The sequence below is a fragment of the Schistocerca serialis genome, chromosome 9 (assembly GCF_023864345.2).
Source record: "Schistocerca serialis cubense isolate TAMUIC-IGC-003099 chromosome 9, iqSchSeri2.2, whole genome shotgun sequence".
NCBI lineage: Eukaryota > Metazoa > Arthropoda > Insecta > Orthoptera > Acrididae > Schistocerca > Schistocerca serialis.
Window position 1 is genome coordinate 40,860,611 of NC_064646.1, and position 144,179 is coordinate 41,004,789.

Below are 144,179 nucleotides of genomic sequence, written 5' to 3' on the forward strand. Positions count from 1 at the left end.
GATAAATAAATGAATGAACTAGCACAGAAGGTTGAAATCAGATGGCAGTTTGAAAAGATAAGACAGACAAAAGGGGATAAATATGGGGGATTACTGGCCACAAGAGCTAATACATCAACAAAAAGTAATCAGTATTTGAGAATGTAAAATGGACAGATAAAAAATCCCCTGCCACCACATGGTTAGTAGATTTTCTATCTACCCATATTATAATCTCAAATGCAGACATTATTATAGCAAAGGTGTAAGAACAGGAAATAGAAAGTGTAAAATAATGTATTCCATTTTATGTAGTGAAATATTTATTTGGTCACAATTTAAGTACACTGACTTTCTTCACAATAATTTTAGTTTGGCAAATAACATCCAGTTTTATCAATTCATTTTGCTCAACATCAGCAAATTATTGCTACTACAGTTGTCATTTGATACTTATCCATAAATAATAAAAATGTCTTTTTATCCTTAGTGTAGATTTAATCTTACCACTTAAAATAGTATTGAAAAATTAAAAAGTTGTTAAGTACAAATAGCCAAGTACATGCCAAAAATAGCTTCATGCACCTCCCAATAAAAACTTTGGAATGTTGACAACGCACAAAAATAGTACCTAGAACAATATGTTTATCTATTACTAAGATGTACAAAAATGAAAGCTGGAAGAGATTCATTCTACAACTGTTGGTAGCTGTAACTGTGATAAGGAAAATGACATACTGGAGTTATGAGAATATGCAGTAAATACTGAAGGTTACCAGTGTAGAACAGATCACTCAGAACTCCAAAACTATTCAACCATATTTGAGCATCCTTAACCAATAATGACTACGGACTTCAATGAGCTACTAAAGCATCATTACCACAAGCCTACTGGAAGAATATTGTACTATTTTTGTAAGAGAGAGTATTTTGTAAGCTTTACATCAAGCCCAATATGCTTGCTAACCACAGAGCTGAAAAAATCAGACTGATATTTTTTGGTTGTTGTCTCTTTTCTTTGTAATGACTCAGGAAAGGAAATTACAAAATTTATACGAACTATTGATCCCTTATCTCACATTCAATACATCTCATGACTGGCAATGTACTTTCTTCACTCACCAAAGAACTGTTTGAGAATCGTCATTTATTATGTTACATTCAACAAAGATGAAATAAGTAGTTCCTCTTAAAGAAACTACATTCACTTGTGTGTTCCTGAAATGCAGGCTTGATCTGCCTATATTCTGCTGTTTTACACAGAACAACACACACAGGCTGATAACTGTACTTATTTGAAAATTTCATCATTCCAAAAACAAAAGAGAAAAAACAAGTATGAAGTTAAAAAGGTAATATAGAAATTTTCTGCAACACTGAAAATTCAATTCTGATATGAGGCAGTCACAAAACACTACAAAATGAAACTAAAAACTATAATTTTCTTGGTTAGTATATGAACAACTCCTTTTAATGGGGAGAGCAGATATGTATCACATAATATGTAAGGAGAGGAATGCGATATTTCTTTCCTATAACAAAGATATAATGCTTATGTCTTCTTCCAGCCTTCTCCTTAGAAGAGGATATAAAACTGAATCCTCAAAGATCATTTTGGTTTTCTATGACAATGTATTGCCTCTCTAGTAACATCAAAATTTTCACAACGGCTGTACGTCAGCATCTCCATAGAAACAAAAAAACTTAATAGAACTTTATCATGAACAATAAGTAACATTGGATAACACATAAGTATTAGGTATCACATCAAGATAACTTTACTTCTTAAATAGAAATAACTGAATCACATGAGAGATGAATGGGCTTAGATTCAATTGTACGAAATAACAGCCATTCTTCGTGTCATTCAAAATCTTTAAGTACCATAATTTTCAAACATAAGGATCCTCTACCAGTGAAACAATAATATGAACTTATTCATACAAGAACTTAAGCCTTGCTTTAAAAGCACAGGAACTTTGTGGGCATGTACAGAAATCTTTTAGAAACCACCCAGTTAAGTACCACATTTTTTACACACTCTGGTCACTTGTTACTTGGAATGTACGTCAATTTAAAGGGAATCTATCCTCCAAAATTAAAAACAGAAACATTATTCTGTGGAGCTATGTACTGCAAAATATACAGCTATGAGATTAGCTACCAACAAAGATGCTTGGCATCTATTTACAAAATAACTACTACACATTCACAAAGAGCTATATGGGATGCTGCTTTCAGCTCTAGTTTCTGAGAATTACACAAATCATGTACCTAGTGCAACAATGGATTTCAAACATATATTTTGAACTTAAATAGTCATAGATACAAACATAATGACAAAATATTTGCACTCAATGAATGAGCAACCTTATCCATGATTGGCATCCCACAGGGACGATTCAGCCAATCAATTTAGAATATGCCCATAAATGGCGATTTCAGAGGTCCACTATCACTACTACATCATCATCATCATCATCATCATCGTCATCGTCATCACCACCATCACACTGGATGATAGGAGTTATCACATGGTATTCACAGCAACAATAAAAGCAATTTGCTGACAATTATACAGTCATTAATAGCCCTGAAAATTGGATTTTGATGTTCACATACAGACCAATATTGAAACATTAAAATCCAGTTATGAGATCTGAGAAGTAAGCACCCTATAATCACAGTACACAGATTGTGTGATAAGCCAATATAATTGACAAATTCAGTGACAACAAAGTTGGAGCAGAGCACGTGCAGCAGATTGTTGCTTGGTGTACAGCTCACAAGACTGCAACTACTGTACATAAAACAACATGCTAGGTCAGAATGCTGTCACAACCACTGACCAGGTTGCTCAGTTGCGACAATGACAACCATATAAGCACAGACAGTGGGTGGCCCAAATTATAGTAAATGAACTATGAAACTGATTCACTACACTGACATTTTTTGAAAAACATTAGAATATGATTCTTTGTTGCTATGTCTTTATCATTTTATGAAACTTTCCTTTATTGCTGTATCTTTTTGCTGTCTGCTTTTCTGTTGTTTCTGCCTTTCATGGTTGCATTTTAGGGCCTCATTCTTAGCTTTCCACTTCCTTTCAAGGCCAATTCAGTATCTTGAGGCAACAACATATTTGTTTCAACAACTAAGGAGCTTCTTGCATGGTGCCAAGAACATTACTATGTTCTTAACAGGTCTCTTTCTGAGAGCCAAATGTCACATTAAACGAAGCTACAAAGTACATTTGGAAATTTTCAAGAAGTCTGAAGAATATATCAGCTCTTGTGAATCACATTATCAACCAACCATGTTAATGCAGTCACACACGCAGAATTCATTGTCGCAAAAGAATTAACGCATTTGCCACCTCAATGTAACTGGTAAAGGCACACCCAACATCACTGCAGCTCAGTCCAAGTGTATTCTGCATACAAGATTTTTCTACAACAGTAATATATTTGCTAAAGAAACTCTTAAGGCACCTAGATTTAAACTTATATATATATATATATATCGCTATACATAAATAATAATTATGATGTGTTGGTGAAAACTGACATACTTTTCTGTAGGTGGGGAAAACTACTGCCAGAAAATGAAGGCATGAACTGTTACATACACTAAACAAAAATATAATTCTGTCCATGTTCTTGGTGAAACTGTAAAAGAAAATTACAGTCCACAAAATTAAAGAAAAAAATAAAAATAAATATGTTGACAGGCAATGTAAAATAATTACACTAATACTAAAAAAAAAAAAAAGGCACAAAACAGCCACATTGCTTTTGGGAAGACCTGACAATTTTTATATTTAAATCAAATAGGTAACCAGTGCCATAATCTCATACACAACAGAATTGAAATAGAAAGCTACTCCTGAAACATGTTGTTTGATAAGAAGTGACAATTTTTTTATATGAATGACATAGAAAAATTGTCTGTTAGAACTCTTAAGACTACAGTGTCAATATACAAATATAAAATTAAACATGAACAAGTTTAAAACATTCTGAAATGTTCGAGCATTAAAAAGTATGAGCCATGACTGAACAATTTATTTTTAAAAACATTCTAATTACTCTGCACTGAGGATTACAACAGTGTACATAGCTTTTCAAAACTAGATAAGATCTGTGTCTACTAATTCTTAATGTTGCATACACATTTACTTATTAGTGTGCAACTTCAAACAACATGGCTTATCCAAGCAAACATTTAAAATTTCAGAAAAATGTTTTATTAACATTACCTGTTACATTGACAATCTATACACAGATTTGTATATAGAACTTATTGTCAAAATGCCCCTAACTATTATGATAGTAAATTTTGTAGAAATGAGACACAGATCTAAAAAATATGTCCCATCCAGCAATTTTTGGTCACTGTCATGCACAGACATAGCACCAGTAAAACCATGTATTATTTTGTTACCTATGTCTAAACAAACTCGGTACTACATTTCACAACTGCAAGCAGAACTCTTCTCCGAAACTATTCCTCCTCGGTGACACCAGTATCAAAACCACAGTCTCAAAATACATTATAAAAGAGAATTTTAAATGCCACAAGTAACAAGGCAGCTTCTTGCAAGAGCACTTCTGGTTCTGCAGTATCAAGTACAGATAACAGAAAATTTAATTCTGTTGTTGCCTATATTTAGCCCTGTAATATGCACAGTAGTAAAAAGCTATTTTACATTGATTCTCAGATTCTTAGGCTTGTAATGTATTTCAAACTGACCAGAACTTTTGTGCTGTAAGTGTGGTGTGTCCAAGCTAATTAACATAATTTAAAAAAATATATTTATACCATATATAAAATATTTTCACACTCATCAAGGGTCCTAACCTGTAAAAATATTTACCTTCCTAAACCATTTTTCTTGATTTACATGTTCACTCGTCCAGGAAGGAAATAATTTGTCGAAATACATAAAGAAAGTGATCAGTATGTGCAATTGACTGTAAAAATTCAGCAATGATGTTCCTGTTACGCACACACACACACACACACACACACACACACACACACACACACACACACACACGACAGACAGAAAATACGTAAGTGCCATCATACAGTAGGTAGAATATCCTTGTGAACATTATAGTCTGACTGGGGCAACAAAACCAATGGAATGATTTACGCAGTTACTCTACAAGCACAGCAGAGCATATTAACAGGTCTTTTACAAATTTAGCATGTGATTAGGAACAAGAGACCAGCTCACCGACCACAAGCTCCAGTACTACTTCCGTGTGCATCACAGGACTAAACAGAGAAGCTCCAGCACTTAAAACATAGTCAATTAGCACTAAAAATGACTAGGGCTAGCTAGCCTTATTGTTGTAGCACGTACGCCCCGCCAGTTCAAGCAGGTAGCGGTCTGGATGGTCCACCCATTCGGCGGCACTCAGTTTCACAACACGTTGCTTTTCTGCCTGTTTGACCTGCCACTTCTTAATTTCCAACTGAGACTCCCTGCAAGAAAACAAAGTTAATTATAGAGATTGCAGCATATGATGAAATTGCTGTGTACAATTAACTAAAGAATACTGATCTGTATAAATTCTCATTCTAAATAAGAGTGTGAATTTTATAAATAATTAAGCTGTAGAGTAAATGGGAAACATTTATTTTACAGGCTAAGATAGGCTCTCTCTCTCTCTCTCTCTCTCTCTCACACACACACACACACACACACACACACACACACACACACACACACACACATACATCCATGACATCCACAGCCTTCAGTTTCTCAATTGCCTATCTGTCCAATTTTCTTCCTGAAGCCCCTTGAGTCCACTGAATCCATCTTCAAGGTGGTCTTTCACATTTTCTTCACTCAGTTTGTGTCCATTCACAGAATATTTCTGGTCACCAGATACCATCCGTTCATTACAGGTGGCCATCCAAGTCAAGAACAGAATTCTTTTCTTCTGTAACTTCCAGTGTTCTCCCATTTGTGGTGTGTTTCAGTCTGGAGATGCAACATTATCTTCACCAAAAATCTACTGCAAGGAACACCAATATTTTTTTTTCTTTTTTGTTATGTACCATATTTCAGCACAACACACGGTGATGCTCTATGTGACTGACTTGTACAGCAAGAGCATTCTCTCTTATTTTGTCACTCCATAGCAAGGAGTTAAGTTCGCCAATTACTTGTTTTCCTTGCCCAATTTTACTAGTGACATCTTGTGTGCTGCTTCAATTGGTTGCAAAAATGATGCCCAAGTATTTAAATGCAAAGACATTTTTAATTTTACAGGATCCTACATTAAAGTGCTCTTATTCATCTTCACCCAGTACAATGTATCCGATCTTTTTTGTGTTCACTGTCAGGCTCCATTTTGAGTATCCTTCATCCAGTTCCTTTTACATGTAACTGGAGTCATCTGTCTCCTCCTACCACGACCTGGCCGTTGGCGAAGAGTGCAGTACACAACATTTCTTGTCCTACAGGGACTCCCATGCCATGACACTTCATTAAAAAAAGTCTACTTTAAGTATACTTAAAGAAGGCAGTTCTCATGAGCACCCTTGTCTTAACAGTAATTTATGGAGAATTCTTGGGAAATTTTGTCACCTACTCCAACAATTATGTTCAACCCTAATTTTTAAGTTAAGCCTTATTTTCTTAATTTCTCATTACTGATACCCAAATTCTACATTGCTACACATAACTTACTTGTATCACATGCCTCCTGCAGATCGACGAATGTTTAATCAATCATCATCCCCCATTCTGAACTCTTATGAATGAGGTGTTTAAAAGATTAAATATGCCATTTGTACATGAACGTCTCACTCTAAATGTATTTTGCTCCTACGACGCCATTATATGTGCTTCTGTTTTATGCTTTATTTCTTTACTATACAATCAGGCTGTTGTACAAGGGTGTGCTGCAAAGTAATGCCCCCGGGTTTTTTATGTGAAAACTTTAAAAAACATTATTAACATCCTACATCTTTACTTTCAGTCAACATGTTTATTTCTCAACATAGTCATCCTGGCGATGGACACATTTCTCCCAATGAGAGACCAGTTTGTTGATACCACCGCTGTAGAATTTTTGGCTTTGCTGATGGTGCCACAACCTCATTTCTACTTGCGCAGCTTCAATGCTATCAAAGTGAAGTCCTTGAAGGGATTCTTTAAGTTCTGGAAACAGATGAAAAGTGTATGGGGGCCAAGTCGGGGCCGTACAAGGGCAATGGATGACAGTGAATCCAAGGCATCTGATTCTTGCAGATGATGCAGTGCCCATGTGTGGTCTAGCATTGTCATAATGAAGGAGAGTGTGCTCCACATGTGGACAAACTCTTTGAATTCGAAATTTGATTACAGTACACTGTTTCTCACGCACTGACATATAAATTACATGCTACAATTTGGAGACCTATCGACAGGCATGAAAAATATGAAAAATAATAATGTAGCACATTAATAACATTTGTTTTATTTAAAAACATTTAAATTTAAAAGAATTTTCACATAAAACATTTAGAGGCATTAGTTTTCAACAAACCCTTTTACAAATAGAACTAATTCCTCTATCATTTGCACAATCGCACTGGCTTCCTGTTTTAAATATGGATGAAACAACAGGGTGTATACGTGGATAAGGAAAAAAAATTCCCAGATTTCTCCCGCATTTCCCGGTTAAAAATATACTTTCTCCCGTGTTAAGTGACAGTATACTTTTCCTCGGAACTGTAAAACTTATCAATTTATAGAGATTGCAACGCGCTTTTGTAAGCCAGTCGTAGTTCAAGTCACGTGATCTCGCCAGCCGATACAGCGGATATTCAAAGAAAAGGACACGTCATGTCGTCAGCCAATAGCATTATCATTGTTAAGTAGCGCGTACACACAAATAGGAAAAGTTAATGGTTTAAATTAATATACATAGTGTTGCTACAAGAAAAGCAAAGCTTTCACATACAATATTGATATCAACGATTAATAAGCTGCAAGAGAAGCTCAACTTTCACGTATAATGTTGATCTTCTTTGTACGTGTTACACTTTAAGATACATCACACAAATGTGCCAGTAAAATTTTTAATAACGACATAAATGTATGATCCTCTGGGCTCGAAATTTTTCTAAATGGTCATCCTCAAAGAGTTGATTTTTAAATGAGAGTCAAACGCTCTGTGATTAAAGAAATTCATCGCACATAGTTCATCTTGGGTAAAAGGAAGTTTACTTTGAAAGTAACGCTTTTCTCCATCATTCGCAATATTTTCCAGCGACCTGTTAGAAAGAGGTTCGTTTCAGCAGTTGCCAGAGAGCGCCAATTACAGGCGTCACACCGATTGTGCAGCTACGATGACGCAAGAAGCCCGTATGTTCGTATGTGTAAAACATTAAAAACTTATGTCATAAAAGAAAAAGACATCAGAGAGTATTCCAAGAGCATCGGAATTTTGTGAACCATAATAACATGCATAATTCGGTTTAAAGTGCACATTCGTACGTCCAGATTCGGTTGTAAATTTTCTTGGCATACCAGTACTGTATTATTTCATTTTTGGTTCTTTATTATGGCATAATGCCATACTTGCAAGAAGACGAAAACATGCTCTTTTGAAATGCAGAGAACAGTTGAAACTAGCCAATAGTGTGGAATTAAGCATTTCGTTACAAATAAATTGACTGCCTCAGTGGGAAAGATTAATAAAATCCAATTTTCTTTAGCAAACAAACAAAAACAACAAAATTGTTCTGCAAGGCGATTAATGCTTGACTGAAATTGCTGCCCGGGGCAGATACCCCAGTTCGGTCCTAGTGAATATGGCAGTTTGCGCGCGACAGTAAAATTTTTCCAAATAGCATCTTCCTGCTATTGATATATAGCTAACAGACACACTTTAGTAGCCAGAAGCGGGAGAAGGTACTACACACACGTGACGCAACTGCGCACGCGCATGGGCCCGCACGCAACTGCTCACACAAATCTAATGTAAACAGTTGCGACGTCACACTCATCGGAGACAATTTATTGTTATGAAGCATTGCATAGTCTTCCTAAATCCTCTGACACATTTTGCTGCTGGCAGATGCTTGTATGAGCACTGTGTTTTCTTGTTGTACATAACACATTTCCTTTGCAACTTAAGTTTTATTTTAGTTTTTTTCTCTCGTTCGTGGTTTATTGCTGCAGTATTATTCTGCAGTAGCGGGATACAGTAATATCCTTTGTTTGAATATTATTATTACCAGTCAAAATGACAAAAATTTAACTGAAAACTAAACCAAAAAATTCCTGGAATTCTAAAAAAATTCCCGGGTATTTCCCGGTTTTCTTCCGGATGAAAAAAATTCCCGGGTTTTTCCCGGATCTCCCAAGTCATATACACCCCGAATAATTGATTTTTATCATTCATTTGCCAGTTCCTCACCATTTATACATCTATTGAATATTTCTGCCAGCATATCTAAAATTCCTGAGGGGGCTGCTAAGGAGGAGTCACAGAGTTAAATTTCCCAAGTATGTAGCTTTCACATTCTTGATATCTTTATCAAGAGAATATCTTCAAAATCTTCAGATTGAGCTTGGAAATATCTAACATATTGTTAGACAAACATAAATGTCAGAATTTTGTAATTGTAATATTCATGAGAAAAAATCTATTAAGTAATGGAGGGAATACACAGAATAACATAAAGAAAGGCAACCATTTATAGAACAGAGTGCAGAAATGAACAAGACAATGGCAATTACAGATTCTGGAAAATTTCATTGCATCTCTGACTTGTTGTGTAAGTCAGCTTGTAGCACACAGTATAAATACAAATCACGCTTACTAGTTAAATAAAGTTGAAGAGCAACTATGTTCTTTTCCATCCCGTGTACACTGCCACTTTCAATCTGTGGCAGTGACATTTGCAGACAGAAAACAGCACAAATTGTTTTAAAGTTGTTCCACAAAATTCGGGCAAACTGCGGATGTCTGCAACTTCCTAACACTATATTTCGGCGCATAATCTTTTGGCCATCTTCAGCTGAACACTGATAAAAATGCATTGAGCTCATGTATTTTAATACCCCATCAGGACATTCGTGTTGTGTCCCGTGGGTATTGTGCATGCGATGCTTGAGCGCGGGTGCTCCTGTAGCAAGACGGTGTGCTGTGTCGTACACCATCAACAATGAAAGAGGAGTAGCAAGATGGTGTGCTGTGTCGAACACCATCAACAATGAAAGCTCACCTCATTTATATCAAATCAATTTACTTCATCCAGTAAAATCCCAGAATGACACTGGCTACACATAGCACAAATTCTTTGTATGCCAGGATTCCATGTGGAAGCTGCCACCTTGATTAGTAAGGGACTCTGACAGTCTTATTTCCACTGGTCCCTTGATTATGGAACTCCAAGAGTTTGGCGAAGGGGCACAATTTTTGTTTCACTGCATTTCATAAAATTACCAGTGGAAATACACTATTTGGCGATAGAGTTATTGATTTGCAGAAAGCGATATGCTGCTGCTGATGTACAATGCAGTCCTGCACAGTGCGCGTCTTTTGCCCTACATAAAATTTGCCTCATTTGCACGGAATCCTGTAAACACTTGCCTTTGCAACAAGTCTTTAACTGATCCCAATTGTGCAGAGATTTTGGAAGGAGTATTGAAGATTACTTTAATTTCATGTCTTCTTAATATGCTGCATATTTTTGCTGAAACATTTCCAATAGATGGTAGATAAGCAGTTGTTTTGAAGGTCTCATCCTCTCGCTTGTTCTGACATTTGTACATTGGTAGTTCTCTCTACCGAGGTAAATATCTGTTGTTCAGGAACACAGTCTGCAGATGTTCCAGTTTTGTCTGAACAATGGATATTTGTCTCGGCAAGTACAGTGAGCACCACAGACATACAAAAGACAGTACTAGAATAGGATCAGGTCTTCTAAATACTGCTTATCTACCACATATTGGAAATTTTTTGGTGAAAATGGGAAGAATGCTAAGAAGACAAAGTTACAGCAATCTGTCCTCCTCTTTCCAAAATCTTGGCACTTCTGGGATCTGTTAAATATGACTTGCGCACAGCAAGTTGCGCACGGAAGGTGTTTCACAATTCCACGTAAATGTGGCAAATCTTATACAGAGCACATGACAAGCACTGTACAGGATCACATTGCAGAACATCAGTGGCGTATTTGCTTCTCCAAGCGCATAAGACCACTATTGCTGAACACTGTATTCTACTGTCCATTTCATAAAATACAATGAATCAAAAATTGTGGTTCACTTTTGTAGCTACATCGTCAATGAATTAGAGGAAATAGGACCGAGTTTCTTACAAATCAAGACGGCAGCTTCAGTTAAATTCCGAATGGAATCCTGTCGCACAAAAACTTCATGCTCTGCGTACCTGGTGGTGGTCAAACACACATACTTGCAGCAGACGCACATGCGCTCAAGTGGTCCATGCGCGATGTCAACTGGATGCCCAATGCAAACGCTGGCAGGGTGTTAACATCTCAGGAGGCGCTCTGAGTCAAGGAGAAAAACAAGGAACCATTCAGTTTTGCACAGCATGTGTAAATGTTGTGAACTGCCCACAACTAGGGAAAAAAAAGACTACAGCTAAATAGCTCATATCCATAAATTTTTCATTTTTTTTTTTTTATTTTTCTTTTACATGTAGATCCAACTTCAATGACTCAGCCTGCTGTATAAAACTTTCTCAATATTTCCTTTTTTATGTTATCTCACGTATATGGTAGCTTCGGTTCTGAAGCAGCAGTTTTATTTGTTATTTATTGCAATGTTTGTATCATCTGCAAACAAAACTAACATCTTGTGCTGTTACTGATGGAAGGTCATAACATACACGAGAAAATAAGGAGTTCAAGATCAAACCTTGTGGAACATCATGTATAACAAGTTCCCAATCAAGTGAGGATTGATAGCTTGATAAGGAACTCATTCCTATTGACACTCTTAATTTTCTGTTAGTAATTGATGACGATGATGATATTTGGTTTGTGGGGCTCTTACTCCGCGGTTATCAGTGCCCGTAAAAATTCCCAACCTTTGCTCAGTCGTCTCGCCACTTTCATGAATGATGATGAAATGATGAGGACAACACTAACACCCAGTCATCTTGAGGCAGGTGAAAATCCCTGACCCCGCCAGGAATCAAACCCAGGACCCTGTGCTCGGGAAGCGAGAATGCGACCGCGAGCTGCGGACTTCTTTTAGTGGTACTACACTGACACTACACTCTACCATCTGGTGAGCAAGATGTATGAAACAGGTGAAATACCCTCAGACTTCAAGAAGAATATAATAACTCCAATCCCAAAGAAAGCAGGTGTTGACAGATGTGAAAATTACCGAACAATCAGTTTAATAAGCCACAGCTGCAAAATACTAACACGAATTCTTTATAGACGAATGGAAAAACTAGTAGAAGCCGTCCTCGAGGAAGATCAGTTTGGATTCCGTAGAAACGCTGGAACACGTGAGGCAATACTGACCTTATGACTTATCTTAGAAGAAAGATTAAGGAAAGGCAAACCTACGTTTCTAGCATTTGTAGACTTAGAGAAAGCTTTTGACAATGTTGACTGGAATACTCTCTTTCAAATTCTAAAGGTGGCAGGGGTAAAATACAGGGAGCGAAAGGCTATTTACAATTTGTACAGAAATCAGATGGCAGTTATAAGAGTCGAGGGGCATGAAAGGGAAGCAGTGGTTTGGAAAGGAGTGAGACAGGGTTGTAGCCTCTCCCCGATGTTATTCAATCTGTATATTGAGCAAGCAGTAAAGGAAACAAAAGAAAAATTCAGAGTAGGTATTAAAATCCATGGAGAAGAAATAAAAACTTTGAGATTCGCCGATGACTTTGTAATTCTGTCAGAGACAGCAAAGGACTTGGAAGAGCAGTTGAATGGAATGGACAGTGTCTTGAAAGGAGGATATAAGATGAACATCAACAAAAGCAAAACGAGGATAATGGAATGTAGTCAAATTAAGTCGGTTGATGCTGAGGGAATTAGATTAGGAAATGAGACACTTAAAGTAGTAAAGGAGTTTTGCTATTTGGGGAGCAAAATAACTGATGATGGTCGAAGTAGAGAGGATATAAAATGTAGACTGGCAATGGCAAGGAAAGCGTTTCTGAAGAAGAGAAATTTGTTAGCATCGAGTATAGATTTAAGTGTCAGGAAGTCGTTTCTGAAAGTATTTGTATGGAGTGTAGTCATGTATGGAAGTGAAACATGGACGATAAATAGTTTGGACAAGAAGAGAACAGAAGCTTTCGAAATGTGGTGCTACAGAAGAATGCTGAAGATAAGGTGGGTAGATCACGTAACTAATGAGGAGGTATTGAATAGGATTGGGGAGAAGAGAAGTTTGTGGCACAACTTGACTAGAAGAAGGGATCGGTTGGTAGTTAATGTTTTGAGGCATCAAGGGATCACCAATTTAGTATTGGAGGGCAGCGTGGAGGGTAAAAATCGTAGAGGGAGACCAAGAGATGAATACACTAAGCAGATTCAGAAGGATGTAGGTTGCAGTAGGTACTGGGAGATGAAGAAGCTTGCAAAGGATAGAGTAGCATGGAGAGCTGCATCAAACCAGTCTCAGGACTGAAGACCACAACAACAACAACAACAACAACCTGACCACTTCACAGAATTCTCAGGGACATCAAAATGTTGTAACTCACATGAAATGGTGGTTGTTACATGGTCAAAAACTCCTGGCAGCTTATACACTATACATGTATGTTCAATAAATTGTCTAGCATAAAAAAGTGAACCAGCCAGAAGACATGGTCAGATGTCAATATAACTTTGTAACATACAAATCATCAAAGGGCTTGTGAATGATTAGAGTTGCAATTCTAGATGACTGATAGAACAATCATCAGAGTGCATTAGTGTTGTTCATGTTCAGTGTTGTTACCAGGCACTGCAGGGTATATAAGGGCTGCGAACAGCATCAGATATCGAGAGATCGTTACGAAGTACACGAAGATACCACATACTCGTGTGAGACATCAGTATCAGCACCTGAAAGGTGTTTGAAAGGGGTCCCAATTTGGCCAGCTAGCCAAATTATAAAATACCCATATTTGCAAGGCAATCAGATTTAACAGTAGTCCAATGTCAGACTGAATAGGAATGTGGACGCAGGCATATTCGTTCTCAAGGTTCAATCACTCATTTCTGACCACCACTAGGTAGGAATGCTGTAGTGTGTGCCATGCACATCATAACCCCTTCACATCTGCACTTGCCATTCAAAAACAAGTAGTTGACTCCCTGCAACATTCTGTGCATTCCTGCACCATCAGTCAAAGACCAGCAGCAGCCAGACTATGGGCTATCGGCCCATACATAAACTTCCATTAACACCACAGCACAAACAACTGCATTTGGAGTGGTGTCACGACTGGGAAGCACCGACTGCTGAGGAACGGCATTGCACTGTGTTCAGTGATGAAGCACATTCTGCACCACCCCAGATGACAATCATCGGTAAGTACGGTGGTGGCGCACGGAGAGGTCCACCTGCTCCAATGTGGTGTGGTGTTTTTCCTATGTCACAGTGAGGGGAACCGTCTGGTACGACTTCAGGTCACGGTTGTTGGAGGTTGCGAGTACTCAGATGGCACGACAGTCCATCAGGGAAATCCTGTGTTCTCGTGTTACTTCTCATGCAACTGTAAAGTGCTGTTTTTCAACAAGACAATGTTCGTCCACATGTAGCACGTGTCCAAACTGCGTGATGTTGGGATACCCCCTTGGCCAGCACGATCACTGGAACTGTCTCTGACAGAATGTCTGTGGGACCAGCTCAGACGTCAACACTGTACCACTACAACAATTTGCAGCACTGTCCCCAGAACTGATCTTGGAAGGACTGAACCACAGACTCGTGAAAGTTCTGTGACAAGCTGGGCTGTGACTTCTTGGATTTGTGTGATAGGGTTGAGAACTGTAGTGTCGCCCTAAATGGGTCAGGTGTGCACTACACACCGGAGGTTGCTGCTCAGGTAGCTGACTGTGTGGGGTGCACACAAGATTTTTTTTTTTCAATTATTTTTTTATTTTTAGATTAGATGACTCTCCATCCAATCTAGATAATGATAGCTGTAGGAAACCCAGAAGTATCAGTGTAAGATCAAAAGAAATGCCTACCACTGGTGAGAATATTAAAATCCTAATGATAATTGATGATGCATTCACAACAAGGTGCCAGAGTTTGGAGCATTAATGAAAAGCAGTGAAACTCGCCTAACACTACTAGGTACAAAAAGCTGGTTGAAGCCTGAAACTGATAGCACTGAAATTTTTAGGAAAAATTCAAGTGTATATTGAAAGGATAAGCAAATGGAAAATGGAAATGGAGTATTTGTTGCAGTAGACAAGAAACGCAAATCCACCGAGGTAGAAATTGAAGCTGCATGTGAAGATTGTTTGGGCAAGACTCAGTAGCAGGGGTGGGTGTAAAATAATAATTGGATCCTTCTTTCGCCCACCAGACTCTTCTCCTGATGTGACATAACCTCAGTTAACATGTACACAAGTCCCACAATCATATTGTAATTGTCAGTGCCAGCTTCAATCGTCCAAAATTTTAATGGGAAAATTATAGTTTTGTTAGTGGCAGGTGTGATAAGACATCCCGTTAAACTTTACCGAAAGCTTCTCTGGAAACTACCTAGAGCAGATAGAAAGGACACCACTCATGATGGAAATAATACTGGATCAAACTGCAACAAGTAGACCTTACCTCTTTGAGAATGTCCATATAGAAACTGGTATCAGTGACCATGATGCGGTTGTGGCAACAATGATTACTCAAGTACAAAGGACAGCTAACACAAGAAGAAAGATACGTATGTTAAGTAAACTAGATAAAAATAGAGTAGTGTCACATCTCAGTCAGGAACTTTAAACTTTCAGCACATGGCAGGAGCATGCAGAAGAATTCTGGCTCAAGTTTAGAATAGCTGACCATGCAATGGGTAGATACGTACTCAGAAGAACAGTTCATAAAGGGACGAAACCTTCACTGTACATAGGCACTGTAAAGAAACTTCTAAAGATCCAGAGGTTACTGCACAATAGGTGTAAAACATAGCATAGGGCTATAGACAGATGCTGAATGAAATGTGTTTGGCTGTCAAGAGAGCAATGCATGATGTCTTCAATGACTACTGTAGCAGAATATTGTCGAGTGATCTTTCATGGAACCCAAAGAAATTCTGGTAATACGTAAAGGCTGTTAGTAGCACCAGATTCAAGTGTCCAGTCCCCAGCAAATCAGACAGGAAATGAAATCGAGGGTAGCGAAGCAAAAGCTGAAATGCTTAACTCTGTTTTCAAATGTTGCTTTACAAAGGAAAACTCAGGAGAACTGCCCCTATTTAATCCTCGTACCACTGAAAAGATAAATGAAATATATATTAGTGCCAGTGGTGTTGAGAAACAACTGAAATCGTTAAAACTGAAAAATCTCCAGGGCCCAGTGGAATGTCAGATTCTATATTGAATTTGCGACTGAGTTGCCCCTCTTGTAACTATAATCTATTGTAGATCCCTTGACCAAAAAACTGTGCACAGTTCCTTGAAAAATGCACGTCACAACCACCTACAAGAAGGGTAGTGGAAGAGATCCACAAAACTACCGTCCAGTATTGTTGACACTGATTTGTTGTAGAATCTTAAAACACATTCTGAGCTCAAACATAATGAGATATCTTGAACAGAATAACCTCCTCAATGCCAACGAGTGTAGATTTGGAAAACATCGATCAAGTGAAACCCAACTCACACTTTTCTCACATGACATACTGAAAGCATTGGATCAAGGCCATCAGGTAGATGCTCTATGTCTTGATTTCAATAAAGCATTTGACTCAGCACCACACCTACACTCATTGTCAAAAGTATGATTATCTGGGGGATCAAGTGAAATTTGTGACTGGATTGAGGACTTTTTGGTAGGGAGGATGCAGCATGTTATGTTGGATGGAGAGTCATCGTTAGATGTAGAAGTAACTTTGGATATGCCCCAGAGAAGTGTGTTGGGTCCCTTGCTATTGATTTTGTATATTAATGACCTTGCAGATAATATTGATAATAAAATCAGGCTTTTTGCAGATGATCCAGTTATCTATAATGAAGTACTATCTGAAAGAGCTGCATAAATATTGAGTCCAATGTTGATAAGATTTCGAAGTGGTGCAAAGATTGGCAACTTGCTTTAATTGTTCAAAAATGTAAAATTGTGCACTTTGCAAAATGAAAAAAACGTAGTGTCCTGTGGCTATAATATCAATGAGTTACTGTTGGAATCGGCCAACTCATACAAATACCTAGGTGTACCACTTTGTGGGGATATGAAATGGGATGTTCAAATACGTTCAGTAGTGGGTAAAGCAGGTAGTAGATTTCGGTTTATTGGCAGCATACTGGGGAACTGCAATCAATATACAAAGAAGATTACTTACAAATCACTTGTGCAACCAGTTCTAGAATACTGGTCAGTTGTGTGGGACTGTACCAAATAGAACTAACAGGGGATATTGACTGTATACAGCTAAGGGCATGTGAATGGTCACAGGCTTATTTAATCCACGGGAAAGAGTCATAGGGATATTGAAGAAACCGAGATTGAAGGTTCTTGGAGACAGTCCATGCCTATCCTGAGAAAGTCTATTAACAGAATTTTAAGAACTGACTTTATATGATGGCTCTAGGGACAAACTCCAACCCTGTAAATATCACTCACATAGGGATCTTGAGAAGATTAGAATAATTACTGCACAAAGAGAGACATTCAAACAATAATTTTTCCTGCACTCTATATGTGAATGGAACAGAAGAAATCTTAATTGGCACAGTGGGGTTTACCCCCTGCTGTGCACATCATGTTAGTTTGCGGAGTGGAGATGTATATGTAGATGCCACCAGTATCCCCGGTTACCAATAGTTACAGGACAGCTTACCTCAAGAAAGGATTACAATGGCTTTATGAGACCCTTCCCAACTGAACAGTGCCAGCATCTAGACCAGAGGTAGCAAAACATGATACTAGTAAGTGAGCTCATGCTGCCACATTCTCTATGAATATCTTATAATCACTGATTTGACTTCACATACCCTCAACCTGTGAAGTATCATTTCATTTCCTCCTCTCCTTGTGGGTATTTCACACTCCTTGCCATGCAGCATATATTTTCTAATGAATTGCAAACATTAACCTGTGTTTGTAAATAACATTCTCAATAATGGAACACCTGCGAAATCGAAATGTCGAGTTTGAAAATATTTACTGCAATGAAAGACTTAGGAAGTTACTTATTTATTATCATTTTCTATAGTTCCTGAGAATGTTGGCAAAAGTGGAACTGGAGGGAAGTTGGATGGCAGAAATCTTATTCAAAAATTAAGTCTGATAGCCATGAAAGAAAACTGTCTGTACTTCAATGTCATTGTGGGAATGTTTTCCTGTCAGGAACTCCTTAAAAGGCCCGAAGTCACTTGGGTTGATGTCAGGACTGCCAAGTGGATGGTTAAGACTTTCCAACCTAACTGAAGTAACCAATTCCGTGTGGTGTGGGATGCTCGAGGTAGTGCACTGCATTGCAAAATCATGAAGCCTCCACTCAGCATTCCACGTTCCTCATTCTGGATCTACATCTACATAAATCGCCTTTTGCGGTTTTAGCAATGCCTGGCAATACCAGTCAGCATTTACAGACACCCCTCACAATAAAAACCTGATAAGGGCACTAATGTTGATTGCAAAAGGTAGTACATATGACTTCTGACAGATATTGTCCAGCTGAATTTGGTCTCCACAGGTGAGCTACTTTGTTCCCAATGCAACCTTGTTTCTAGCAGGACAGGCAACATCCACATTTTATTCCTGATGACAATGTGGACGAGAAACTCTTCATACTGCTAGAAGAATGACAGCTGCAGCCAGATGCTTAGTTTTGAGTTCACCTTTTGTTGGCCTTGGCAGCAACCTTTCACTCTTTTGATGAAAACCAAACAATGAGGTGACAATTTGTGCAACAGTTAATTCTGGGGCAGTTCACCCAAAAAAAGTGAACCTCACATTCTGCGAGACTGCTTGCTGAACATTTTCCGTTATGTCTGGTGTCACCAGCAATGGTCAGTCACCATGGTCTTTGTCAGACACAATGGTGCCACCTTCAGTGAATTGCCTGGCACTACACGCACTCTGGTTGACAGTGGGTCTCTTAGAGGATTAGGCTCCCATGCATACGTAACTCAAACAGCTTCCTGTAGCTTGCAGCTGGTGTAAGATAATGTTAGTGCATCCACTTTCTCGCAGTGCTGTATAATAACAACTGTGATCCCAACACAAACCACTTCACATTATCGCCTCACACATTCGTTCTAGTATCACATGCACACATCCAGTATTTTACTCTCTCTGAATGCAGGCACTTACATTCTGCGTATGTCCCATATTTCTTCAACCCTTTTCTTATTCAGCAGGTTAACTTCAGCATACCTCAGATATTCGAAGACTTATTGAAGTAATACATGACTGGTTACAAAGATAATTTAAGAGGTTGTTAAACTAACAAGAACACACTTCAAACACCTCAGTTGATATTTCACAATAACTACGAAATTTTATTTTAAATATTTTACGGTAAATATAACTTCTCGTGTAGGGAGGCTCATATCCGTGTTACTGAAATTACTTGGAAAGGTTAGACTCCAATTTCAGAGCTGCAGCCACTGAGTCTGACAACCCCATCTTCTCCATTACAGATGTAAACTGTTTGTTAAAGAGCTTTGTCACACTACCAGGGTATCATTTACTCTCAAAACTATTTGCTATTTCACATATGGTTCTAATAATCCCCGCTCCCCTTTTCTGCGTACACCAAGAAGTCTTTATTTTGTTGTTCTCATTTCACTGGCTTCTTCTCGTAAATTTTGTTTGAAAGTTTCTATGACTTTCTTCAATACTCTGCAACATGCCTTGAAACAAGTTCCAAGTCATGATAAGCATCAACACTTAACATTCAGAAATGTGTGCCAGAATCTCAGATGCCACTATTAGTTTCGTAATATGATTTTGTTTCTTAGACCTGTCAATAAAAACATTTTCAGTGGTTGGTACTGTACATTAGACTACATAGCTGGAAACTTGGCACTAATTTTATGCTTCCCCTCCCCTCCCCTAAAAAAAAAAATAAATAAATAAATAAAATTTTAAAAAAATCATATACTGAACTAGCAGTAATAGCTTACCTAGATTGCTGAGGTCCACAGCCCCACACCTCAACATCAAGGAGGCTGTATGGGATGTCACAAAATTTGACAACAGAGAAATCTATATCAACCTCGAGGCTGGGTTTCCGGGGATCCTGCCCTGCTCGCAGTGCTACTGGGTAGCCCCGTATTGAGGTGTTCAGGTACAGAAGTTTGGGACCCTCTGCAACAACATCAAAATTAAGTATGTTATAAGGTTTATCACTCATTCTTCAAGAAAAATAAAATTAATCAGTCAAGTTCATAAAACATTTAGTACCATTGGTTCTTTTAAAATAACTTGAGGCTAAAAGTATAATCAAAAATAAGAGAGTCTAGAAAAATTATATCATCATTTAAGATTGATACCTAGTTTATATCGAATGAAACTAAATGACAAATGAAAAGTTCAGTCACATATTTTCTACGGGATCAATCATGCAGAACACATGCAATATAGTACTTTCAAGTTGTTACGTTTTTCTACAAATTAGCAACAGAAGAATCAGTTAACATGAAACTGAAAGATACCAAATGTTATCTGTATTTGTATTATTTGGAAACTAAAGCAGCAGAAATTCAAGAGATCATACATAATGACGATGTGCACTGCCTGTATCTGCTCAGAATTTTGGGGTGTTAATTGTAAGCTCCTTCAGAGTTGAATGTTCCTATAATGAAGAGGAAAACAACTTGATAGGACACAGAATCATACAATTCTTCTGTGTAAGCTAGAAGAGTACGGGTTGAGAGGACTAGCATTGAAACTACTTCCCTCCTATTTGAAAGACAGGAAACAGTGTGTAAAGCTAACTTACCAAAATAATGAACAGCTCCTAACGACCAAATCAAACTTCAGGACACTTCAATGTGGTGTGCCTCAAGGAAGCATACTAGGGCTTTTTCTGTTCCTTGTATATGTAAATAATTTATTTGAACCCCAAAATTGCATAGTTGTAAGCTATGCTGATGATATATCCTTCATCAGCTGTGGCAGTGATATGCAGTCTGCAGCTAACAGTACCAAGATCAGTTTCAATACTCTGTCCGCATACCTTACAGCAAACAAGTTTCTTGTAAATAAAGACAAAATGGTAATAATGAAGTTCATCCACAGTTATGATGCTGCCATAACTGATACTGTATTTACATCCCCATTGGGTCTTGCATATGCAAATTCACATAAATTTTTGGGCGTCGTTGTTGATGAACACTTATCATGGAAAGACCATGTAGGTAATATTTGCAAGAAAATCAGTAGAAATGTGTATCTACTGAAACTGGTCTCGGCCTTCTTGGACCATGATACTTTAGGGCAAATATATTTTGGGTTCATTCATCCGCACCTTCAGTATGGTATTGACATATGGGGTGGGGCATCAGCAGTTCATATAGATAGACTTTTTGGATTACAAAAAAATGCAGTAAGAATGGTAGCCAAGGTAAAGAAGAGAGAGCCTTGTAGAGACATCTTTAGAAAATATAAAATTCTTACGGTGTACTCCATGTATATACTGCAGACAGTCATGTTCGTGAAACAAAATCCTGAATTTAATATGAGAAACAGTAATGTACACAACTATGATACACGGGGAAGGGAAAATTTTCATAGAATTGCGTGACCAATAAAAATGCAACGGACCACAGCCCACACGGAATGGGAGCAATTTTCTACAATGCACCACCCGGTGAACTCAAGAAAGTAAATCTAAATATGCTAAAGAGTAGACTGAAGCAATTATTAATAGAGAAGTGTTGTTACTCTATAGAGGACTTTAAGTTGTAGTGACATCTTGGAAAACAGAGTATATAGACAATGTCTCCGGTCTGTCAGTGGTATGAAAGAATGAAATTATACACTGTATTGTGTGTACTGTACTATTGTAAATATAAGCTAAATTGTGTTACACTATAGAGGAATCTACTTTTAGTGCCCTTTTGAAAAATAATGTGTATAGACATGTGTCTGATCCGTATGTTATGAAATAATGTAAATATTTTACTGTGTATGTGTAGTGTAATCTAAATTTTTCTGACAATGTTCGAAAACTTTTTGTTATATGGACACTAAAAAAAAAAGTTTTGTTTTGCATGCAGTGACAAGTGATCCGGCAATGCCGAGCTCTGACACTGTCACCTGTCAAAGTTATTTCATTAAACCTATAGATAAGATAGCCAAATTCAAATACTTAGGTTTGAGCACCTGTTAAAATCGGAGGATAAAAGATGAAATTAGTAAAGAATCAGAGATGCCACCTGCCTGTTTGTTAAAATCAATGAACATGTTTAACAAAAAGAGACAGCTCTAACACGATAAGATAAATGCCTATAGAGTTAACTATTCTGTAATGCTGACCTTTGGATGCTGATACTCAACAATAAGAACATGAAAAGCCGAATCCAAGATCTCTGGCAACTAGGAAAATACAGACAGACAGATAAAATTCAGAAAACAGAGAAATACAAGTGAATAAGACTGCTCTAGAGTAACAACAACAACGTTTTGAATGTCTCCAGTACATCAGTATAGCTACATACAGCTACAATGAGTCAATTACTACATTTGCACAAAATAGTCCACACCTGATCTTTTGACGCAAGATAATTGGAAAAAATAAACCTCCAGTATGGGCCACACTAATAAACCTCCAGTATGGGCCACACTAATAAACCTCCAGTATGGGCCACACTGCTAAATTTATCTCAAATCACAAACTACTACTACTACTACTACTACATTTTTGGTGCAGACACCAAATTGATGGCAACCCTACATAACTGAGCAGCTACATGAATGTGTGGTTTCTGTCCTTTCTGACATGTATGAAAGAACAGACATCACAGGGAATCTGCAGCTGTGAAGCTGTGATACATTACATGTAAATTGTAGGGGAAGGAGGGAAGGGAAGGGAAGGGAAGGGAAGGGAAGGGATTACTGATCATTGCATTAACCACTGCAGCATCTGGGACACAGTGCTTCTTGCAACTGCGAAGACTACCTTGGAAGGCCTCTCAGCTGACCCACACTGCCACCAAGCATCACTTATCCACAGCCCCTGCCAATTTCCTCCATGCTCGCTACTCTGAGATTCTTTCAGGTCGGACGTACTTGTGCATCTGCACTAGAGAAGGTGGGTCTATTGCCCATCTAGATGAAACAATTAAAAGTGGTTAACGCACCTGCCTATTAACCAGGGGATCTCAAGTTTGAATCCCGGTCTGGCACACATTTTCACTTGTCGCCGCTGATTCCGAGTAATGTCCCAATGCAACTGACATCAGTAACGCCTTTTCTTTCCTCCCTCCATCTTCAATTTACATACAACTGAGCCCGTTATCAGCTATGCATTATGCAAAGGAGCATGGAAAGTGGAAAGCTGAACAAATTTCATTCACATGAAAAACATGTTTGTCAGGAGCAAATACCTAGACGTGGAAAAAGATATAACTTGATTTTGTTGGTCAAAACAGAAAATGTGGATATGCCACTACAACTGAAATAACTTAAATTGAAGGATGTTAAATTGCATGTAAAACAAACATTTCATCAATGGAATTTGAAGTTTTATTTGGTTAACTTTGGCAATTTATGCAACAAAATAATGTATCCGTTTGTTGTAGAACTACAATTGTGAAAAAACTGCCTCAAACTTGCGAAAATTGTTACATATGTTTCTGTTGGTACATGATCCAGCTCCAATGCAAAAATTGTTATATATATTCCCAAATAGGAAATGGAGACCACACACTAGTCTGTTTTGATATTCTCAACAGCACTTTTCAGTAAATAATGTAGGGGAACATAGTGTTCAAATACGTACATGTGCCGTTGAAAAGCAGCAGTGCCGTGGTTTCTTTTATCAAGAACAGCAACTACATTTGCAAACAAGGGATGTTTTTTGCTGTTTTCTTCTTAAGTCTTTGATGGTTTACAAGTAACTGCCACAACTTGTAATGGTATTAATTTCAACCCACAAGGTAATTGTGTACATGTAATACTGAAACTGGCGCTTTATGATACGAATGTGGGGGAAAAAAATTAAAAAATAAAAAGTGAGGCCTATATATATGCAAATAGGGTGACTGGATTTGTCTGTAATTAATTTAGTACTCTTGTGGTGTTAAAAAATATCCACACTGCATAAACTTAATTTGTGCAGAGAATGTCAAAATGTCACAAGCTTAGAGATCAACAGACAACAACGTAGCCACAGCTGCAGACAGGAAGAGGTGGAGATTCCTCATATTGTCTACAGTTTTACAGAGAGGAGGCATTAGGTAGACAGTAAGTAAATTAGTACCAACACACAGTGATATTTTGTTCGCAACTACCATAATGTCACATTTGATACTGAAAAAAGACTGCTGGCTTTGTATGTAATCACATTATGGGCCTACTGTATAAACATCACTGACTGGAGATCTATTTTGATGTTACTTCAGAAACTGAACTCTATTCAGCTCTCCACTCAACTGTATAACAGTAAACTTGGACCCAGCGAGGGAGGTTCACCACTGATCTACGTTAGCACAAAACATGTTTGGCAACACTGCTACAAATCAGCTATTGACACAATTATTGTGCTTCAAATGCAGACATTAACTGTATATCGTGGATACATGATATTTATAACTGAAGATTCATGCTACACAGATGGAGAAAAATAAAACTGTAAATGGAGAAATCTTTTAACTTCTCCCCATCTAATATATAAACACATATACTCTTTCCTAGGCGTTTCGATGAATTCTTCCTTCAGTGAGGCAACATAGGCTGATACGTGTGCACGGCTCCGCAAGCTGTTGTTACATCTGTTTTAAACAAATTGCCAACCACCATTTGCAAGCATCCTGTAGCATAATATCTTCATTGATATATTTTGGAGAAATGGCAGCATCAGTCATCAACACTGAAATCCTTTATTTTACAAATTGATTTTGGTCGCTGTGTGATAATCTTCAGTGAAAATTATCTTGTAACCTTAGCAGTTGGATCGGCAATTGCTAAGGTTACAAGGTAGACTCTTCTGTAAATTTAAAAATTATTGTATGCAGTAAAAGTGAAGATATGTGTAGGAAGTAATCATCACAGTACATGTTACACTTCATAGAAAATGTTATGCTGTTATGGTAAGGGCCTAAAAAGTTCGAATAATTTGCACTGACAATGGTCACACAGTGACCAAAATCAATGTGTAAAATTAAGCATTTCAGTATTTACGACCGATGCTGCCATTTATCCGAAATATACTGATGATACGGTCGTGGTGCACATTTTTCCCAATGGAATTATACATCAGTAATACCTTAACTTTAAATGTACCATTCACACTGGAGCCAGTGGCTGGTTTCTTTTGCTCGGTTTCAGCAGATACTGTCTTGACGTTCTGTGCTCTCAACCTTAGATTAACTGCTGCACAATATTTTTGACCACGAGAAACATCAGCTTAAATGATTTCTCATTTCCAAAAATTGGTTCATCCTTTTTTGTCATCACAGACATTAGAATACTCAGATGTCAGTAAATAAAATGATGATGATTATTGGTGTGATGGATGGATATGGTGTTATGGGCGCTCAACAGTGTATTGGTGTGAGGGGTGCTCAACTGTGCGGTCATCAGCACCCATACAAAGTCCCAATCTTTACACAGTCCAATTTTAGCCACTTTCATGAATGATGATGATGATGAAATGATGAAGACAACACAAACACCCAGTCCCCAGGCAGAGAAAATCCTCAACCTGGCTGGGAATCGAACCTGGGACTCTGTGGTCCAGAAGCAGCAACACCAGCCACTAGACCACAAGCTTAAATAAAAGGAACAATATAATTCACATCACTTAAGAACACAGAATGCTGCTGCCCATCTTGGTGGCCCACAATGTTCAGTGGTTGTGGAGGATTTGGGGGGGAAGGGACCAAATAGCGAATTCATCGGTCCCATGATCTGGTCATGAATCAAGGGAGGAACTACACAAACAGCATAGCCCAGCCAAGGGGAAGGAATAACATGCAAACAAAAAGAAGAAAGGGATGGCAGAGCAGCAGGAAGAGGAAAACAGGAACGGGATGGGTGGAAACAGGGAGAGCAGGGGCTGCCCCAGAAATGCTATGTGCCATGGGGTACCAGCACTGCCACCGACCCATCCCAACACCCACAGCATATATCATTATCATAATACAATGGCAACAACACCAGGGGAAGAAGACACAAGCAAAGGAGAAACAAAACAGCCTAACAGACCAAACAATATGTACGGAAAATGCAGAGACAACCTGGCCTGTATGGAGACGAGGTCAAGGCCTCCGTAACCAACATCTATGCTAACTGAGGGACTCAAATTCCAGAGGAAAACTGAAGGACTTGTACCTGTGAGGACAAACCACTTTTAAGAACGAAACCAAGGGCAGGCGTAACCATGAGAGCATCGTTCGCTAACACACGAGACAAGGAAGGTGGGAGGGCATATTTAGTGCAAAGGGCTAAAAGGCAGAGGCACTCCAGCAAAATAAGGATCACTGTGAGTGGAGCCAAACTATAACAGGGGAGGGGGGGAGGGGGGGGGGGGGGAGCTCACTGCAGAGAAAAAACCATGGGTCAACCTAGCATGGCCTATACAAAGATGGTAGAGGATGTTAGATTCCCATCAGAAGACGCAGAGGGAAGAATGACACATGGTGGTAGTCCCCTTGATAGTGAGAAGTTTATTAGACAAGAGTGGTAGCCTCCCGAGAGTCAGCTCATGATCGCCAATCAGCCCCTGGGGAAGTCATGGGAACGGAGGGGTAGGTGACCGCCCCTCCAGACAGATGATCAGCAAGTTTATGATCCATGATACCTACATGACCAAGAACCCAAAGGAAATCAACAAGCAGCATCACCGAGATCAGCGAGGTGGTCACAGAGGGTAGACACTAAAGGATGGTGGGGTAAACTCCGAGCGATAGCCTTAAGGCCACTCACTGAGTGCATTAGATACCAAAACTTAGGTGAGGGAGGACTGTTTAAAGAAGCAGAGAACCCGATAGATGGCCATCAATACTGCAATAAACACCGCATAGCACACGTGGCAGGTGAGACATGGTTTTCCATGCCAACATAAGGCATATAGGCATATCCCACATGATCAGTGGATTTAGAGCCATGGGAGGGAGAACAGCAGCATCCTGAAATTTACATAAGAGCATTCTGAACAAACAACAGAACACCACCGGCATGATGGAGTCTTTCGGACTCTAGAAACGATCCATCCAAATTTGGGGCCAAGGAACTAACCAAGGGAGAGTGGTCGGGTGAGTGGGGAAGAGGGCAACGAGTAGAGACTGAAGTCACAGCACAGAGTAGCAAGGCAGAGCCCAACCAGTAAATTCACCAGAGGGTGGGCAGCAGGTGGGTGACAGCCCGAAGCAGCAAAAAGGATAGAATAGGAGGGGAGAGCAGGGAAAGAGCAGACAGCGATGGCATAGGAAACAAGGAGCTGAGACTGCCGAATCTGAAGAGGAGGGATTCCAGCACCAACCAGAAGACTATCGACAAGGCTAGTGCATAAAGGACCAGTGGATAAACGGATGATGAACAAGGTCCAAGGGGGAGCAATGTGGAAGGGGCAGCTGATCCATAAACTCGACAACCATAGCCCAGATGACACACAACTAATGCCCGGTACAAGCAGAGAAAGGTCAAACAATCTGCACCCCAAGAGGTGTGGGCAAGGAAGTGATGAACATTGAGTAAATGAAAACAGCCAACTTTCAGATGACGGTCAAATAGAAGATCCAAGAAATGGAACAGGAGGACAATGGTCAAGTGTTGGATGTCAAGGTAGAGCTCCAGATTGAGATGGACCACAGCACAGCGACAGAAACGCACCACCATTGAACGAAGGGGAGAGAACTGAAAACCGTTCAAGTGTGTCCACATGCAAGCAGGCTGGTTGGCACCCTGAAGTTGTCGTCCTCCAGATGCCACAGAGTGGGAGCTATCCCACATTCAGAAACAAACCACATACATATCAGGGGTGATCAACAGTCTGGCAGAGGCTACAGTTCCATTAATAGAAATTAGGAAAAGAAGGAAATTTAATATAGAGTCCTGTGGAATGCCATTCCCCTGAGACGGCGGAGAGCTGAGAACAGTACCAACCCAGACACTGAATGACCGGTAGGAACAGGTGAATAAAAATCAGAATGGGGCCCTGAAGCCCCGATTCATGGAGCGTAAGAAGGATGTGATGGCACCAAGCTGTGCTGTAGGCCTTATGAGGATCAAAGAAAACTGTGACAAGATGACAGCACTGAGAAAAGGCCTGCCAAACTGCAAATGGTTCAAATGGCTCTGAGCACTATGGGACTCAACTGCTGAGGTCATTAGTCCCCTAGAACTTAGAGCTAGTTAAACCTAACTAACCTAAGGACATCACAAACATCCATGCCAGAGGCAGGATTCGAACCTGCGACCGTAGCGGTCTTGCGGTTCCAGACAGCAGCGCCTTTAACCGCACGGCCACTTCGGCCGGCGCCAAACTGCAGTTTCCAGTTGAAGCAGATGATCAATCGGAAACCGTCCATCCCGAAAGCTGGACTGGTAAGGAGATAAATGGTCCCAAGATTCGGGGACTGAGCTGATGAGCCACTATCTGTTCTAGTAACCTGCTGGGGTAACTGGCCATGCTGACTGGCTGGTAACTATCAAGGGGTGACGGATCCCTGCCAGGCTTAAGGATAGGAACCAGAATACTTTCTCTCCAACGTGAGGGAGAAAATGCCTTCTTCAGCTGGGGAAGGTGAGTGGCACAAGGGGGTAAGGGTGTGGGAACTGCAGGAGAGGGGCAGGGGGAAAGGACATAACAGAGGTAGAAGCAGAAGTCATCGACTTAGGATGAAGTCAGTCGAATTTCCCATCAGCCTCAGTGGAAGATAAACAATCCAGGGATTATTACCCTTTTACCTTCTTTCTTTTCTTCTAAGGTGGGCAATCTGCTAAGTGCGGAGAGAGATGGTCGCGACAAGTGACACACATCGGTGCCGGAACACAGGGGCTCCCCACATGGAATGGGTGTCCCCAGCCACCATATAGAGGGTCCGCTGTATGTCGGGAAGATGTGCCTGAAGCGCAAGCACCTAAACCACCTCATGGGTAGCAGGATATGTGGCTTCACATCACACCGATAATACATAACCTTGACCTCCTGTGCAAGGTTATCTCCCTCGAAAGCTAGAATAAAGGCGCCAGCATCTGTGCAACTGTCCTTACGACCTTCCTGCACACAACAGACAAAATGAACACACCATTGTTCCACATTGGTTCAGAGTTCCTCATCTGTCTGAAGGCTAAAGTCCCCATGAAAAATGACTCTCTGGACCACATTCAAAGACTGGTGACGTATAATGGACACCGGGACATTGCCAAGATGATCACAAGCATAAAGAGCAACAGAAGTAGTTTTGATCATCAACAGGGAACCCGGCCACATCTTACTGAGAGACTCCACTTCAGCAAACTTGTCTTCCGTATTTTCCACAAAAAAATAATTGCTTCGTGGTGGCGAATGTGTCCCTGCCTGTCCTAGTACAGACCAGGTAGCGTGGAAAGTACATCACCTCAAGCTGACGAACCTGGCCCTCCTCCGAGGGTGTAGCAAGGGAAGGGAAGGGGCTGGGTCATAAGCAGCAGCATTCAGTTATCCATTATCAACCAAAGATATGGCCATACAAGAACAGCCAGATTTTTGGAGCTCGATATGTTTCACACACATAGCATCTACCCTGATACTATCCACTCTGATCAGAGGCTCTTCCCATGCCTGCCCCCAGCCATACCAAGTGTTGTCTGGCCTGGTGGCTGTTGCTGGGAGTTCCAGTGTTCCAAAACAATGAGCAACCACTCCTTGGCATACATAGGGAGGCAACAGCTTAGGTATCAGAAGTGTGATCCTTGTGCCGTCAAGGGGCTCAGCCAGGTGGGTACTTAACAGCCACACCACATGGAGTGGCTACACGTGTTGGTGACCTAGCAAGGCAGAGGGGGGCTACAGCAGGCAAGGAAGTGGGAGAGGAATCCATGTTGTAGATGCCAGGGAGGGTGCTCTTCCCCAAATGGCTCACACTACAGAGAGAAAACTTAGAAGTGAATGTCAAAACCCAAAGAGTGACCAAAAATGCCAAAAAGAAAGGATGAAAGATAGAAGGCAAGGAGAACAAAACTGTAAGGAATACAGGAAACCACATGGGTAGCCAGACTGACATAAGTAAGAACAGAGAGAGAGGGGAAGGAGGGGACTGTGTGGAAGGAGCAAGATTGGGAATGGAGGAGCACATGGAAGTAAATGCAACCCAAGGAAAAAGAATGGGGTGCAACAGCTCAGGTGCCCTTGGGTGCCACGAACAAACTCACAAATAAACAGTGAGCCCCAGGGGTCCCGAACATTCAGAAAACGAAAGTATAGTATGACTTAAAAACAGAGTATCGTTATAGTCATCTTTATTATCAGTACAATAGAGAAAGTAGTATCAAATGGAGGGAAAAAATCAAATAACTGGTGACCTCTGTACTGCACGCTACCAAAACAATAATGCAATCATCCTCTGAAACATGTTGCTAAAGAACTTATTTATACTTCCTTGCGTTTCATTCATCAAAGTGCACCCGACTTACAACAGTTTATGCACGCCTTTTTTTAACACACATGCATGCATTGTGTAGTTGCTGCTACTCGAGCTGAGAGAGCACATTTAAGAGACGTTCAAACATTATTGGCTGCTTCAAAATCTACATACTTTTCATGGCAAATACTTAAAATTTTACTTTCTTACCGTGCCACCGAATGTCTATAAAATTGCGAGACGTCTCAAAGTATTGTTATGAGAACAATTATTATCTGCATTCATTCCACACATAACAAATGATTTCCTTAAACTAACTTTACAGATCGAAAAATGTATTTCCAGATTCAGCAATGTGTAGTGGTGTAATCACATATGTAAGTGCCAACAACAGCATTTTTATTATTTCAATCTCCATTTGTGCAAGACTGAAGCACTGTTCTGTAATGTCACTATAAAATGCAACTGATTATTACATTTGAACCTGGTTTTTACCCATGAATTTTTGACAGTCAAAGATGATCGTACTTCATGCTGACACAAGCTAGGATTACTACACTGTGTGGTCAAAAGAATCCGGACACCCCCAAAAACATACATTTTTCAAATTAGGTGCACTGTGCTGCCACCTACTGCCAGGTACTCCATATCAGTGACCTCAGTAGTCATTAGACATCGTGAGAGTGCAAAAGGGGGTGCTCCGCAGAACTCACTGACTTTGAATGTGGTCAATCAGTACACAAGATTTCCACACTCCTAAACATCCCTAGGTCCACTGTTTCTGATGTAATAGTGAAGTGGAAACATGAAGGGACACGTACAGCACAAAAGTGTACAACAGGCCTACCTGTCAGTCTCTCGACTGACAGAATGCCGACAGTTGAAGAGGGTCATAATGTGTAATAGGCAGACCACCACACAGGAACTCCTAACTGCATCAGGATACACTGCAAGTACTATGACAGTTAGCCAGGTGAGAAAACTTGGCTTTCATTGTAAAGAGGCAGCTCATAAATCACACATCATGCCGGTAAATGCTAAACGACGCCTCACCTGGCGTAAGGAACGTAAAAATTGGAGATTAAACTGTTGTGTGGAGTGACGAATTCTTGTACACAATACGGCAATCTGATGGCAGGGTGTGGGTATGGCGAATGCCCGGTGAACATCATCTGCCAGCGTATGTTGTGCCAACAGTATAATTCAGAGGCAGTGGTGCTATGGTGTGGTCATGTTTTTTGTGGAGGGGGCTTGCAGCCCTTGTTATTTTGTGTGACACTATCACAGCACAGGTCTAAATTAAGGTTTTAAGCACCTTCTTGCATCCCACTGTTGAAGAGCAATTCGGGGATGGCGACTGCATCTTTCAACACGATGGAGCACCTGCTCATAATGCACAGCCTGTGGTGGAGTTGTTACACGACAATAACATCCCTGTAATGGACTGGCCTGCACAGAGTTCTGACCTGAATCCTACTGAACACCTTTGGGAGGTTTTGTAACACCAATTTCGTGCGAGGCCTCACTGACCAACATTGATACCTCTCCTTAGTGCAGTACTCCATGAAGAATGGGCTGCCATTCCCCAAGAAACCTTCCAGCACCTGATTGAACGTATGCCTGTGAGAGTGGAAGCTGTCATGAAGGGCATGGGCCAACACCATCTTGCATTCCAGCATTACCAATGGAGGGCGCCATGAAGTTTTAAGTCATTTTCAGCCAGGTGTCGGGGTACTTTTGATCATGTAGTGTATTTACACAATGTAGATTTCCAAGTTAAGCTTGACCTGAGGTCAATTTCTGTGTCAATCTAAGATCAAATACTTTATACAACTGGCCCTATGAGTAAACTAGACTCTAATTCCGCCATTCCTGGCACATGCGGGTGCCGGATTAGCAGAAGTGCCAGATTATTGACTGTCTGAAATTTATTTTGAAAACTTAGGGGATATAGTGTACTGTACTTTATTAAACTGAAGGATACAATTTTAAAACTTGGAGGATATATTTTATTAAATCCAAAAATACATTAATTTTCAAAGAAATTTTAGCCTCTGAGTTTATACTGTACATAATTACACAGTCTTATCACTCACTATGAAACATGGTGCTAATTTTTAAGTGTTGCAATGATGATACGGGACGGTGGCATGCTTTATCACGCAACCATTTTACAAGCATTACATCGGTACTGCATGTATCTGCTTGTTGCGTAATGTACTTCAGGAAGACCTCGGCAGCTTCAGCACCAGCAGTGTGAGAAATCTTCATGCTCTCTCCTCATGTGTCCTCTTCTTCATCACTTTCTTGCACGTTTTTGATTATTTCTTCACCTGTTAAAAAGTTTGATCCGTATCACAATTTTCCTCATTCAGCCACTCAGTAACATCATCATCATCAATTTCTTCTCCTCCTAGAAGGTTGTGGAACATGTCAGTGCACAAAGTAATTGATAATTCTGAATTGACTGGCTCATCGGTGTCACTCACTACCGGATCCAACTCGGCACCAATGGACGGCCACAATTTTCTCCAGCTCTTCATTATGGTAGTGCTCTGCACTTTATCCCAGGATTCAGCTGCTTGGAAAACAACATCACATATGTTAATTGCTTTCCACGCCTTCAGCATAGTCTCGAAAGAGTAATTTTCACTTTTGTTCAGCAAGAAGACGAGAAGTAAATGTCGATAACGACGTTCAATTGATTCCAAAACTCCCTGGTCCATGGGCTGAATTAGGGCCGTCACACTGGGTGGGAGAGAGAGTGCTTGTATGCCATCAGACTTTAGAGAAACATCTGAAGAATGACTGGGAGCATTGTCAATTATAAGGATAGCTTTCAGTAGAAGCTTTTTCTTCTTTAGCTCTTTTCTCACTGCTGGTACATATGTTTCATGGAACCACCAAGAGAATATTTGTCTGTCCATCCATGCTTTCTTCTGAGCACAATACTGCACAGGTAGAGTAATTACGTCCGTGTGTCGAAAACAGTGTGGTCCTCAGGATTTTCCAATCACCATAAGCGGTAGTTTGTGTCTCCCATTTGCATTACAACACGCCATTAACGTTACACGCTGTTTCTGTTGCTTGTAAGCATGAGATTCCTTCTTGTTCTTGGCAGCTAATGTTTTTGAAGGAAGCACCTTGTAAAAGAGTCCTGTTTCATCAGCATAATACAAGGCATCAGCAATTAAATCTTCTTCCTCCATTATCTTCGGTATCTTGCTTACAAACTCATCAGCATCTTTATTGTTAGCTGAGTGACTTTCCCCGGTGACTGTCAGCTGCCGAATGCCATGTCATTTTTTCCAGTTTGATAGCCAACCTTCGCTCGCTGCAAACAAGTTACTATCGCAAAGTTCTTTGTTAAATGCAGCTGCTATTTCCTTTATAATTGGGACACTAACTGGAATTCCTTTACTGCGTTGTTGTATGAACCATCTATAAACAGCTATGTACAATTCTTCATTTTCATTCTTTTGCATAACCTTCCGTTTTCCCCACTCACTATCCATTTGTGGTGAGTAATGTCAAATAGCATCATCTTTCTTTTTGATGTCATAAATACACTCCTGGAAATGGAAAAAAGAACACATTGACACCGGTGTGTCAGACCCACCATACTTGCTCCAGACACTGCGAGAGGGCTGTACAAGCAATGATCAAACGCACGGCACAGCGGACACACCAGGAACCGCGGTGTTGGCCATCGAATGGCGCTAGCTGCGCAGCATTTGTGCAGCGCCGCCGTCAGTGTCAGCCAGTTTGCCGTGGCATACGGAGCTCCATCGCAGTCTTTAACACTGGTAGCATGCCGCGACAGCGTGGACGTGAACCGTATGTGCAGTTGACGGACTTTGAGCGAGGGCGTATAGTGGGCATGCGGGAGGCCGGGTGGACGTACCGCCGAATTGCTCAACACGTGGGGCGTGAGGTCTCCACAGTACATCGATGTTGTCGCCAGTGGTCGGCGGAAGGTGCACATGCCCGTCGACCTGGGACCGGACAGCAGCGACGCACGGATGCACGCCAAGACCGTAGGATCCTACGCAGTGCCGTAGGGGACCGCACCGCCACTTCCCAGCAAATTAGGGACACTGTTGCTCCTGGGGTATCGGTGAGGACCATTCGCAACCGTCTCCATGAAGCTGGGCTACGGTCCCGCACACCGTTAGGCCGTCTTCCGCTCACGCCCCAACATCGTGCAGCCCGCCTCCAGTGGTGTCGCGACAGGCGTGAATGGAGGGACGAATGGAGATGTGTCGTCTTCAGCGATGAGAGTCGCTTCTGCCTTGGTGCCAATGATGGTCGTATGCGTGTTTGGCGCCGTGCAGGTGAGCGCCACAATCAGGATTGCATACGACCGAGACACACAGGGCCAACACCCGGCATCATGGTGTGGGGAGCGATCTCCTACACTGGCCGTACACCACTGGTGATCGTCGAGGGGACACTGAATAGTGCACGGTACATCCAAACCGTCATCGAACCCATCGTTCTACCATTCCTAGACCGGCAAGGGAACTTGCTGTTCCAACAGGACAATGCACGGCCGCATGTATCCCGTGCCACCCAACGTGCTCTAGAAGGTGTAAGTCAACTACCCTGGCCAACAAGATCTCCGGATCTGTCCCCCATTGAGCATGTTTGGGACTGGATGAAGCGTCGTCTCACGCGGTCTGCACGTCCAGCACGAACGCTGGTCCAGCTGAGGCGCCAGGTGGAAATGGCATGGCAAGCCGTTCCACAGGACTACATCCAGCATCTCTACGATCGTCTCCATGGGAGAATAGCAGCCTGCATTGCTGCGAAAGGTGGATATACACTGTACTAGTGCCGACATTGTGCATGCTCTGTTGCCTGTGTCTATGTGCCTGTGGTTCTGTCAGTGTGATCATGTGATGTATCTGACTCCAGGAATGTGTCAATAAAGTTTCCCCTTCCTGGGACAATGAATTCACGGTGTTCTTATTTCAATTTCCAGGAGTGTAGTTGCTCGTCCAACACTGAACTCAGCAGCAATGGCTTTCTGCGAAGAACCATGATTTAAGTTATCTAAAACTGAGTTTCTGCTTGAGGTTTAGCGTAACATGTTTCCTTTTAGAATGCATGATTCCGAACTGTAAAGAAAGCTATAATTTTAAATACAGTATATAAAATTGTGCGCGTTTTTTTTTTTTATGTGTGCCGGATTACCGAGAGGCCGGACTACTGAGGGCCAGATTAGCGAAAGTCTAGTGTATTAGCAACTGACAGTGCACAGGAGAAAAGATTTATAGATGAATGTCAATTATGGCATCACATTTCTATTAGACTGCAAAATAAAACTTTTCAAGTTACTGAAATGTACAACACCATTTAAGAAAAAAAATTGCACAGTGGAAGTGTGAAACGCATAATCATGAAATGGAAGCTATAGGAGAGCACACACACACACACACACACACACACACACACACACACACACTGAAAAGTATGGGATGTGAAAGTGGTTCACGCAACAATATTTTATAAACCACTTGCCTACATCTACATTTATACTGGACAAGCCATCTTACATTGTGTGCCACAGGAAACATTATATACCACCGTCAGCTCTTCCTGTTCCTCTTCCAATCGAAAATGGTGCGTGGGAAGAATGACTCTTGGTAAGCGAGCATTTGAGTTCTAATGCCTGTAATTTTACCTTCACTGTCTCTTCATGAAATGTATGTAGGAGGAAGCAATGTAGTGGCAGTCACACTCATAGAAACTTATTCTCTAACGATTTTAATAGTAAACCACATTGTGAGCGTAACAGCTCTCTCGTAATCTCTGTCACTGAAGTTTAATGACCATCTCTCTGCTGCTTATCATTTACTAAACAAATCTGTGACAAAAGATGCTCCTGCTCTTAGAATCCACCCCACTTCCTCTATCAGTCCTATCTGGTAAAGATCGCAGACTGAAGAGTATCAGTCAAAAGACGGCTCTGTACGTTACCTTCTCCATGAGTGGATAACACTTCTGACGGGTTTTTCTGAAGAATCTCAGTCTGGTGGTCGATTCTTACAACTGACTCATATGTACAAGGCCTTATTCACATTATAACAATTCTACACTTAATTGTAAGTGCATATTCCTGTGTACATCATTGATTGTCTTTGACACTATCTGGATAGCCTCTTACAACTACATTCTAGTCCATTAACACCACAAAGATGGTCATATGCAAGTTTGATGCATTCTGACACAGCATTTACGAGATGCTACTTTCACAAACTGATTCAACTGGGCAAGGGGAGTGTGTGTGTGTGTGTGTGTGTGTGTGTGTGTATACAGGTAAGGTTACCCTGCTGGCCAAGGAGTAATATCAACAAAATGAGCTGGATAATGATCTGCATGTCTCCTGCACTGGCCAATACTCCCTGATTATACACCTAAAATGTACATCAACTGTAGACTAGGGTTCCCCACACCAGACAGTCCTACGTAGGCTCTTGTAGCCGACATTCTCCTGGTCAGTGATGACCATCGTTGATGCAAAAAGCAGAATTTTCTCTCACTCTAACACCATGTTGCCCCCATTCATACCTACAGGTTAAATATAGCTGAGTAAAAAGTCCCTTAATGGTCTTGGCTGACTCACCAATGACAGCATCAGTTTCAATGGGTGCTGTCGTAGACGCAAGACAAGTACTGCTGATCAGATGCAGTGGTAAAGGTGTGAATCTGTATGCTGTCACCATCCAAAAACAATTGAGTAGTACACACACCTTTCTTCAACTACCTGCATTCACACTGATACGCAGGGGACAATTCACAACATGGATAAATCTGATTAATTTATCAGCACACTGACTATAACTGGTCTGTTCATAGTGTTTCAGTGCTCAGTTCCAATTCCTCCTTTACTCCACTGTTAACCATGACGTACCATGGATCCCTCGAACAAACCAAAAAAATTGCCTGCAGCTGCAAGAAAGCACAGGCCACAACTACCTACAACATGCTGTTCCAACACTGCTAAAACAGGACAAGGGAACCCCTCAGCTGGACAGTACCAAGGTGCAGTTCGTGTAAGCTACCTGCCCGGTGGATATATCGCACGGATTCTGCCGTATGCAAGTCCTCTCTCCACCCCTGCCAGTGGGCTCTTGGCCAGGGCAGCTACATAGAGTAGGCTATGGCCTGGTCACCTGGCTGTCCACATGTAACCAATTTACCCACTGCAACTGACCTGTTCCTGTGGGGAGGCACTCTGGCTGGAACAGCCCACTCTATGAGATGTTCAGAAGTAGTGACATGCAAAACTAACATTCAATATTGTCCATCCACCTGTTTTATAATCTTTGAGCATATCCTAAGCTTATATATGAAGTATCTCAAACAAAATGACCTTCTCCATGCCAGCCAGCGTGAATTCTGATACCCAACTCGCATTTTTCTCAAATAACATCTTGAAATCCACAGATTAACGTAATCTCGTAGGTGAAGTATTTCTCAATTTCCAAACAGCATTTGACTTGATACCACGCCACCACCAACCAACAAAAGCACAATTACATCGGTTGTCAAAATTTGTGACTGGATTGACAATTTCTCAGAAGGTGTCGCAGCATCTTAGGGCGGAGATTCGCTGGAAGGTTTAGAAATAACTTCAAGTGTGTCCCAGGGATGTGTGTTACGTTCCTGGTTGGCAATATTGTGTATTAATAATCCTGCAGAAATTAATAATAATCCCAAGCTTTCTGCAGATGATGCTGTTCCCAACTATGAAATCCCATACAAAAGAAGCTGCAAAAAAGTTAATACAGATTTTGAAAGATTTCTAAGTGGTTCACAAATAGCAGCTTGCTTTAAACGTTCAGATATTTAAACTTGTGTACTTCGCAGAATGCAAACTTAATAGTCTATGACTACAAAAGTAATTAGCCATAATTGCAATCACTGAATTTGTACAAATGCTGGGTATATGAAATGACTTTTGATTCACTGGCAGTCAGTTTGCAAAGGACATTGCTTATAAGTAACTTGGGCTTATCATCTTAAAGATTAATGCTCAAGTCTAAGTGATCTCTACTACCAAATACTACAAAAACAACATTTTTAAATTCATAAAGAAAGGCAGCACAATAGGTCACAAGGTTATGTGTCCAATGGGAGAGTATCACTGAAATGCTGAAGAACCTGAACTGGCAGACAGCTGAAGACAGAAGTGAAATGTCACACAAAAGACCACTCATGAAGTTTCAGGAAGCAGTATTAAATGAGTAATCTGGGAATATATCTTATCCCCTACATATCATTCACATAAGAAGCAGGAAGACAAGATTCATAATAACAACACATGCAGAGAAAATAAAGCATTCATTCTTCCCAGACAAAAGGAATGAAAAGAAACTCTTAACACTTGGTACAGTGGAAAGCACTCTCTGCCATGCACTTCACAGTCATTTGCATAGAATGGCTGCAGATCCATAGAACAGAGACTTTGCATAATTGTATTACCTACAGTCTATCAGTATTCATAGCGTATTTGGCATTTCTCCATCGGGTCTTTATCAGCATTTTCAATAATTTGTCAATACAATATGCAACACGAGTGTGTTGTTCATTTTGTCTTACAGCCTACAAACACGTGACTTTCCAGCACCAATGATAAACCGCAAGATGTGTTGCAGCAACAGAAGCTGATGGGTCGAACTGATACATTACCCACACATAGTTCTCACTATTAACACACAAGTGAGTTATCAGGAACTGGAGCAGTCATCACCCTGCACAGCTGCTAAATAAAAATGTCATGTGACTAGGGCCACCCTTCGGGTATTATAATGTCATAAATGCAAGAAGGTGAGCCAAATTTTGATTCATCAAGATAAAAATGGCCTCCATAAAAGTTTTTCTGAGATAAGAGTGTTTTCAGAATAAGAATAAAAAGATTCTACTAAACATTTAAAAATTAAAATCTCACTCCATACCAAGATGGATTTCCAGCAGTAATTTAGTACCATAGGAGGAGGAGGAGATTAGTGTTTAACGTCCCGTCGACAACGAGGTCATTAGAGACGGAGCGCAAGCTCGGGTAAGGGAAGGATGAGGAAGGAAATCGGCCGTGCCCTTTCAAAGGAACCATCCCGGCATTTGCCTGAAGCGATTGAAATCACCTAAATCAGGATGGCCGGAGACGGGATTGAACCGTCGTCCTCCCGAATGCGAGTCCAGTGTGCTAACCACTGCGCCACCTCGCTCGGTTTTAGTACCATACATTTTTATTGTATACATGTGAACATGTAATGTGATGCAAAAATTTTAACAAGTAACTGGACAGAACAGCACAATACTTGTTTGTTTCCTAAGATAGAGATTCATTGGTACAGATCTAATTTACTTCAGGAGGTACAATGCCTTTTAATGCCAATAAAAACACTTATAACATCATCATTTCTCCTAGCTTTCTGAAAAAGTTTCCTCCAGTGAAAGAAGAAGAACTGGTTGAGAGAGACTGGAAAGAAGGATAGAACAGAAGTTACTCAGACACTACATTATTGGATTAAGAAAGTTGAAAGTGGATAGAAAAATTAAATTTAGATAAAGGAAGGAGAAAACAGGGTGAAGATAGATAGATAGATAGATAGATAGAGAGAGAGAGAGATAGGACTGAAAAAATAAATAAACCATACAGGGAACAAGGGTTGAGGGACGGCAGGGGTGCAGTGTTCAGAGAAACTATTCTTGGTCTGGGAGAATTCAAATGGCCTGTATGGTACAGGCACACACTGATATTCCCACCCCACAGTATTATGTTCTTCACATCCCTATATCTTTTCTCCATTTTCTTCCTTTCTTTCTATTTTTTAATTGTCTTGCTGCATCACTTCTATCATCTCTGAATCGAAATTTGTATGGTGGTTGTCAATGTATGGGAACAGGAAAAAATCACTTTTTATGGCCAAATTTGGGGTTTTCTTTTGTCGAATTCAGTGCAATTTTTCTGCCAATTTCACTGCTATTTTTGAATTAACACCATAGTTTATTATATGGGAAATGGACTGTCATTTTAAGATTATACACGAACAGCAGCCTCGACGAAAAAAGAAGGCAAAACGTAGTTTCAAAGTGAAATAATGATCAGTTACAGATATTGGTAAGCTGTCGTCCTCAGGGTTAAAACTTTTTTTATACTTAAAAATGATAAATGTCCTGATATTTTGTAAAAGTCACCATTATTGTTTTTCCACTAAAAACTGTAAATTTCACATTATTGTTTTCATGAAATTTTCCTGTCCCTATCAAGCAACTAAATTTAACTTCCTCTGAAAACCTTTCCTTCAACTTTGCTCTGTTCTTGATCATAATGCGAGTCCCTGATAATCTATTGCTCAAATGACCAGCCTCTCCCACTTTCTAGTAATCCGATTCCTCTTTCCTTCCCGAAGCTGGAACATGTTGCGTCAACAGTCAACACCATTTTTTATTTTAATAGTTTCTATCAGAAGTTATCAGAGCTGGAACTCCTGAAGGTAAATCACCCTTACTGATTTTATTATAATTTTCCGAACTGAATTTTTCTTTTGATTTGGCACAAATGTTTTTAATGCAATTTATTTTCATGTTTCTTACAAAAAATGAGGTCCGAAACAATAATAGTGGAAACAGCAGAAAAAGTGTGTGGAAGAAGCAGTGATAAGAGAAGGTAGAAAGATAGACCATGTGGAATGATAAAGAGTAAGGGACGAAGTGGCAGTGAAAAACAAAGCATTCCATATATGGTTTCAGAAGATAACAGTGGAATCAAGAAAAGGGTACACTGACGAGGAGGAGGAGGAGGAGGAGGAGGAGGAGAAGAAGAAGAAGAAGAAGAAGAAGAAGAAAAAGGAGGAGGAGGAGGAGGAGGAGGAGGAGAAGAAGAAGAAAAAGAAGGAGGAGGAGAAGAAGAAGAAAAAATGGAAAAGAGAGTGGACAAAAACGATGGAAGAGGACAGTGAAAGGAGAAAGAAAGTCCTCTATGAAATAATTAACGCTAAGAAGAGAGGTGTGATGATAACATCAGGATGAGCAATACAGAAAGTAAGGAAGCTCAGAATGTACAGGAAATCAACTGATATGTAGAGGGGATATTTTGAAAAAAGACAAAAAGTTATTAAACTCTAACGGACATATGGAAGAAGAAAAGGGAATGAAGATGATGTCAAAATGGAGCTAACCTGGACAGAAGTTCAGGAAGTGATATAGACCTCAAAAACAGAAAAAGAACATCTGAACTGCTGGACGAAGTAAGTATGGAGATTGTGAGAGCAGCTGGCATTGTTGGAGAGCAGTGGCTCTGTCGGATCATGAGAATGGTATGGAAAGAGAGAACAGCTCAAGGATAGAAAAAGGAAATCATTAGTGTCAAATTTTAAGAAAGGTTACAGGAAACTACGTCAAATTTATAAGGGAGTTACTTTAACATTTCATGTTGGGAAGTATTTGAGAAGATTCTGGAAAAGAAAGGTTGGAAGCTAGCAGGACAGAGAGCAACAATATGAGTTTAGACAAGGAAGGTCAACAGTAGAATCTAACTTTTAGTGCAAGGTGGCTCCAAGAGAGGCGTTGCAAAATATGGTAAGGATTTAGTAATGGTGTTCCTGGACTCTAAGAAGGCACATTATAGTGTGAAAAGAGGAGCTGAGAAACCTTAAAAAAGGGAGATTCAAAAGCTGAGCTTGAGGAGAATAAAGGAAATTTGTCATGGAAGTGTAAGTTGTGTGAGAGGAGGAGGAGGAGGAGGAGGAGGAGGAGGAGGAGGAGACAAGACAGACTGGTATGAACAGAAAAATGGGCTAAAACAAGGGAGCAATCTATCCCATCTACTTTCATCGCTGCTATGCATGAGGTAATGAGAGGGACAGCTCTGCAAATAGGAAATGAAAACAAGCAGGCAACAACATTTGCAGATAATTTAATAATGTGGGGACATTGAGAAGGACAGGCACAAGGAATGATAAAAGTATGGTAGGAAGTGGTGGGACAATATGGCTTGAAATTTAATGTAAATAAGTGTGAAGTGAGGGTGACAAAGATTAAAAGGTGAGTAGCAACACATGTAAGTATTAAGAAACCAAGAAAGTGGAAAATTTCAGGCTCGGGTAGCGTAACAGCGAATCATCAGAGGAACAATAACGAGGTAAACGAAAAGGTGAGGTGAGCTATTGTTTCCTGCAGAATGTAAGAAGTCTTATTTGAAGCAAGGATACACTGCCAAAAATAAGTGAACAATATACTAAGCATACTGTGTTCCAGTGCTCACATACGCATCAGAAATGTGGGTGCTAAGAAAAGACAGACGAACAGGATATGGACTTGTGAGATGAAATTCCAAAGAAGCAGAATAAAACTTAGCAAACTTCATGGAGTAAGGAATGAGACAGTGGAAGAAAGAGTGAAAAAGAAGCCTATGCAAGAGGACACAGATAAGACGAGATTAAGGTAGTAAGGGCATGCTGCAAAATGGGAGTTGGCAGGATATCAAGACAGGCCCATGAAACGACAATGCAAGGAAGAGATCTAGATGAAGACCAAGAGATAGATGACGCATGGTTGAAGTGAAGGAATGTGTAATGAAGGGAGGAGAAGACTGGACAGAGTGGGGAGAGGAACCTGGTGGGAGTATGGAAATATTGAGGTTTGTGTTCTAAATATACCAAAGCCAGGCGATTGGAACAGCTGAAGATGATGATGATGGATGATTTCTTACAAAAAGTAAGATTGCGGGAGAATAGGTAATCTCTAACTGAAATAAAAAAGTATTAGGTTTATTACAAATGAAAGGAATTGCAAAATAAGAATATAACTTTTCAGGCACCACTACATTCAGCCACAATTTGGAATTTGTTCTTACTCATTGAACATATGGAGGCGCGCGCATGTGCGCACATGCACACTCAAAGAGAGACATTTCTGGGCATTATGGACTTACCAAGGAGAGCAGCCATATCATGTAGTCTGGGTAGTGAGAGCAACAGAAAAGGTGAGGGGAGGTAACGGGGAGGGATAGCAGGATAGGAAATGAGGAAGATGATGTACAGCTAGTTTTTGTTCTTAGCTCATTTCATTTCATAATGAATATTAATTTTATACAACTTAAGCACTTTTTAATTATCTGTGATTTTCCATCTCTTGTAAAGTGAAAACTATTAGGTTGGTTGGTTGGTTGGTTGTTTGGGGGAAGAGACCAAACAGGGAGGTCATCAGTCTCAACAGATTAGGGAAGGAAGTCGGCCGTGCCCTTTCAAAGGAACCATCCCGGTATTTGCCTGGAGCGATTTAGGGAAATCACGGAAAACCTAACTCAGGATTGCCGGACGCGGGATTGAACCGTCGTCCTCCCGAATGCGAGTCCAGTGCGCTAACCACTGCGCCACCTCGCTCGGTGAAAACTATTAGACCTAATGAAAAAGTGAACAGGACTTTCTTTTTCTGGGAAATTTAATTTAGTATTTGGGAACACTTTTCCTAGAAGTGATGGTTTTCGAGTTATCTAAGGAAAAACGAAAAGTCCATTTAAATTCCACCCCAACCCCATGTTCACACCGTCACCGGGTCAGGATTTTCAGGATGTGCTCTGTAGCACTTCCTCCTAGCTAGGGATGGGCTATGATCGCGCTCGAGAAACGCGCGATACGAAGGCAATTTCTCGGGTACGCCCGAGAAGTTGACAGTGCTGCGCTCTCAGAGAAATTGCGCAAACCTTCAGTACACGAAGCACTGAGCCGCAGCAGTCGTACTTGTCGTACGTACGTGCTCGGAAAACTTTGAAATTCTATGATTGATATCAACTGTACTACCGTTATTAATGTGTACTGAAGTATTAGTATATGTCTCATAAGAAAAAAATCATAGAATTGTTGTTTAAAACAAAGCACAGAATTCGCATAAAACAGAAGCTTTATTCTTACAAAGTAAATTACATTGTACATTCTGCATGTATGCACGCGTGCATGTATGCACGCGTGCATGCATGCATGCTCAAACGTAAAAGAAAAGTGCTATAGCCTTTTATATACAGAAACTGCATACATGCGTTTACTTACTGAAGAAAGAAAGGAAACAAAAGTTGTTCGGCAGAAGGCATTTTTACATCCCATTACTACAATGCTGTCGATTTTTGTTTAGAAATATGATGTTATTAACCAATTGGCCTTTTAGTCTGCTTCTTTGTTTGCTTATAAGTAGTCCTGTTTTCGAAAATATTCTTTCACTGGGAACAGAAGTTGCAGGTATTGCAAGATATTTTTTTGACACGACAGCTAGGCCTGGGTAACTGTTTTCATTTTTTTTCCCAGTAGTGTAAAGGATTATCCGTGCGTTGTAGGTACGGTTATTCCAAATATCGTTGTACCTCCAGGTCTATGCTATTGCAACCGCTTTTCATTAGATTTTTATTGGAAACCTCTTCATCGACAAATGCCAATAAGGAACTACTGGCGTTTTGTACGAAATGGTACTTGTGGCTAGTGTCGTTAACAGCCGAATGAGTAGATCATATGGTCTCTACCATGTTTGTGCACTCTGCAATTAGGCTTGCAACGGCATGTTTTGAATGAATGGGATTCGTAAATGGTAACGTTTTGAATCTTGGGTCGAGAACTGTGGCAACGGTATGTACTTTGTTTCTATTAATCCTAGCTGGGCTATTAGTGAGTTGTGGAGAAGCTGTAGCTCTTGCGATGTCGTGGTAGCCCACTTCCCATTGCATACGATTATGATTAGCTGTCTGATTATTGGAATAGCTTTCAAAAGAGAGGTATAGTTTTCAGTTGAGATTTCACTTCTTACCACTTCAAATGGCTCTAGTACACAAACATTCGCTCAAAATTTGCCACTCGTCAGGTGTAAGGTTCTCTTCACCTGAATACAAAGATGATAAACAGGCTGCAATGCATTCCTTTTGCTCCACTACACGTTGTAGCATACAAAACGTACTGTTCCATTGGGTTTCGGTTTCCTGAATCAATTTATGAACAGGATTTTTCCATTAGATCCTGGATCTCATGGAGTTTTTCATTAGCATTGCAACTTGTTTTAAAATAGCTAACAATTTTTCTGGCCTTTTCCCACATTATGCAGAGCTCACTGTTGCTGTTCAAAGAACTTTTCACAACTAAATTGATGGTGTGCGCTAAACAAGGCACATGTTGCATATCTATGTTGCCACTGTGAATAAGTTGTACGTCTGCCGTCATGTTACTGGCGTTATCAGTTGTGGTGCTTACAACTTTGTTTTCAATGTTCCATTTTGAAATCACGTTATCTGACGCCTCACTAATATTTAGCGCTGTATGCTTTTCCGGGAAACGGAATGTCTCGAGAGCTAAAGCTTTCAGGCACCAATTAGTGTTAATGAAATGACCAGTTACAGCAATATATGCCTCACTATTGAGTGAGGTCCAAATATCGGTCGTTAAAGAAACACAAGTAGAGTCTTCCACGACCAAGTTTACAGCCTCTTTCTGTTTATAGTAATCGTCCTCAATCATGAGGTGCAACTTTTTTCGATTTGGTATCGAGTATTGTGGGTCCAACAGTGAAACAAAACGTCGAAAACCAGTGTCCTCGACGACTGAAAGCGGTTGAAAATCGTCTGTTATCATGGCCACTAGTGCTTCATCTAGCTGTTGTTGCCATTTACTTCCCTCTATGAAGAGAAACGTAAGATTTAGATCAGTGTTCCTGCAAGGGTATGCGTTATGCTCGAAACTAGTCCAATAAAATTACATATCGTATCGTGCAAAAGCTAGGATAGTGTAGGTTTGATTTTGGTGTATGTTGTATGTTATCGGAGTACGACTAAAAAAATCGATGTTTCTTTAAGTGTGGCGGACAGCTTCAGACACTATCCGAACTTTTGCACGGAATTCACCTCTTGTACCATATGTACTCGGATATTTTGTCTGCCTCACACTATTGGAAGAATGAGCCTCTGTATCCACGGACATCGCTGTTTTATTGCTCAATAAATTGTGCAGTTTAAGATGTCTAATGATGCCCGTTGTATTTTTTGACACATTACAGATATTTTTACGACAAATGTTGCAAGTAACATTCTCTCCGTCCTCCGTACAGTATTGCCAGCACCATGACGTTTGTTTTCGAGTGTCCATATTGATTTGAATAACAACTTTACTCGAATGAAACCTGAGACATACTAGTTACGAGCACAGCGAGCGTGTTTGTCTAGCGGTGGCATTCAATTCTTAAAACAGCGGCACGGCATATGTTGTCGCAGCCAACTGGCGCGCAGCGGCACACACCGCCGAGCCGTTTCTCGAGAACTAGAGGCTCGAGGAATTCCCGGTGCGCTCGAGTCGCCGCGCCTCGCCATCCCATCACTGCTCCTAGCACAATACAAAAATTTGCAATTACATGAATCCCCCCCCCCCCCATTTGATCGTCTCTGCTCTTTGTTTACTGTGCTAAGACAGCTGCTTCTACTGATCACATGTCTTCATTCTTAAAGTATAGCCCATAAATACTGACAGTCAAGATGCTTTATCAAGAAAGCTAAAAGAAATGTACATCATATTCAATAATGTAGCTGTGCTAAGTAGAGAAAAAGGAATTCACGGATGTCAGTAAAAAGCTCATGCACAGCTGCTAATTTTAACAGAATGATGCACTGAGGTAAGTAAACCACCACCCATTATTCACTCAGTACAACTGTCTGATCATCGGCACTCCTAATGGTACAATTATTTTTTTGTTTGAGCCATTTCTCAGATCAATGTAGTCATGAGTTCTATACATGATGTTCATGACACACATACTGAAATAGTATGTTCAATTTTAAGAAGAACTACACACAAATGCATTTAAAAAGATAGGCTGCCTGGCCATTCACAGATGTGTTACAACTTACTCAAGAATTTACCTATGAAATGGAAGAGTTGTCAATGAGAAACAACTTTCAACTGTATTTGTTACTGCCACTAGATATTTCATTTCTATGTTTCTACTGCCAAATAGCTTTATAATTATGTATTTCACTTCTTTCTGAGCTGAAAGAATATTGATCAGAGAACAGCGAATGCCAAATGAGCTGTTAACACGGCAACTGTGAATATTACTCTTACTCTACAACCAAAATGGTTAAATTAGGAAAAATACCATCGGCAAATTACAATTTAACAACGTGTACAGGTGTGAACCCCACACACGGTACACTCTGGACATGACCTTCTAATAGATTACGAAATGAAAACGGTCACAATTTTGTAGCCACAGCAAACTAACCTGTAACTTGCAATTAATCTTCCCTATCAATGTGCAAGACTAATTCACTACTTCTTTTACTGGACTACGAAATAAATAAAAACAAAGAACAGTATCTTTGCTCACTTTCCACAACGTGGTAACGAGGAAGCATCTGCAGGAGGACGCAGTCTTCATCCCCCCAGTACTGGTGGGACTCCCGCCACTCGCTGCTGGCCGACAAGCAGAACTGCGTATCCTGCTCACCACGCACGAAAATCAGCGTCGGCCCTTTATAGCCCAGCACGTGATGCATGAACCTGATGAAAAGGACAGTTTGCAGCTACAGACCTATGCAGTTTATATTTCCATACTGTTTCAAGAGCAACAATGACACATCTTTTTCATATTTTATGGGATTTTAAAATCACCCAAAATTGTACTTTCTGAGAGGTCATTCCTTTCTTTTGAAAAGCTTAAATAATACTATAGTATACCACAAAAAGAAGTATGATCACCATAAACATATTGCCAATCACAAAGTCAATAGGAGTGGAGGACACACTCAGCTAGGACCAAGGGAAGGAAATTGGCGTTGGTTACGAATCATGTTAAGCGCTTCCCCCAACCCCAGTCACTTATAATTGAGGTACATGTATTTAACATCCACCAAAATATTTAGCAGAAATTTCTTTGTTAAATAATACAGCTTCTAAGAGGTTCTCCTGCAAGCTTAGTTATTTATAAAGAAAAGTACATTAAACAAATGCAACCAATGACACCTCTGTTGCTTTCTTTCTGAAATTAGGAATGGCTGACCCAACTGCCAAGCAGGCTTCACTTATTACCACAAGGACATATACTAAAAATATAGCTGGGCAAACGTAGGCAACAACTAACATAAGCCTTGTGCTGCACTGCATCCACATGCTGAAAGCCACTTTATGGTGGGTCTAGGAGAGTACTTTGTGTACCACTATCACTTCCCCCCTTTTCTGCTCCAGTCACTAAAGGTCCGCAGAAAGACAGCTTGTTGGAAAACCTCCAGTGAGCTGAAATCTCTCTAATACTAACAGCACAGTCATTTTTGCAATAGATATGTAGGAGGTGGCAAAACAGAATGAGCACAAAAAATTTGATGCTTTCAAAAATTCACAGAAACAAAACACTACAATTTATTCACTTTACACTTTGACCTGTTACAGCGTTTCTAGAAGTTTTTTTTTATGTATGGGCAAAAGTCATTTGTTGCACTTTGCGGGCCCCAGAGAGGGCTAGTGTAGAAAATGGCGAGTACACCATAACCGAAGAGCTGGTGTGTTCTTCAGTTTCTAAAAGGGAATCAGTAACAGTAGCTCCTACGAGAATTTCGACCACACTTTCACGAACCACGCCCTGGCATAGTTTCCATTTATGCTTGGTACAAACAGTTTGAGGCAAAAGGTTGAATTTGCGAAGACAAAAGTCATGGTTGGTCTTGTGTGCTTCCTAAACAAACCTGTAACAAAATGTATGGCTCTTCTTCGGATACTTTCTATTTTCTCTATCAATCCAGTATGGTATGGATCCTAGACTGAAGAGCAACGTTCAAGTATAAGCTGACTGAGGACTTTTTAAGTTACCTCCTTCTGGATGTCAACTGACATGGGATCAACCTGGATGCCAATATCTACTTTTCTTTGTGTCTCAACGAGGAACAGAGCAAGCTGGGTTTCACAGAGTTCTCTCCCACCCCCCCCCCCCCTCCCAGAATCTATATGGATTCCAACAGTTTGTTTATTTTATATCTCATGCTCAATTTCTTCTTTGTCATTTTGACTTTTGATTAACAACTTACAAGAGGAACCGAAGTAACATCTCCCTCACTGAAATGGTTTCGAAAAATTAGTTTTAACATTTTGGCCTTTTCTCTGTCATTATGGCCACAGTGCATCTGGACACACAATTTCAGTCCGCATTTGCTAAATTAATGTAAGACTAAAACTTTTTTTTAGGATTTTCTGTCAGAAAACACTCAATTGTCACCTTCTGAACTAACCTAGACCTCAAGCTTCTCTACAGATCAGTCTGTAACCACAATCAGAGACAGGAATAGGCATGACAATATTTGTGAAGTCCTGGCTGTGTGTTTTTCAAAGGCATCCACAAAAAAAATCTAGATCTGAGTTAGTTGGCAGGGATTTGAACTTCAGTCCTGAATGCAATTCTAGTTTTTTAACCACATCATAGCTTGCTTTTTTTTTTTCTCTTTTTTCTCCCAAAGGGTATAAAATTCATTCATCAGATACTTACATTTTCTTTCAACATCTATATTTCACATCTCACTACATAAGAACAATTGGGATACAAGTGCTGCCCCTCAATTTGAACGTTCAACAGCATAAAAATTTTCAGTCTTTAAGAGAATTTTCAGTCTTTAAGAGAAATTTCAACTTTCAATAAGAAAAATTTGAAATAATAAATTACAATCAACACCACCTCTCAGCAAATGTTTAAATCTCGAAGTATCAGCTGAAGCATTGTAATCAGGTATGGTTAATTTTTTTGAGCTGATTAAATCCGGTAAGTTTAAGCCGTATATACTTTATTCATTTATTTTCTTCGCCCCCTTGTATTTTGGTCTATATTCAATTTGTGCTTTGCTGATACTAGAAAATATCATGTGGGGACACTCAACAGACAGGCGAATAAACAACATCCCTTTCAGATTTGAATACATTTTGTTTTATTTCAAGGAAGAGCATTGCATGGAGGGAAGTCCAAGCTGATCTTAGCAACTATGGACACACCAGTACAAAAAAATTCAGTCAGTGATAGCAATAACTACAACAAACACTAACTAAAATATTGTTCATTAGGACAAATGACATTTCAATCAAAATGCTGTTTAAACCACCACTGACAAACAGGCAAAGAAAACTACAAACTGTGATTCACTATTAGTGTGTAACTACTAAATAGTGCTACAGACATATCATTGCAACCCCTACTTACCACTATTGAAGTGTAAACACAATACTGTAAGCAATGCCAATAGGAGGCTTCTCAAGGGTTTCAATTCTTAAAAACAGATCCAGATTTTTTGAATACCATGCATCATTACTTACCTCCAAGGCAGGACATGTTTGATAGGAAAAAGGTACTTATTATAATAATGCTCAATGCGCATGCTTAATAAAAGTAAGTTAGGCACTAGAACCAAAGTAATTGCAAATACTTTACACAAAGAAGCCATTAGTCAATGTGAATTTTATCTTCAAAAATTTTCATTCACACAAATGCTTAGTCCAGTCACCATCTGTCACACACCTGTTTTTACAAGTAGGGAGAAAATAGCACAGTAGTCACACTGCTATAATGTTCATCTATTTAATTCACGAATTTAGAAAGATTAATGCCCTAAACAGATAGTGGCAATGAAAATACATGGCCAAAGGGACCACAAACAGACTATGATGCACAAGGTGGTCACACCCGCAGTCTAATATAATTCTAATGAGATAGGCAAGTCAAAAGAAAATGAAACAAATTTCTAAAATTACATGGAGATAGAATCGCTGGCCCTTCTATATGAAAAATTTCAGTGCTAATGATAAATACAAAAGTAAAAGAAACTATTCCTTCCTCTAGGATGTAAAAGCGTTGGTCAGGGAAGGAACACACAATTCCAAAAGCTAGGAACAGATTACTTTTAAATGAGTCTGGTGGCAGTATATGAACTTTGGCTCCAGAAGGTAAGCTCTGGCCTAACATTTAGTCTCCTTGTAATTCTACATTCTGCTGAAGCGAATTCTCCTTTTTATGCAAAAAATTAAAAAAAAAGTAACATTCAATACAGTGCAGATAAACAGATATAGATAGATAGATGAGATGAGAGAGAGAGAGAGAGAGAGAGAGAGAGAGAGAGAGAGAGAGAGAAGAAGAAGAATCCCTTTTCAGCTATGTTAATCTAACAAACAACTTGAAAAGCAAAGAAGCATACCAGCAACTAATGGTCTAAACAGCAAAGTTATAAACATTCACAAGTGAGCACCAGAGAGAGAGAGAGAGAGAGAGAGAGAGAGAGAGAGAGAGAGAGAGAACTAATACAAGCATGAGACACACACAGTGGCAAACACTGTGTGAAGTGCTTTGTATTCTGACCTGTTGGCTCCAAGTCCATGTTGGCTGCTGTTGTACAGCAGGACCCAATGGGACGGACAGATACAGCCAAGCTACAAGAGAAACTCAACTTGAGATCTCACTAGGAAGAGCAGGTATATATTTTACTGTAGTATTTCCCAATGACAGCAGAGTCTGAAAATTCACACGCTTCCATAAAGATGAGCTAAATGTTTCCTCACCATTTTGGCGATGAATTGCTGCGAAGAAAGGCCGTTGGCGGACGAAGCGGGAGAGTGGTGAGGTGATGGGCGAGTGAATACTGCAGGCAATGTCAGTGACAACAGCCACACCTCTGACACTGGAAGCATTTCTTCTTCGTCATCTTTAGGTGCAAAGCTTATTTCTCGTTCCAGCACTGGGGTACTCAAGTCCAGCTCCTGTAAAGACAATAAATTAAATTTAATGAACCAGTCAAACAAATAAGAAAGCAATGGTCAAGCGTACCATTACAACTCCATGTGTATGATTTAGTCACATTTAAAAAGAAAACAAAACTGAGCAAGGGAAGCACAAAGAAAGAAGCTCTTCAGAACTACGTCTAAAAACTAAAGCAGCACACTACTGTATTCATTTTCTTAATGTGGTAACATTAACCAGGTGAAACAAGGAGAAATTTGTATGCAGAGAACAAGGCTTCACTCCAGTCATTGGGTCCAAGTGGATGGGGTTGCAGCAGTTATGCAGTGATGAAGATACTTTCACAGTGCAACCTCTTAACTGCTTATCATGGAAGAACAAATGGATCCACATGACCCACCAGTAAGCCCATTTAACTGTCCACCTGTTAGGTGATGGCATACACAACATAGGTACTTTCTCAGTCCACATTAACATTCATCTTTTTCCATGCAGCGAGGTTATGAAGTTGCCTTCATTGTCAAGATTGACACGTGATTTTCAGTCGATTTGTAGACTGACAGTAGTGTAGTGTTGACAAAGAAACCGTGACTCACCAGGTGACAATTTTCCAGTTTCCGACACTGAAGTTTCCCTGCTTACTGCAGTCAGTAATATTACTTTAGAAGACTGTTTTCCATGCCACACAGAGAGGTTCCTGTGAAGATTTTATGGCGCCGTCTTCAGAACCGAAAAGCAAAAATACATAAACAAAGAGCACTTGCAGAAAAGGACTGAATAGTAGACAATACAAGAAGACGTCAGGTACTTCAAGAATGGATAATGAGAGAAAGGCACCAGGAAGAGACACCGTACCCGCACAGATGCTGAAAGAGGGAAGAGAGATCCTAAAAAACAAGAGCGTAAAACCTAATCTGTTTAATTTGGAGGAGGGAAAGGATACTGGCAGAATGGATACAGTCTATCACCTGCTCAGTACTTAAGAAAGGTGACCCAATGAGCTGCAGCAGCTACAGAAGAATTACCTTACTATTTACAGCTTATAAGATTCTGAGCAGCTGAAGTGGCTAACACTATACATCAAGGAGGTATTTGGATTCCTACAAGCAGGGTTTAAAAAGGGAAAGTCAACCACAGACCAGCTACATATAAGAAGGCAGACGCCAGACCTGGGAATTTCACAGAGATCATCACTGTCTTTTGTTGGCTTCCAAAAGGCATATGGTAGTGTGTGCAGGCAAGCAATATGGTAAAAGCTTGATAGGGCACAGAAAACTAATAAACCTAACTCAAATGTATACAAGAGAGAACATGCACAGTGAAAGTAAATGGAAAGATGTTGCAGGAGTTCAAGGCGAGGAATGAACTGCGACAGGGAAAATATCTGCCCCCACCCCCGTTTAATCCAGTTCCCGAAAAGAGCAGTGAGAAAGGTAATAAGCATTGAGATAGGAATTCAATGGCGTAGGGTGTTCAACACACTGGGCCTATGCAAATGATGATGATGATTAATTAATAGCACAGAATGAGCAAAATATCGTTCAGATGGCAAGAATGTTAATGGAAGAAGCAGTGAAAGCAGACTTGAAAGAGAATATGTATAAGACCAAATACCTCGTAGTGAGTAGGGAGAAAGACGACATACCTTGAGATGTGGATGGCAAAAATCTTTGAAAGGGTAAGAGTGTTAAATTTTTTTCTGGGCCAGTACTCAGTGGAATGAATGCGTTACACCAGGAAATAATAGCAAGAATCCAAGCAGGGAACATGTCAAGGTTTGTGCCCAGTAAGTTGCTCAAGTCCTGGTTTCTACTGAGATCCACCAAGATTAGGACCTGCAAGACAGTAATACAACCTATTGTCTTCTAAGGAGCAAAGAGCAGGCTCCGACACAAAAGGTGGAAAGAAAACTCCTGAATTTGAGAATATTATCCTGAAACAGATTTTTAGACCAGTGAAGGATGGAGATGACTAGAAAACAACAAACAAATGTAAACTGAAGTAGTTGTAAAAATTGTTTGGCCCTGGGCTGTTATTAATTTGAGGAGACTGAAGTGGTATGGGAACATGATGTGACAAGGAAGTCAGATTACTGGGCACTGGTGGAAGAAGACATCAGAGGCAACAGATCAAGGGGAAGACCACAGCTGAGATGGATTGACAAGATTACAAATGATACGAGTACAACGGGAACAGCTGGAGAAGAATATGTGGTTCAAAGAAGATGGGGGAGGCCGATTGGCTTGGCCAAAGACTGACTGCAATTTGTGTGGTCTACCTAAACTGAAGTACGTAATTCTGTATCTATATTCCAGCTAGGCAAATGGCAGTTTAGGTCAGAACAGGTCACCACTGTGACTTGTGAGAAATCCCGATACATGTTTGATTTGGAATTGAAGTGCTCCACACTTTGACCTTAATTCGCATGCACTGAAACCTTGTACCTTGGCCGTCTTTTATGCAAAGTCACAGAGACCGTTCAACAGTAGGTCTAACAAAATTAATGGCACATACTACTCATTACTTCACCAAGACAATAGGATAGCTATTCTTCCAACATAAAAGTTAACTCTCAGTTACTCCCACAGCAGGTAGCATGTCCCCGAGACTACTTGCTGCATCTAGAATTGAGGAAAATATAGAAATGTGGGTAAAGTGCAGCTCTCAATCAATTTTCCTCTGACGTGTGTGTTCTTGAAGTCCACAGCACAATGTGTGTATTGAGATATCCCTGGATACGAGCCAACGTTTTACCTCAGGGTAAGGTAGTTGTATGACTTGGCCAATGGGAGCTTATATTTTCAGGTACTAACTTGGTGGTTGCTACAAAAATCTGGGAACTGCAATTATACATGCACTTGCAAAAACAAATGACAAATGCATCCTAGCGGATTAAAACTCTGTGCTGGACTGGTACCTTTGCCTTTTTGTGGGCAAGTGCTCTACCGACAGCCATCCAAGCATGACCTGCCCATACCATTTTACTTCCACCAGCACCTCTTCTACATTCCAAACTTCATTGATGTTCTTCTGCATACCTTGCATTATTACTACTCCCAAAGGAAATGATATTGCCAGGAAAATAGCTTAGATACAGCCTATGGGGGCAGTTTCCAGAACGAATTTTCACTCAGCAGCAGAGTGTGCACTGATTTGAAACTTCCCAGCAGATTAAAACTGGCACAAGTAAAACTACCAGGGCAAGTTGTGCTCGGGTACATCATTCAGTAAAGCACTTACACGCGAAAGGTATAGGTCCGAGATCTGAATCCCAGTCTGGCAGACAATTTCATGATTTTTTGAATCGGTGCAGAGTGAAAGTTAATTCTGGGAACAAATGACAGGTTTGTCAAATGTCAGTGTAAACATTATGTCTTTCCAAATGTTAAGGCCGAAAGCTAGTTATTTCAAGGACTCTACTAGCAATGAATGCCAGTACCACCACATGACAACTTTATTTTTTTTTTTTTTTTAAGGTAGGAAGATTAAGATTTAATGTGTAATTGTCGAATAGGCCAATCGTGACAGAAAGCAAGATCAGAATGAGGAAGAAAATTAGCTCTACTCTTTATGGTGATTACCTTACACAATTTATGATAATTCCTGGATAATTTTTTTTCCCTACATCAAAGTAACAATATTTTTAGTTTTCGCATCTCCAAAATCATTTTCAAAACAAAGACTTGCTGACAAAAAATGTGTATCATGCTACACGTTAATACTTCACCTCTTTCTGGTATCCATTATCATTGCAAGCAGCATGCAGCAAAAGAGAAAGAAATTAAATCATTGTCCCGTGACATGAAAAAACATTGCCCAAAAGCAGAATGACACATACAAAATCATCAAACGAGAACCATTTACAGAACAGCAAATACACGCGGGGAAGGGGGGGGGGGGGGGGTAACACAATTAGTGAAAATTTTGAACACTGCAAAGGAGAAGCTCAAATTTTTCAATTCATAAGTGTATAAATAAGTGATTAACAATTTCCAGGCAATCAAAAGTGATTGCAGAATATTGTAGGTTTCAATTACTGACAACACAAATACACAAATGTAGGTGCTGTCATGCTTTGTTTGCCCCCAAAGCAATGTGTGCTAACCTCATTGTGAAAAACTATACTAGATTAGATACCCAAAGAGATAAAATGCACTGCAAAGAAAAGAGGATAAGAGGAAACATCCAGACGAAAAAAAAAGAAACAAAAAAGAGAGTAAGAGAAAAAATGAGAGGGATGTGTTACGGCCATAAAATGATACAGTGAAAGAAAAATAAAATTATCTCAAAATGGAGAGATTTTTATATAAGTATTGCCAGTAGAGCCAGGTTGAGAGGGTTCCACCAATTTTATATCTACTTACGCAGTGTACAAGCCACCATACAATGCACGGGGGAGAAGATCTTGTACCACTTTCTGTAAATCCCTCTCCAGCTCTAACCACAATTGGAGTGGAGGAAAACTGACTGTCTATGTGCTTCTGCACGAGCTTATCTTCTCTTCAAAGTCCTTAGGTGAGATGTACGACTGTGGCAGTACAATTGTTCTGCAATCCATTACATAACATGGTTGTGCTCTAAACTTTCTTAATAGAATTTTGCGAAAAGAATGCCTTCTTCCCTCTAGTGATTCCCCATTTCAGATCATAAAACAGTTTCGTAATACTCGGTCTCCCTTGCAGATTAGCTACACTTTCCTAGAATTCTTCCAATAAACTGAAGTTGATCAATCGCATCCCCAACAAAAGGCCTTATTAACACGATCCATTTTATATTGTTTTGCAATGTCACACGACAATATTTAATCCACATGAGGTGTGTCAAGTAGCACATTACTAACCATGTATTCTCCACCTACATTTATATCCTGCAAATCACTCTGTGGTGCACATCAGGAGGTACATTCTAATCACGTATCACTTCCTTTCTTTCCCATCCCAATCACAAATAATTAGCAGGAAGAACAGTTGCCAGTAAGCCTTCATGTGGGCTCAAATCTCTCTACTTTTATCTTCAGTCTCATCATGAGATATATAGAGAAGGAAGCAATATGTTAGTTGACTCTTCTAGGAACTCAAACTCTCAGAACTTTAACAGTAAACCACATAACTATGCAGAATGTCTCTCTTGTAGCTTCTGCCACTGCAGTTGGTTGCTCACCTCCGAGACGCTTGCGCTTACTAAACGAAACTGCAACAAAACACACTAATATCCTTTGGGTCTTCCCTATTTATTTTAGCAATCCTATCTGGTACAGATGCCAACCAATGAGAAATAAAGTATTATCAAATAACAGTTTTGTAAGCATACTCATTTTGTTGATGAATTCAATTTCCTGAAGATTCTTCTGATGGATCTCAGTCTGACGTGTCTATCCTACGATTAAATTTCTGTGGCCATTCCATTTTAAACTGTCCACACACATGTTGTTGTTGTGGTCTTCAGTCCTGAGACTGGTTTGATGCAGCTCTCCATGCTACTCTATCCTGTGCAAGCTTCTTCATCTCCCAGTACCTACTGCAGACTACATCCTTCTGAATCTGCTTAGTGTATTCATCTCTTGGTCTCCCTCTGCGATTTTTACCATCCACGCTGCCCTCCAATACTGAATTGGTGATCCCTCGATGTCTCAGAACATGTCCTACCAACCGATCCCTTCTTTTAGTCAAGTTGTGCCACAAGCTCCTCTTCTCCCCAATTCTATTCAATACCTCCTTATTAGTTATGTGATCTACCCATCTAATCTTCAGCATTCTTCTGTAGCACCACATTTCGAAAGCTTCTATTCTCTTCTTGTCCCAACTATTTATTATCCATGTTTCACTTCCATACATGGCTACACTCCATACAAATACTTTCAGAAACGACTTCCTGACACTTAAATCTATACTCGATGTTAACAAATTTCTCTTCTTCACAAACGCTTTCCTTGCCATTACCAGTCCACATTTTATATCCTCTCTACTTCTACCATTATTAGTTATTTTGCTCCCCAAATAGCAAAACTCCTTTACTGCTTTAAGTGTCTCATTTCCTAATCTAATTCCCTCACCATCACCCGACTTAATTCGACTACATTCCATTATCCTCGTTTTGCTTTTGTTGATGTTCATCTTATATCCTCCTTTCAAGACACTGTCCATTCCATTCAACTGCTCTTCCAAGTCCTTTGCTGTCTCTGACAGAATTACAATGTCATCGGTGAACCTCAAAGTTTTTATTTCTTCTCCATGGATTGTAATACCTACTCTGAATTTTTCTTTTGTTTTCTTCACTGCTTGCTCAATATACAGATTGAATAACATCGGGGAGAGGCTACAACCCTGTCTCACTCCCTTCCCAACCGCTGCTTCTCTTTCATGTCCCTTGACTCTTATAACTGCCATCTGGTTTCTGTACAAATTGTAAATAGCCTTTCGCTCCCTGTATTTTACCCCTGCCACCTTCAGAATTTGAAAGAGAGTATTCCAATCAACATTGTCAAAAGCTTTCTCTAAGTCTACAAATGCTAGAAACGTAGGTTTGCCTTTTCTTAATCTAGCTCCTAAGATAAGTCGTAGGGTCAGTATTGCCTCATGTGTTCCAATATTTCTACGGAATCCCAACTGATCTTCCCCGAGGTCCGCTTCTACCAGTTTTTCCATTCGTCTGTAAAGAATTCACATTAGTATTTTGCAGCCGTGACTTATTAAACTGATAGTTTGGTAATTTTCACATCTGTCAACACCTGCTTTCTTTGGGATTGGAATTATTATATTCTTCTTGAAGTCTGAGGGTATTTTGCCTATCTCATACATTTTGCTCACCAGATGGTAGAGTATTGTCAGGATTGGCTCTCCCAAGCCTGTCAGTAGTTCTAATGGAATGTTGTCTACTCACGGGGCCTTGTTTCGACTTAGGTCTTTTGTGCTCTGTCACAGCACTCTTCACGCAGTATCATATCTCCCATTTCATGTTCATATACATCCTCTTCCATTTCCACAATATTGCCCTCAAGTACCTCGCCCTTGTATAGACTATATATATAAATATATATATATAAAAAAACAAAGATGAGGTGACTTACCGAACGAAAGCGCTGGCAGGTCGATAGACACACAAACAAACACAAACATACACACAAAATTCAAGTTTTCGCAACAAACTGTTGCCTCATCAGGAAAGAGGGAAGGAGAGGGGAAGACGAAAGGAAGTGGGTTTTAAGGGAGAGGGTAAGGAGTCATTCCAATTCCGGGAGCGGAAAGACTTACCTTAGGGGAAAAAAAGGACAGGTATACACTCGCACACACGCACATATCTATCCACACATACAGACACAAGCAGACACAATCGCACACACGCACATATCTATCCACACATACAGACACAAGCAGACAAATTTGTCTGCTTGTGTCTGTATGTGTGGATGGATATGTGCGTGTGTGCGAGTGTATACCTGTCCTTTTTTTCCCCTAAGGTAAGTCTTTCCGCTCCCGGGATTGGAATGACTCCTTACCCTCTCCCTTAAAACCCACTTCCTTTCGTCTTCCCCTCTCCTTCCCTCTTTCCTGATGAGGCAACAGTTTGTTGCGAAAGCTTGAATTTTGTGTGTATGTTTGTGTTTGTTTGTGTGTCTATCGACCTGCCAGCGCTTTTGTTCGGTAAGTCACCTCATCTTTGTTTTTATATATAATTTTTCCCACGTGGAATGTTCCCTTCTATTATATATATATGGTTTTCTTTTCTCCAAAGGTCTCTAATTTTCCTGTAGGCAGTATCTATCTTACCCCTAGTGAGATAAGCTTCTACATCCTTACATTTGTCCTCTAGCCATCCCATTTTTGAGATGTTTGTATTCCTTTTTGCCTGCTTCATTTACTCCATTTTTATATTTTCTCCTTTCATCAATTAAATTCAATATTTCTTCTGTCACCCAAGGATTTCTACTAGCCCTCGTCTTTTTACCTACGTGATCCCCTGCTGCCTTCACTACTTCATCCCTCAATGCCACCCATTCTTCTTCTACTGTATTTCTTTCCCCCATTCTTGTCAATTGTTCCCTTATGCTCCCCTTGAAACTCTGTACAACCTCTGGTTTAGTCAGTTTATCCAGGTCCCATCTCCTTAAATTCCCACCTTTTTGCAATTTCTTCAGTTTTAATCTACTATTCATAACCAATAGATTTTGGCCAGAGTCCACATCTGCCCCTGGAAATGTCTTACGATTTAAAACCTGGTTCCTAAATCTCTGTCTTACCATTATATAATCTATATGAAACCTGTCAGTATCTCAAGGCTTCTTCCATGTATATAACCTTCTTTTATGATTCTTGAACCAAGTGTTAGCTATGATTAAGTTATGCTCTGTGCAAAATTCTACCAGGCAGCTTCCTCTTTCAATTCTTACCCCCAATCCATTTCACCTACTACGTTTCCTTCTCTTCCTTTTCCTACTGTCTAACTCCAGTCACTCATGACTATTAAACTTTCATTTCGCTTCACTATCTAAATAATTTCTTTTATCTCATCACACATTTCTTCAATTTTGTCGTCATCTGCAGAGCTAGTTGACATATAAACTTGTACTACTGTAGTAGGCGTGGGCTTCGTGTCTGTCTTGGCCACAATAATGCGTTCACTATGCTGTTTGTAGTAGCTTTCCTGCACTCCAATTTTTTTTATTCATTATTAAACCTACTCCTGCATTACCCATATTTGATTTTGTATTTATAACCCTGTATTCACCTGACCGAAAGTCTTGTTCCTCCTGCCACCGAACTTCGCTAATTTCCACTATACCTAACTTTAACTTATCCATTTCCCTTTTTAAATTTTCTAACCTATCTGCCCGATTAAGGATCTGACATTCCACACTCCGATCCGTAGAAAGCCAGTTTTCTTTCTCCTGATAACGACGTCCTCCTGAGTAGTCCCCGCCCGGAGATCCGAATGGGAGACTATTTTACCTCCGAAATATTTTACCCAAGAGGACGCCATCATCATTTAACCATACAGTAAAGCTGCATGCCCTCGGGAAAAATTACGGCTGTAGTTTCCCCTTGCTTTCAGCCGTTTGCAGTACCAGCACAGCAAGGCCGTTTTTGGTTAGTGTTACAAGGCCAGATCAGTCAATCATCCAGACTGTTGCCCCTGCAACTACTGAAAAGGCTGCTGCCTCTCTTCAGGAACCACACATTCGTCTGGCCTCTCAACAGATACCCCCCCTTGTGGTTGCACCTACGGTACGGCTATCTGTATCGCTGAGGCACACAAGCCTCCCCACCAACGGCAAGGTCTATGGTTCATATGGGGGAGGGGGGGGTGTCCACACACATACTCTTAGATAATTTAAGGTAGTAACTTCCTCCAGTGACTGTTCTGTAACCACGTAAACATCCAGTCAAGGGTCTTACTGTCTTATGTAGTATGTTACATTTCTTTATGTTGAGGTCAACTCAACTGCCACTAGCTGCACCAAGCACAGATCCTATGCAAGTGTTCCTGCATTTTGCTACCTTCCTGACAACAGGGATGAACTCCACCTTTTTCAAATCATCAGGAACACTTCGTTCCTCCAAAGACCTACGGTACCAGGGAGGGAAGGTCTTTCACATGCTCCGTGCAGAATTTTAGGCATCCAGCAGCCTTTCCTGTCTTGAGTGATTTCAGTTGCTTTTCTGTCCCATGGACACTTATTTCAATATCAGCCAATTTTGTCGTTCGTGTGACAGTTTACATGACGCACTACAGTGTGATCTTCTTCTGTGAAACAGTTTTGGAAAAAGACATGTAGTATTTCTGCCTTTTCTGTTACCTCTGTTTCAATGCCATCGTGGTCACAGAACATCCGGACACATGCCTCCCATCATTTACTGATTTAACTAGAGGACCAAAACTTCTTGGTGCTTCTGTCAAGTCACTAGACAAAATTTTACTTTTGAACTGCTCAACATTTCTCACACAGCATTCCTTACGTGAATTTTGGCTTCACAGTGAAGCTCTTTTTGTTTTCGTAGCAGCTTTCTAAGATGGCTGTCAAATCACGATGGATCTTTTCCACTCCTGACAACTTTGCTTGGGACATACCTGTATAGATTGTACTGCACAATGCTTTGATCTTTGTCCACTGATACTTGATGTTGTCAGTGCGGGGGATGAACTTTTTGAGTCGACCAGCCACACAATCTGAAATCTCTCTCGTCCCTCTTGCTAAGCAATAAGATCTTCCCATCTTTCTTTGTATTGCTATTCACAGCCATATTAAGTGACGGTATAATGGCCTCATGACTGCAGATTCCCTGTCCTACACTAACTGTGTCAGAAAGTTTGGGTCTGTGTCCCCAGCAGATTTAAGATGTTACCGTCATGAGCTGGTTCTCTGATTAAGATAATCTTTAGGTAAGACATTGAAAACACTATGACACAATTCCCTGTCCCTGCTAGCAACCCAAAACACTCATCTCTCAAGCTATGGCTCATAAGTGGATGGCTCCACCTAATCCCACAAAATGACCAAGAAGTTTACATGAAATTTTCTCTAAGTTTCGCCTCATCTGTTCCGCCAAAACTCCTGAGGTAGGAGGTCTATAAAAGCATCCAATGATTATGTTTGATCAACCTTTAACACTTGTCTTCATCTAAATTATTTTGCGTTTGAAATCTCTACTAATCTCACTAGACGATATTGTGTTTTTTATGGCTATAAACAAGCCTCCACCACCAGCACTCGGCATGTCTTTGCAATATGAATTCCAATCAAAATTTAGAATTTCATTCCTGTTGACATCTGGTTTCAGCCAACTTTCTGTTCCTAGTACTACATGGGCACTTTTCTGTTTCTAAGCGAGATAGTTCCAAGGTGACTGCTACCCCGCCTGGAATCTGAACACATCCTACTGGGCCTATGGACAGATTTCTCTATACTAAAAACCCACATTTGCATCCCACATGTGCTCCATTACCCTAGTAATCGCTTTCTGCATGTAGTGTTTACCTGGCCTATTAGGGGACCCTACAACTCTTCGCCAGAACGAGGAGGGCAAGAAATTTGCATCCGATACCATCGCAGATTCGTCAGAGCCTCTGGTTTAGACCTTCCACTTTGCTCCAAACTAGAGGATCACAATTGGTTCTGAGAATGATGCTGTGAACCAACAAGTAGCCAGTTTCGCTTTCCACCCAGGGATCTGTGATCCCTTCACTTTTCATCAATTGCCGATAGGCACCAGCTGCGATGTGCAAAACTGAAGATGCAGTGGCAATGCTGTAGGCTCCAGAATAAGTAAAGCATTCATCTCAGATGCCCCAATATCACCTCAACCCAATAGCTGGAAGACTGTCAAACGAGGCCAACAACACCTCCAGTGACTTACGGGCAGTGGCCATTTTCACCTGCATCCATACACAACAAACGTATCCATCATCGACTATGGTCTAAACTACAGGTAGTGAAATATTAACCCAAGTAATTGAACTAATCTAACACAAACAATCTAACAATACACAGACTCTTACAACAAAAACAGATAAATAATAACCTAATGTTCACTTCTACTCTGAAGTATGTAAAAATACCATCGAACTTAAAGATATAAACAATCCGTGTACAAACAATTAAGTGCTGTCAACTCTACTCTGCTCTACTTAAATGCTGTTTTTCCTACCCATATGATTTTAATTTACAAAACTTCACACTAAGAGAAATCTGACATTCGTCACAGCATACAGAATGCTATCTGAGTCATCCTGTATCCTCCTACAGTCACTCGATGACGACATCTTCCCGTACACCATGGCGTCACCAGCTAACAGCCATAAATTGCTGGTCACCCCGTCTGTTAGATCATTTATGTATATAGCTTGAGAACAAAAGCAGCCACATCACACTTCCCTGTGGCACCCTCCAACATGAGCCGTCCAGAACAATTGGGTCTACACTGTCCAGTCACATTAATGTCACTACCTGTCAAAAGCCTGAATAACCATCTTTTTCAGTACAGACCACTGCGAGATGTGCTGGAAGAGAGTCAATGAGATTCCGGTTGGTCCCGACAGGGATGTGGAGCCATGCTAACTACAGTGCCGTGGCCAGCTGGGCTAGGTTTCTTGGGCGAGGATCCACAGTGCAAGTAGCAGGATCAAGGTGGTCCCACAGATTCTCAACTGGGTTTAAATCAGGTAAGTTTGGTGGCCAGGGGAGTATGGTAAATTCATCCTTGTGATCTCTGAACAATGCACATAACAGAGCTGTGTGACACACTGCACAGTCCTCCTGGTAGATGCTATCATGGTGAGGGGAAACAAATAGATGCATACTTGTGTTGATCCATTAAGCCTACCAGAATGATATCATCTTGGGAATGCCATGAAAACACTCCCCATGTGATAATGCTCCCTCTCCTGACATGGATACTTCCAACAGTTATTGCAGAGTGTCTGCTTCTAAACATTTCATGCCCTACACACCAACGGCCATCTGTCCAATAGAACGCAAATGTGATTCATCTGAAAAGGCTACCTGTCACCACTCACCGGAAGTCCAGTCGAGGCACTGACTAACAGATTTCAGCCGCTGTCACCGATGACTAGCAGTCAACCAGGGTGCCTGATATGGGGGAGCATTCACAACAATGTTCACTGAAATGTCATTGAGAAGACACTGTTGGTAGCCGCTTGGTTCATATACGCAGTCAGTTGCTCAATGGTGGCTCAGCTACTCACCGGTATACATCCTTCAGACAACGTTCATTCTTGTCCTCCATGACCCACGATGCACTACAGTGCTCGGCGCCGGTTTTTGATAGTGCCATTTTACTATGCATAGCACACTTAACCGTGGCGGCATGTGAACAGTTTACAAACTCAGCTGTTTTGGAAAGGTTTCCACCTTATACTTGGCCCAAGGGGCAATGATCATGACATTCTGGATGTCACTTAAATCACTCACTTTCTGGACGACGATGATTACACATCTACAAATGGTTATTGCATGTTGACGTCAAACCTAGGCAGGTTCACAGTACTGTGACTGGACTGTGCAACACTGATTTTTGTGTGTATGTGATGAGACCACTTTTAGATGGTCATTTACTGGCAGTCACCAAAATTCCAAACAAAACACCTGAATTCAACCAACATCATTTTACATCTGTTTCTTTGCTCTTTCTATAAAGTAACCACTGTATTCTTATAGATCTTACAATGGGCAGTTTTGGCTGAAACTCATTTTCTTTGGAATATTTTGCAGTTGCATCAATAGACACTGCAGCTTTTACCATTGTAAAGGACCAAATGAAAGCAACAAAAATGCCAAAGAATTATTTTTACCATTTATACTGCACGTACTACTGAAATGTTGCTTCAATCGCCATTCATTAACCACTAAAGCACTGACCCATTAACTTCTGCAGCACCAATGATAAGGTATAGGTGCAGAAAAATGGACAATAGTTTTACACTGCCAATACTGATTTGCTACAATAATTTCAAAATCTTATGACCGCACTTTAACAATTATTTCAGAACATTTCTACTTCCTAAAACAGCTCATATCATGAACAGAATGACTGTGTTCAATAATTCTTGATCAGAAAACTGTTGAAAATAATTAGGAACTCAAAGTCATAATAATATATTTTTGAGAATATACTGCATTGTATATCCTGTTGCCTCTCACAACCAGCCTTTCCCTCCCCCTCCCACTACTACACGCACTGTCACATGCTACAATCAGCAAAATTTACAGCACCTAACAAAGTGTGCTTGCCCTTGGTAATACCAGTGTTATTACATTCAATCACAGTGTTTCTTAACTGGTTTTATACTACTACTTTTATAACAAAACACTGCATTACATTCACAGACATACTGTGGTTTAATTTCCTAGAGACATTTGAACAACAGAAAAAAAGTTTATTAATAGTTTCTAAACACTGCTAGAGATTCTATACACTTGCAAATTAAATGCAAAAGTTATGGCCACATATTTAAGCAGGTACAGTGGATGTTGACAGGAACATAATTGCTACGGAGGGATCTCTCAGATAGCCTCCTCCTCCTCCACCACCACCACCACCACCACCACCACCACCACCACCACCACCACCTCCTATGACATCTTCATCACTTTCAGTTTTCTTCTCCCAGTTAGTATCGTGATCACTAAATACTCAAAAACATTATTACTGCCATCAAAATCTTCATCTGAGAATTCACCAAGGCGTTCTTGAATGCCTGCATCTGTCTCACACAGAAAACGTTGCATAGAATGTCTTAAACTTCCTCACCACAGAGAAACGGTAACAATCAATAAAAATGCAACACGCAAACACTATGGTACATCTGAGACACCTCTCAAGGTCCAAAAATAAGAAACAAATTGAAATGACAATGTCAGATTTCGAGCACGTGTAGCTTGCCATCCAGTAGGAAGGTACATATGAGTCTACTTCACCTCATAGGGGTGTGTGAAACATCACAAGACAAAAAAACTGTAGTGGTCTGAGAGACCATCCATAGTAGTTAAGGGTTAATAATTAACAATAACAATGAAGAGAAGGAATGAAGACAACTGTCACCATGCATTTGTTCTAACAGATACAGAAATGGAAAAGTTAGAATTACAAATTTCTTCATAAGTTGAAACCTTTATGATCCTCTATGCAACAACTATAAGCACAAAAGCAAAAAACCCTTTAAAGCAACAGCATAAGAAAGGAAAGTTCTTGATAACATCAATTTACTTTAAAAGCCCTACACACTTCTTACAGTACCTCAAGTTGCTCACTTTCATATCCTTGACTTACAATGGTGAATGACAACTAACCGCTGGTCCATTGTTGTCTTGACCCAGGGACCTGTAAGCTGTACTGAGGACGTGCACCACGAAGCGGAACAGCCCCACAGTCAGGCGAGGACAGTGCTGTTGTATCCAGTGCGTCAGGTATGTCACCGACAGTGTCTTCTTACGATGGAACTTTTCAACAGAAAGAAAAATGGAACAACTTATCATTAACATGAAACTCAAAATAATATTTTCAATATGCACAACATGTGACTAAATGATAGTACTTTGGCAGATATTACTGTGCATACTGCAGCAAGTGAAAAAAGTACACTATCTTATGCAGTTTGTGTGTCAGTAACATGTACACATGACATATCATCCTTTCTAATGGCACACAATACGACATACAGAACATGCATAAAATCTGCTGATCATCTGCTGATTCATGTCAAACACACTAAACAGTTACTACAACCTTAAGATATTGCCAATCTGTATAACCGAAACAGAGTAAGAAGATTCCCGACAGCTCGCAGCACTGCTTTTAACTGCTAAGCAATAATGAGTGCAGACAAAAAGAAATGTCATCTACAGAACTGTGACAACACTGAGGCTTTGACACAGTTTACAAAATAATGTTACATTAAGCTGCTGTACCCAGCCCACTGTAACTGTGAGGGAGTAGCCTACACCAACTGAACTATAGCTATTCTCTTTGGATATAATTTATTATTGTTAGCACTTCTAATGAAAGTAAGCAATAACCTTCATGAGTAATAGAAACAGTAGCTGAATCCCAATGATTGACAGCAAGCAACATAAGCTTTTTAAACTGATATTAATGGCACAAACTCTTTGGTTATCTGTGATCTGAATAGACTACCCTCACCCCCAACAATGAGTGACATACGAACACAATTTCTCTTTCAACGATGATATACTGAATACAAGCTGTGAAGACATTGTCTCTCTCTCTCTTTAGGATTCATAGTGCAATTATGTACTCTGGAAGGAAGATTCTGAACAAGCTCACACCTAACAAAGCAAAAAATATGGAATCCCTTGCAAATCAAAAGAAAATTAAAAACATGTGTTAAATTATCTGAATGTTTAAATTCAAGGACTGAAAAGTTTTATTGGTAACTTGACAAGTAGCATGGCTCACTGTAAATCTGTACAGCAAGTAATATTGTACAGAAAATATGAGAGTATTTACAGATACAGGTAAACAGAAAAAGGATAGAGCACTACTCACAAGATGCCAAGTTGAGCTGCAGACAGGCACAACAAAAAGACTGTTACACATTACAGCCTTTGGCCAAAGCCTTCCTCAGCAAAGAAAAACACACACACACACACACACACACAAAAGCAAGTATACCTCATGCACACATGTCCACTACCACCAGCAAGTGTGCTTGCTTCTGTGAATTGTGCATGTTCTTTGGTGAGGAGGGCTTTGGTGGAAGCCTATAATGTGTATCAGTCTTTTTCTTGTGTGTGTCTCCAACTCAACAGGTCATCTATAGGTGAATAGCAATCTAGTCTTTTCCTAGTTTTGGTTATATTCCAACCTGGAGTTTCCACTGTTAGATATAGGGAAATATTCTTTTCAAATACAATAGTCATCAAATAAATGTTAAGATTACCAATAGCAGATAAACAGCAGCTATATAACTAATCAAAGTGAGAGGCGGCAGTGTTTTTCCCCTGAGTATCAGCTTCCTCACTAATTTACTAGATTAAATTTAGGTTGCATAAGCATGGATAGCATTAATTATTGAGTGAAGTGAGGAAAATTTTGAAAACATCAAGTACTTGCTTTAAGAAATGTTACAAAATTTGTAGCAGTAAATACCATTACTCAAAAAACACAACTTTGCAACATCCCCCCCCACACACACACACACACACACACAGAGTCATTTTTAATGTGATCTCTGTTTACCAACATTTAATTTCAGTTGAAATGCATAACTGGATAAATTCACACCATCTACAATAGATTTTTCTTTATTGATATCCAAACTGTAAAATAAAAACAAAAACATTGTATTGTGTAAGATAAATCTGCTAACTGTCAAAAATACCAGTAACTTACAGCAGAATCAATAACAGCCTGCAAGGTGTGGTAGAGTCTCTTGCACGTAACAGAGCCTTCAGGATAATGATCCATCGCTAAACGATATGCAGCCATAAGCAGATCTCTAAAATTTTCTTGTGTCACCTCATTGCCATCGGATGAATACATCTGCACTTCAAAAGAACAAAATTCATTTCACTGAAAATGTTAGTTACACATAACAAGCATGAACATAAAATGTGTATCACAACAGGATTATATTTCACCACATAGGGAACTACGGGATGTTTTCTTTCATCAAATTTTTTATCTCAATGTTTGGTCACTCCTGACTGAGTCCACAACCTTTACCATCCACTTGAAAAGGTTTTAACTTTACCTTCGAATGGTTAGGGTACTTCTCCTGATACTATTTTATTGTCTTGATTAGACTATATAAAATTTCAAATGATCAAAGCCATTTCCAAAATGGCTCAAAGAAACATGGTTCCTTTGCTGATTAAACATAAATATAGAGGCTATTTAAACTATATTAATATGAGCTTTACAAAAGATGAGTGGTTTACTGACACACAAAATAGAAGTAATAATGGCTTATAATTACAGAACCACACAGAAATTTCTAACAATAGTTTGACGCAACTGCAAGTAAACATGTCACTAGAAATTTCCGTAGTGTAATATTGGGAAAAGGGAGTTTGAAGTTGGGAAACCACTTGTTATCTGATACTAGCGACAATAATATGAGTCAAACAAGCCAACTTCTTAAACAGGAATTGAAATCCTGTCTGTCTAGTTATTAACTAGCATTCAATCTCGTGTTTTTCTTAGTTTGCACTGAGTATTTAATGTACATTAAAAATTATATCGATCATACAGACAACACACTTGGCATGCAATTTAAAACACTTACGTCTTTACATAAATTAGAAGTTACTCACCTTGACATATATCTCAATCTGTCGCTCATCAGCCAGAACGCCAAGAAATCTTTCGGCCTGTTGTTTGAATGTTGTTTGGCTAAGCCACTCATGTTTTTGGGGGCCAGCGGAGGAATGGAAGAACAAGAACAGCCGTTGGGACAAATCTGGATATCGCGGGAACACATATTTCTAAATTTAAAAACAGAAAAAAGTACAGACATTACAATTAAAGGCACGTAGCGACTGGTGTAGTTTTAAAAATGAAATAAATGCTTTAACTGCAAGCTAAGTGTCTAGCGCTGCTAGTAGTTTGGTATTATGTTGTTGTTGCAGTCGCAGTGCAAAACAAGCAGCTCTACAAAAAACATTACACAAACTTGACAACAAAACAAAACACGCTTGGGACACGGGATGAAAAAAGGAAAAAAAATAATTACACACAAAACAAATATATTTCATTGAGAAAAATGTTAACTTACAGTGAATATTCGGCTCGTAATTCCTTGCACCGAATCTTCTTCTAAACTCTTCTGGGCAAGAATCTAAAAATTAAAAAAAATTAAAATTAAAAACCACATTCGTTAGCACAATTCAGTTGTGCACATCTAATAACCACGAAGTAGGTACAACTCTCTTGCGTAGCCTTGAGCTGGATTCAAAAGCACACGCCGTAAACCAACGCGTTATTCCTCACCCAGCACGAAACAAATTAGAAACTTTCTCCCACGTAATCAAGCGTCCCACAGCTGTTGTCCCACTAAGGCCACATTTCACACGTCGCAGAAATCATTCACTTCACACTCACGTTTATACCTTCACATTCATCTCCAGTGTTGTGGGTCGCGTTAAAAACCATTATCTATATGACGGGAAAAACACACGAGACGCATGGGTAACAAAGCCGTTACGTTTGAAACCAAACCACTAGCGAGAGAGTATTCGCAAACAAAGAAACAGCTGTTTGAAGCACTTCCTTGAGCTTTACCTTAGCTAATTTGTCAATGGGCACTAATTGCGTCGGGGTCTTGTCGTGAAGATCAGATCCAGAGTTGTTCCTGGGGAGAGAATTTTGCAGGAGGACGTCGTGGCTGTGATGGTTCCCCATACCCCCGCTTGCTTCTGCTGCTTCCTCCCGCCGATGTTCCCTGCCGCGCCGCCGAACTCCAACTGCAAGCGTTGGTTGGCAGAACAAGAGCTACAGCGTCGTCACCTGTGGAGAATGAACGAACTACGTCAAAAAGATTGCGGAACCCACGTACTGCGGAGCGAACTCGCAACACACTAACGGTACATCTGCATGGATAGCCATTGGACGCAGCGTGATGAACATGGACAATAAAAACTAACACCGAACGTTCAGAATGTCCCTGGTAGGATCATATCTACTGTAATTCGAAACCGCAGCAAAATAATTTTCAAACTTGAAAAAGAAACCGAGCAAGTCTATTAACCGACTTCCACACTTACCGGTATTCTGAATTACATTCGCTACACGCCGATGAATTTCGGGTTTTAAGCTGTGGCTTTCGGGGTTCGGCACACTGTAAGTATCCCGAATTTTAACTCAGCCTCTGTTTGACAAGTATTCTGTATCAAACTTTATTGTTCTCAACATCTTCATTCTGTTTCTATGCTCTGCAACATAGATTATACACTAACAACTGGAAATCGGATTTTTCTAAGTAGCCATTCATCAGAAACCAGCGTGTGATTATTGTGGTGTACGCTTGTTCACACTTCGAGCATTTCCGTGACACTTTATGCTTCCTTGTTAGCACTCGCGTTACCTTCCTCTACGTACGTACACTCCATTGTTAAAATCTGATGCTGATCCAAAGAAATATCTATTGTGTGATCATTCAGATGCTTAAATCAGAATTTCTGTCAACATACATTGTCAAGTGACCTCGCTATGACGTAAGGTTTGCCCGTAAGAGCTCTGTAGATTTTGGATGTCTAGTACACAACTATCGTACAAAAGCACCGTCGATTTCTGTACACACGTTTCATAGACACCTTGTTACCCATCGGATATCCGCAATGAATTTGACTGAAAACTTTGCAGAGATAAATGTCAGGTCATTTCACTATTTTGTAGCTAGCGCAACAAATCAGATGTGATTATTTTTTTGTACATTGTTGGAAAAGATGGGATTAAGAAACTAACTTTTAGGTTTTGTACTGCACTTGATCGTACTGACAAGCCTGTTTCAATCAATTATGCTGCGGCGTCGTTACAATATGGCTTCCTCGTACGTCAAGCAGGAAGTACTGAAAGACATTGAACTTCGAGTTGAAGCATGCAGCAAGTCAGTTTGTCCATTTTTTACTTTTCTTCTCTTTATAACCGGCACACCTATAATAATATTTTACGGTACCCGTATTTATCTGCCGCCTTTTTGACATAAGTGTCCACTACATTACAGAGTATCACCTGAAAAATTGAGAGCTGAATAAATACAGGAGAAATCCAACTCCCGACACACGCACTAGCAGATTTCTCCGTATCAAAACATTCTCCCGTAAAGTGATTGGAGTATTCTGACGAAATAAGAAAACATTTATACATTAAAACAACTGCAAACGCCAATGGCAAAGTTATCATAGAAAGTGGGCAACTTTTCGACTGTGTTACGACACATGAAAGTTAAAAATATCGAGAAGAAAGATTATTAAACCCATAAGAACTCTTTATAGCAAATACTTTTGCTTGTAGGCATTGAAATTAAAATAGGCAACTTTAAATTTACACATTCCGGACTTCTAAGAAAATTCTAAAATTTTCATCGGAAATGATAAAATTCCTCCATATTTTATTGTAAGTAGTGCTAATTATTTACACACTACGCTGTATACTGAATAAATGTTCATCAGTCATGTTTGGGACGTATAAACTTTTCCCTAGATCAGTTTTTCGAAACTGTGAAACCTCGGACACTCCACAGAACCGCGTGAGCTTGTTTCAGCTTTCTGCTCAGGGCAGTCAGCACTCTAATGTCTTTTATTTGAGGCAATTTTTTCGCCATGTCAACGGCTCTAAACAGGGTAAAACACGAAAATAATGACCAGTAAATATGGGCTCTACAATGCACTAGTTGTGAGCCCTTGTACATCTTCGTTACTGTGAAACACATCTATTCTACCGAGCAAGTGCTCACAGCTCTTAAGAAATGCATTTTAGAGCTCATGTTTACTGGACGTTTTTCTTGTTCCCTAGTACCATCTCTGGAAATTTGTCGGTGGAGTCCTTGTTCACCCTGTTGTCTATGGGACATGACTTTTGAATCACCCTTCAATGAAGTAACTAGAAGAACACCCTCACACATCCGACTTTATCTAGAACTTGTCTCATAAATACACTACTGGCCATTAAAATTGCTCCACCGCGAAGATGATGAGCCACAGATGCGAAATTTAACCGACAGGAAGAAGATGCTGTGATATGCAAATCATTAGCTTTTCAGAGTATTCACACAAGGCTGGCGCCGGTGGCGACACTTACAACGTGCTGACATGTGGAAAGTTTCCAACCGATTTCACATACACAAACAGCAGTTGACCGGCGTTGCCTGATGAAACGTTGTTGTGATGCGTCGTGTAAGGAGGAGAAATGCGTACCATCACGTTTCCGACTTTCATAAAGGTCGGATTGTAGCCTATCGCGATTGCGGTTTATCGTATCGCGACATTGCTGCTCGCGTTGGTCGAGATCCAATGACTGTTAGCAGAAGATGGAATCGGTGGGTTCAAGAGGGTAATACGGAACGCCGTGCTGGATCCCAACGGCCTCGTATCAGTAGCAGTCGAGGTGACAGGCATCTTACCAGCATGGCTGTAACGGATCGTGCAGCCATGTCTTGATTCCTGAGTCAGCAGATGGGGACGTTTGCAAGACAACAACCATCTGCACGAACAGTTCGACGACATTTGCAGCAGCATGGACTATCAGCTCGGAGACCATGGCTGCGGTTACCCTTGACGCTGCATCACAGACAGGAGCGCCTGCGATGGTGTACTCAACGACGTCATCGCCATACTGGCGTATCACCGGCGTGATGGTATGGGGTGCCATTGGTTACTCGTCTTGGTCACCTCTCGTTCGCGTTGACGGTTCTTTGAACACTGGACGTTACATTTCAGATGTGTTACGACCCGTGGCTCTACCCTTCATTCGATCCCTGCGAAACCCTACATTTCAGCAGGATAATGCACGACCGCACGTTGCAGGTCCTGTACGGGCCTATGTGGATACAGAAAATGTTCGACTGCTACCCTGGCCAGCACATTCTACAGATCTCTCACCAATTGAAAACGTCTGGTCAATGGTGGCCGAGCAGCTGGCTCGTAACAATACGCCAGTCAGTACTCTTGACGAACTGTGGTATCGTGTTGAAGCTGCATGGGCAGCTGTACCTGTACACGTCATCCAAGCTCTGTTTGACTCAGTGCCCAGGCGTATCAAAGCCGTTATTACGGCTAGTGGTGGTTGTTCTGGGTACTGATTTCTCAGGATCTATGCACCCAAATTGCGTGAAAATGTGATCACATGTCAGTTCTGGTATAATATATTTGTCGAATGAATACCCGTTTATCATCTGCATTTCTTCTTGGTGTAGCAATTTTAATGGCCAGTAGTGTACAACATGAGACAGCATCTTATGACCGTCTGATTAGTAGCCCGTTGGTCCACCTGTGGCGGCGATTCTGTGTACCACGGATTCGACAAATGCTTGGTGAGTTTCCGAGGGTATGCGGCACCAAGCGTCTACGCACGGGTCACGCTATACCCATACAGTACAGGCCGTTGGTTTGCAGGTTCGAAGCTGGCGTCCGATAGCGTCCTTGATATGTTCCATCGTGTTCAGATCGGGCAAAGTTGGTGGCCAAGAGATGAACGTGAGTTCACTACCACGATCCTCAAACGAGAACAACACGATTGCGGCCTCGTGACACGGACAGCTAGCATACTGGAAGTTGCCATCGCTGTCGAGCAGGACATCGAGCATGAAGGGACGTAGGTGGTGTGCCAATAATGTTTTTATTAATTTATTTATTTATTGTTTCGTGGGACTAAATTAACGAGAAGTGTCCATGGTCATGGAACGAGTCAATAAATGAAATTATAACACGATAGTAGAAACAGATAAAATGAAATATAAGAAACATATTCAGGCGACAATTTGTAAGTTTAAATAAAGAAAATCAACAATGTAACACTGGAATTTACTTAATTTTCCAGCTCTTCCAGGAGCTCCTAGACAGAATAGAAGGAGTGAGCCATGAGGAAACTCTTAAAAAAAAATGGCTCTGAGCACTATGGGACTCAACTTCTGAGGTCATTAGTCCCCTAGAACTTAGAACTAGTTAAACCGAACTAACCTAAGGACATCACACACATCCATGCCCGAGGCAGGATTCGAACCTGCGACCGTAGCGGTCTCGCGGTTCCAGACTGCAGCGCCTAGAACCGCTCGGCGGAAACTCTTCAGTTTAGACTTAAAAGTGTTTGGGCTACTGCTAAGATTTTTGAGTTCTTGTGGTAGCTTATTGAAAATGGATGCAGCAGAATACTGCACTCCTTTCTGCACAAAAGTCAAGGAAGTGCATTCCAAATGCAGATTTGATTTCTGCCTAGTATTAACTGAGTGAAAGCTGCTAACTCTTGGGAATGAGCTAATATTGCTAACAACAAACGACGTTAAAGAAAATATATACTGTGAGGGCAATGTCAGAATTCCCAGACTACTGAATAGGGGTCGACAAGAGGTTCTCGAACTTACACCACACATAGCTCGAACAGCCCGTTTTTGAGCCAAAAATCCCCTTTTTGAATCAGAAGAATTACCCCAAAAAATAATACCATATGACATAACCGTACGAAAATATGCGAAGTAGACTACTTTTCGTGTTGAACTGTCACTTATTTCAGATACTGTTCTAATGGTAAATAAGGCAGCATTTAGTTTCTGAACAAGATCCTGAACAGTGGCTTTCCACAACAGCTTACTACCTATCCGAACGCCTAGGAACTTGAACTGTTCCGTCTCGCTTATAATATGCCCATTCTGTCTGATCAAAATATCGGCTCTTGTTGAATTGTGAGCTAGAAACTGTAAAAACTGAGTCTTACTGTGATTACGCATCAAATTATTTTCCACAAGCCACGAACTTATTTCGTGAACTACATTATTTGATACTGTCTCAATATTACACACAAGACCCTTCACTACCAAGCTGGTGTCATCAGCAAACAGAAATATTTTTGAATCACCTGTAATACTAGAAGGCATATCATTTATACAAATGAGAAACAGCAGTGGCCGCAGCACCGACCCTTGTGGAACGCCCCACTTAACAGTGTCCCATTGGGACTGAACATCACTACCACTCTCAATATTGCGGAGAAATACCTTCTGCTTTCTGTTCTTAAAGTAAGAGGCGAACCAACTATAAGCTACTCCCGTAGTCCACAGTGGTTAAGGTGGGTCACTGCCACAGGTGCCGCTGAAGCCCAGGTGAACGTCCCCCACAACACAACGCTGCCGCCACCGGCCTGCATCCTTGACGCTTGGACGGCGTTGTCCTCGGACACGACCGCCAACCTGCTTTTAACAAGGAACGCCGTGCATCCGACCAGGCGACCCGTTTCTGTGGATGTGCGGTGTGGTCTCGATGACCCCGTGCCCCCTGCAAATGTAACTGACGATATCGCTGGGCAGAGATGGGACCACTTCGAGAGTCGTCTGCTGCCGAGTCCCAAATCCAACGGTGTGCGCTGAAAGGTGTGCTCCGAAAAAAATCTGCCCGCACCAGCACTGAATCGCGGACTGAACTCTGTCGTCATTTCCGCCACAGGTCGGCGCCTATTCAGCCTTAAAGAGAGGGGAAGCCCCGTAAGGCTCCCTAGCCAGCAGCAGCCGAACCTCGACTTGCGCATGCGCGAACCCAGCACTCCCCTATGGCCGAAGTGAGGCGGATAGTGACAAACAACCGGTGCGAGCAAATGTGTGAAAGCAGTACATTCAGAAGGCCGTAGCTGCACACTTGTCGGTAGTATGACCCAAATTTTCACAGGGGGCGGTTGCTGGGCTGATATCTTGCAAGTGCGCATCTTTCTCCTTAAAGTATGTGTGGTGTGCGTACTGTAAGACCTTCGGTACACACACCATCAGATTATTTGACTTGTCGCTCTAACGAAGTAGGCGAGTGTCAGCAATATGTCTCGTGGTCTTATCGTGGCGTGTTTATCTTCTGCCGTTAGGTCAGACGATAGAAATGCCACTTGCACGTTTAGAGTAGCAGATTGACGGAGACCAACTTTAAACAGAACTTGATTATATATATGAACACAGTAACTGTTCTCGAAAGAACAGAATACTGTTGATGACCGTGCAGCTTTTCCCTGGAATAAACGATGACTAAGTGAAACCCTTAGTTGCCGACAGGTGTTGTTGATATACCTCGATGTGGACAGCTGAAAATGTGTGCCCCGACTGGGACTCGAACCCAGGATCTCCTGCTTACATGGCAGAGGCTCTATCCATCTGAGCCACCGAGGACACAGATGAATAGCGCGACTGCAGGGACTTATCCCTTGCACGCTTCCTGTGAGACTCACATTCCCAACTGCCCACAATTCTATATATGTAATGTACCTTATAGAAGTATATCAACAACACCTGTCGGCAGCTAAGCGTTTCACTTAGAACTTGATTAATTTTCACACACAATCATTAAAATAATAAAAAAACATAGATATTACGTAACTTGATTCTGGATGCTGTTTACAATTGACAATCTGAAGTTCCTTTGGTCTTGGTACGTTAATCTTATTCTCACATATCTCTGATACTTGATAAAGTGTCTATACATTTCTCTTCATGGCTATGTACAGGAATATGATAATCTTATTAGGCGCAGACTGAAACTTGACTATAGACTAATGCAGACTGACTAATCGGAGGTCTGTACACTCGTTATAATACCTCGCGCGTTCAGGTATCACAGCGCGAGTGTGATCCGCGAGGAGAAAAGGTTGTACGTTAGCACCAATCTCATTGGCTGCGTTACACATCAATACGCGGATAGGCAGAAGCAGAATTTGGTCCGTCTCTAAGACAGTGCCATCTCGTAGAGCGGAGACGGACGAGCGCTGCGCCTGCGTTGTTGTGCTTAGCGGGGCGCGCTCTAGTGGGAAAGTTGTGTACGCGCTGACTACGCGGATCTATGTACACAACAGTATGAGGTCCAGTTGGTGGTGTTCCAGTGTGTCTTATGCAAATAACCACTAACAATTCAAACTAATAGCTGGCACACTTTGGGAGGACTCTGAGCAACTGCAGAAGCTCATGCTATCCTAAATGTATAGCAACAATAGAAGAAGTTAATGTATTTAGAAGAAGTATCGATTGTCCTACCCATGTTGCATGCTACAAGACAAGGTCAGAGGTTGCAGCGACCTCCGCAGCGGGAATGCAATGAAAATATGAGCATTCAAAACCAGAGGCGCTTTGTCGCGAAAAAGGCTCACTGAAAATTGCTGTAAACACACTGCTCGAACCAGTGCCTTTTGGACATGAAAAAGAGGCACATGCTACTCCACCAGAAGCTACAAGTAGTTAGTGTAATGAATAGAGTGGTGTATGTAGTGAATGAACACAGCGTATGTATGATAACGCCTTTTAAACTAGCTCTCGGTTTGTAGGCCTGTTGAAAGTTACTTGATTCGTGAAAGTGAACAGTGACACTGCACCACTTTATGGATAGTCCCGATCAGCCGATTATATTTTCGGACAAGTTCCTAACGCAGCAGGAAGACACTCTTTGCAAAACCACTTAATTATGTTAAGGTTTGTGTGTGTATTGTACGTTCAACCGGGGACCTATAAACGACGTAGAGGCTTCGTCCCGCTGTAGCCCGCAGTGGTCAGTGGTCCACAACCCCACATCAGGGCACAGCAGTCCACCGCCCCCCCTCCCTCCCCCCCCCCCCCCCCCCCCCGGCCGGCGTACCCAGGGTTATTGTGCGATTCGGCCGCCAGTGGACCCTCCCCCCTCTTCCGGGAATGTCTCATACCAGACGAGTGTAACCCCAAATTTTTGCGTGGTAGAGTAATTATGGTGTACGCGTACGTGGAGACAGTGTTCGCGCAGTAATCGCCGACATAGTCTAACCGAGGCGGAATAAGGGGAACCAGCCCGCATTCGTCGAGGCAGATGGAAAACCGCCTTAAAAACCATCCACAGGCTGGCCGGCACGCCGGACCTCGACATTAATCCGCCAGGCGGATTCGTGCCAGGGACCAGGCGCTCCTTCCCGCTCGGGAAGCCGTCCGCGGTGGTCTCGTGGTTCTAGGCGCGCAGTCCGGAACCGCGCGACTGCTACGGTCGCAGGTTCGTATCCTGCCTCGGGCATGGATATGTGTGATGTCCTTAGGTTAGTTAGGTCTAAGTAGTTCTAAGTTCTAGGGGACTGATGACCACAGCTGTTAAGTCCCATAGTGGTCAGAGCCATTTGAACCATTTGAACCGCTCGGGAAGCAGCGCGTCAGATCGCGCGGCTAAATGGTTCAAATGGCTCTGAACACTATGGGACTTAACATCTGAGGTCATCAGTTCCCTAGAACTTAGAGCTACTTAGACCTAACTAACCTAAGGACATCACACACATCCATGCCCGAGGCAGGATTCGAACCTGCGACCGTAGCAATCACGCGGTTCCAGACTGTAGCGCCTAGAACCGCTCAGCCACTCTGGTCGGCAGAGTGAATGAAGTGACACTTCATACCAACACGTGTTTAGTTAATATCGCGCCTTTGTTCCTCCAACAAGAGCAAGAACGCAGAGGAATACATTCTACACTGTAATATTTTTAATAACATATGACATAACAAAATAACAAGAGCAAATCACCCATCTGTATATGGGATGTTCATGTACGTATTTACACTGCTAAATACAAAACCGACAGCAAAACAATAATACCCCCAACACTCGAGAGAAGAGCAGAGAGGAGGTTTTGCGCATGCGCAAGTCCACGTGTGGCTGCTGGACGTCCAACACGTTGTCCCCTACGGCCGGGTTTCAGCGTCCTTCCAATCACAGCTCTCAGCTGCTCACAACAATGGTACGCGAATGGCGGTCCACCTCCGTTGTAAGCGAGATTGCTCGTTCCCATGCCACGCACCATAACAATCCGCCCTTCGTCAGAGTCTGTCGTGTAGGTGCATTTCCCCTCATGAGACTCCTGTTGTCGCTGCAGCGATTCCCCATTCACCTCTGCTGCGCTGATACACCTTCCTTACCGCGTCGCTTTCCCGCAACCATGCAGGCGGCATTCACGGTATGAAGTGTATGCGGTGGGCAGTGGTTGTAATGTTTTGGCGCACTACAGTATATGGCTACACAGTCACATCAACTAACTACCTCTAAGATATTAACTCTTTATTGCTTCGTATCTCGATATTTTTCAACACACAGTACGCCTCGACCAATGTAATTCACCAAATAATAAACTCACCAAAGAAGAGGAAGTAACTATTCCAGAATTAGAGTCAAGAACAACTGCCAAAGTGACTAACTTAGTGCAACGAAGCAGCTTAAATCTTTTAATAACGGCAAGCCTTCCGGTCCAGACTGTATATCAGTCAGATTCCTTTCGCAGTTTGCTGATGTATTAGCCCCATACTTAGCAGTAACACACAACTGCTCGCTAGTTGAAAGATTCGTATCCAAAGACTGGAAAGTTGTACAAATCACGTCAATTAGAGACACATATCACTAATGTCGATTTGCAGTAGAGTTTTGGAATATATACTCTGTTGGAATAATATGAATCACCTCGAAGAAAACGATTTACTGACAAACAGCCAACACGATTTATGAAATATCGCTCTTGTGCAACACAACAAAGTCTTTATTCTCAAGAAGTAAATAGACCTATCGACACATGTGATATCAAATTGATTCCATATTTTTCGATGTCCAGAAGGCTTTTGTCACCGTTCCTCAAATTGCGTGCCTACGGAATAACGTCTCACTCGTGTGACTGAATTCGTGATTTCTTGTCAGAAAGGATAAGTCGTAGTAACTGACGGAAAGCCATCGAGTAAAACAGAAGTAGTCGTTAGCGTTCCCCAGCGAAATGTTATAAGCGCTCTGTTGTTCTTTATCTATATAAACAATTTAGGAGACAATCTGAGCAGCACTCTTAGTTTGTTTGCAGGTGATGTCGTTTCATCAGATGATCAAAACGAAATTGCGAAACGATTTAGACAAGTTACCTGTATGGCGTGAAAGGCGGCAATTGACTCTAAATAACGAGAATTATGAAGTCATCCACATGTGTACTGCAAGGAATCCGCTAAATTTCTGTTACACGTTAAATTACACAAATCTAAATGATGTGAATTCAACTAAATAGTTAGGTATTACAATTGGGAACAACTTAAATTCGAACGTGCGCATAGATAATGTTGTGGGGAAAGCAAACCAAAGACTGTGATTTATTTGCAGAACACATTGACGATGTAACAGATCTGCTAAAGAGACTGTCTACGTTACACTTGTCCGTCCTCTGCTGAACTATTACTGGACGGTGTTGGATTTACGTCAAGCAGTACCGACAGAGGGCGCTGAAAATGTTAAAGAAGGGCAGCTCATTTTGTATTACCGCGAGATAGGGGAGAGAGTGCGAATGGGATGATAAGCGAATTGGGGAGGCAGTCATTAAAACAAAGGTGTCCTTCGTTGCCGCGTGATCTTCTCACGATATTTCAATTACCAACTTTCTTCTCCGAATGCGAAAGTATTTTGTTGGAGCCCACCTACATACGTAGAAATGATCATTGTAATAAAATAATAGAAATAAGAGTTCACACGGCAATATTTAAGTGTTCATTTCCCCCGTGAGCTCTTAGAGATTAGAACGGTTGAAAAATACCTTAAAGGTGGTGCAGTGAACCCTCTTCCAATCTTAGCGCTAAATGTAAACACAAAGCGCTGTAGCGCCGTAATGTGACAGTCCTATTGTCTTGGACTCGCTTTTGCTGCTGGTGACATCACAGAACTTTGTCCTCCCTCCATAGATAATCCTATTCTTCATTTATAGTAATGGCCTTCCATCGGCGAATGACACAGCCAGTTCTTCCTCTGTGTGTCGATCACCGACACTTGAACGGTATTTCAATCCGTCTGCACAAATAAGTATCATTCGTAGACAGACGGCATTTTATCGGTTTCCTATTGATGAAATGAAGCATCTCTTTTGCTTTGCCTAAGAGTGAAAGCATATGAGAGTTTCACTTTACTCCGACGAGTTTATTCGTGTATTGTCACGCCAACTCACTTCGTTTTCGCATACTGAAATGTACGTCTGTACTTGAACAGCTAATTGCCTGTCTTTACAGAAGACTTATATTTTGTAAAAACTTGCCTAAATATTACTAAAGTTTTTGTTGATTAACACTTCCTCAGAGATAGTCGCACCATATTTACATATTCGTGACTGTAACTGACATTATCCGCTAAGTCACTGATAAATAACACGTGCCCTACATTTCAGGCTGTACTGTCTCGTTTGTGACTTAGAAACACTGAGATGAAGAGGGCCCGTCTAATAATATTTGAACGACGCGAATAAAGCGAGTAACTGCAGTTCTAATAACAAATTCATATTCTGTTTCTTTTAATCACTCCCTTCTGCCAAGACGCGTGAGTGCAGCCGTACTATCACAGATGTTTCAGCGGAGTGTGCTGGGTGGACCCGGACACCGCCGAAAAAGTTTCGGCTACTCAGGGACATTTTCTGAGATCTAATAACGCAAGGATGGTCAGAATTGGACTCCTGATGGAGTCCTCATTCAAAAAATATTTTCTGTGTGTTTTGGTGGATCTTTACAGAGGAACTACAATTTGTTTCATTTTTCGCGGTCCGTTTACTTTTACTTGCATCCCATTGAAAATATGTCCATAACAGTGCAAATGTCGATAGTATGCACTTCGTGTCTTGTCTGGGAACAGACGTTTCCCATTCACTCACGGTACCGGTTGTTGTTGTTGTTGTTGTTGTTGCTGCTGCTGCTGCTGCTGCTGCTGCTACTGCTGCTGCTGTTACGGTCTTCAGTCCCAAGTCTGACTCAAATGGCTCTGAGCACCATGAGGTCATCAGTCCCCTAGAACTTAGAACTACTTAAACCTAAGTAACCTAAGGACATCACACACATCCATGCCCGAGGCAGGATTCGAACCTGCGACCGTAACGGTCGCGCGGTTCCAGACTGAAGCGCCTAGAACCGCTCGGTCACACCAGCCGGGGTAGACTGACCTGATGCAGCTCTCCATGCTACTCGATCCTGTGAAAGACTCTTCATCTCTGAATAACTTCTGCATCTTACATCCTTCTGTATCTGCTTAATGTATTCGTTTCTTGGTCTCCCCCTCTCTCTTTACAGCCCCCCCCCCCCCCCCGTCCCCACTTTCCCTCCAATACTAAATCGACGATTCCTTTACGTCTCAGAATGTGTCCTGCCAACTGATCCCTTCTTCTAGTCAAGTTTTGCCACAAATTCCTCTTCTCTCCAATTCTATTCACAATAGTTACTTGATCTACCCATCTAATCTTCAGCATTCTTCTGTAGCATCACATTTCAGAAGCTTCTATTCTCTTCTTGTGTAAACTGTTTATCGTCCATGTTTCACATCCACACATGGCTACACTCCATACAAATACTTTTAGAAAAGACTTCCTGACACTTGAATCTATACTCGATGTTAACAAATATCTCTTCTTCAGAAACGCTTTCCTTTCTACATCTACATCTACATATATACTCCGCTAGCCACCAAGCGGTGTGTGGCGGAGGGAACAATTCGCGCCAAAGTCATATTTCCCACCCTCTGTTCCACTCGCGGATCGCACAAGGGAAATACGACTGTCTGAACGCCTCAGTACGAGCTCTTATTCCCCTTATCTTTGAATGGTGATCATTACGCGATTTGAAACTTGGTGGTAATAATATATACTCTACATCCTCGGTGAAGATTGGATTTCGGACGAGCAGCCCCTTCTGTTTAGCGCGTCGTCTATCTGCAAGTGAGTCCCACTTCAAACTTTCTATGAGATTTGTAACGCTCTCGCGATGGCTAAATGTATCAGTCACGTATCTTGCCGCTCTTCTTTGGACCTTCTCAATTTCTTGAATCAGACCCAGCTGGTAAGGGTCCCATACAGACGAACAGTACTTTAAGACTGGACGAACTAACGTATTGTAGCCGGCCGGAGAGCCCGTGCGGTTCTAGGCGCTACAGTCTGGAGCCGAGCGACCGCTACCGTCGCAGGTTCGAATCCTGCCTCGGGCATGGATGTGTGTGATGTCCTTAGGTTAGTTAGGTTTAATTAGTTCCAAGTTCTAGGCGACTGATGACCCCAGAAGTTAAGTCGCATAGTGCTCAGAGCCATTTAACGTATTGTAAGCTATTTCCTTTGTTGAAGGACTGCATCGCTTCAGGATTCTACAAATACACCGCAATCTAGAGTTCGCCTTACCCGTTACTTGTGTAATCTCATCATTCCATTGCAAGTCTGCATTTTATATCCGCTCTACTTCGATCACCTTCAACTATTTTACTGTCCACACAGCAAAACTCCTCTACTACTTTTTAGTGTGCCCGCCCGGCTAGCCGCGCGGTCTAACGCGTTGATTCCCGAGTGCGAATGCGTGCTGATCCCCTGGCACGAATCCGCCGGCGGAATAGTGCCGAGGTCCGGCGTGCCAGCCAGCCTGTGGATGGTTTTTTAAGGCGGTTTTCCATCTGCCTCGGCGAATGCAAGCTGGTTCCCCTTATCTACACCTACATCGTACTCCGCAAGCCACCTAATGGTGTGTGGCGGAGGGTACTTTCGGTACCACTATTTGATCCTCCAACCCTGTTCCACTAGCGAATAGTGCGGGGGAAGAATCATTGTCGGTAAGACTCTGTATTGGCTCTACTTTCTCGAATTATCTCCTCGTGGTCAATACGCGAGATGTATGTGGGGGGGGGGGGGGGGGGGGGGGAGTATCATGTTGTCTGACTCCTCTTGAAAAGTGCTGTCCCGAAATGTCAGTAGTAAATCTCTCCGTGATGCACATCGTCTGTCTTGTAAAGTCTGCCAGTGGAGTTTGTTTAGCATCTCCGTAAAGCTCTCTCGCCAGCTAAACGATCCCGTGACGAAACGCGCCGCTCTTCGTTGGATCTTCTCTATCTCCTATATCAGTCCTACCTGATTTGGGTCCCAGACACATGAACAACACTCAAGAATCGGGCGAACAATCGCCTTATAAGCAACTTCTTTCGTGGATGAGTTACACTTCCCTAAGATTCTTCCGATGAGTCTAAGTCTAGAGTGTGCTTTTCCCACTATCTGTTTTATATGGTCATTCCACTTAAGATCGCTCGAGACAATTACGCTTAGATATTTTACGGCAGACGCTGTCTCCAGCTGTTTGTCATAAATAGTGTAGCTGTACAGTAATGGATTTCTTTTCATATGTATGCGCAATATGTTACATTTATTTACGTTCTGGGTCAACTGCCAGAGTCTGCAACATTCCATAATTCTCTGCAGGCCGTTCCGCAAATTCTTACTATCTTCTGGCGTTGCTACTTTGTTACAAACGACTGCATCACCTGGGAATAGCCTTAAAGAGCATCCGACGCTTTCTACTACATCATTTATACATATTGTGAACAGCAACGGTCCTATCACACTCCCCTGTGGTACTCCGGATATTATCTTTACATCTGTCGATTTAGTTCCGTTAAGGTTCAAATGGCTCTGAGCACTGTGGGACTTAACTTCTGAGGTCATCAGTCCCCTAGAACTTAGAACTACTTAAAACTAACTAACCTAAGGACATCACACACATTCATGCCCGAGGCAGGATTCGAACCTGCGACCGTAGCAGTCGCGCGGCTCCGGACTGAGCGCCTAGAACCGCTAGACCACCGCGGCCGGCAAAAAAGATATTGTTCCTGAGACCTTTTCAGGTCTCAGGCATCTGCACTACTGGCCATTAAAATTGCTGCACCAAGAAGAAATGCAGATGATAAACGGGTATTCATTGGACAAATATATTATACTAGAACTGACATGTGATTACATTTTCACCCAATTTGGGTGCGTAGATCCTGAGAAATCAGTACCCAGAACAACCACCTCTGGCCGTAATAACGGCCTCGATACGCCTGGGCATTGAATCAGACAGCTTGGATGGCGTGTACAGGTACAGCTGCCCATGCAGCTTCAACACGATACCACAGTTCATCAAGAGTAGTGACTGGTGTATTGTGACGAGCCAGTTGCTCGGCCACCATTGACCAGACGTTTTCAGTTGGTGAGATATCTGGAGAATGTACTGGCCAGGGCAGCAGTCGAACATTTTCTGTATCCAGAAAGGCCCGTACAGGACCTGCAACATGCGGTCGTGCATTATCCAGCTGAAATGTAGGGTTTCACAGGGATCGAATGAAGGGTAGAGCCACGGGCCGTAACACATCTGAAATGTAACGTCCACTGTTCAAAGTGCCATCAATGCGAACAAGAGATGACCGAGACGTATAACCAATGGCACACCATACCATCACGCCAGCTGATACGCCAGTATGGCGATGACGAATACACGCTTGCAATGTGCGTTCACCGCGATGTCGCCAAACACGGATGCGACCGTCATAATGCTGTAAACAGAACCTGGATTCATCCGAAAAAATGACGTTTTGCCATTCCTGCACCCAGGTTCGTCGTCGAGTACACCATCGCAGGCGCTCCTGTCTGTGATGCAGCGTCAAGGGTAACCGCAGCCATGGTCTCCGAGCTGATTGTCCATGGTGCTGCAAACGTCGTCGAACTGTTCGTGCAGATGATTGTTGTCTTGCAAACGTCCCCATCTGTTGACTCAGGGATCGAGACGTGGCTGCACGAAACGTTACAGCCATGCAGATAAGATGCCTGTCATCTCGACTGCTAGTGATACGAGGTCGTTGGGATCCAGCACGGCGTTCCGTATTACCCTCCTGAACCCAACGTTTCCATATTCTGCTAACAGTCATTGGATCTCGACCAACGCGAGCAGCAATGTCGCGATACGATAAACCGCACTCGCGATAGGCTACAATCCGACCTTTATGAAAGTCGGAAACGTGATGGTACGCACTTCTCCTCTTTACACGAGGCATCACAATAACGTTTCACCAGGCAACGCCGGTCAACTGCTGTTTGCGTACGAGAAATCGGTTGGAAACTTTCCTCATGTCAGCACGTTATAGGTGTCGCCACCGGCGTCAACCTTGTGTGAATGCTCTGAGAAGCTAATCATTCGCAATCACAGCATCTTCTTCCTCTCTGTTAAATTTCGCGTCTGTAGCACGTCATCTTCGTGGTGCAGCAATTTCAATGGCCAGTAGTGTAAGATGTATACACGCAGGGTGAAACGCTGAATGAAAATTTGAATCGAGGCTGGGATTCGAACCCTGTTCTCGTGCTCAGTAGGAGGGAGACGGAGGTTGGTGTTTAATGTCCCTTCGAGAACGAGGTCATTAGAGAGGGAGCACAAGCTCGGACTAGAGGAGGATGGGGAAGGAAATCGGCCATGCTCTTTCAAAGGAACCATCCCGGCGTTTGACTGAAGCGGTTTAGGGAATCACGGAAAACCTTAAATCAGGATGGCCGGACGCGGGTTTGAACTGTCGTCGTCCTCAGTGTGAGTCCAGTGTGTTGACGACTGCGCCACCTCGCTCGGACCCTGTTCAGTAGGCAGGTGCGCTAAGCACTACGCCATCCTGGCACGGTGGCTTTGTTCAGCTGCAGGGACTATCCTCACACGCCTCCCTCCTGATCCCAAATTCTCATTCACGCCTAAGCCCACTTAGTATTTCCCCTAAACTCCAACAGCTTACGAGTCCCGATCTTGGTACTCATTTTCTATCGTCGCTTCAATCTTCATACATACATCATAGACAGCCGGCCGGTGTGGACGAGTGGTTCTAGGCGCTTCAGTCTGCAACCGCGTGACTGCTACGGTCGCTGGTTCGAATCCTGCCTCGGGCATGGATGTGTGTGTGATGTCCTTAGGTTAGTTAGGTTTAAGTAGTTCTAAGTTTTAGGGGACTGATGACCACAGATGTCAAGTCCCACAGTGCTCAGAGCCATTTGACCCATCATAGACATCTGGGACTTGATAAGGTTTCTGGAACCATATAATTTCATTTGATTACGGTACCTAGGCCTGGGTTTCAGGCAGGATCCCCTGTTTAGTTCGATGCTCAGTATCTATTCCATTACAGTTGGAGAGCCTCAACAACGCTGTTGCAGTTTAGGGGGGATACAGAGTGGAATAAGGCGTGAATGGAATTTGCAGTGGGCAAGGAGGCGTGTCTCTGTAGCTGTGGAAAGACCCCGGCTCGAATCGTGGCGTTGGTACAAATTTTCACTCATCACTTCACTCTGCTTAAATACTTTTTTACTTTACCCGATGCACTTGGTTTCTACCAAAGTACTAAGTAGCATGTAATCTATTTTTCTGCTTCAGAAGGGCCGACTTTTCAGTGCTGAGACAATTTGCACACAAGCGGCATGTAGTGAAATTGCGTGCTTATCGAATATCGTCTCAGTTATGTGAGTGGATTTGCGATTTCCTGTCAGAGGCACCAAAGTTCGCAGTAACTGGCGTTAAGTCACTGAGTAAAACAGAAGTCATTTCTGGCGTTCCCCAAGGTAGTGCTGTAGACCGTCTTCTATTCCTTATCTACATAAATGATTTAGGAGGCAATCGGAGCAGCCGTCTTGGGCTGTTTGCAGATGACGCCGTCGTTTATCGAGTAATAAAGTCAGCAGAAGATCAAAACGAATTGGGAAACGTTTTAGGAAACATATCTCAATGGTGTGAAAATTGGCAATTGATGCTAAATAATGAAAAGTGTGACGTCAGCCACATGACTGCTAAAAGGAATCCGCTAACTTCGGTTTCATGATAAATCAGTCAAATCTAAAGACCGTAAATTCAACTAAATACATAGGAATTCCCCCCCCCCCCCCCCCCCCCCCATGAACCATGGACCTTGTCGTTGGTGGGGAGGCTTGCGTGCCTCAGCGATACAGATAGCCGTACCGTAGGTGCAACCACAACGGAGGGGTATCTGTTGAGAGGCCAGACAAACGTGTGGTTCCTGAAGAGGGGCAGCAGCCTTTTCAGTAGTTGCAAGGGCAACAGTCTGGATGATTGACTGATCTGGCCTTGTAACAATAACCAAAACGGCCTTGCTGTGCTGGTACTGCGAACGGCTGAAAGCAAGGGGAAACTACAGCCGTAATTTTTCCCGAGGGCATGCAGCTTTACTGTATGATTACATGATGATGGCGTCCTCTTGGGTAAAATATTCCGGAGATAAAATAGTCCCCCATTCGGATCTCCGGGCGGGGACTACTCAAGAGGATGTCGTTATCAGGAGAAAGAAAACTGGCGTTCTACGGATCGGAGCGTGGAATGTCAGATCCCTTAATCGGGCAGGTAGGTTAGAAAATTTAAAAAGGGAAATGGATAGGTTGAAGTTAGATATAGTGGGAATTAGTGAAGTTCGGTGGCAGGAGGAACAAGACTTCTGGTCAGGTGACTACAGGGTTATAAACACAAAATCAAATAGGGGTAATGCAGGAGTAGGTTTAATAATGAATAGGAAAATAGGAATGCGGGTAAGCTACTACAAACAGCATAGTGAACGCATTATTGTGGCCAAGATAGATACGAAGCCCACACCTACTACAGTAGTACAAGTTTATATGCCAACTAGCTCTGCAGATGACGAAGAAATTGAAGAAATGTATGATGAAATAAAAGAAATTATTCAGATTGTGAAGGGAGACGAAAATTTAATAGTCATGGGTGACTGGAATTCGAGTGTAGGAAAAGGGAGAGAAGGAAACATAGTAGGTGAATATGGATTGGGGGACAGAAATGAAAGAGGAAGCCGCCTGGTAGAATTTTGCACAGAGCACAACATAATCATAGCTAACACTTGGTTTAAGAATCATGAAAGAAGGTTGTATACATGGAAGAACCCTGGAGATACTAAAAGGTATCAGATAGATTATATAATGGTAAGACAGAGATTTAGGAACCAGGTTTTAAATTGTAAGACATTTCCAGGGGCAGATGTGGACTCTGACCACAATCTATTGGTTATGACCTGTAGATTAAAACTGAAGAAACTGCAAAAAGGTGGGAATATAAGGAGATGGGACCTGGATAAACTAAAAGAACCAGAGGTTGTACAGAGATTCAGGGAGAGCATAAGGGAGCAATTGACAGGAATGGGGGAATTAAATACAGTAGAAGAAGAATGGGTAGCTTTGAGGGATGAAGTAGTGAAGGCAGCAGAGGATTAAGTAGGTAAAAAGACGAGGGCTAGTAGAAATCCTTGGGTAACAGAAGAAATATTGAATTTAATTGATGAAAGGAGAAAATATAAAAATGCAGTAAGTGAAACAGGCAAAAAGGAATATAAACGTCTCAAAAATGAGATTGACAGGAAGTGCAAAATGGCTAAGCAGGGATGGCTAGAGGACAAATGTAAGGATGTAGAGGCCTATCTCACTAGGGGTAAGATAGATACCGCCTACAGGAAAATTAAAGAGACCTTTGGAGATAAGAGAACGACTTGTATGAATATCAAGAGCTCAGATGGAAACCCAGTTCTGAGCAAAGAAGGGAAAGCAGAAAGGTGGAAGGAGTATATAGAGGGTCTATACAAGGGCGATGTACTTGAGGACAATATTATGGAAATGGAAGAGGATGTAAATGAAGATGAAATGGGAGATATGATACTGCGTGAAGAGTTTGACAGAGCAATGAAAGACCTGAGTCGAAACAAGGCCCCCGGAGTAGACAATATTCCATTGGAACTACTGACGGCCGTGGGAGAGCCAGTCCTGACAAAACTCTACCATCTGGTGAGCAAGATGTATGAAACAGGCGAAATACCCTCAGACTTCAAGAAGAATATAATAATTCCAATCCCAAAGAAAGCAGGTGTTGACAGATGTGAAAATTACCGAACTATCAGCTTAATAAGTCACAGCTGCAAAATACTAACACGAATTCTTTACAGACGAATGGAAAAACTAGTAGAAGCTGACCTCGGGGAAGATCAGTTTGGATTCCGTAGAAACACTGGAACACGTGAGGCAATACTGACCTTACGACTTATCTTAGAAGAAAGATTAAGGAAAGGCAAACCTACGTTTCTAGCATTTGTAGGCTTAGAGAAAGCTTTTGACAATGTTGACTGGAATACTCTCTTTCAAATTCTAAAGGTGGCAGGGGTAAAATACAGGGAGCGAAAGGCTATTTACAATTTGTACAGAAACCAGATGGCAGTTATAAGAGTCGAGGGGCATGAAAGGGAAGCAGTGGTTGGGAAGGGAGTAATGGTTCAAATGGCTCTGAGCACTATGGGACTCAACTGCTGAGGTCATTAGTCCCCTAGAACTTAGAACTAGTTAAACCTAACTAACCTAAGGACATCACACACATCCATGCCCGAGGCAGGATTCGAACCTGCGACCGTAGCGGTCTCGCGGTTCCAGACTGCAGCGCCAGAACCGCGCGGCCACTTCGGCCGGCGAAGGGAGTAAGACAGGGTTGTAGCCTCTCCCCGATGTTGTTCAATCTGTATATTGAGCAAGCAGTAAAGGAAACAAAAGAAAAATTCGGAGTAGGTATTAAAATTCATGGAGAAGAAATAAAAACTTTGAGGTTCGCTGATGATATTGTAATTCTGTCAGAGACAGCAAAGGACTTGGAAGAGCAGTTGAATGGAATGGACAGTGTCTTGAAAGGAGGATATAAGATGAACATCAACAAAAGCAAAACAAGGATAATGGAATGTAGTCTAATTAAGTCGGGTGATGCTGAGGGAAGTAGATTAGGAAATGAGGCACTTAAAGTAGTAAAGGAGTTTTGCTATTTGGGGAGCAAAATAACTGATGATGGTCGAAGTAGAGAGGATATAAAATGTAGGCTGGCAATGGCAAGGAAAGCGTTTCTGAAGAAGAGAAATTTGTTAACATCCAGTATTGATTTAAGTGTCAGGAAGTCATTTCTGAAAGTATTCGTATGGAGTGTAGCCATGTATGGAAGTGAAACATGGACGATAAATAGTTTGGATAAGAAGAGAATAGAAGCTTTCGAAATGTGGTGCTACAGAAGAATGCTAAAGATTAGATGGGTAGATCACATAACTAATGAGGAAGTATTGAATAGGATTGGGGAGAAGAGAAGTTTGTGGCACAACTTGACCAGAAGAAGGGATCGGTTGGTAGGACATGTTCTGAGGCATCAAGGGATCACCAATTTAGTATTGGAGGGCAGCGTGGAGGGTAAAAATCGTAGAGGGAGACCAAGAGATGAATACACTAAGCAGATTCAGAAGGATGTAGGTTGCAGTAGGTACTGGGAGATGAAAAAGCTTGCACAGGATAGAGTAGCATGGAGAGCTGCATCAAACCAGTCTCAGGACTGAAGACCACAACAACAACAACATAGGAATTACAATTACGAACAACTTAAATTGGAAGGAACACATAGAAAATGTTGTGGGGGAAGGCTAACCAAAGATAGCGTTTTATTGGCAGGACACTTAGAAAATTTAACCAGATCTAGTAAACAGACTGCCTACATGACGCTTGTCCGTCCTCTCTTGGAGTACTGTTGTGCGGTTTGGGATCCTTATATGTTGGGAGTGACGGAGTATATCGGAAGAGTTCAAAGAAGGACAGCACGTTTTGTATTATTGCGAAGTAGGGGAGAGGATTTAGGGTTGTGAGAGTGTCACTGAAATGAACAGGATTTGGGCTGGACATCATTAAAACAAAGGAGTTTTTCGTTGCGGCGGAATCTTCTCACGAAATTTCAGTCACCAACTTTTTCCTCCGAATGCGAAAATATTTTGTTGACACCGACCTACATAGAGAGAAACGATCATCGTAACAAAATAAGGGAAATCAGAGCCAGCAAGGAAAAATATAGGTGTTAGTTTTCTCCGCGAGCTGTTCGAGATTGGAATAACATAGAATTATTGTGAAGGAGGTTCGATGAACCCTCTACCAGGCTCTTAAGTGTGATTTGCAGAGTATCCATGTAGATGTAAGTGAATCAAAAATGCTTTCTTATCTATTTATGTTCTTAGGCCCGTTTCACACTGGGACACTGGTGAGGGTCGCCGGTAATTGTGGTGAACACTGCCGGATCCCCGATGTCTGACGCTGCTGTGTTGCCAACTGATTAGTTAGTGAAATGGACTAACGTTTATTACACTTACATCCACTTCTACATGATCGGCTGGAGAAAGGATTGTTTTATACTCTTTATGTCGATTGAGGATGCGTTAACTATTCAGCGATTGCAGGACATGTCACCTTGTTCAGTACGCGGAGGAAATATTGCAAACTACTTTGGTAGCCCAGAAGGTGAAGTGCATTGGCAGCTACAACACATGTAATTACTAGAAATGTTACGTGAACGTTAATGTGGTTAGGCCTCATTGTTCATCTGGCACTGTATTTCTGACGTGCATTGTGCAATTATTACTATGTTCACTGTAAGAAGTCATATTATTGTTTTCACCGAACTGATAGGAACTTACAATTAAAATTCTATAGTGTCAGGAATTTATACTTCAATAATATTATAATAAATAAATGAAATTCATTACTGTACTAGCCACATATGCGTAAATAACTGTAATTAACAATAATATTTTAACTCTATTTTTTTGGACCATAAGGCGGAACGCCTTAAGACGGAGATAAGGCGCACCCTTAATTTTATTATGAACATTTTTAAATATAAGTATTGTTTTAGACTTTCTCCTCATTCACCCTGTAGGGATGAGTTCATGATTTCCACGCTCATACGTTTTGTCCCTACTTATCGGTTTAAGACTGCATAACGGTATACTTGATACTGGTAAACGCAAAAGAAAAGGGGGGGGGGGGGGAAGATGCAAATGTGCTTGAAGGTTACTACCATCCTAGCCTCCTACAGAGGTAGCGACTAAATTTCGCTAGTCTTTTATGGTCCGAAAAGTACGGTGTTAAACTTTAAAAAAGAACATACAATTTACCAATTTTTTTTTCCATCCATGCTCTTCTCATTGAAATCAGGCACAAACTTCGTTATAATTTCTTGCCGCGCATTCGTTCCCACCACTTTGTTGCTAGTCATCCCTTTTGACATCCCAAATAGGAGGGACTTTTTACTTCACTTATAAAATCTTCCGTGTTAGTTATTTGTTCAAGGTCTAGGATTTTTGATCGTGTAGGAATTTTAAAACTTACGCAACTTTTTGTTTCAGATATTTGGTCTGCGTTTTTGGAGACCACTCTTAGGATAAATAATAAGTCCTCATTCAATTTTTGTAGAATATCTCGCAAACAATGCAGATAACAAGCAGATTAAGAAGTCACTAAGGCGCAGAATCCACTCTTGCAACACGAGCGAGCGGCGCGAGTCATTTGTTGGTTAACTTGGCGACGTCAGCAGGTAGGCGGGGCGCCGCCCCCACCTCGGCGCATGCGCGGTACTCGGCATACTTTCGACTTCAGCGGTTCAGCCCTCGGTAGTCACCCCATCTCTGGCGCCACCGACCCATTCCCACTGTGTACAATACTGGAGAGCCCGTGTTGTGAAGGAGAACGGTGCATTGTTCCTTCGGACATTCACAGAGGTTATTTGGTGCACATGATTAGCGAAATACCTCTAAATCTCGATTGTGGACTTCGGCCGCTCACAGAAATACGTAGTTGGACAACTAGAATACATTCAAAGTCTGGCACCTGTTGGTTTTTTATTAGGGGGTCGTGACAGTTCAGCTCATTTGTTGCTGCTTTCGATCATGTTGCATTTTCCTTTCGCTAATTTTCAGATCAGCAACAGTGCCTCTCTACTGTGTGTTTGTCAACCAGTTTCATCGCGCTTCTGTAAATTTTTCCGACCCTAATTTAATGTTTAACACATTCATATACTACGAAGTGCTGATTTTCTCTTGTCGAATGTCGTAGTTTAGGATTTTTAGTTTGTTAGGCTAAGCGCAACGCACAGTAAGCTTCATTAAGCGGTGTGTCTGAATGAGTTACTAGGAGTCATAGTCAATGGAATATCGCGGAAAATTTCGTTGTGCCCAGAGGTTTAATCCCTACAAGTTTATGACACAATGCTTTTCAGTTTTTAGCGTGAGCTCTGGTAATTTGTAATTAAGGTTGAGATAGTCAGCGCAAGTCGGCGGGCGACTGTCTGTTCCGCTTACCCGTAATTAGTGCAACGATTTCCTCACTGCTCCCCTGTAGTGAAAACAGCGCACTTACTGAGAACACCGTTGTTACTCTGTCGGTTTCAGTACGCAAATTACGTGGCCTAAGTACTGTAAGTAGTGGTCCAAATATAGTATTTCAGTTTTGCAGAGACTCATTATTGCTAAACAATAGTTTTTCCCACAATGTGCACGAAGCTGGTGTCTGTGATGGGTCTTTCTAGTGTTTCGAATAACGCTGATTACGTTGAATAAGTAACTCAAGGGGTTCTTCTTATGGGGCAGCCGCAACTGTGTTAAGTCTAGTTTGTATGCCGAAGAAACCGCACAATAGTTGCTGAATCAACAATCTTTTACTGTCTACACGACCGGTTTGGGAAAGTGTTAAAGTTCCTTCAACTGTAACAATGAAAATATCGTGATACAAGACAACGGGAGGGGATCTTCAAGACTAAACCATCAGATAATGAGCTATGGGGTAAAATTTATAAAATGAATTATGTAAATTAAAAGAGAGAACGGGACGATACTTAGAAATAAAGTCACTTAACCATCTCAGATCGTCCTCAGACCAGTGTTGTCATGGAACGAAAGTTCCGCGTCAGAACCGGGGGGGGGGGGGGGGGGGGGGGGAGAGAGAGAGAGAGACCTAGAAAAATCCGACAGACCAATTATCGCCAGAATCTTGAAACATATAAAATGCAATAAAGAGGGGAATAGAAATCGCATATTGGGTGGAATTACTTACGTGAATTCCATCAAAACCGATCCCCCGTGCTGCCCGACCGGGAACACTAACAAGAAAATTATGTAGCAATAAACACTAGCCGTGAATATTGAGATCGCACACGAAGCATAGCGCAGGCGCGGTGTGAAACAGGTACAGTATATGACTGGTGAACTGTTTAGACTGAAAAAGTGAGCAGTAAGAGCAGAAACGAGACGGAACCATCAGGAGGGAAGAGAACTTTTACATTTACAAAAACACAAGGAATAATATTACATTATATGCACATCCTAAACTGCCTGAATAATGTCATAATTAGCTAAAATATTCATTAATTTTATCAAGAGGATAGGAATGAAGAATTCTTAAGATTTGAATTTCTTCGAGGACATTGAGTATCCGACCTTTAAGTTATCGTTGCCCTGCTCCAGCTGGTGATGGTTATAAATGAAATGCACTGCAGGAGGTGACTGCGAACTGGCCAGTTCTTTGTGTTCTTTAAATGTCGAATGAAAATTCGTACCAGGTGGATATCTTTATTTTACAAAATGGTTAAATAATCTTTCAAACATCAAAGTGCATAGCATCCATTAGTACTTATATATACGAAATGTAGTTTATTACATCATATCGGCCGGCCGCTGTGACCGAGCGGTTCTAGGCGCTTCAGTCCGGAACCGCGCTGCTGCTACGGTCGCAGGTTCGAATCCTGCCTCGGGCATGGATGTGTATAATGTTTTTATGTTAGTTAGGTTTAAGTAGTTCTAAGTCTAGGGGACTGATGACCTCAGATGTTAAACCCCATAGTGCTTAGAGCCATTTGGGCTATTTTGAAACAAATATTGCTTTATTCAGCTGTACAAAGACGGACGTAACCTCAAAAATCGTTAATATTATATTAATATCAACTGAGGATTAATAGATCATCAACATTAAAGACGGTTAAAAAGTCTCTACAGCAACAAAAATCACGTTACAATTTTGAAACTGAGAAATGGTATAGATTCGTGCAGCGTCAAACATCGGCTCTAAATTTTAATTACGAGCGAAGTTACGTTTTCTTCCGGGGAGGGAGAAACTGTCGCACGTGGAGAAGTGTGGTGCTTCATGTCCGGCTGGCAGAGTGCCTCGTGCAGCGACAGTGGCCCCCAGGCCAGGCTACTACAGTACTAGCAGTGAAAGCGCAGCCAGCTAGAAGCACGAGTGATAGTGTGAGCTACTACTGTGTGTAACGTCAGCGGGACACTGTATAACGAAATTACGGTCTGAGATGTGAGAAAGTTGCAAAACAATGCACATTCCGCTGTAGAGTGAAAGAGCTACGTCGGTAACAGCCGGCAGGTTCCGACTGAGCCATTCCTCCGTGATGTCCTCTCTTTCAGGAGCGTTAGTCCCGCAATACACTGTAAACAGGGGCGTTAGTTCAGCAGTAAACTGTACACAGCAGCGTTAGTTCAGCACTGAACTGTACACGGGAGAGTTAATCCTCCAATACACTGTACACAGGACCATCCATTCACCAATACACTGCACACAGATGCATTAGTCCAGCAATATACTTTAAACATGAGTGTTGTCCTGCACTACACTGTCACAGGAACGAATAATTGTGTGGCGTTTTACTGACTGTACATCATTATAAATGGGAAGCAAGGAAGGTGCCTCCACGTGTGCATTTTACTTACATGCTACATAGAAGAAAGTAAAATGCCGGCGCTCCCCGGAAACGTTGCCCAATGGGACAACGGCCAAACCTTCCACCACCGGAAACCAATGCAAATGGGGTGCCAAACCTACCGTGGTCAGAACTTCAGCCCAAGCTTTGTGCTTCTCAACTGCCGAATATGCCTGCCCGGTATGGTGCAGATCCGCCCACGCAAAAAAGGTAGATATTAGGTTGAATGAAACATGCAGGATAGTGACAGGCTGCATGAAACCTACCCCCATAGAAAATCTTTACAGGGCCGCAGGTTTCACAAACCCTGACTCACGTAGGAAAGCCCACGAACATACCGAGAAGCTAAAACAAACTTTTGATGCTCGTCACTCAATATTTGGCCTAGAGTGTGGCCCCAGCAGACTCAAATCCAGACGCCGTTTCTTAAGTTGCGCCTTAGATGAGCCCCCCATCTACTATCCACTAAGAGAGGACCCACCAAGCGGCGTTTCTGGTGATTGGAAAACCTGGAGAATGCTTAACCGCATCAGAACTGGGGTGGCTCCTGTGAAATCTAATCTGATCAAATGGGGTTTGCTGGACGAAAATGACGACAAATGCGACTGCGGCACTCGACAGGACATGGAACATCTCCTACAATGCCCAGCCTGCCCGCACACATGCACCCTCGACGATCTATGGCTGGCTAAAGAAGAAGCATTGGACACTGCCCAATATTGGGCAAACAAATTGTAGTTTCCGGACACGAAAAAGTAAAGTAAGTATAAACAACTTGCAAAAAGTATGAGGTAACAATTCGTGTTGATATACATTAATATGCAACATAAACAGCAAGGTTCCCAATGTGCTTCCCTAGGGCACATTTGAAGCTTCTCTAACATCTCTCGATGATTTTCCATGCAAGGTAACCATTTCTTATCCATCTACCAGGAAGCCCATAATCTAGACACAGATTTCATCTGATATATCATATGATTTTTTTCCAGTAGTTTTGTGACCCGTTTGACGGAGCCTGCCAGGCATTCCTCTCTTGTGCCGATCTCTTCATCCCGGATTAGCTCTTGCACCCTACGCACTCAATCAATTGTTGAGTGTATTCCCATCTCTGTCTCCCATTACAGTTTATAACATCTAAACTTCCTCTTGTGCCACAGAAGTTATTCCCTGATGTCTCAACACATGTCCTGTTATCCATCTCCTTTTTATGAGTGTTTTTTCCCCACATGTTCTTTCTTCGCAGATTCTGCGAACCACTTCCTCATTCTTAACTTATAATTCCACCTAATTTGAACATTCTTCTGAAGCACCACATTTCAAACGCTTCCATTCTTTTCTGTTCCGGTTTTCCCACAGTCCAAGATTCACTACCCTACAGTACTGTGCTCCAAACGTATATTTTCAGCACTTTCTTCCTCAAATTAATACCTATGTTTCATAATAGTAAACTTTTTTGGCCAGAAATGTCCTCTTTACCTGTGCTACTTTTTATGTCCTCCTTACTTCATCTGTCACAGATTATTTTCCTTCCAATATAGCAGAGTTCCTTAAATTCCTCTACGTTGTGATCGCCAATTTTGGTATTAAGCATGTCACTATTCTCATTTATCTACTTCTCATTATTTTCGTCCTCCTTCGGTTTACTCTCAGTCCATATACTTTAGACTGTTCATTCTATTTAACAGATTTTTTAATTCCTCTTCATCTTCACTGAGGATAGCAATGTCATCAGTGAATCTTATCACTGATATCCATCGCCGGCCGAAGTGGCCGTGCGGTTAAAGGCGCTGCAATCTGGAACCGCAAGACCGCTACGGTCGCAGGTTCGAATCCTGCCTCGGGCATGGATGTTTTTGATGTCCTTAGGTTAGTTAGGTTTAACTAGTTCTAAGTCCTAGGGGACTAATGACCTCAGCAGTTGAGTCCCATAGTGCTCAGAGCCATTTGAACCATTTTTGAACTGATATCCATCCACCCTGAATTTTAACGCACTCTTGAACTTTTATTTTCGTCATTGCTTCCTCGATGTATAGTTTGAACACTAGGGACGAAATATTGCATCCCTGTCTTGCACCATTTTTAATCCGAGCACTTTGTTCTTGGCCTTCCTGTCTTACTATTCTACGTTGGTTCCCGTACATATTGTATATTACGCGTCCTTCCCTATAGTTTCCTCCTATTTTTCTCAGAATTTCGAACACTTTGAGTCATTTTACATTGTCGAAAGCCTTTTTGAAATCGACAGATCTTATGAACGTGTCTTCATTTTTCTTCCCTATTGCACCCATTATCAAGTACAACGTCAGGACTGTCTCTATGGTGCACTGACTCTTCCTAAAGCCAAACCGATCATCCTCTAACACATCGTCAGTCTTCTTTTCCATTATTCTATTTATTCTTGTCAGCAACTTGGATGCATGAGCTGTTCAGCTGACTGTCCGATACTTCTCGCACTTATTTGCTCTTCATTTTGTGGCTGACATTTTTCTGAAAGTCTTATAATATATCGCCAGTCTCTTAGATTCTGCACACCGACTTGAATAGTCGTTGGGTTCCCGCTTCCCCCAATTACTTTAGAAATTCCGATGAAATGTTATCTGTCCCTTCTGCCTTGTTTGATCTCACGTCTTCCAAAGCTCTTTTAAATTCTAACTCTAATGATGCATCCCCTATCTCTTCCTTATCGACTCCAGTTTCTTCTTCTGTCACATCATCAGACAATGCTTCGCACTCGTAGCAGCCTTTCCACCGGTGTGCCCTGTGCTCTGCGTTTAACAGCGTAGTCCCCGTTACACTCTTAATGTTTCCGACCTTGCTTTTAATCTCGCCAAAGTGTTGTTTTGACTTTTCTGTATGCTGAGTCAGTCCTTCTGACGATCATACCTTTTTAGATTTCTTCACACTTATCCTGCAGCCAATTCGCATTGTCTACCCTGCATTTCCTCTTTTTTTTTATACTAAGCGATTTGGTGTATTCCTGTCTTTTGCTGATCATTTTTATACATCCTTCTTTCGTTGATAAACTGAGTATTTCTTCGTTATCCAAAGTTTCTTCGCTGTAATCTTTCTTGTACCTATGTTTTTCTGTCCAACACCTCTGACTCTTCCTTTTAGAGATAGTCACACCTCAGTAACAGGACTGCCAACTGTGGCATTCCTCGTCACAGTATTCATAGCCTCAGAGAACTTCAAATACATCCCACCATTTCTCAGTACTTCTGTATATCACTTCCTTCCACAATGATTCTTCCGGACGATTCTCTTAAACGGCAGTCTACTCTTCATCATTACTAAATCGTGCTCCGAGTCTATATCTGCTCCTGGATAGGCCTCACAATCCAAAATCAGATTTCGGAAACACTGTGTGACTGTGATATAATCCACAAGAAATCTTTACATCTTTCTGTCTGACTTTTTCCTTTTTTACCTCTTGTAATTCTTGAACAGAATATTCACTATTAGTACCATGCCCATGTTGTCCCGTAAGCCTATCTTCTGCTACTTCCTATTCAACCGCATTCCAGTCCTCCATGATTATTCGATTTTCATTGCTCATTACGAACTGAATTATCCTCATACACTTTCTCTGTCTCTTCAGCTTCATATCTGAAGTATTGTTGTCGGGATCATCATAATTTTTTTTTTCCAATTACAGGCGAGATGTCCTGTGGAAACATATTGTGTGTCTTTCATGCACTGGTTTCCATTGCCTTTTGCATCCTTTTACCGTTGGTCATTGCTGTCCGCTCCTCCCTCTTTCTTTGACAAGGCTGTTGGCTGAACGAGGGTGACTTACCCATAAGCCTTCGGCCGCCATTGCTGACGATTTTTATTGGAAATTTAAGCAGTGTCTGGATTTATATCGGGGCCCAGGATGCTACCCGTACAACGCGGGTCCTGTTATATGATCGTACTTTCGCTATTAAGCTTCGGTGTGATACTAAGTCAAAAGCTTTTTGGGAGTCAAGAAATACTGGGCCTATATGATGGTTTTGTTCCATGGTTTCAGCATGCCATGTAAGATAAGCTGAAGTCGGTTTTCGCATGACCACTAGTACGTTGGAAGTACACGAAGTTAGGCATCCCGCTTGTCATTATGGCTCCATCCAGATAGATGGTGGAGGTGTTTCGGTTGGGTTGGTTGATTTGGGGGAGGAGACCAAACAAGCGAGGTCATCGCTCCCATCGGATTAGGGAAGGATGGGGAAGGAAGTCGGCCGTGTCCTTCGAAAGCAACCATCCCGACATGAGGTGATTCGGTGTGAGGGGGGGGGGGGGATGTTTACAAGGCACAAAGTACGGCCTCTGGTAATTCTATCAACGTATCCCACTGCGGGACGATGCAGAGACACACTTTCCAATCATCTACATCCATTTCCTCGCATGTTGAGTCCTGTAGGTGATTTGTACTTTCAGGAAGTCAATGTAGCACTCTCAAAATTGTGTCCCGTAGATGGAGGGAACTTCGACGAAAATTGTAGTGTTCGAGTGAAGATTGCATCAAATATTTCTTTATAAAGAAATGTTTTATGCGATCTTGGTTGTTGAAAGGCTTTTACAATTAAAACAGATCGCCCTTCAGGACACTAAAAATGAGAAAATTGAATCAATTTCTCTGAGTTGTGGGCGTGCCTCAGCGTTGCTGGCCAGTGCTTTCGTTGTCCATGCTACCTGTATGCTCGGACCCCACTTTACTGTTTTTGGATAAATATTAGCGGTAGCAAATTCAGTTAAAGACGATCGGAAAGTAGTTATTTCGCTTTGGGAGAGGGGGGTGAAGAACTCACATTTAGCATACAGTTCAACAAGGGAAGGTTAAGAGCTGTGACATTGTCCATGTTTCCATTTTAATTCAGCCTGATTCCGTCGCTATTTCACAGATAGTACGATGAACTTGGATTTTACTCTGTGATTAAGGAGGAGGAAAGTGTGTCAACACAGTCGCTGTTCTTCAGAGAAAAATTTCATGTCTAACAATATTCGGTCCATAGTCACACTCGACACTACTTTTACAATGGTATTCCACTGAGGTTAATCTCATTCTAGAAATTACCGCATGAAAATTATTATAGCTTAGATGAAACTTTGTAACGGGCAATTACTGTTTCTGATGGTACGCAGGTGACTGTTAACCTTTACCAGAAGAGCCACTTAAACCCGAATGCAACTTTCTTGTGTGTGTGTGTGTGTGTGTGTGTGTGTGTGTGTGTGTGTGTGTGTGGTTTGAGGTTTTCGGGCGCTAAACCTCAAACCACACACACACACACACACACACACACACACACACACACACACACACAAGAAAGTTGCATTCGGATTTAAAATAAAATCTTATTGCCGTCTTTTCCCTTTAATTCTGCACTCAGCGCTCTTTCTCTCATTCCACTTCTACCGCTTGTCTATCGCCGACATTTATTTCACCTTTAATATTTCCTAACGTCAGGTAAAACTATTTTCCACTCGAGATTCTGCCTGTCTCCAATGGCGACCCACTGACTTACTCAACTTACTCGAAAACCACTCGAAAATGCTCGCGCGCCCATCTCTAAGAACTCGCAATGTCAGCACGATGGGTGACGTATGTGGATCTGCCAGAGGACTGGGGCCCCGGCAGATATGACACACGACGTGTCGCTACTGTCTTCTCAGAGCAAGGGAATGCTGTGAAATTAAACTGCTCTTGATTGTACGATGTGTGTTTTCTTCGAAATAAATTTGTCATCCACGTGCTACGATACGTCAACTGGCCAACCGGATATTGATTTTCAAATATGACATCGTTATTTCTCCGTGCCTGTAAAGTTGTTCTGAGTTGCAGCAAGCAAGAATCACGGCAGGTATTCAGCTGAGTTGCAGATGTCGCCGAGCACTCCCTCATGTATAGCCACGAAATAAAATACAACGAGTATAAATGCCAAATTTCTGTGTCGGCGTAATTAAGGTGACTTTCAAAATTCAGAAAGCCAAATAAACCGAGGTTTCAATTAGAACAAGAGTTGGGATCCTGGATTTAAAAAAAAAAATTGTGACTAGGGCCTCCCGTCGGGTAGACCGTTCGCCCTGTGCAACTATTTCGATTTGACGCCACTTTGGCGACTTGCGCGTCGATGGGGATGAAATGATGATGATTAGGAGAACATAACACCCAGTCCCTGAGCGGAGAAAATCTCCGACCCAGCCGGGAATCGAAACCGGGCCCTTAGGATTGCCATTCTGTCGCGCTGACAGCTACCGGTAGCGGACACCTGGATTAAATATATTACAAACTCGCTGGCCATTTCATGCATCAGAGCCGGGAAACGTGGAGAGAACATGCGTTTCACGGAATATTAGAGCTCAAAATTTTTGGAAGATGATTGCCAACAACCGTTAAGTAACGTATGAGATGCATATTTGAACCATCAGCTGTTTTTTATTTTAAACCCAAATTCTACCGGTTTCTGTCTTGGATCATCTTCGCAGATGCTACACAAAGATACAAATAATTATATGCAGTATGAGGGAAATGTAAAGTTTTCTTTATAAAGAAGTGCAAAATAACATGAATATTTTCAAGTATTAAAGTGGTTTAAGTCGCCACACTGCGTTATTCATTACTTAAAATGTGTAGTGCGTTTTATGAATATAAGTGTATGACATAAGACTTTAAAAGCAAATATCCAAATACAAATTGCATACAGAGCGATACTTTAGATAAGGACTTTTAAGTATTACTTATACAAAATATTGAGAAGCTGGTCAAAGAACTTTAAAAGAATATTTTGGTGATATGGTATAATATGTCGATAACGCGTTACTTCGTAATGTAGGGGACTAGACTATCTTTGATGAATATCTTTGGTACAATATCATATGTAAACAGAAAACGAATTTGCTATCTCCAAACTATAAGATAACATAGATGTTAGAATATAAGGTAGAAAACGCTATAAAATCCTAATGTTAAATGGTATCATATTCATTGCATATACTTGATGAACCGTATATAAACAAACGTCAACGTTAGTGCGATCTCTGGAAACAAATGAGCACTGAAAGCAGCAGCCAAAGACATTGTAAAAAATAACTAGACTCACTGATGGCGCTGCAGTCGCGGGATAATTTGAACCTTCGGGTGGAGGCCATTATAGTGGTTGTAGTCTGATGTGTCGTGTAGTATTGTTGTTCATGAAGACCCTGATTCAACGTTGTATATTTGTTGGGGCGTACATACAGTATTTGTTACTCATAATTCTACTGTCTGTACGTTCCAATCAAAAGAAGTACAATGGTGAAGAGTTGTGCAGCGATTAATTGTACAAATAAATTCGAGAAAGGAACGAATATTACATTTCACAGATATGTGAATATTTTAAGTTGTTTTGATGTCAGTGCACTTGCTTAATAAATAATTTTGTAACACAGTATTAGTATAATGTCTGTGCATCTATTTGCAGGTTTCCTTTCTCAAAACCACAGCTGTTACAAAAATGGTTACACGCTGTCAGAAGGCAAGATTTCCGACCGCCAGAATACCATTTTACATGTTCTGATCATTTTGAAGAAATGTTTTCATGGTCTAGATTAGGTTGAAACTTGATAATTTGGTCGTGAGTTGCCAAAGCACTATGCCATATATAAAGCACTTCTCGTCATAAAATCTAAAGTAAGGTAGAGTCAGAAAATATCTATTAATATACTGGGCAAATCTTAGAGTATTTTGATGCATTTTGCGTACATCTATCGTAAATGAGCTACGAAAAACGCTAGGGGTCCAGTACATAACTTTTAGCTACGGCAGATTCCATGTAGTACGTAAGATAAATTCATAAACAGTGACTAGTTGCTGTTTGTTCATAAATTAAGAAGTATATTGTAGTAACGTATTTAAATGAGGCATTACGTTTGTGACCTAACTCAAGGGAAGGCATTTTATAACAAAAAGCGATGTATAAACATTCGAACTCTGCGCGTCAGTTTACCACTCTAATGGCCGCCGCCCAGCTATTCAATTTGTACGCTCTTCACAGTCGACCACTCGTGCGGTTGTGGGGGCCTGGCAGCAGCGGATGCTGGGAGTCGAATCGTTGGCCGTAAACAGCGGCGACACTGCAGAGTCTGCTCGCGGTCGTGGCGTCGAGTACGCCGAACGACACAGCTGAGTCGCTAGTCGAAATATCTTGCAGGAAACTGGAAGCAACGGATCGGAGGAACACACGAGAGCTTACCGCAGAGAATGACCCCGATCAAACCTGAGAGATCGCAAGAATCGCGACACTTTTACAGGGCGCAGTGTCGGTGACAGGGAGAGGGTTTTGTAATGTCGGCCATTGTCTCGCACCTCACGTTTACGTCAGTGTCGCCAACGACGCGGCGCACGCCCACACACAGCACATGCGGAGGAAAGCGAGAGGCGGGCGGGGGAAAGCGTCCGGAAGCAAGCGTGGCACCGGCGGGAGTCGGGCGGCGTCGTCCCTGACACGATAGCCGGCAGCTTTCTACGGTGGCGCTGTGGGGACTCCAGGTGCTGCTGGTTGCCCTCAGCTGCGGCTCACAGCGTGGACTGCCTGACATGCGACGGGAAGAACGACCAGCTGACTCGTGTACACAGGCTGAACATGTGGGTTCTAACACTCCAAGATGCTACTCCAGGCGGGTGTAAAATAAATGTGCGCAACGGAAAATAATAAACGCCAAAATGAAGATTTTTGCCCTGTCTGACTACCCCCTGAAGCATATCCTAGGATAATTCTATAAATTACAACCTAAACATAAATGAATGATTAAGCCAACTAATACTACTAAATGATAAACGTTGTTCCTGCTTATGTATTTATTATAGATTTAAAAAAACCTTTATATTACAAAGTTTATATGTCCTACGTAAAAATTACTAATCAATTGCCCAACTCTGCCCATTATTATGACTGCGCGATCTAATTTCAATAACGCGAAATGACTGACATCATCTACGTACCAAACATTAGAAGACACCACTTTCAAAGACGATCTACGGTGGTGTGGAACCTCGGTGGAAATAAACTGACGTGATCACAGCTGTTTAGCTTATAGCCCTAGTAAGCTCAAGCAACTTGTGATATCACTGTATGTATTGCATCCGGAGCATCAAAGTGATGGTTGTCGTACTCGTCTGTGACAATGGAAGAACTCCAGCCACAAATAAACTCTTTCAAACGCTAGGATGTCAGGAGTCGGTCCTCTAAGTAATATACTCTAATAATGTGTTCTCCTCTGTGTTTTACAGACGAGAAACGCGAACTCCCAGCCACAAGGATAGTGTTCAGATAACGCCTCAACGTAAGTATAGGCAGAGGAAGTGCTGTCAATTACTGAATGCTGTGCACTCAACGACGACTTCCAACCCGGAGATGAAGTTCAGAATTGTATAGGTTCGCAACAGTACAGAACCTAACTGTTCTAACTATAAACTCTCCTGAGAGCAAAGACAGCAAGTCTGTCTGTACCAACAAAGCTGATACCGAGCGACCGTCACATACGGGCGATCACAACGGAAGACCACGTCTCTCCACCGCTGGCCTCCCAGCAAGGCTCGGCCCCCCACCATCGTAATTCCGAAAACGAATCATATTCTCGAAACCACGGAATATTCTCCCTCTCTACAGATTCTTCCGAACGCCGACTAACCATATTTTAGTCTTTTCTCGTCCAGCGCGTAAGTTTGCGAGGGAAAACCTATACCCGTACAATCGTACGCTTCTGAGTAAAAATCCTTGGAAATAACCCAGCCTGCGTGGTTTCCGAGGTGCTGCTTCTCCGTTCCTCGCACCTGCGTCCAAAATTTGCAGAGTTCGGAAGTATTATCCGGTAATCCTACCGGCCCTACTACAATAGCGGCCGATAGCGGCCGGTCGCCCCGGTATTGTGTCTTCATGCTCAGGTGTGACAACGTCTGTCTACCTACGTCCTGTGTTTAAGCAGGACCAACACAGGGTTTGAGTTACGCCTGCCGTTTCATCTCCACTGGCGTTCCAACCTCTACTAGTATAGGCAATGACTCATTACGCCGTTCTGATAATAGATACACTCCGTCACCTTTCACGCAATAAGCGTTAACAATTATTTACAAAGTGTACGTGACAATGTCAGTTTCCTTTATGTATTCCCATATACGATGTACAACCTATCAATTGATACCTAGTTGTGTTTGTAGATCACGGCAAAGTATGTGGATGGGTGCTTGTAAGGTGGGAAATTATAGCTACCTTACAACGCTTGTAAGTAGGCTGTTTAGGTTTTTATATTGGTAACGCCACGTAGCGCTCTGTATGAAAATCACTGACTGTGCTGTCTGCAGTCTGTGGCTAGTTTGCATTGTTGTCTGCCATTGTAGTGTTGGGCAGCTGGATGTTAACAGCGCGTAGCGTGGCGCAGTTGGAGGTGAGCCGCCAGCAGTGGTGGATGTGGGGAGAGAGATGGCGGAGTTTGGACATTTGTAAGACTGGATGTCATGAACTGATATATATATATTATGATTTTTCAACACTATTAAGGTAAATACATTGTTTGTTCTCTATTAAAATCTTTCATTTGCTAACTATGCCTATCAGTAGTTAGTGCCTTCCGTAGTTTGAATCTTTTATTTAGCTGGCAGTAGTGGCGCCCGCTGTATTGCAGTAGTTCGAGCAACGAAGATTTTGGTGAGGTAAGTGATTTGTGAAAGGTATAGGTTAATGGTACTCAGGGCCATTCTTTGTAGCGATTACTGAAAGTCAGATTGCGTTGCGCTAAAATTATTGTGTGTCACTTTAGTGAATGTTTGAGTACGTTCAGTTTTGCTCAGCTGTTTGAAAAGCAAATAATGTAAGAGGTTTCTCAGCACAGTAATTCATAAATTTTTCTAAGGGAACGTTTCACGCTTTATGAACATTTATGACTGACAATTGTAAATAATATAATGAATGAAAGAGCAGCTCAAAACAGAATGAAATTTTCACTCTCCAGTGGAGTGTGCGCTGATATTAAACTTCCTGGCAAATTAAAACTGTACGCCGGAAGGAGACTCGGCACCTTTGCCTTTCGCGGGAAAGTGCTCTACTATTTTTTTTTTCTTCATCGTACTTTGTTCTACATTGTTCGTTCAATTTGTTTGAGGCGGACGTCCGGTGACACCCCTTTAGGTTCTTCGTTGATCCATTCACTCAGTTTTTTGTTACAGTGGGTAGCTAACGCTGTGGCCGAACACGCTGAGCTACGGTGCCGGCGCCATCTGAGCTACCCAAGCACGACTCACGACCCGTTCTCACAGTTTAAATTCCGCCAGTACCTCGTCACCTACCCTCCAAACTTCACAGAAGCTCTCCTGCAGACCTTGCAGAAGTAGGACTCCTGCAAGGAAGGTGTTTGGAAGGTAGGAGATGGTGTACTGGCGGAATTAAAGCTGTGAGGACGGGTCGTGAGTCGTGCTTGGGTAGCTCAGATGGTAGAGCTCTCTCCCGTGAAAGGCAAAGATCCCGAGCTCGAGTCTCGGTCCGGCACACAGTTTTAATCTGTTACGAAGTTTCAACTCAAAACAGTTTTGTTTGTATACCTGTGCGCAAAGGGAAGAGTACGGAACGACCAATAGTGACTGCAGCATGTGCTGAACGAGTGAGTCTTCCACGCGTAGCCCCAAGAAATCAGTTCTGAAGGCTAGTTGTGAATTAGCAGCTAAAGAGACTTCTGTGTGGAGATTTTTCAGGAGACGCTTACAACCACGTCGTTATCGTTTGCAGTTGTTGCAAGCTCTAAAGCCTACACACTACGGTTTACGTGCCAACTTTGCAGGCGATATGTTCCTGCGTGACGAGGAAGGCTTTCTGGATCGTGTCGCATTCAGTTACGAACCGACATTTCACCCAGTGGAACTATGGACGCGCACAACGCGCGCTTCTGGTGGTCAGCATATCCCCACGAGATGATACAGTTGCAACGAGACTCTCCTAAACTGAATGTTTTTTTTTTTTTTTTTTGCCGTATTCCGACTGAAAGGTTATTGGCCATTCTTCTTCAGCGAAGCAACTGTAACTGGTGTTTGTTACCTTGTTGCGCTGAAGTACCGCACTTTCCTCAACTGGAGGAAGCTGAACCACAGAACATTGTTAGGTACGAGATTGGTTCAACGGCGTTGTAGCCGACCGCTGGATTGGCCGCAAGGGACCAGGTGACAGAGTTTGTTTTTACACGATCTCCACGTTCACACGCCTTTGGGGGCTCATAAAAGATCGTGTGCACGTGCCTTCACCACCAGCTGATGCACCAGACTTTAGAAACAGTTTTATTGGCACTATTACTCCAAACACATCGATCAAGGTGCTGGAAGATATCGCTTATCCGTTCGATACATGATAAATGGCGCTCGACGAAAGATCCGTACTCAAAGATTGCAAAGTTGCACAGGTCACACCAAAATTCAAGAAAGGTAGTAGGTCTAACCCACTAAATTACAGGCCCATACCGTTAACGTCGATATGCAGCAGGATTCTGGAACATACATCGTGTTCAAACATTATGAATTACCTCAAAGGAAACTGTATAGGGCCGGCCGCGGAGGCTGAGCGGTTCTAGGCGCTTCAGTCCGGAACCGCGTGGCTGCTACGGTCGCAGGTTCGAATCCTGCCTCGGGCATGGATGTGTGTGATGTGCTTAGGTTAGTTAGGTTTAACTAGTTCTAAGTTCTAGGGGACTGATGACCTCAGATGTTAAGTCCCATACTACTCAGAGTCATTTCAACCATTTGAAACAAAACTGTCTATTGACACACAGTCAACATGGGTTTAGAAAACGTCGTTCCTGTGAAACACAACTAGGTCTTTATTCACGTGAAGTGTTGAGTGCTACTGACAAGGGATTTCAGATCGATTCCGTATTTCTGGATTTCCGGAACTCTTTTGAGTCTGTACCACACAAGTGGCTTGTAGTGAAATTGCCTGCTTATGGAATATCGTCTCAGTTATGTGACTGGATTTGTGATTTCCTGTCAGAGAGGTCACAGTTCGTACTAATTGACGGAAAGTCATCGAGGAAACAGAAGTGATTTTTGGCGTTGCCCAAGGTAGTATTATAAAAGTCATCAGAAGATCAAAACAAATTGCAAAACAGATTTTGGTAAGACATCTGTATGGTACGAAAATTGGCAGTTGAACCTAAATAACGAAAAGTGTGATGACATCCACATGAGTGCTAAAAGGAACTCGTTAAACTTCGGTTACACGATAAATCAGTCTAATCTAAAAGCCGTAAATTCAATTAAATACCTAGGTATTACAATTACGAACAGCTTAAATTGGAAAGAACACATAGAAAATGTTGTGGGGAAGGCTAACCAAAGGCTGCGTTTTGTTGACAGGACAATTAGAAAATTTAACAGACCTACTAAGGAATACTGCTGCGCGGTGTGGGCTCATTACCAGATAGGACTGACGGAGTATATGGAAAAAGTTCAAAGAAAGGCAGCACGTTTTGTATTATCGAGAAATATGGGAGAGAGTGTTACAGAAATGATACAGAATTTGGGCTGGAAATCATTAAAAGAAGGCGTTTTTCGTAGCGACGGAACCTTCTCACGAAATTCCAATCACCAACTTTCTCCTCCGAATGCGAAAATATTTTGTTGACACCGACCTACATAGGGATAAACGATCACCACGATAAAATAAGGGCAATCAGAGCTCGTACGGAATGATACAGGTGTTCGTTCCTTCCACGCGCTGTACGAGATTGGAATAATAGAGAATTGTGAAAGTCGTTCGATGTACCCTCTGCCAGGCACTTAAATGTGATTTGCAGAGTATCCATGTAGATGTAGATCGAACACTTGTAAGAAAAACTGTTTGCATTGCTCTATCATTTAATGTATTATTTATAACTAAGTCGAATGTAATCAATGCTACAATGCCTTAAAATCCGCATACTCCTTTTTAAGCACCGTGTATGAGAAACGTAAATGAACCGACCCGCAAAATTATACGCCAATACAGGGAATGGACAAAAATGTGGGAACGGCAAAGACGCAACGCATTGTCAGCCTAATACAGCGTTGGAAAACCGTTGACATTCAAATCAGCTTATAGTAATCTGGCAAGTGGATAAACACAGTCCCTGTCTTGTACCGATCTTCCTGCAAAGCAGTGCCCAAGTTCACGTCACTAAGGGGGGGGGGGGGGGGGGGAGGTGAATAGCGCTCACCCACCCTCCTCTGCAGAGTGGACCACGATGGCTGAATAATATTGACATCTGTCGACTGTGGTGGCCAGAGGAGCTGTGGGAATCCATCTTCATCCTCACAAAACCACTCCTGGACGCTGCGAGATGTGTGGACACGGATCCTGTCGTCTTGGATCACGGCATCACCGTTGCGGAACAAACACTGTATCATGGGGTGGACCTGATCACCCAAAAATGTCACATAATTTGTTGGCACTAACCGGCGTTGAGGAATACCCACGGATCCCATAGAAAACCAGGATATTGCTACCCAAACCATCAAGGAACCCCAGCCATGTTTCACTGTTGGAACGCAAACTCGGCCATAAGTTGGAAACAGGGCGAAGCAACACTCATCCGACCAAATGACTCTTCTATTGCCCCACATTCGTGGGTTTGTGGTGTTGACAGCACGTTTTCCTGTCACAGACACTTGCATCACTCACGAGTAGTTTCAGAATACCAATTTTCCCTTTGATTCACTACTTATTGGGCTCCCTCCCTTCGTGTACTTTTGGCGTCGACATGCATCGCGAGAGCGACATCTACATCTACATCCATACTATGCAAGCCACCTGACGGTGTGTGGGGAAGGGTACCTTGAGTACATCTATCGGTTCTCCCTTCTATTCCAGTCTCGTATTGTTCGTGGAAAGAAAGATTGTCGGTATGGCTCTGTGTGGGCTCTAACCTCTCTGATTTTATCATCATGGTCTCTTCGCGAGATATACGTAGGAGGGAGCAATATACTGCTTGACTCGTCGGTGAAGGTATGTTCTCGAAACTTCAACAAAAGCCCGTACCAAGCTACTGAGCGTCTCTCTTGCAGAGTCTTCCACTGGACTTTACCTATCATCTCCGTAACGCTTTCGCGGTTACTAAATGATCCTGTAACGAAGCGCGCTGCTCTCCGTTGCATCTTCTCTCTCTCTTCTATCAACCCTATCTGGTACGGATCCCACACCAGTGAGCAATATTCAAGCAGTGGGCGAGCAAGTGTACTGTAACCTACTTCCTTTGTTTTCGGACTGCATTTCCTTAGGATTCTTCCAATGAATCTCAGTCTGCCATCTGCTTTACCGACGATTAATTTTATCTGGTCATTCCATTTTAGTTCACTCCTAATGCCCACTCCCAGATAATTTCTGGAAGTAACTGCTTCCAGTTGCTGACCTGCTATATTGTAGCCAAACGATAAAGGATCTTTCTTTCTATGTATTCGCAGCACATTACACTTGTCTACACCGAGATTCAATTGCCGTTCCCTGCACCATGTGTCAATTCGTTGCAGATCCTCTTGCATTTCAGCACAGTTTTCCATTGTTACAACCTCTCGATATACTACAGCATCGTCCGGAAAAAGCCTCAGTGAACTTCCGATGTCATCCACAAGGTCATTTACATATATTTTGTAAAGCAACGGTCCTACGACACTCCCCTGCGGCACACCTGAAATCACTATTACTTCGGAAGACTTCTGTCCATTGAGAATGACATGCTGCGTTCTGTTATCTAGGAACTCTTCAATCCAGTCACACAATTGGTCTGATAGTCCATATGCTCTTACTTTGTTCATTAAACGACTCTGGGGAACTGTATCAAACGCCTGGCGGAAGTCAAGAAACATAGCATCTACCTGGCAACCCATGAGTCTCGTGGACGAATAGCGCGAGCTGGGTTTCACACGATCGTTTTTCTCGAAACCGATGCTGATTCCTACAGAGTAGATTTCTAGTCTTCATAAATGTCATTATACTCGAACATAATACGTGTTCCAAAATTCTACAATTGATCGACGTTAGAGATATAGGTCTATAGTTCTGTTCGACGCCCCTTCTTGAAAACGGGGATGACCTGTGCCCTTTTCCAATCTTTTGGAACGCTACGCTCTTCTAGAGACCTACGGTACACCGCTGCAAGAAGTATTCCGCTCTGCAGTGACTCTTAAAGCTGTCGCTCTGTTTACTTTTCGTCAAAATACTCTCCAATGGCCGTCTGTCATGATGATTCAACACGCAGTTTCGTCCACCTACGTACTTAGCGCATGATGTTTCTCCACACTCCCTGTATGCGGTAAAACTCTTCGATGCGGTGCCTCTTGAAACACCAAACGGTTCGCCTACCTTGGTTACTGCGAGCTCCCAGCATACGAGCACAAACAGTGCGCCCACGGTGAAACTCACTTACCTCTGGCTTAGCGCACTCACAACTACACAGAACACTGTTCTGTCTATGACTGACACATGAAACGTATTCGTGGATGTTGCACAGGCGCCGTCTGTGGTCAGATGGAATAACGCAGCCGTTGACTTGCCTGCATCTGCATTTGCGTTTTACTTTCCATTCCTCGCGGCGTTTCCATCTTTTTGTCCAGATCCCATATCTTTAACATCGCTTTGCTACAGAGTTCTAGAGCGTAAACCAAGTTCGAATATAATAAATTTCCTTGAGACAAAAATACTTCTGAGGCAAATAGGCACGGATTTAGGGAGTATCGCACCTAAATGTCTACATGGATGCTCTGCAAATCACATTTACGTCCCTGGCAGAGGGTTCATCGAACCATCTTCACAGTTCTTTATCATTCCAATCTCGTATAGAGCGCGGAAAGAACGAACACCTATATCTTTCCGTACGAACTCTGATTTCCCTTATTTTATCGTGGTGATCGTTTCTCCCTAAGTAGGTCGGTGACAACAAAATATTTTCGCATTCGGAGGAGAAAGTTGGTGATTGTAATTTCGTGAGAAGATTCCACCGCAACGAAAAACGCCTTTGTTTTAATGATGTCCACGACAAATCCTGTATCATTTCAATGACACTCTCTTCCCTATTTGGCGATAATACAAAACGTGCTGTTCTCCTTTGAACCCTTCCGATGTACTCCGTGAATCCTATCTGGTAAGGATCCCACGTCGCGCAACAGTATTCCAAAAGAGGACGGACAAGCGTAATGTAGGCAGTCTCCTTAGTAGGTCTGTTAAATTTTCCAAGTGTCCTACCAATAAGACCCAGTCTTTGGTTACCGTTCCCCACAACATTTTCTGTGTGTTCCTTCCAATTTAAGTTGTTCGTAATTGTAATTCCTAGGTGTTTAGTTGAAATTACGGCTTTTAGATTAGACTCATTTATCGTGTAACCGAAGTTTAACGAGTTCCTTTTAGCACTCATGTGGATGACCTCACACTTTTCGTTATTTAGGGTCAACTGCCAATTTTCGCACCATTCGGATATCTTTTCAAAATCGTTTTGCAGTTTGTTTTGAACTTCTGATGACTTTATCAGTCGATAAACGACAGCGTCATCTGCAAACAACCTAAGATTGTCTCCCAAATCGTTTATACAGATAAGGAACAGCAAAGGGCCTATAACACTATCTTGGGAACGCCAGAAATCACTTCTGTTTTACTCGATGACTTTCCGTCAGTTACTACCAACTGTGACGTCTCTGACAGGAAATCACAAATCCAGTCACATAACTGAGACGATATCCCGTCAGCACGTAATTTAACTACGAGCCGCTTGTGTGGTACAGTGTCAAAAGCCTTCCGGAAATCCAGAAATACGGAATCGATCTGAAATCCCTTGTCGATAGCACTAAACACTTCATGTGAAAGAAGAGCTGGTTGTGTTTCACCTGAGAAACTCCATTTGGCCTTTCCTCGCTCGATTTCTTCCATGCCACGGATGAGGGGGAACAGACACATTTCATATTGCTGCAGATTTCCGGAAAACGTCTGACACGGTACTCCACTGCAGATTCTTAACGACTGTCCGGGCACACGGTGTAGGTAAGCAAGCCAGCAGAAGAGTTCTTAAGCAAGAGAACCCAGTGCGTTGTCCCGGACGCCGAATGTTCATCAGAGACGAGGGAATCGCCAGGAGTGGCCCAGGGAAGTGTGACAGGACGGTTTTCTTTCTCTATATACACTAACTATCTCGCGGACGGCATGAGCGGCAGTCTGCGATTGTTTGCTGATGATGCCGTCGTGCACGGGAAGGTGTGATCTAGTGACTGGAGGAGCATATAGCATGAGTTGGACAACTGCTGTTTCGTGTGACGCAGGTCAGCTTGCTGTAGGTGTAGAAAAACACAAGTTAATGCACATCAGTAGCAAAAACTTGAGATACTTAAGTCTGTTAAATATTCAAGCGAAACGTTGCAAAACCAAATGAAATGGAACGAGCACGTAAGGTCGTCATTAGGGAAGGCATGTGCGAAGCTATCGGTGACCACCGGCGCAGGATAGTATGGAAAGATCTTTCACAAAAAGCAAAAAAATGCTGGTAATGTGTAATGGCTGTTAATGGCACTAATGTCAGTGTGCAGACACTCGTGGACGAGAGAGGAACTGAAATCGTGGGTAGCAAAGCAAAATCAGAAATGCTTAACTCAATTTTCACTCAAAAGATGAGAGAAACAGATATTAGTGTCAGTGACGTTGAGAAAGCTGCAGCTGAATATGTGGTTCAGTTTAGCCCCTCTTCCAAATATGATCAACCGCTGATCCCTCGAACAAAAAACCATGCCCAGTAGCTGAAGAAAAACACACAAAACTACCGTCCATATCTGTGATATCCATTTATTGTAGATTCTTTAGAATATTCTGAGTTCAAATGTAAAGATGCATCTGGAACAGCATGACCTCCTTCATGCCAAACAGAATGGATTCCGAAAACATCGATCATGTGGAACCCAACTTGCACTTTTGTCACATGACATACTGAAAGCTTTGGATCAAGGCAGTCAGGTAGAAGCAGTATTTCTTGATTTCCGAAAAGCATTTGACCCGGTACCACACCTAGGCTCAATATCAGAAGTGCGATCGTATGGGGTATCGAGGGAAATTTATGACAGTATTCAGGATTTTTTTCGTAGGGAAGAAGGAGGAAGTTATTTTGGATGGAGAGTCACCAACAGATCTGGAAGTAATTTCAAATGTGTGTCCCAGAGAAGTGTATCAGGACACTTGCTGTTCGTGTTGTATATTAATGACCTTGCGTACAATATTTATAGCAGCCTCAGACTTTTTGCAGTTATCTATAATGGAGTACTGTCTAAAAAACTCTGCACAAATGTTGAGTCAGCTCTTGGTAAGATTTGCAAGTGGTCCAAAGATTGGCAGCACGACACACAGCTTTACGCCTTGCCTGGGCCCGTCAACACCGACATTCGACAGTTGATGACCTGGTCGGACGAGTCTCGTTTCAAATTGTATCGGGCGGATGGACTTGTACGGGTAAGCAGATAACCTCATGGATCCATGGACCCTGCATGTCAGCAGGGCACTGCTCAAGCTGGTGGAGGCTCTGTAATGGTGTGGGGCTCGTGCAGGTGGAGTGATATGGGACCCCTGATATGTCTAGATACCACTCAGACAGGTGACACGTACGTAAGCATCCTGTCTGATCACCTGCATCTATTTGTGTCCATTGTGTATTCCGTCGAACTTGGGAAATGCCAGCAGGACAATGCGACACTCCTCACGTCCAGAATTGCTACAGAGTGTCTCCAGGAACCCTCTTCTGAGTTTAAACACTTCCGCTGGCCACCAAACTCCTCAGACACGAACATTATTGAGCATGTCTGGGATGCCTTGCAACGTGCTCTTCAGAAGAGGTCTCCACCGCCTCGTACGCTTACTGATTTATGGACAGCCCTACAGGATTCATGATGTCAGTTCCCTCCGGCACAACTTCAGACATTAGTCGAGTCCATGCCACTTCGTGTTGCGGCACTTCTGCGTGCTCGCGGGGGACCTATACGATATAGGCAGGTGTACCAGTTTCTTTGGCTCTTCAGTGTATATAATTAAGTAAATGACGGCCAGTCATTTCTTCAGCGCAGATGCACACCAAGCTCGAATTTTTACAGAAATCGGCGAGATGCCGCAACTGTTGAACCTAATGAGCAGGGGCACTACATCAGTCGTTGCGGTACACAAGTTTAACATTTGGATCTGAGGGAATGCTTTCAAGGGTAGTCGGTGAGGTTGTGGCGAGCAGTGTGTCCAGATAGCACAGTGGTCAGCGCATCTGCATAGTAAACAGGAGCCCTGGGTTCGAATTCCGATCGGGTCCAAATTTTCAACTGACCCCGTTATATGAATCGATGCCCAGTGGCAGCTAATGTCCTTAATTCCTTTGCGTCTTGAGACTACCGATCAGTTTGAGTGTTGAGACGTTGCTCGCCTTCAGTGGTCACAACCAGTGCACAGGTCTGCACGGTCACACTTTCTTACAGATGTCCTCCGATCTCTTTCCGTTGGCCTCGTAGGATCGGGTAAAAAACTGTCCTATCGTCAGAACGTCCCCTAAGCGGAACACCCAATCAACAGTGAATCCCCGAAAAAGACGTCAGCTGTGCCAGGTTCTGCACTGCAGGGAGCATCATCATGGAACGTGATGTATTTGTAACGACCCTGTCGGACAGTGTAGTAACAGGGCACATATGTGCATGGAATCGCCGCCGAGTCGCACTAACAACACAGCTTACATCGAATGTGTGTTGATAACAGACCAGCGGTTCGTGACTGTTCTAATCAACAGCCAAGCGCCACACGGGTGCCAATGCGCCATGAACGTGACGCGTCGTAATGGCAGAGTCCTCTACCGAGAAACCCACAGCTCTGCAGAAAATTCTAGAAGCATTCAACAAGTGACATAGAACATAAAACTCTCGAATGTATGACAGGTACCGACAAAGCTTCGTAAAACGAACCAAGAAAGAAGGTACGACGAGGTAATTAGAGGCGTAGCTTGCATAGGATAAGGATGAACAAGCAAATGACTCAGCAGGTGTTATCGCGATGCTCTGAATCACAGGTTTCAGTTTTCACTCCCGGTCGGCCGTCTCTAGCTGAACTGATGCGCAAAAAGCCTAAGATAGGACAGCTTTATTTTTCCTTTTTTGCGATTACAGTACCCCAGATCCAAAGCTATATTTAAATAATTTAATAGTATAATACCTTCCTTCTTCGTAATGCGGATGAAGCACTTCATTCAGTGCAACAAATGTGGCCGGATCTTCACTGGGAGACGATCAGTTAGAATTTGGAGGGTTAAGTGGTAGTGTGAGACGTGAGGTGGCAATGGAGTAGGTTGGTTGATGTGTGGGGATGTGCAGTGTGGAGGACTGAGTGACAGGTGACACTGCTTTCGGGATAGATGTATCTAATGTGCAAAGTGGGGCATGGTTATGGAGAGGGAAGGAAGCCATAGGATGTAAAAGGAGAAGGGGGTCTTAGTGGCGGAAATGGTAGAGAGGAGTGGGTTGGATGTGACAGGGAAGGATAAAGTTCAGAGCTTGTACCATTGTCTGGGAGGGGAAGGCAGTCGAAAATGCGCTGTGGGAGGATGTGAAGGCTATTATGTGTAGGATCGGTCTGATGTATTGGTACCCATCCAGCAGCGAGTTAGAATGCCAAATTAGGGGATTGCGATGGGAATTTAGGTGTTGAAATTTTGGGACCTACAGGATTAACAAAATTGTTTGAAACAAATTTCCGCCATTTGACTGTTAATTGTTCATTCATTTTACACAATCATGATTCCGGCTTTATAGCCATTCTCGAGTGAATGTTGAGCTGAAAATTAATAAAGGCTACATACCACTTGTGATCGTGGAAAAGACATATTACTGGTCTTATAGATCAATTATCGTATTGCAGGATATGAGTACACATCGAAGATACGTAATATGGCTGACACCGTGCACTGTGGAAAAACCATTAACACACGTTTCTAACAGCCAATATATTCCTTTGTACCTGCCTTCGTCACTGGCTGTTAAGTACGGCATACTGTGTTTTAATGGTTTTTTTCACTGTGCACGGTCTCAGCAATATTATGCATTTTCGATATTTACTCATATCCTGTAATACTACAACTGGTCTACAACACCAGAAATATGTTTTTTCGACAAAAACATGTCACAGACAGGTCAGATACGTCTTAACACGTGATTACAGTTTTCAAATACGTAATGACTTCTTGTTCCTAAGCCCTGCATTTTATGATAGGTACGCTTTATTAATTTTGAGTTCAACATGCACTTAGGAATGGCTATAAAGCCGAAACCAAGATTGTGCAGAATGATGAACAATTGACACTCAAACGGCGGAAATTACTTTCACAATATTCTACGTGACTGTGGTCCCCCACGAAGGATTGACAGTGTTTTACAGTGGGGATGAAGAGGAAAGGAAGCTTGATGATTTGGTAAGGCAGGGGGGGGGGGGGGAGGGAGAAATAGGTGGTTTGCCCAAAACGGGACAGAATGTATGGCGTACATAGATCTGGAGGGAGATAGAACTGTATGGGGCGGATGTCCAGGGGACGCTGCCACTGGAGAGGATAGGTAGGACAAGACTTTGGGGGAGGGGGTTGGAGAGATTGGTAGAGGTATGCAATCCCCATGGTCGGCCAGTTAAGTGTTTTAGTTTATTATGTGCTTTCTGTCGTATGGTTAGTACGTACTGCTTCCTAATACGACAGTAATTAATAGTAGTAAATCGCCATCAAAAAATGCGTTGAAAGCAGAGCGTTTGCGACAGCGAAAATTGCTCCTTGCATTTGACTTTCCTCCAGATTTGTGATCAAAGTCCTACGAGGTGCGAGTATGCGCAGCTCCCTCTTATAGCCCCACGTCCGTTGCTCTCTGTCGTTCCGCCAAGGTTCTGTGTCGCCGACTTGTCTTCACCTGCTCCCCATCTGTCGACTGCCTTTGCACAGTAGCCCGTGTTCTGCTACTAGTTGTAACGCTGTATAACAGCAACGCACGTTTCCTAATTTACAGAGGTTGTCTAGTCTCAGTGCCAGAGTCTGTAGTCCCCCACGCAAGAAATTATAGGAAGCCTGATGAAGGCCGGCTACAGTAGCGCCTGAAACGTTGCAATATTTTACACGAAGACACTGTTTCTATTAAAAACTGTTCCAGGGACAAGGTGGAAATAACCCGGCAGTGAAAGAAACTCTTCTTTCGACGCAGTCGCCTTTTTGGTCAGTTCCTTCGGTTGCCGTTTTGCGCGCGGCGTGAAGTGCGCGCATCCGCCATCCAGGGTAACAAACGGGCGCACAAAAGCAGTCGCGTTATTTATAAAACGGTTCAAACATTTCTGAGAAACTCGTCTTCCACGCTGCACATAAGTTCCCCGCGGTTAATTCTACACGTACGGCGTGTGGTACTGTTTCTCTTCTGACGTGTGCACGCCATCAGGCGTTTCATAAACCTTCAATCGCCGATCACCCAATACTACATTGTACTTTCTCGATATTTTCGTCAGTGATTGCAACTTTAATGTCATTTTCAAGGCAAGTATGACCACGTTTGAAGTCAGCTGGCCATTTATTGATATTATTGTTGCATGTTCCACGTATCTCTCGTTATGATGTCGAAGGCGTAAGTTTTACATTTATACTACTCTTTGTTAGCGAAAAATATATAAAACGCTGGCCATTTACATAATCATCTTACGCTATTACACCGATTAATATGTAATTATGTTCAGACTTTCTTTCTGTCTTTCTCTCTCTACAAACAAACATAGCAAGAAATACACACACACACACACACACACACACACACACACACACACACACAAAAGTCAAACAGATATGATTTCAGTCTGCGTTTGAAGTCAATTTATCATGTAGGAAGTTCTTTACGTGCCTCACTCCATCCATTCTGTGCCATACTAAGGTTGAGTAAAAGACAGTGTCAGTCATTTGTCCTTCCAACATCGTACAGGGTTTCCCTAAAAAATGTGTATACTTGCCTGCCGCTGTGGCCGAGCGGTACTAGGCGCTCCAGTCCAGAACCGCGCTGCTGCTACGGTCGCAGGTTCGAATCCTGCCTCGGTCATGGATGTGTGTGTTATCCTTAGGTTAGTTAGGTTTAAGTAGTTCTAAGTCTAGGTGACTGATGACCTCAGATGTTAAGTCCCCTAGTGCTTAGAGCCATTTGAACCATTTTTGTGTACACTTTTTGCAGCTCATAACTACAATATATATATATATATATTTTAGTTTTCAGGTGTGACGGCTTGAAAAATGGCTGAAGAAGGCAGGCTGGAGCTCGAGGAAAGATAGTTCAGAATTAAGTGCTACTGGAAGCCTGAGAAAGTAAGTGAAGTGCAAAGACATTTCAGAATGAAGTTTCAGCGAGATGCACCGAAGTGACTCAGCTGCGAGGTAAGTTTGAGGAAGAAGGAACTGTCCATCATGCCCACAAGAACCACTACGATAGACCACGATCGTCCAGCGACCCCACAAGAGGAAAAAGAGTCATCGAAAGGTCACAGCAGTCTCCTAGAAAGCTTGCGGGGCTCGTGGGAGAGGAGTTCAAAAACGAGCATACGTCGCTTTTTGATGAGTGTCCAATGCAAAAGTTTTGTTCCTCGATTACTCCACACTCTGACTGAGAACGAATTTTTTGTGGGGTATCAAGCAGGATTAGCACAATTCCCACACAAGGTTGTTTGGAGAGACGAAATTACTTTTAAGATGAATGGTTCAACCAATCGTCACAGTTGTACTTACTGGGCAGCTGGCAATCCTCACGTGACAGTGGAACACCTGTGTGTGTGTGTGTGTGGAACACTACCGGAAGTGTGCTGTGGTTTATCAGCATTTGGCTTGATTCGTCTTTTCTTTTTTGAGCGTGCAGTGACTGGTGAAAGTACCCGAATTTACAACAGGAATACACCGTGACATGAATCGAAGAGATGTTTCGGGATACAGAATGCTATATCCAGCACGATGGAACATCTCCACACTAGTATCGTGGTGGAAGACCTTACCTTTAGGAACACCTATGGGACAATTAATGATTTTACTGTGGTGTGTAACCACAGTCATATATAAATTGTAGAAAGACATAACCGCCAGTTGACTGCACAACTGATTTTATTCATTTATAAGTGTTACAAGCACCAAAAATCGTTAGACCTGAGTAAATAACAAATCATCGTCAAAATGTGTATCTTCGGTTATGTAAACCAACGTTGTCAAAAGTAAATGCGACAACATCTGTGTACTAGGTTGATTTACTGGCAATTACCGTAACTTACTCACTTCATATGGTTGTGGAATAAAATAGATGACCAAATCATTGGTTTACAGGTTAACAGTTCAGCGAAATTTAAACCTGTGATTTCGTTATCCATTTTATTCCCAACCATATAAAGTGAATTAGTCATGCAAAATTGGTTGATGTAACCGAAGATTCATATTTTGACGATGACTTGTGTTCTACTTACGCTTAATGATTTTTGAAACTTGCAGCACTTGAAAATGGCGTAAGGCCGAAGTGTAGATTGTGGAATAAAACCTGCTGTACAGCCAAGTGGCGGTTGTATCTTTCAAAAACTTATAGGGCAGATGGATAAGACGAAGAGGCAGTAATGGGTACACTCCACTCTCACCGGACTTAAACTCTACGGATTTTTTTCTATGGGGGGGGGGGGGGGGCGCATGTGAAACACAATGTTTATAGCACAAGGCCAACTACAGTATATGATTTTAAAGCAGCCACTGAAAAAGAATGTGGCAGAATACCAACTTCAACGATTAGGATCGTGTTGGATTCCATCGGTCAGCATTATCAGCTGTGTGTGGTCCACAATGGCCAACATTTTGAACACTTTCGACGAATAGCTGGTTTCTATATTTGTTCATATTAGTTTTAATTTCGTATCTTAATAAATATTAGTATTACAGTCATAAAATGGTGTATACATTTTTTTGGGACGTCCTATATTTATTAATGTTACTGTTGGTTTCCAACTGTGACTGATTGTAGGCGACCAACGTACTGTGAGGCTGTGGTTAGTATGCCTAACTGTTCAAAAAGCTGTCTACACTATGGAAGAAGCACGTCTTTCTTCAATGTCGGATTTTCCGAGAATATGGTGCCATAAGAATTTAGGGAACAGCAATGCAGACAGAAAGTCAAATTTTAGACATTTTCAGTACGCGTTGTGTAAAAGCTGCAGAGCTTAAGACATTTAAGAAGATTTCTCAGAGGTGGCTTCAAGTTCTGATCAATATGAGTCCCTAAAAATTTAAAACTGTAAACATCTTTCTCTTTACTTTCATTTCATGACTCCAAAGAGGGGCGGGCCAGAAAAGAGTGTAACTGCTTTTCACCTGTACAAGTTTTTTAAAGAGCATCTTGGTTAGAAATAATTAAAAGGTGATAATAATGTGGTGTCACCGCCAGACACCACACTTGCTAGGTGGTAGCCTTTAAATCGGCCGCGGTCCGGTGGTATACGTCGGACTCGCGTGTCGCCACTCTCTGTGATTGCAGACCGAGCGCCGCCACACGGCAGGTCTAGTCTAGAGAGACTCCCTAGCACTCGCCCCAGTTGTACAGCCGACTTTGCTAGCGATGGTTCACTGTCTACATACTCTCTCATTTGCAGAGACGACAGTTTAGCATAGCCTACAGCTACGTCATTTGCTAGGAGCTAGCAAGGCGCCAAATTCAGTTACTATAATCTGAACAGATAATATTGTGAATCATGTACCATCAAGAGCGACGTTCATCATTAATGGATTAAAGTTAAGAATCAAACTAATTACGTCCGCTTTCTGAACTCTAATTCCTTGTCATGTTCCAGACCTCACGTCAGTATAGTTCTTCCCTCCTCACGCCAGCCTTCGTGAGCTAAAACGCGTGCGTTCCGGCCTCCAGTTGTAACACGGTGTTGGTTCATCTGCCAACACAACAAATAATACAGTTGATATTCCTAAAATAAATGATATCAGTGCGCTGACGGTTACTTCCAAAGTGAACGCTGGAGTGTCGATGTCAGGGTGGCTATGACGACTTTGACGCTTTTGTAGGGTAGCCCTAGCTTGATGTTTTGAGGTTCGGTGACTGGCTAACGCAGGGCGTTCCGGAATGTAGTATGTCAAATTCTAATCCGGGGTTTGCGGCTACGGCGAGATAACCTGGCTGCGTTTGCGTTAAGTGGCTCTCTGAGCACTATGCGACTTAACATCTTAGGTCATCAGTCCCCTAGAACTTAGAACTACTGAAACCTAACTAACCTAAGGACATCACACACATCCATGCCCGAGGCAGGATTCGAACCTGCGACCGTAGCAGCCCCGCGGTTCCGGACTGCGCTCCTAGAACCACTAGACCACCGCGGCCGGCTTTGCGTTAAGTATATGGTGCAGTAGGACGGCAGAGACAAGCTTCCACAAGGAGTGTTTTTGCTTAGAGATAACGCCCGCCCTCTTACAGTTCGGAAAAGAATGCAGTGCGGTCTTTGATCTGCTGCGGCTCCCACAGTACGGTCCTGACACAACTAAAACTGGTTTACGAGTTTCTGTCGGGTGGCGAAGTTGTGGAGACGTTGTGACAGCGGATGTGCTGTATACATGGTGCCACACAGCCTCTCGCAGGACAGGCGTACGATGTGTGCCCACAGGGGGATCAACAGCGTAGAGGCTGAGGGAGGTAATGTGGAGAAGGGATGCTACTTGCAATGCTGTTGTGCGATGGGGGGGGGGGGGGGGGTTACTTTGACTTGTACATGAGCAGCAGCAGTGGCTCTGTGGAATGCAATAGAGAGAGGTCGCCCCTTCAGACTCTACAATACACTCCTGGAAATGGAAAAAAGAACACATTGACACCGGTGTGTCAGACCCACCATACTTGCTCCGGACACTGCGAGAGGGCTGTACAAGCAATGATCACACGCACGGCACAGCGGACACACCAGGAACCGCGGTGTTGGCCGTCGAATGGCGCTAGCTGCGCAGCATTTGTGCACCGCCGCCGTCAGTGTCAGCCAGTTTGCCGTGGCATACGGAGCTCCATCGCAGTCTTTAACACTGGTAGCATGCCGCGACAGCGTGGACGTGAACCGTATGTGCAGTTGACGGACTTTGAGCGAGGGCGTATAGTGGGCATGCGGGAGGCCGGGTGGACGTACCGCCGAATTGCTCAACACGTGGGGCGTGAGGTCTCCACAGTACATCGATGTTGTCGCCAGTGGTCGGTGGAAGGTGCAAGTGCCCGTCGACCTGGGACCGGACCGCAGCGACGCACGGATGCACGCCAAGACCGTAGGATCCTACGCAGTGCCGTAGAGGACCGCACCGCCACTTCCCAGCAAATTAGGGACACTGTTGCTCCTGGGGTATCGGCGAGGACCATTCGCAACCGTCTCCATGAAGCTGGGCTACGGTCCCGCACACCGTTAGGCCGTCTTCCGCTCACGCCCCAACGTCGTGCAGCCCGCCTCCAGTGGTGTCGCGACAGGCGTGAATGGAGGGACGAATGGAGACGTGTCGTCTTCAGCGATGAGACTCGCTTCTGCCTTGGTGCCAATGATGGTCGTATGCGTGTTTGGCGCCGTGCAGGTGAGCGCCACAATCAGGACTGCATACGACCGAGGCACACAGGGCCAACACCCGGCATCATGGTGTGGGGAGCGATCTCCTACACTGGCCGTACACCACTGGTGATCGTCGAGGGGACACTGAATAGTGCACGGTACATCCAAACTGTCATCGAACCCATAGTTCTACCATTCCTAGACCGGCAAGGGAACTTGCTGTTCCAACAGGACAATGCACTTCCGCATGTATCCTGTGCCACCCAATGTGCTCTAGAAGGTGTAAGTCAACTACCCTGGCCAGCAAGATCTCCGGATCTGTCCCCCATTGAGCATGTTTGGGACTGGATGAAGCGTCGTCTCACGCGGTCTGCACGTCCGGCACGAACGCTGGTCCAACTGAGGCGCCAGGTGGAAATGGCATAGCAAGCCGTTCCACAGAACTACATCCAGCATCTCTACGATCGTCTCCATGGGAGAATAGCAGCCTGCATTGCTGCGACAGGTGGATATACACTGTACTAGTGCCGACATTGTGCATGCTCTGTTGCCTGTGTCTATGTGCCTGTGGTTCTGTCAGTGTGATCAGGTGATGTATCTGACCCCAGGAATGTGTCAATAAAGTTTCCCCTTCCTGGGACAATGAATTCACGGTGTTCTTATTTCAATTTCCAGGAGTGTATTAATATCGCTGTTGAAAGCGCCTGCAGTTCGAAGCAGCCGCGATCGTTCACAGTACCCAATGGCGCCCCAGAAACTGACGCCAGTTAATCTTATCAGAACAGACAACTTGTTGGTAATCGTCACGCCACCTTCTGTACCGAGGAGCCCATTAAAACTGAGAAGCGTCTTTCGGCGGGCGCCGGCAGTGTTCTGCACAAAGGCATGACTCTGCACACACAGAGTGTGTGTCCACGGTTGAGCGCGGCCGCCTGTGAAAGTGCCAGCAAAACGGTGCGGCAGAGTAGGGCCGTGCTGCGACGACGCTGCAGGCGGACTTTTATGTTCCGGCACTGTTATGCAGATAAGGTGTCTGTCACCTTGTGCTGGTGATGTCACATCGCGTGGCTTTGAGCCCAGTTACATACTTATCGAGTTCTCTGCCCCTCTCTCTCTCTCTCTCTCTCTCTCTCTCTCTCTCTCCCACAAACACACACACACACACACACACACACACACACACGAAGATTGTTACGTAAGTAAAGGGAGACTGTTGTTGAGACCACGAGGAAAAGAAAAAAAAAAAAAAAGTCTACTTGTACATCAGCTGTCTCTGTTATGCACAGTCAGGTGTATTTTCTCTGATGTTTCTGCAGATTTTTGCAATGTCTGTTTTGCAACGCCTAATTGCAATCAGCCCAAACAAATGCTGCTCGTCAAGTCTTTCATACGACTCGCAGCTTCGACGGAAAGTGTCGGTTCGTTTCCCGTTACAAAAAAATTAAATCGAAATTTTGTGTCCCTATTCGAGAGTGTGCTCCCGAATGAGTCTAATCCGATATTCGTTTAATCGACGCCAATTAACAGGCACAGTAGAACAAGAAGAATGAACAGAAATCCAGCAGCGTGTGACTAGCGCTGCACACTTGGGCGGTAGATGGACTGTGCGGCTGGTCCCGGCGGAGGTTCGAGTCCTCCCTCGGGCGTGGATGTGTGTGTTTGTCCTTAGGATAATTTAGGCTAAGTAGTGAGTAGGCTTAGGGACTGATGACCTTAGCAGTTAAGTCCCATAAGATTTCACACACATTTGAACATTTTTTGAACTTGGACGGTAGCAGCCAGCGCAGGCCAAGGCGGTGCTGTCGCGGGTGCAAGAGTCCTGGTTACTCTTAAAAACAAACACCGTCCGAGCAGGCCTTCAAGGCGCAACGGTACCGATCGGCCGCCGCGTCATCCTCAGATCACAGGCGTCACCGGATGCTGATACAGAGGGATATGTGATCAGCACACACGGCTCTCCGGGCTGTATGTCAGTTTACGAGACCGGAGCCGCTACTTCTCAATCAAGTATCTTCTCAGTTTGCCTCACAAGGGCTGAGTGCATCCCGTTTGCCAACAGCACTCGGCAGTCTCGGAAGGTCACCCATCCAAGTGCTAGCCGAGCCCGACAGCGCTTAACTTCGGAGATCTGAAGGGGACCGCTTTCACCACTGCGGCAAGGCCGCTCCCCTCGTGTTTTGCTGCCCCTGCTGATTCACATCGATTAAGCGAGTGTCGGACTAGACTAATTCCGGACCGCACTGTGGATGAGTACGTAAAATTCCGCAATATAATAATACTGCAAATATCTGCCGAAACACATGTGAAAATGCTTCTGAGGACTATTAGGAGAAACACCTTGTACAAACGAATGGGCAGGCACCCCTGTGTGCTGCGACAACATACTTTACACGGGAAGTACATCTGTACCCAACGCGTCGTTCCGCTGATCTGTCGCACTACTGTGGTACGTACTTATAGGTAACGAATGCTGCTCAAGTTAATCGAGGCTGGAAGTGTTAGGAGGCAGCTGGACACCACACGCGAGAGCCAGCCGCCGCGCTGCGGCGTCGACTCGTCCGGCTGAGGCCACAGAATACTAGGTCTGTGTGACTTCCAGGCAGATTAAAACTGTGTGCCGGACCCAGACTCGAACTCGGGACCTTTGCCTTTCGTGGGCAAGTGCTCTACCAACTGAGTTACCCAAGCACGACTTACGCGCCGTCCTCACAGCTTTGCTTCTGCCAGTACCTCGTCTCCTACCTTCCAAACTTTACAGATGCTCTGCCACCAGGAAGTTTCATATCAGCGCACACTCCGCTGCAGAGTCAAAATCTCATTCTGGACTGGGTCTGTGTGTCTGCATGTCTGACTATCCTTGCGTCCTTACTGCGTTTGAGTGTCCTCAAACATTTTTCTGCTCTTCCACCAAACAGCTGTAGTCTATCCATACAGCGAATTATTTTATTTTGGGAGAAACTATTATTATTATTATTACTTGTATGGTTTACATGGCAATTTTACTTTCCTATACCAAGACTTTACACGTATGTAAATGGTTAAACACACAAAACATGAACAAAAATGCCCGCAAGATATTTTCAGTTCAATATTTAGTTCTCTTTACTAGCCCACAGATATTGGAGTCACCAAATGTAATTCACTGAGTCCACAAGGAAATTTCGGTAGTAAACACTCTTCAACTAAATGCTCCGTAGATCGCACAGCTACCACAAAAACTGCTTGGCGGGGCATTTTTGTACCCTCCATTTATACAAAAAAAGCATCACTTCGCATGTCCTGAAAAAACTTTATTCAGAGCATAATTAATAGTACTAGCAATAGTAGTAGCAGTAGCAATAATCGTTATGTCAGATTCGTAGCGAGGTGTAAGAGATGTATAATAAGGATTAGTGAGAAGATGAACATTCATTTGTCAATATACTGATACGCATGTTGCAAATAGTGTGTACGTTATTCAAAGCAGCTACAGCTCGGTATGACTCCAGTGCGATAGTGGGGTGAATGTATCTACGAGAGCTGTTCAATAAAGAATGATCACAATTTTTATGGTCATAATTTCTCGCGCTAAAATTTAATCTTATGATGTTCTGTTAACTTAATGTGCAACAAACACGCCGTAGTAGTTTCATTGTTGGGTCTCATGGTTCCCGCCTGTGAGAGGCAGACAAGGTCAGACATGTTCAGTATCGCCTACCGCTGCAAAGGAGGTAACAAGCGAGGAACAATATGCGGCTCTGAAATTCTGCTTTCGTCTCGACAAATCTTCAGCTGAGGCCTACACAATGTTACAGGAGGCCTATGGAGAGTCTGTTCTTCCCTACAGCACAGCTCGAAGGTGATTTAAAATGTTTAAAGAGGGGAGACAATCAAGAACACTGCTGCTGTCATTGTGAGAGAGTATCGACGAATTACCTTAAGATCACTTTCTGAAATGCTGAACATTTCATTGCGTGCCACCCATACGTTGGTGACAGAAAAATTACACATGACAAGTGTTTGTGCGCGATGGGTTCCAAGACTTGATTCCCGAACAAAAGGACATTCGCGTGCAGGTCTGCATTCAGTTAAATTTCATGTTAGAGGAAGATCCGGAGTTTCTTTTAAATGTAATCAGTGCTGATGAAACTTGGCTACATCATTTTGATCCTGAGAGCAAACAGCAAAGCTCGGTGTGGAAATCTTTGTCAGCAACCCCGAAAAAAGCAAAAGTGGTTGCTTCTGCTGGGAAAATAATGGTCATCTCATTCTTTGATATTCACGGAAAGGTTTATCAGCACGGTACACCTGCACATACATCAGTAACTGGACAATACTACACGGATGTCCTGAAAACATTGCAAGTGCATATCAGGCGCAAAAGACCACATTTCCGTGAAGCAGGCTGGATGCTGCACCACGAGAATGGTCGGCCGCATATTGCCACTGTTGTTGTTCAATATTTTGCAAAAATCAACGTGAAGTGCAACCCTCACCATCCCTATAGTCCGGATCTAGCCCGTTGTGATTTTTTTCTATTCCATACGATGAGAAAACGCCTTCCTGGGAGGCATTATCAATCATCAGAAGCTCTGCTGAAGGTTGCAGAGGCGATTTTGAAAGACCTCTGCCGCGCGGGATTAGCCGAGCGGTCAGGGGCGCTGCAGTCATGGACTGTGCGGCTGGTCCCGGCGGAGGTTCGCGTCCTCCCTCGGGCATGGGTGTGAGTGTTTGTCGTTAGGATAATTGAGGTTAAGTAGTGTGTAAGCTTAGGGACTGATGACGTTAGCAGTTAAGTCCCACAAGATGTCACACACATTTGAACATTTTGAAAGACCTCTCAATAAATGGTTTCCAGCTTGTATTTGAAGACTGACAGAAACGCTGGGACAAGTGCATCGCATTCATGGAAGAATACTTCGAGGACCATGAAAATTATGAGGATGAGTAAAAGTATGTTGTCAAAAAAAATTAACATAATTCTTGATTGAACAGCCCTCGTATCATTTCATTACGATTCCTTATTGTATCTTGATTATACGGCATCAGGAACGTAAAACGACCATTATTATTATTCTTTTCCTTTCTCAGACGTTATGTCTGGTTAAAAATGGAAAGTGACGCGGACCTTGATCAAGCGTGACTTCCTTTTAACTGTACGGTATATGTTACATTGCATGTAGGAACTTTCGGGTAATTGAACATGTATCAATCATTACTGATTTCTGTAGTTGTATATATACGTTTGGATGTAGCTGTATTGCGTTGATGTACTGGTGGATACTGTGTGGTATGACACCTGTAGTTGATAGTATAATTGGTATAATGTCAACTTTATCCTGATGCCACATGTCCTTGACTTCCTCAGCCAGTTGGATGTATTTTTCAATTTTTTCCTCCTGTTTTCTTCTGTATATTTGTCGTATTGGGTATGGATATTTCGATTAGTTGTGTTAATTTCGTCTTTTTATTGGTGAGTATGATATCAGGTTTGTTGTGTGGTGTTGTTTTATCTGCTATAATGGTTCTGTTCCGGTATAATTTGTATTCATCATTCTCCAGTACATTTTGTGGTGCATACTTGTATGTGGGAACGTGTTGTTTTATTAGTTTATGTTGTATGGCAAGTTGTTGATGTACACTCCTGGAAATTGAAATAAGAACACCGTGAATTCATTGTCCCAGGAAGGGGAAACTTTATTGACACATTCCTGGGGTCAGATACATCACATGATCACACTGACAGAACCACAGGCACATAGACACAGGCAACAGAGCATGCACAATGTCGGCACTAGTACAGTGTATATCCACCTTTCGCAGCAATGCAGGCTGCTATTCTCCCATGGAGACGATCGTAGAGATGCTGGATGTAGTCCTGTGGAACGGCTTGCCATGCCATTTCCACCTGGCGCCTCAGTTGGACCAGCGTTCGTGCTGGACGTGCGGACCGCGTGAGACGAAGCTTCATCCAGTTCCAAACATGCTCAATGAGGGACAGATCCGGAGATCTTGCTGGCCAGGGTAGTTGACTTACACCTTCTACAGCACGCTGGGTGGCACGGGATACATGCGGACGTGCATTGTCCTGTTGGAACAGCAAGTTCCCTTGCCGGTCTAGGAATGGTAGAACGATGGGTTCGATGACGGTTTGGATGTACCGTGCACTATTCAGTGTCCCCTCGACGATCACCAGTGGTGTACGGCCAGTGTAGGAGATCGCTCCCCACACCATGATGCCGGGTGTTGGCCCTGTGTGCCTCGGTCGTATGCAGTCCTGATTGTGGCGCTCACCTGCACGGCGCCAAAGACGCATACGACCATCATTGGCACCAAGGCAGAAGCGAATCTCATCGCTGAAGACGACACGTCTCCATTCGTCCCTCCATTCACGCCTGTCGCGACACCACTGGAGGCGGGCTGCACGATGTTGGGGCGTGAGTGGAAGACGGCCTAACGGTGTGCGGGACCGTAGCCCAGCTTCATGGAGACGGTTGCGAATGGTCCTCGCCGATACCCCAGGAGCAACAGTGTCCCTAATTTGCTGGGAAGTGGCGGTGCGGTCCCCTACGGCACTGCGTAGGATCCTACGGTCTTGGCGTGCATCCGTGCGTCGCTGCGGTCCGGTCCCAGGTCGACGGGCACGTGCACCTTCCGCCGACCACTGGCGACAACACCGATGTACTGTGGAGACCTCACGCCCCACGTGTTGAGCAATTCGGCGGTACGTCCACCCGTCCTCCCGCATGCCCACTATACGCCCTCGCTCAAAGTCCGTCAACTGCACATACGGTTCACGTCCACGCTGTCGCGGCATGCTACCAGTGTTAAAGACTGCGAAGGAGCTCCGTATGCCACGGCAAACTGGCTGACACTGACGGCGGCGGTGCACAAATGCTGCTCAGCTAGCGCCATTCGACGGCCAACACCGCGGTTCCTGGTGTGTCCGCTGTGCCGTGCGTGTGATCATTGCTTGTACAGCCCTCTCGCAGTGTCCGGAGCAAGTATGGTGGGTCTGACACACCGGTGTCAATGTGTTCTTTTTTCCATTTCCAGGAGTGTATTTTGCTACATTGTCATGTCTTCTGGGGTATTCTGTATTTGCTAGTATTGTACATTTGCTAGTATTGTGATGTGGTCTACTGTTTCTATTTGTTGTTTGCAAAGTCTGCATTTATCTGTTGTGGTATTGGGATCTTTAATAACATGCTTGCTGTAATATCTGGTGTTTATTGTTTGATCCTGTATTGCAATCATGAATCCTTCCGTCTCACTGTATATATTGCCTATTCTTAGCCATGTGTTGGATGCGTCTTGATCGATGTATGGCTGTGTTAGATGATACGGGTGCTTGCCATGTAGTGTTTTCTTTTTCCAATTTACATTCTTCCTGTCTGTTGATGTTATGTGATCTAAAGGGTTGTAGAAGTGGTTGTGAAATTGTAATGGTGTAGCCGATGTATTTATATGAGTGATTGCTTTGTGTATTTTGCTAGTTTCTGCTCGTTCTATAAAGAATTTTCTTAAATTGTCTACCTGTCCATAATGTAGGTTTTTTATGTCGATAAATCCCCTTCCTCCGTCCTTTCTGCTTAATGTGAATCTTCCTGTTGCTGAATGTATGTGATGTATTCAATATTTGTGACATTGTGATCGTGTAAGTGTATTGAGTGCTTCTGGGTCTGTGTTACTCCATTTCACTACTCCAAATGAGTAGGTCAATATTGGTATAGCAAAAGTATTTATAGCTTTTGTCTTGTTTCTTGCTGTCAATTCTGTTTTCAGTATTTTTGTTAGTCTGTCTATATCTTTCTTTTAGTTCTTCTTTAATATTTGTATTATCTATTCCTATTTTTTGTCTGTATCCTAGATATTTATAGGCATCTCTTTTTCCATCGCTTCTATGCAGTCGCTGTGGTTATCCAATATGTAATCTTCTTGTTTAGGGTGTTTTCCCTTGACTATGCTATTTTTCTTACATTTGTCTGTTCCAAAAGCCATATTTATATCATTGCTGAATACTTCTGTTATATTTAGTAATTGGTTGAGTTGTTGATTTGTTGCTGACAGTAGTTTTAGATCATCCATGTATAGCAAATGTGTGATTTTGTGTGGGTATGTTCCAGTAATATTGTATCCATAATTTGTATTATTTAGCATGTTGGATAGTGGGTTCAGAGCAAGGCAGAACCAGAAAGGACTTAATGAATCTTCTTGGTATATTCCACGCTTAATCTGTATTGGCTGTGATGTGATATTATTTGAATTTGTTTGGATATTAAGTGTGGTTTTCCAATTTTTCATTACTATGTTTAGTAACTGTATTAATTTAGGATCTACTTTGTATATTTCCAATATCTGTAGTAACCATGAGTGGGGTACACTATCAAAAGCTTTTTGGTAATCAATGTATGCATAGTGTAGTGACCTTTGTTTAGTTTTAGCTTGATATGTCACCTCCGTATCTGTTATCAGTTGCTCTTTACATCCTCGTGCTCCTTTGCAACAGCCTTTTTGTTCTTCATTTATAATTTTGTTCTGTGTTGTATGTGTCATTTTCTGTGTAATGACTGAAGTTAATATTTTGTATATTGTTGGTAGGCATGCTATGGGGCGGTATTTTGCTGTGTTTGCTGTGTCTGCTTGATCTTTAGGTTTCAAATAAGTTATTCCATGTGTAAGTGTATCAGGGAATATGTATGGGTCTGCAATGTAACTGTTAAATAATTTAGTTAGATGTGAATGTGTTGAGCTGAATTTCTTCAGCCAGATATTTGCTATTTTATCTTTTCCAGGGGCTTTCCAGTTGTGAGTAGAATTAATTGCTTGGGTGACTTCATGTTGCAAAATTATCACTTCAGGCATTTGTGGTATCATCTTGTACGTATCTGTTTCTGCTTGTATCCACTGTGCATGGCTGTTATGTTGTACCGTGTTTGACCATATGTTGCTCCAGAATTGTTCCATGTCTGTTATGTTTGGTGGATTGTCTATTTTAATGTGTGTGTTATCTATCGTCTGGTAAAATTTCTTTGGGTTTGTGTTGAATGTTTGGTTTTGTTTCCTTCTATTTTCACTTTTTTTGTATCTTCTAAGTCGTTCGGCCAATGCTTGTAATTTCTGCTTCTTTTCATCTAATTGCTCTATCACTTCTTGTTGTGAGATTTTACCAAACCTTTTTCGTTTTTTTTCTGACATTTCATTTCTTATAAATTGTGTTAGCTGTCCGATGTATTTTCTCAGTTTTTCTATTCTGATCTGTAGCCTGTGTTGCCATGCTGGTTTTGTGGGTTTCTTCTGTGTGTTGATTGGTTCTGATCTCTGCCTAGTGTGTGTATTTAGTGTAGTGAGTGCTCCTATATAAACCAGTAGTTGTAACTCTTCCATAGTTGTGTTTTCATTTATTTTGTTGTGTATGATTGTGTTGATAGTTTTTATTGTTGTTTCGACTTGTGGGTTATTTGGCAGTCTATGGAAGAAATTTTTCTTCTATATCTAACATGTGTGTCACTTCGTGTTCTATTTGTGCTTGTTCTGGTGGCTGTCTTAAGATTTCGTTTTCCTCTGACTGTTTAATTGATGCGTGTTGTTCTTTGTTTGTTTGCTCTGGGATGTTTGAGTCCATTACTGTATTTTCTTCTTCTTCTGATTGCACATTATTTTGTTCCAGTATTTGTTGTACTTGTTGTTTGATGTTTTCTAATTCTGACTGGAGTATCCTGTTATTTTTTATTATTACAGGGATCTGATCAGCTAGTCGTTGTTCTGTTAAAAATTTTAATTCTGGGTATCTGGTAATAAATGTTGTGCATACTTGTGATCTGTATCCAGTTGTGTTGGTTCCTAGGTTTGTTGCTTGGTAATAACAGAACATGAGGTGTCGATTAACTTCATCTGACCATCTCATGCTCTGTCTTTGTTTTCCTTCTAGGGTGGTTGCAGGAAGCATATCCTGCAAAACACCTCTATTTGGATTTAAATCATTTTCCAGTTGGCTAGCAGTGTCGTTACCATTGTGGGCGGGCATAGGGTTCAAGCGTCGTCCCCGACCATGACGGCGCTTGTCCGAGGCTTCTTTAGTTCTGTCCTGAACCAACTAATCACACTAAAAGGGGGGTTAGCCCCATTAGTGGTTTGTTCTTTTCGTCGCCTTTTACGACTGGCAGAACATACCGGAGTAATAATATTACTATTATTATTATTATCTTTCCTTTCTCAGACCTTAGGTCTGGTTCGGAATGAAAGTGACGCGGACCTTGATCTAGCGTCACTTCCTTTTAACTGTACGGTATGTGTTATATTGCATTTAGGAACTTTCGGGTAATTGAACATGTATCAATAATTACGGATTTCTGTAGCTGTATATATATGTTTGGATGTAGCTGTATTGCATTGATGTACTGGTGGATATTGTGTGGTATGACTCCTGTAGTTGATAGTATAATTGGTATGATGTCAACTTTATCCTGATGCCACATGTCTGACTTCCTCAGCCAGTTGGATGTATTTTTAAATTTTTTCTCCTGTTTTCTTTTGTATATTTGTTGTATTGGATATAGATATTTCAATTAGTTGTGTTAATTTCTTCTTTTTATTGGTGAGTATGATGTCAGGTTTGTTATGTGGCGTTGTTTTATCTGTTATAATGGTTCTGTTCCAGTATAATTTGTATTCATCATTCTCCAGTACATTTTGTGGTGTATACTTGTATGTAGGAACGTGTTGTTTTAAAAGTTTATGTTGTAAGGCAAGCTGTTGATGTATTATTTTTGCGACATTGTCATGTCTTCTGGGGTATTCTGTATTTGCTAGTATTGTACATCCGCTTGTGATGTGATCTACTGTTTCTATTTGTTGTTTACAAAGTCTGCATTTATCCGTTGTGGTATTGGGATCTTTATTATTATTATTATTCTTTCCTTTCTCAGACCTTAGGTCTGGTTCGGAATGAAAGTGACGCGGACCATGATCAAGCGTCACTCCCTTTTAACTGTACGGTATATTTTACATTGCGTTTAGGAACTTTCGGGTAATTGAACATGTATCAATAATTACGGATTTCTGAAGTTGTATATATAAGTTTGGGTGTAGCTGTATTGCATTGATGTACTGGTGGATATATTATTATTATTATTATTATTATTACTATTATTATTGTTGTCATCTGTTACGCGCTGCTTCGCTGGCATATCAGTAATTTTTAGGATGAGTGATGGTAAGCCAGCCAGTAATTTTACAATATGTCTGCGTACATAGTGGTGTGGATATGTATGTACAAAAATGTATGCAGTGTCAGAATGTAGGTACATAATGAATGCGTTTCTGTTATTTTGCTCTATATCTAATCTCAAAACATGCATTATATTTTCTAAGTATATCTAACGGTCCCTATATTAATGACACTAGTGCAGAAGTAGAGTTTTTAGGCGTTCCTCTGGCTCACCTAGTACTGGAAGTGACATTTTGCCACTAGAGCATTACATTCCAACCGTTTGTCCTTTCCGGTGTAATACTTTATGGTGCCTACATTTTTCGTGCAGTTGCCTGTGATTACTGGTTTCTGATTAACATAGTCATTTAACAGTCATAATCAAATGTAGCCTCAATAAAACCGTCCCACGTTCCACATGTAAAGGTACGACTCTGTGTTTGTCGTACAGTCTTTCAAATGACGCCGCCGTTGTGGGTGTTCGAGCGTCTTCGAAGCTGTGACGGGCGCGTGTCGCTCAGCGTCTACAAAGCGCCAAAGTGCCTGTGACTGTTCTGACGTCTCTGTGGTTCTTGAGGCCGCCTGGCGTTCTGCACCCAAGTTCCGGCGGACATGAGGCTACTCCAAGCTTTGCCGGGTTCGAGTAACTTTTGCAGCTTGAGCCCTCTCAGAACTATGAGCTAAATCAGACTTACGTTTGCGATGCTTATAATCGTAGTTCTAAATGTGGTTCTCGGGCTTACCGTTCGGTTTCACTGTTGTATCTCCACCAAAACTCTCCAGCTATGCCACGTGGTGTAGGATTTCAGAATCATAAACCACGCACACAGCAACATAGGATACGCACTGTCACGGAATAATTTGCAGACACTAAGAGTCGCCGAGCCTCGCCTGTATCCCACTCTCACATACCGCATTTACAAATGTCACTAATACTCCAAAAGATACAACTCTCTATGGAAGTCTATAGTCTTCCCCAGGGTTCAAGCTACCTCCATGCTAAATACCGTCAGAACCGGTTCAGCAGTAGAGTCGTGAAAAAAAAAAACTGGGTCAGCGGGCTAGCCGTGAAATCATAACAGAGTTACTTTCGCATTTATAATATTAGTATAGTGTGGTGTAGTAGAGTACGGATTCCTTTTCAATGAAACGTGATTCGGTGCAGCAATCGGAATGTTAGATGATCACAAACAATTAAACAAAATGACGAGACTATCCACAGACCGCTGTGTACGCCCAATCTGGTGATCTGCAGGCTCCCGTGTAATATTCAACACGCTCCTGAAGATCTGAACCTCACTTTCACGCCAATATTTCCGAGGAGCATCGTACTAGAGCTTTATTTGTTGCAACCATGTACGTATTACAACTGTGAGAAAGCGGAACCACTGACTGCATCCCTCCTTTGTGAGAACGTACAGCACTGAAACGCATGACGAAAATGTTTCAAGAAGTGTGTATGCTTGTCATCTTTGCGGTACTGCCGTTCCGTTTCTTATTTGATTGACTGGCGTCACTAAGTTGCTGGCTTGCCTGCCTGTGAGTGGCAGCACTGTCGTACTCTCTTTGGAGCGACCGCTAGTATTCCCGGGTCGTCGTGTGTCGGGAGTTCAGTGGCGAAGGAGCAGCAGTGAGGTCTGGACAGCCATGACCCGCCCGACCACTGCCGACACACATGACTTAAGTGGGGACGACCTTGGTTGGTCGTTCGGTTGGTCTTCAAATTGAACGACACGTAACTGGTCGCCAACCGCTTCTAGGTTCTCCGTGTGTGTCGACTTGTGATTCGTCCTTGTTGCTCCACAGTCACTGGCAGTCGGTCGGTTGGGACAGAGCAGCGAGGGAGTGTCCACGGCGCAAGGTGAGGCCGGGACCGCTGGCGGCGCGCACACGCGGTCAGATTGTGAGGCGCCAGCTGCGAGAGCTACAAAGTTCATTGCCCACTGAAGCTGAGTGATCAGTTAACCTGTTATGAAACCTCAACTGCTGTGACATCTCTTCGTTCATTTGTGGGTTGTTGCTACCTGGGCCATTCCGGCTAGCAGCAACTGTGTGTGTTGGAGTTGGCGAAATTTTGCGACCGTCTTCCTGTATGGTCTTTAACTATTAAATTGGTCGCTACTTATCAGTGAAGTGCACCAGTTACCTGCCCTGGTCATTAGCGTAGTTTTCTGGCAGTGTTTTCCTCGCCATGTTGATGCTATCTGGCACGTCGTGTAGTTTGACAGCGTTTTAGTTGTTTTTTCATATTTTTTCTTAAGAGTGGTTGTAGTGCTTTGGCTGTTTTTAAGCGCCAATTTTGAAGATGTAGTGCTGCTGGTATCTTCGTCCTCGGCTGATATTTTCGGTTGTCGTACTGTTGGTCGGGCGGAAGGGAACTGATTAGGTTGTTGGTCGGTCCTTCAGCCGTCCCCCGGTCGGGTTGCTATCCGATTATTTAACCTACTCTACATCTACATCCATACTCCGCAAGCCACCTGACGGTGTGTGGCGGAGGGTACCCTGAGTACCTCTATCGGTTCTCCCTTCTATTCCAGTCTCGTAATGTTCGTGGAAAGAAAGATAGTCGGTATGCCTCCGTGTGGGCTCTAATCTCTCTGATTTCATCCTCATGGTCTCTTCGCGAGATATACGTAGGAGGGAGCAATATACTGCTTGACTCGTCGGTGAAGGTATGTTCTCTAAACTTCAACAAAAGCCCGTACCGAGCTACTGAGCGTCTCTCCTGCAGAGTCTTCCACTGGAGCTTATCTATCATCTCCGTAACGCTTTCGCGATTACTAAATGATCCTGTAACGAAGCGCGCTGCTCTCCGTTGGATATTCTCTCTCTCTTCTATCAACCCTATCTGGTATGGATCCCACACCGCTGAACAGTATTCAAGCAGTGGACGAAAAAGCGTACTGTAACCTACTTCCTTTTTTTTCGGATTCTTCCAATGAATCTCAGTGTGGCATCTGCTTTACCGACGATCAACTTTATATGATCATTCCATTTTAAATCACTCCTAATGCCTACTCCCAGATAATTTATGGAATTAACTGCTTCCAGTTGCTGACCTGCTATTTTGTAGCTAAATGATAAGGGATCTATCTTTCTATGTATTCGCAGCACATTACACTTGTCTACATTGAGATTCAATTGCCATTCCCTGCACCATGCGTCAATTCGCTGCAGATCCTCCTGCATTTCAGTGCAATTTTCCATTGTTACAACCTCTCGATACTCCACAGTATCATCTGCAAAAAGCCTCAGTGAACTTCCGATGTCATCCACCAGGTCATTTATGTATATTGTGAACAGCAACGGTCCCATGACACTCCCCTGCGGCACACCTGAAATCACTCTTACTTCGGAAGACTTCTCTCCATTGAGAATGACATGCTGCGTTGTGTTATCTAGGAACTCTTCAATCCAATCATACAATTGCTCTGATAATCCATATGCTCTTACTTTGTTCATTAAACGACTGTGGGGAACTGTATCGAACGCCTTGCGGAAGTCAAGAAACACGGCATCTACCTGGGAACCCGTGTCTATGGCCCTCTGAGTCTCGTGGACGAATAGCGCAAGCTGGGTTTCACACGACCGTCTTTTTCGAAACCCATGCTGATTCCTACAGAGTAGATTTCTAGTCTCCAGGAAAGTCATTATACTCGAACATAATAAGTGTTCCAAAATTCTACAACTGATTGACGTTAGAGATATAGGTCTATAGTTCTGCACATCTGTTCGACGTCCCTTCTTGAAAACGGGGATGACCTGTGCCCTTTTCCAATCCTTTGGAACGCTACGCTCTTCTAGAGATGTACGGTACACCGCTGCAAGAAGAGGGCCAAGTTCCTTCGCGTACTCTGTGTAAAATCGAACTGGTATCCCATCAGGTCCAGCGGCCTTTCCTCTTTTGAGCAATTTTAATTGTTTCTCTATCCCTCTGTCGTCTATTTCGATATCTACCATTTTGTGATCTGTGCGACAATCTAGAGAAGGAACTACAGTGCAGTCTTCCTCTGTGAAACAGCTTTGGAAAAAGACATTTAGTATTTCGGCGTTTAGTCTGTCATCCTCTGTTTCAGTACCATTTTGGTCACAGAGTGTCTGGAGATTTTGTTTTGATCCACCTACCGCTTTGACATAAGACCAAAATTTCTTAGGATTTTCTGCCGAGTCAGTACATAGAACTTTACTTTCGAATTCATTGAACGCCTCTCGCATAGCCCTCCTCACACTACATTTCGCTTCGCGTAATTTTTGTTTGTCTGCAAGGCTTTGGCTATGTTTATGTTTGCTGTGAAGTTCCCTTGGCTGCCTGTGTCACCTCACCTTACGTTAGAGTTACCTCCTCAGGCCGACCCTTCGAACACTTCTGAGCACTTTGCAAAAACAGACATAATGTCTTATGGGATGACAGCAATCAGTGATTTTATAATGTTACTTTAGATCCGTCTTGATTGCAAAATTTTTTTTTTATTATTCATATGACCGGTTTCGGTTCATTCAGAACCATCTTCAGATCTGATATTTAAGTTACAGGAGTAACCCGTCCAATTCAGCAACTTTCACATGCTACGTCACGTTGCTGAATTGGACGGGTTACTCCTGTAACTTAAATATCAGATCTGAAGATGGTTCTGAATGAACCGAAACCGGTCATATGAATAATAAAAAAAAAATTTTGCAGTCAAGACGGATTTAAAGTAACATTACTTCTGAGCACCACTGTTCTGTTGGTTTTAGATCGTGATTTTCGTTTTAGTCTGATGTACTGTGTGAGGCCTTCAGCTGTTTGTTAACTTAGTTTGTTTTAATTTTAAGATAAGGTCTTCAGCCGACTTAAATTAAAGTTTTAAGATTGATTTATTTAATACGTAACTAAAATTTTGAAAGTTAGCTCAATCTGAAATTTTTGTTATCCAGGCCCTAAGTCCTGAGTTTTCCAATGTCCAGTGCGTGGCCTTCAGCCGAACTTTTACATGAAATATTTTTAAGATATGGCCTTCAGCCATCTTAAATTAAAATTTTAAAAGCCGATTTGCTTAAAACTAAATTTTTTTTTAAAAAATATTGTTCTATCTGAAATTTTTGGTATCCAGGTGCTAAGCCCTAAGCCCTAAGTAGTTCAATGTCTTGTGTGTGGCCTTCATCTGAGAATTTACGTGAAGTATTTTTTTTAAAGTACGGCCTTCAGCCGCTTGTATTCGTTAAAGCAATTTTTATAACTTGTGTTCAGGTCTTCAGCCATTCTTGTTTTTCGTGAGGTTTTGGGTCTTCAGCCCAGGAGGTATAGCAAGTTTTCTTAACTAGGCCTTCAGCCATATTGTTTTAATTTGATCCTTTTAAGGCAATGTGTAATTAAATGGTTCTTAGGAAAATAAAGGTTGTGTGTTTTGTGCAACTAGCAGTAACAGATTACGACCCCCTCCACAACCATAACCTGATCCGCTCTGTCCTGCAAAACCAGATTTTAATGCTGGTATCAAGAAACGAAGTTAAGTTTTTTCTTGGTAATAATATGCTCCATGCCCATTAAAACGTGTTACGGGCAGAAAAGTATCGGAAGATTAGGAAGGAAACGGGCTGTTGTCCCGTCACACATCAGATACGGTCCACAAACCTGACCTACGTCACAGTTATCAGTACATGAGAACCTCAACTGGCAATGTTACAACCGTGATAATCCACAATGGAGTACGTACTAGCTGTCAAAATTACACACCATGTTGGACAGCGACAGCGGGTGGGGAAAGTACGCTGCCTGAAATTACGTAGGTGGCCAGGGCAGGTAACTGGAACACTAACGGCCACAAGACAGAAAATTCCTCTGGTGCACTTGAATTTGAAACACGGTAATAGTTAACTCGCTCAAAAGAACACTGCCTGAATTTATGTCAGTGCCCAGGGCACGTAACCAGGACACTAACGGCCACAAGACAGAAAATTCCCCTGGTGTACTCAAATCGTAGTCGATCAAAATAGTTAATTGCACCGCATGGCTGCTAAATCTGAGCAGTAGAACCACTCGATGTTGCTCACTGGAAAACGTCCCCAACCACAAACCACCACAATAGACGTGGCTTGGGTAGTTGAAGCCACTGCTCAACTTTGACGTCCTGGGTCGGTGAACCACGAAGCTCGTAGCGATCGGACAGCTCCTCCACACACGCTCCGACACTGCGCAGGAGCTGCCAGCGGCCCCAGCCGACTGCACCGCGCGGAGGTAACTTCCCTCGTCCGCAACAACCGACCGACTGACTCCAGACCCCCTTGCCGGAAACTGTATGCACCAAACCAAAGATGGT

The 144,179-nt window shown here is 42.3% G+C and overlaps 1 protein-coding gene across 1 annotated transcript; it reads right to left on the reverse strand.

Annotated features, from left to right (window-relative positions):
• Positions 1 to 284: 284 nt before the first annotated feature.
• Positions 285 to 71,571, reverse strand: LOC126418577 (uncharacterized). The gene is made up of 10 exons (XM_050085394.1): positions 71,376 to 71,571; positions 70,870 to 70,932; positions 70,409 to 70,579; positions 69,486 to 69,635; positions 67,424 to 67,573; positions 52,443 to 52,640; positions 52,243 to 52,313; positions 48,247 to 48,419; positions 20,281 to 20,464; positions 285 to 5,472 (listed from the first exon to the last, which is right to left on the reverse strand). Exons 1-10 carry the CDS (start codon positions 71,493 to 71,495, stop codon positions 5,322 to 5,324), a joined length of 1,431 nt encoding a protein of 476 aa, XP_049941351.1. The 5' UTR covers positions 71,496 to 71,571; the 3' UTR covers positions 285 to 5,321.
• Between the last annotated feature and the right edge of the window lie 72,608 nt (positions 71,572 to 144,179).

Excerpts from the sequence above, each read along its gene's own strand:
- LOC126418577 (XM_050085394.1), bottom strand. The coding sequence starts at position 71,495 with ATGGGGAACCATCACAGCCACGACGTCCTCCTGCAAAATTCTCTCCCC. Across the intron at positions 70,933-71,375 it reads CCATTGACAAATTAGCTAAG|ATTCTTGCCCAGAAGAGTTT; the intron begins GTAAAGCTCAAG and ends TTTAATTTTTAG. Across the intron at positions 67,574-69,485 it reads AGGCTGTTATTGATTCTGCT|TTCCATCGTAAGAAGACACT; the intron begins GTAAGTTACTGG and ends TCTGTTGAAAAG.